This window comes from Helianthus annuus, chromosome 2 (assembly GCF_002127325.2).
Source record: "Helianthus annuus cultivar XRQ/B chromosome 2, HanXRQr2.0-SUNRISE, whole genome shotgun sequence".
Lineage (NCBI taxonomy): Eukaryota > Viridiplantae > Streptophyta > Magnoliopsida > Asterales > Asteraceae > Helianthus > Helianthus annuus.
The window spans coordinates 14,090,596-14,234,774 of record NC_035434.2 but is presented as its reverse complement, the minus strand read 5'-3'; the positions used below and the strand labels follow the sequence as shown (position 1 = coordinate 14,234,774).

The 144,179-nt window shown below is 36.4% G+C and overlaps 7 protein-coding genes across 22 annotated transcripts in view; 5 read left to right on the top strand and 2 right to left on the bottom strand.

Annotated features, from left to right (window-relative positions):
• LOC118484276 (protein FAR1-RELATED SEQUENCE 5-like) overlaps positions 1–813 on the top strand; it is a 2,150-nt gene extending 1,337 nt beyond the window's left edge. Inside the window, exons 2-3 of the mRNA XM_035980285.1 lie at positions 1–426; positions 687–813. The exon at positions 1–426 is cut by the window's left edge and continues 406 nt beyond it. Of these exons, the coding sequence (XP_035836178.1) occupies positions 1–426; positions 687–813 (553 nt within the window). The remainder of the gene's footprint in view (positions 427–686) is intronic.
• Positions 814–33,636: 32,823 nt separating this feature from the next.
• Positions 33,637–41,008, top strand: LOC110886119 (4-hydroxy-3-methylbut-2-en-1-yl diphosphate synthase (ferredoxin), chloroplastic). Of its 16 annotated transcripts, none has more exons than XR_004871570.1 (15): positions 33,637–34,251; positions 36,275–36,337; positions 36,418–36,499; positions 36,972–37,019; positions 37,161–37,271; positions 37,355–37,426; positions 37,608–37,662; positions 38,857–38,956; positions 39,092–39,177; positions 39,592–39,668; positions 39,747–39,866; positions 39,962–40,192; positions 40,309–40,428; positions 40,531–40,599; positions 40,685–41,008. XR_004871570.1 is itself a non-coding variant. In XM_035979392.1 (14 exons), the coding sequence occupies exons 8-13, from the start codon at positions 39,102–39,104 to the stop codon at positions 40,548–40,550; spliced, it is 612 nt and encodes a 203-aa protein (XP_035835285.1). In that variant the 5' UTR covers positions 33,637–34,251; positions 36,275–36,337; positions 36,418–36,499; positions 36,972–37,019; positions 37,161–37,426; positions 37,608–37,662; positions 38,857–38,956; positions 39,092–39,101; the 3' UTR covers positions 40,551–40,599; positions 40,685–41,008. The 16 variants fall into 16 exon arrangements, 1 of the variants encoding a protein (XP_035835285.1); XR_004871595.1 differs by having other exon boundaries at positions 37,355–37,473; XR_004871606.1 differs by having other exon boundaries at positions 37,161–37,426; positions 40,309–40,396; positions 40,685–40,756; positions 40,835–41,008.
• A 22,540-nt stretch (positions 41,009–63,548) lies between these two features.
• LOC110910980 (protein MICRORCHIDIA 7) lies at positions 63,549–72,704 on the top strand. Its single transcript, XM_022155553.2, has 20 exons — positions 63,549–64,127; positions 65,877–65,951; positions 66,054–66,088; positions 66,159–66,237; positions 66,323–66,415; positions 66,643–66,727; positions 66,931–67,006; positions 67,118–67,246; positions 67,352–67,450; positions 67,542–67,643; positions 67,724–67,885; positions 67,975–68,070; positions 69,147–69,198; positions 69,283–69,394; positions 69,486–69,550; positions 70,402–70,820; positions 71,317–71,411; positions 71,925–72,012; positions 72,162–72,284; positions 72,395–72,704. Exons 1-20 carry the CDS (start codon positions 63,752–63,754, stop codon positions 72,485–72,487), a joined length of 2,454 nt encoding a protein of 817 aa, XP_022011245.1. The 5' UTR covers positions 63,549–63,751; the 3' UTR covers positions 72,488–72,704.
• A 2,673-nt stretch (positions 72,705–75,377) lies between these two features.
• Positions 75,378–79,109, top strand: LOC110910990 (glutamate-1-semialdehyde 2,1-aminomutase, chloroplastic). The gene is made up of 3 exons (XM_022155557.2): positions 75,378–75,674; positions 77,148–77,321; positions 77,890–79,109. Exons 1-3 carry the CDS (start codon positions 75,492–75,494, stop codon positions 78,955–78,957), a joined length of 1,425 nt encoding a protein of 474 aa, XP_022011249.1. The 5' UTR covers positions 75,378–75,491; the 3' UTR covers positions 78,958–79,109.
• An 11,517-nt stretch (positions 79,110–90,626) lies between these two features.
• On the top strand, positions 90,627–95,632 carry LOC110910997 (RNA pseudouridine synthase 7). Its single transcript, XM_022155569.2, has 12 exons — positions 90,627–90,818; positions 90,928–90,971; positions 91,084–91,161; positions 92,113–92,213; positions 92,345–92,432; positions 92,821–92,899; positions 93,005–93,087; positions 93,603–93,668; positions 93,743–93,799; positions 94,339–94,470; positions 94,550–94,773; positions 95,113–95,632. Exons 1-12 carry the CDS (start codon positions 90,734–90,736, stop codon positions 95,213–95,215), a joined length of 1,140 nt encoding a protein of 379 aa, XP_022011261.1. The 5' UTR covers positions 90,627–90,733; the 3' UTR covers positions 95,216–95,632.
• Positions 95,633–124,231: 28,599 nt separating this feature from the next.
• On the bottom strand, positions 124,232–126,420 carry LOC110911007 (bidirectional sugar transporter SWEET14). The gene is made up of 6 exons (XM_022155577.2): positions 126,258–126,420; positions 126,047–126,083; positions 125,349–125,559; positions 125,085–125,246; positions 124,704–124,823; positions 124,232–124,621 (listed from the first exon to the last, which is right to left on the bottom strand). Exons 1-6 carry the CDS (start codon positions 126,310–126,312, stop codon positions 124,445–124,447), a joined length of 762 nt encoding a protein of 253 aa, XP_022011269.1. The 5' UTR covers positions 126,313–126,420; the 3' UTR covers positions 124,232–124,444.
• A 17,014-nt stretch (positions 126,421–143,434) lies between these two features.
• Positions 143,435–144,179, bottom strand: part of LOC110886127 — a 2,392-nt gene continuing 1,647 nt past the window's right edge. The window contains exons 2-3 of the mRNA XM_022133888.1: positions 144,124–144,179; positions 143,435–143,990 (exon numbers count right to left, since the gene is read on the bottom strand). The exon at positions 144,124–144,179 is cut by the window's right edge and continues 782 nt beyond it. Coding sequence (XP_021989580.1) covers positions 143,435–143,990; positions 144,124–144,179 — 612 coding nt within the window. The remainder of the gene's footprint in view (positions 143,991–144,123) is intronic.

The following is a 144,179-nucleotide window of genomic DNA, read 5'->3' as shown; positions in this document are numbered from 1 at the left end:
CTTCGAGGAGTCGCATAATCACTCATTTGTTGTTGAAGATGATAGGTACTTGCTTCCTGAAAACAGAGCAATCAATTACGTACAGGAAGAAGCCGTGAATGCTTTGAGTGCCATAAACGTTGGTCCAGTTAGAGCGTTTAACATTATGAGGACTCTTTATGGAGGTTTTAATAAGGTAGGTGCCACTAAAGTTGACTTCAAAAACTTCAAGAGAGACTTAAATAGGTATATAGCTGAGTACGATGCTGACATGGTTATCAAACGCCTAAGAAGGAAGAAAGAATTTATGCCCAATTTCTCTATGGAATACCTTACAACTGCCGATGGCGTTTTACGTGCGTTGTTCTGGGCCGATGGTGATATAAAGAGAAATTTTAATATTTTTGGGGATGTTGTGTCCTTCGATGCTACTTATCGTCGTAACAAGTTCGTATCCTACCTTTAGTTTTAGATTCATTACATCCATAATAGATCTATATCATAGTGTTTTCTCACCATGATAATGTTTTTAGTGTAGTGGTATATGCATGAAAAGACTCGTTAACTTTATCTCATACTAATAGTGTTTTAATTTCAATTTATTATTTACATTTATTATTTAAATAATGTAGGTTGTTTTATGTTTTTAAACTTGTATGGATTTTACAATATCAAATCAGTAATCACACCCATTTTTTTTTGTGTAGGTACAATATGATGTTTGTACCTTTTACCGGCGTTGACAATCACTATCGTAATGTTACCTTGGGTGCTGCTATAATAGGGAATGAAACTGCCGAAACATATAGCTGGTTGCTTAACGCATTTCGGTAGGCGTTTGGGCGCGCTCCACCTGTGATTGTAACTGATCAAGACCCAGCGATGAGGAAAGCTATTCAAGATACTTGGCCTGAAAGTAGGCACAGGCTTTGCATGTGGCATATAATGGAGAAACTTACTACCAAGGTTTATTAAATACCAAAATTATTGTTTACGACGTTTATTGTTTTAATGGAATTGTTTTGTTGGTTTTTTGTACTTTTTTATATCTGAATATGTTGTTTTTTGTTTATCGATGTTGTTTTACTTTTATATATCGTTTTATCATGTATTTTGTATATTTAATTTTTTTATTGTTGACTCGTTGTTTATTAGGTTGGCGCCAACCTATGCAATAACACCGATTTTAAGAAGAGGTTGTGTGATATTGTTTGGACCGATGCATTACTACCAGAACAGTTTGAAACCGAATGGGGTGTTATATTGGCTGATTTTGATTTGGTGAATCATGAATGGTTACAGTCAATTTATCAGATTAGGGATACATGGATCCCTGCGTATTATCGTGATGAACACATGTCTGGGCTGATGCGTACTTCATCACGTTCGGAGAGTGAGAACCATTTCTTTGGGCAGTTTTGCAACCCGAACTGTACGCTTGTTGAATTCTTGGGGCATTTTGATTCTGCAATTGAAGCCCAAAGACACGAGCACAGGAAGAATGATCACGATACTAGGCACACGAACCCCCAAATCTTTGCAAAAGAGTTTGTCTTAGAACAACAGGCGGCAAACATATACACACGGACAATTTTCTTCGATGCGTAACTTGAAATTCAGACAACCATTCACAAGTGTGGTATTGGAAAATGGGATGATAGAGAGGATAACTTTGTGAACTTCTCTGTGAAGGACTTTTCTCAAACGTGTACTACATTTTTCAGGTAACCATAGAATGTAACAATTGTTTGTTTATAATTTTTCTTGTTCATGGTGTTTTATCTTATAGTTTTAATTGAGTATATATTTTTGTTCTCATTTTTTTATGTATTAGGTTATGATGCGGCAGCTAGACATGACCATTAGTTGTTCATGCAATAGGTATGAACAGTTTGGGCTTTTGTGTGCGCACATTTTTTGCGTTTTGCGGTTTCTTGATATCAGGCAGTTCCCTGAAAGGTATATAATGCGACGGTGGACCAGGGAAGCTGTTCCTAATAGTGCTCCAGGAGCGATATTAGGGATTAGTGAAAGTGACGATCGGTACCAGCAAGTTAATGGTGTTGTAAGGGAGATAACAAGGTCAGCCGAGTCTCTTATTAACAGGTTGGTTCATAACTTTGATGCGTTGTGCGCTTTCAGGGACCATGTTGTCCAGTATCAATCGACCGCTGATCAGGCAGTCGTAAACGCACCCCCTAGGAGTCGTCGCGATAGGTTTGCTGAAATAACTAGATACACACAAGAAACACCTGTAACTGTTCGCATGTTGAAAACCATTAGATTTACAGGTATGGGTAAACCTTCCAGAATGAAGAGTAATCGTGAAATTGCCATTATTCAATCTGTCAAGAAAAAAAAGGGTCGTGAATGTAGCAATTGCAAACGTCGGGGGCATAATATACGTACCTGCTCGTACCCGGCAAGGGAAAAGGACGACGACTCCTCAGAAAGTGATTAAGCGGCCCTTGAAGGAGACGACGAAGAGGAGCTAGAAGATGCGGCGGGTGAAGGAGACGACAAAGAGGAGCTAGAAGATGAAGAGCAGGAGTAGTTGATTACTTAATTATGCAAACTTTGAGTTTTTTTTTCTATTTTTTAATGACGTTTAATTTTTTGTTGGATTCCTTGTGTTGGAGTTTATAGATTTCGAACTTGTCTTTTATTTTCATGTTGGCCATGAATGGGAAAACATAATGTTTTTTACGTTGTTTTTTCTTAAATTCGTTTATCATATTCTAAATATAGTGTTTTATATTGAATTGTAGTGTTATATTATAGGTTCGATTTTGCATAACATGAATCAAATGTGACCATGCTGGTAATCTGTATTAAATGCAGTAATATACACGGTGTTATTGTGATATACAGTTAGTTTAATGTCTGACATTTACTTATAGTGTTTTATATTTAATTATAGTGTTATATCTTTTTGAATTTGTAGGTTGTGAAGATGAATAGAAATTGTAATTTTTTTTTAAATTGATCTAAATGAATTATTTTTTTATAATATAGTGTTTTATATTTAAATGTAGTGTTATATTTTAGTTTCAACTACGACAACAATAATCACGTGAATCAAACACTCACATGCTGTCACATTATACCTGCAGTGTTTTATACTGAAATATAGTGTTATATTAATGAAAATAGGCCATTACCATCACTTTGTACAAGGTGTTCCGTTTTACCAGACAAAATGAAACCAGTCTAATATCTAAATTAAAACGTGTATCAAAACATTTCAGAACCAGGCCACCAGGCTAATATCTAAAATAAGACATGTATCAAAACATTATCAGTTGTAACGAAACTATGTGCTATTCTTCATTCAATCGTAACTCGATCCTGTGCTTTGCAGTTTTAGCATTTTCCATTCTTTCATCTTCACTCAAATTTGCGTACTCATGTACTTCTTTCTCCATATTAGATCGCAGTGAGTTTATGTCACTTAACAAGATTTTTGATAAGTACTTTATTCGCAAGTCGCATAGTTCTTTTGATTGATCTTTCAACACCTCCCCCGTGATGTCTCGCTCTGGCGATAGCCCGCAGTTCCATTCGCGCACACTTGTCCCTAGTGAACAGAAATACAAGTCAAATTAGCGTACATGCCAGTTTCAACTTTAATAATAAAACTATAATTACAATAACACCTTTAAAAGTCTCCATATGACGCATGACGAATATTCCACAATCTGTTCCGTTATACAATGTTTGCCACGGGAACTTCAGACTAACCAGTGATGTTGATCGCAGTTTTTTAGCGATAGCAGGCGATTGGTTTTTGACATACGAGCAGAATGCATTGATCTGTAAAATTCACGACGTCAAATGGGGTATTTTAAAAGTTATAGATATTGTATGTCAACTATTATTTTACTGGTAGTGTTCTTACAACTTTTTCTACGTAGCCGTTGTATCGTATGTTGATAGGGACATCACCCTCGATATTGTCGATCACCAATATTTGGTATTGTGCTAGATTGAAGAACACTAGAATGTAGTGTTTATTATACAGCACCGGCACGAATACCATTTGGAAGTTTCTGATGTCCATGCTATCTGCTTGGCCTAATATTGCTTCCATCCGGCTACAGAACATCGAGATTCTGTATTCCTCGGTCCCTTCAAAATCAGTTGCCACCTGTTTCATAATAAATAACAGATTTAAGTTTATTTAAGTTACTTTGTCCCTTCGATATTTTGACGATATTCAAAAACTGGTTTGTATTGTTACATGGTGTTGTAGTGTTATAAGTTGTTTTATATTTATAAAGGCATAATATTTAGTTTCATAGTTTCATAGGATACATATGATGGTTGATTGCAGCATATAGTGTTATAAGTAGTTTTTTCTAATTTATTTGTAGTATTGTGGTGTTATAAATTGTCCTACATTATCAAATAGTGTTTATAAAGTGTGAAAAGTGCCTTACCAACATTCCGGCATTGCAATACTGCCTCGCGGGGGTACCCAGTGCCCTTAACCGCTCCTCGTGGTTAAGGACTGCAGCCCATGCTGATATAATATCTGCATCCAAGCATAATTCCGGGTAGATCGTCTCAAACGAGCCTCTCAAAATCGACACACCTGCTGGGCAATCGAATATAACATCCCTACGTAATAACACGAAATACAATCATTAATTCGCAAGCAGATTCGTTCAATTATTTAATTTTTTAGTGTTGTCGATACTTACCATTTGTTTCCCGTTGCGCTGAGTATACAGCTAACCAATGCAGATTCCAATTGTTCCCGTTTATCTGCTAATGAAAACACACTACACGTACGGTGACCTCAGCGCATCTGGAAGATTGGTGTTTCTTTTTGGCCTCCGGAGTTTATATTGCAGTAATTTCCTTCCTGTTCAGTGTCTGGAATACTTGACGTTGTTGCGACGTTGTCCAGTTCACTTTGCAAGTTTACTGGTTGGATCCCCTCAGCTTTCGATCGTGTGCCTGGGTGTCATATGGATTGTATTGCAGATATCAGTTCATCTACTTCTGCGCAAAATGATGAAGTCATGGGAGAGAAAGGAGATTGATTACCTTGTGTCAACAGTCCAGTGTTTTTGACAGGTGTGGGGGTTTTTTCTGACACAACATCGCCTTCCTCATCATCCGCAACGTCCTTCAGATGTTTGCGGACCGTCGCAATCCATGACGTTTTCCTACTCAATATCATTTCACTGTTTGGGTGCAAATGTAAAGCTTCTGTCATTGTAATTTTGATCTTCTCAATGCAATCTTCAAATTCCTTAAATGCATCATCCAGATTTTTCGCCTGATCCTGTTAACCAAATTATATAGTGTCATCCAAACCGTCGTCAGATGTATATAATTATAAATAGGTATGATATTATACCAAACGTTAAAAAGGTTATCAAGTCATGTACCTCTTCACTATCTTTTTCTTCTTGTGAGTAGATGGGCGACGTCCCATACTGTGATACCATTGGGACCCGAAACTCGCTGTCTGCCCCAGCTACAGATACAAACTGCAACTCCTTTGTACTTGGTTGTGCCAACAGATAATTTTTGCAATGTTTGTATATTCCCAGATGGTCGTCGTCCCCTTCATCGTACGGTCCGTAGTCTTCATTGCCCCCATCCTCATTGTCATCCGCACTTTTTTCAGCTGCCGTTTCAACTTTTTTAGCGCTGGTGGATGATGTTTTTTTTCTTCAAGTATCTTATTAACCTTTTCACTCCTCGGCTTATCTTCATCTACATGAATTTTAGGTATCATTGGGGTGTTATGCTTTAGGTGGTCTGCCCAAAGTATGTCGTCAAGCTTTCCGAGCAGTTCGTCGAGCATCCCGTCATCTATCACCTCAATCGTATGAGATCCCTTCTTATCACGCTTCAAAACATCCATACGGTCGTACGCGTATGCATCCTGCACATATAAGCATTCAATTCTAAGAATTATGTAGCCATGTTAATGGTTATGCATGCTTATTGTGGTGTTATACTATTGACTGTAGTGTTTTACATAGTGAACTGTCTGTAAATGTAGTGTTTTATTATGATTGTACTGTTTAATATGCTATAGAATACAGTATATCCAATGTATTGTTCCAAAACAGACTTGTTTGTAATCTAATACATGTGACTGTAGTGTTATTCATAGTAACATAGTGAATTAGTGTTTTAATAGACTTTAATGGTTTTGTATGAAAATGTAGCTGATGTAACCAATTTTATGTTGTTAAATAAAGTTTTGTGGTGTTTTATGCATGTAGTGTTTCAGTCTCATATCATGAACAATAGAGTAGAGTCACATACCGCTAGTAACACGATCGGGCCTCTAAAAGGGTCATTCCTCTTCCGGTTCCATGCATTCGCCGTGCGTTCTAAACAGGTTATCATGTAGCTGCTCCAATCAAAGCTCGATATTTTAACATTTGGGCCCACGCATCCCAAGAATCGCTGATTAACTGTGTTGCATGCACTTATCTCCCCAAGTATAGTATTATACAACACCAACCAGTTCAATTCAAACACCCGGTCACTTTAAGTGTCTGTAACCATCATGTCCTTCAGCCCGAGTGGCGACACTTTAGTGTTATCATTGAACTGGTCCCTCCATTCTTTTACAACCGGATTGCTGTCCCTCGCTCTTATTTTTTCTACAATCTTTATACCCCCGTTTGGTATTCCGAATATTGTATTCACCAAATTTGTTGTGATCCGTAAACGGGTTTCGCCAAAGTTCAACACTCCTGCGTTGTCGTCATAGTTGCTTGCCAGCCAATATGCAAGCCGCGTCGGTACATGTCGTATGTTGAAATTCAGCAATGTACCGAATCCCATTTCTATGACCTTCTTTTTTGTGGTTTATTCAAGTTGTTGACCAATATAACAAGGTTCTCCGAAGACGTCTTCAGTTTAATTTTTGGCCTGGTGAAGGGCTCATATTTTTTTGATGGAAATGACGCTGGTGGTCTCATCGACTTCCTCCTACTCGCTGTTGACTTACGTCTTTTCCTGTCGCATGGTTGTTGTTGGTCAACATTGTCGCGGACCGGCTATGATTTGGCAGCTGTAACCCATATATTCACATCAGTTAGACTATATTTACAATGAAATGAAAAGACTGATTTGGTTCCAAATTTTGTGTGCAAAGTTACCTGATTGATTTGTGATTGGTGGTTGCATCACAAAGTAGTCGTCGGCTGTGTCACGGTGTGTTGTATCAGCTGGTGTATGGTGTTTTTTTGAAACTAAAAAAAACATTTAGATCATGTTATACTATGATCCCTATCATACGAAAGACACCGACATTTCATTTGAATTAATTAACTTCTTACCTTCCGCGAATGGTACTGGAAGCGGTGTCTCGAAGTCGTCATCGCTGTTTGCATCGGGTGCTATTGTAGCTGCAAATCGAACACATTTTGTTATTTTAAACCAGCAAATTACTAAAATTAAAGCGTCATATTTTTTTGGTGAGACTTGGTGCAAGAATTCCGACAAAACGTGATATTTCATAACAAATTACTAAAAGTAAAGTGTCCATCAAACTGTTTTTTACATGCGTAGTTTTCTATTTTACATATACCTTCTTGCATTACGTTATCGTTATCCGAATCGCTCAACTGGATGCTTTGTCCAATTGTGTTATGGAATCCCTTTCCCATTTTGAATCTGGGTATTCGGTCGCTTCTCCGGACTAAAATTAAATGCTTTTACAATTAGTTATCGAACCAGGAATTCCAAATTATATGCAATGATGTCACCATCAGACTTGTAGTGTTTTATGCAATAAAGTGATTAGACTTGTAGTGTTATATGCAATAAAGTATTCAACAGACACCATCTACATACAACATTGTTAGATTTGTAGTGTTTTATGCAATAAAGTGATTAGCAGACACCAACCACATCAGAAGTGTAGTGTTTTATGCAATATTGTCACCCACAACCACCATTTACATATAACACTATGACAGAATCAGATTTGTAGTGTTTTTTGCAATAACCTGGTTTAGACTTGTATTGTTATATGCAATAAAGTATTCAACAGACACCATCTCCATATAACACTGTCTCAACATCAGAAGTGTAGTGTTTTATGCAATAAAGTAATTAGAAGACACCAACTACATCAGAAGTGTAGTGTTTTATGCAATAAATTGATTAGAAGACACCAACTACGTTAGAAGTGTAGTGTTTTATGCAATATTGTCATCCTCAACCACCATTTACATATAACACTATGACACAATCATACTTGTAGTGTTTTATGCAATAACCTGGTTTAGACTTGTAGTGTTATATGCAATAAAGTATTCAACAGACACCATCTCCACATAACACTGTCTCAACATCAGAAGTGTCGTGTTTTATGCAATAAAGTGATTAGAAGACACCAACTAAATCAGAAATGTAGTGTTTTATGCAATAAAGTGATTAGAAGACACCAACTACATCAGAAGTGTAGTGTTTTATGCAATATTGTCATCCACAACCACCATTTACATATAACACTATGACAGAATCAGACTTGTAGTGTTTTATGCAATCAGAGGATCAACAGATCTACTCATAATTGTTAAGGACAACCCAATCATCAAAACCAATTAAAACACCACAGACCTATTTAAAATAGAACCCCCATTAAAACACCCTTCATTCTTGCATATAACACTGCAAAAGACACTATGACGTAATCAGACTTGTAGTGTTTTATGCAATCAGAGGATTGTTAGGTCAAATTGAGAATGATGTTATCAATTAAGGCGACATTATTTAGCGACTTTGTTAATCGTATGAGGTGGCGACTTTAGGATTAGTATTTTGATATTTTAGATATTGTAGTCGCGTGTGTTTTTGTGATTTTAGTAGGTTTTACAAGCAAGAGGCGGCTTGCTTGGAGAACAAGGCTCAAGGTTCTATAAATAGTAAAGTAAACCTCATTTGTGAGGTGTGCATTTGTGAGCCACCACCCCGGGGGAGCTCACCCGGGGTGGATCATTATCCTTTGTATTGTTCTTAGCCAATCAATGAAACTTTCTATATTCCAATCATCAAAGTTTCTATCTTTCTTGTTTATTATCAATTGTTCTTGGCTCGAATCACCCGTCTCATTATTTTTCACGAACCGAGACTGAAACCGGATCGTTTCGGACCTACAATTTGGTATCAGAGCCTCGGTGGCTTGTTTCAGTTTCGGTTGGTTGGATCTTCACTGGGAAACCGCTGGAGACGTTAAAATATGGCAGATCTGAAGTGTTTTTTTTTTTTGGTTGTTTTTGATGTTGTTCTAGCGACTTATTCAGATCTGAGTTTTTTTGGAGGAGGTGATAAAGAATGAAGATTGTTTTTCTTGGTGCGTGAAGGCTATGGTTTTCATAAAAAAATGAAATGGTGAAATTTCAAGAACCACACTCACTGTGTGTATTTCGAGGGGTTAAAAAAAAAGATAAAGATGAAAAGGTGAGGGAGTCGGCCGTGATTTACAAGATCTATGAGGGTTTTCACTTCCACTCAAATCCACAACCTAGCGTTTCACTTTCCAAATCTTTCGAACAACTACTCACCGGAATCTGAACAAACTTCCACCACCAATGGCAATCACCGTCGCTCCACCACCACCACGCGCCGTCGCAGACGCCGTCCGCACCTCTCTCGGACGTTCTCATTGTTCTTTATCGTAGTTCAACGTGTTGATGCGGTTCTTTTTGGTTCTAATTTAAAGTTTTATGGTGTTGTTATTTCCTTCTGGCTACAAATGGTTAAAGATTCATCATATGGTAGTCGTGATTACACTGATGATTTGATCCAGTGGTAATTTTTGGTGACACAAGGTGGGGTGGCAGAGCATGGTTATGGTTGTCATAGGGATGAAGATGATTGGAGATGGTCTACGGTGGCAGAAAGAGATTGTCGGCGTTTTAGAATAACCGGATATGTTATTACGGTGGTAACTACGTCGAGCTCGGCTACGGAAATGGTGGTAGAAGGTGGTTCGCCGGTGAACTAGTGGAGGCGGCTGTTGAAAAGTTGTCGGCTGGAGTTGGTGGCACAAGACAGTTGGCGGCGCAAAAGGAGATTGGGACTAGGGTTTTGGATGTGCATGGGCTGTGCATAATGGCCCAATGATTGGCAAATCATTACTGGATAATGTCACACCTTTCAACGAAATCCTCATGCTTGGGGCCCACTACTGGTTTAGAAACAATGGTATGATCTCTAAAATGTTTGTGGGTTGCGAAACCTGGGCTCCAAGTTGTTTAGGCTTCTCAAATTTATATTTATTTTTTTATGGGGCATGGTGAATGATGAGTGGGCTTAAATTAGAGAAGTTGGAGCTGCTGTTTTAAATGGTGGATGGGTCTAGGCTTATGGGCCTTTCAGACATGGCCAAACGACAACATGGATCTGTTCATTTTTTTATTTGATCGCTCGGGCTTATTCTGGTTTCGCTTAGTTCAGATTCTTGGATTATTTTTCTTTAGGCTGGGTCTTAAAGTGGGTTGGAATTTATTATACATTTTTTGGGCCGCGAACAAGACTGGGCCGGGGACTTTATGATATATTTTTTTTTGGGCCGTCATTTTTTAATGGTATTTGGCGACTTTCGCGGTGGATCAAGAGCTAAATGCAATCTGACATAATTGACGATCATCACAATGAAGCTAATTATTTAATTTTTATCATTGGAGTTCGAACCCTATCATATGCCTATTACAATTGTATCTTCAAAAGTAAGATAATGAGCTTTGATCGAAAAGATATAGGAGGGTCTACATTTGTGGGGGAAAACGACAATGAAGAAATTGGGTATTTAGCCGATTTGTGAAGAATCGAAGACGACGTCAGATGTATTTTTTGAAGATCAAATGAAGAATTGATAGCATCATTCTCGGGGGAATATTGTTAGGTCAAATTGAGAATGATGTTATCAATTAAGGCGACATTATTTAGCGACTTTGTTAATCGTATGAGGTGGCGACTTTAGGATTAGTATTTTGATATTTTAGATATTGTAGTCGCGTGTGTTTTTGTGATTTTAGTAGGTTTTACAAGCAAGAGGCGGCTTGCTTGGAGAACAAGGCTCAAGGTTCTCTAAATAGTAAAGTAAACCTCATTTGTGAGGTGTGCATTTGTGAGCCACCACCCCGGGGGAGCTCACCTGGGGTGGATCATTATCCTTTGTATTGTTCTTAGCCAATCAATGAAACTTTCTATATTCCAATCATCAAAGTTTCTATCTTTCTTGTTTATTATCAATTGTTCTTGGCTCGAATCACCCGTCTCATTATTTTTCACCGAACCGAGACTGAAACCGGATCGTTTCGGACCTACAAGGATCAACAGATCTACTCATAATTGTTAAGGACAACCCAATCATCAAAACCAATTAAAACACCACAGACCTATTTACAAGAGAACCCCCATTAAAATCCCCTTCATTCTTGCATATAACATTGCAAAAGACACTACATTTGTAAAACCCCCATTTAAAACACCCTTCAATAATCAAAACAGAGAAAACACAGAACCGACCGATTTAAAATTCAACCCCTTTTAAAACAAACTTAAATCTACTTATATTACACTATCACCCCATCTACATCACATATAACACCCAATAAATCCCTTAAAACAACCTAAAGTGCTAACCAGGTTGTTAACAACATCCCAAACTTCAATAAACACCATTGACAACCATGCACTATACCGAACATCAAATCCCCAATAAAACACTAACCTGGTTTCGAAATTGTTGATTCTCGCTTCCTCTTCAAACCCGATGGCTTCCTCGTTCCTTTTTTTGAATCCATAAAACACCCGTCTGATTCTTGATTCTACTTTTAATAGAACAAGAATGTGATGTGATTAGTGAAATATAAAACACTTTAGTTCAACAGGAATTTGGCGTCGAAGAATGTGCACCGTTTACCTATAAAACACTTCTATGTTTTCTGCTCTGTAGTTAGATTGACGGAAAATAGAAAAATTTAGCTTTTACTGGAACGTCGCTTGTTTTTAGGAGATTGATAGGGGGTTTTGGTTGTGTAGGATACGGTAACCATATTTGAAACATTGGAAAAGACACTATTGCCCTTCAATTTTACATAAGGCCCTTCTAATTAAAACACAATTTACATTTTGATACCCTATTGATCTCAACCATTAGATCAAATATCCAATGGTTTAAAACACTTCTTACCCTTCTTACATTTTAGACACTTTTTACCATATCCCTACCCTATATACCCCCAACCCTATATATGTGTATATATATATATATATATATATATATATAGATAGATAGATAGATAGATAGGGTCTTGATTTAGAGAAAACAGTGAAAAGTGTGAGAACGCTTATGGATCGTCCGATCAAAACAATCCATGGACTAGATTGCGCGGTGGCGTTTTCGTAAATAACAACAATATTATTATGTGGGACGCGCTTCATTAAGGGTAAAAAGGGTCTTTTACCGCACATATTCAAAACGCCATCAAATGATAAAACGTTATACAAAAAATAAAACGCCATTAAAAACAAAACGCCAAAAATTAAAAATAAAACGCGTTGAATATTACAGGAAGATGAAACAACACAAAATAACTGAATTTCAGTTATTAACATTTATTAGAAGAAATTCCCTCCTAAATTACGCGCCAAAAACATCATTATATAAACAAAGGTAAAACATAGCTTCCCTAATCACTTCAATCTATCCATTTTCTGAAAAAAAAAATTGTTAACCTAAAACGCCAACTTAAACAAAACGCCAAAAATGACAACAATCGTTTCGTGGAGATACACTCTGGGAATCGGGCGATACGTCCTCCATTTTGACAACAGAAGGAGGGTGTATGTTAAGACGGTCAGGGCAATTCTGATGATGGAAGAAGAGATCCAGAGGCAAATCTTATCCATTGGCATCGCTTTAGACAACGAATGTCATGAAACGCATATGCTTATGAAAGCATTAACCAGCAAATTTGGACCAATCAAAGGAGATGTAAAGCCAGACCCTATAATGACATCATGGCGTTTTGATGATGAAACAGACATGGTGACGGTTACATACGATAGCGGAGAGCAGGAAGTCTACTGGCTAGAGAACATCATGACAAAGCAGCGACTGGGTTTCATGGAAGAATTGCATAACGCCACTTGTACCAACATAGAAATAGACTCAAAATTGGAGTTAATGCAAGACATGTTCAGGTGGAGGCTTCAGAATCTTCAGGAACAAAAAGCTGATGAAGGTGAACGTGATGACATGGATGAAGATCAAGATGAAGACTCCGAGGAGGAAGAAAATGACACAAGTGATGGATACTATTCAGATAAAGCACCTTCTGACGAAGGATTTTAATTTTTTTTCCTCTTTTTTTTCTTCTATATAATCTTTTTTTTAAGATAATTAAATGATATATTTCTATCTTTATTAGCAAAACGCCAAAATAATACTAAAAATGGTTAACCCTAACAAAACGCCAAAAATAACAAAAATTATTTTTCCTGCTTAATATTTTATTTACTCTGTTATTGTATTTTGTCATGTTGGTCTGCATAAGGCCATTTAAAAAAACGTCAAACTTAGATGATGAGACGTCTATAACCTATAAAACTGATAAAAGCTGATCAACACAGTAAATACAAAAATAGTAACTGAAAAGACAGTTACTTTATTACTATCATTTATTACAATAAAAAAGTCACGCCTAAACTACGCGCCAAAAAACTCTTATAAGAGAGGGGTCTATACACAATGAAATTAATCACCCAGACAAAACACAAAAAAAACGCCATATCCTCTAGAAACCACTCCCTTTAAAACGCCACAGATGACAAAGGTTTCACTGAAATTGATCCTTTTTCTGATGGGGTTAACTCAATAATATTTTGCTGAATGAGATGGACAAATATTCAAGAAAAAGAGACTAATGACAGTTATATGCCATCATGTGAGCTTTGTTCTTGATGATTATAGGCATGGAAGAAAGGGTTCAACACAAGAATAAAATGCTATTTTGGACTCCATTATTACAAATAGCATCAAGTAAGAGTTGATCTTCAATGACATGTCACCAAACAAGAATATCACACCAAAAAACAGGATGCCACTAAGCAGCTTCTTCTGAAAAAGACAGGGTTTATGAAGGAAAGTTGGCATCTAGCTAAATTATTCAAAAAAGGTTCAAAACGCAAAAAACAAATTCAAGAAGGAAGAGGCTGATGACATTGAAGATTGGAAAGAAAAATTAGATTACCATTTTTAATTATTTTTGTTTTCATTTTATATTGTAGTGATATCAAGTTATATGTTGTTTTGTTATCTAATTCTCTATAAATTGAATACATTATTATATAAAACGTCAAAAACTACAAACACCAAAACGCTAGTAGAATGAAAACTGGGAGAACAGCTGCTGGCAAATCACCTTGTAAAAGGGTATTAAAACGTCAAAAAATTCAATAAACGCCAAAAAGAAAAATTGGATTTATTTTAATGTTATGCAAACATTAATTACTCGTAGTGAATTATTATACAAAACGCCACAAACGCCAAAAAAAATTAACCAGAAAACGATATAACGCCAAAAAATTATATATGTGACACAAAAACAATTAATTAAACACCAAAAAGTTTAATAAATACAATTAACGCCAAAAAAAACTTAGACGCCAAAAAATATTATACCGCATTGTGAAAATAAAAGAAGAATGAAAAGACAAAAAAGCCCCTCCGCCCTTCTTAATGCCACGGGACACGTGTTGGGCTAAGATGTGTTCTCACCGTTCTCACACTATTGAGAGTTTTCTCCTGATCCCGTTTCTATATATATATATATATATATATACATACACCATAAAATCGAGTGTTTTATTATCTTTCAAACCAGTATACTATTGCTATACTTTAAAATAAAAAAAATAACATGAACTGGGTGTTCAAATAAAAACGCCATAAAAACACCCAGTTCAGAAAACGCCATGAAAAATACCCAATTGAAAACGCCATAAAACACCCAGTTCAGAAAAACGCCATAAAACTCAGTTGAAAACGCTATAAAAAAACACCAAGTTCAGAAAAACGCTATGATGCTAAATTACACTAAGGGTAATATTGTCAAAAAAAAACCCACTCACATGAACTGGGTGTTCAAATAAAACGCCATAAAAACACCCAATTCAGAAAAACGTCATGAAAATACCCAGTTAAAAACGCATTAAACACCCACTTTAGAAAAACTTCATGAAAAACTCAGTTGAAAACGCCATAAAACACTCAGTTCAGAAAAACGCCATGAAAATACCTAGTTAAAACGCCATAAAAACACCTAGTTTAGAAAAACGCCATGAATATACCTAGTCTAAAACGCATAAAACACACAGTTCAGAAAAAACGCCATAAAAACCCAGTTCATTTTTTTCGAAAAGTATATCAATAGTATACTCATTGGAAAGATAAAAAACGCTAAGTTTTATGGTGTGATTTTTTTAGAAAAATAATCATGTATAAAAGAGTTATTGACGTTTAAATATGATGGGGGAAATGGCATGTGATTAGCATGTGCACCCTTGTTTGGATCTTCCAGTTTTACCCCTCCTGGTAGTTATAAGGTTCCTATTATTTACAAAAATGCCACCACATCATCTTAGCCACAAATCACAAAGATCTTATGGCTGAAAATCGTTCTCACTGTTCTCATACTTCAAATAGTTTTCTCTTGATCCCATTCCTATATATATATATATATATATAGGATTTGGATCAAGGGAAACTCCTACGAGTTGTGAAAACTTAGAGAACCCGGCGTTACTGTACGAGTTTTGCCCCATTTTTTTCACACCCCTATATTAAAATGTTACAAAGATGGTCGTAAAAAAATTCGAAGTGATGTTTTCGGCCCCTTATAGCTGCTGTAAAAGCTTATAACATCAACATTACATTAGCTTTTTACAGCATTTTCGGCTGCTTTAAATAAAAAAAAGTAGTTTATTTTGAAAATTTTGTTTTTTAGGTTTTTTAGTAAAAAAAAAACCTTTCGTAAGGCCGAGTTCTCATAATTCGTATGAGTTTTTATTATACCTCTATATACATGCCCTTTATCTTCTATCTTCTATATATAATAAATAAAAATACTTAAGAGAAATATGGCACTCAACGAAGCCACCTAAATTTGGGTTTTCCACTTGAACCATAATAACACCTAAAATTTTACTTATATAATAAGAAATGTTGAAGGTGGTTGTGAATAGTACGGGTTTCTAAATTTCCCTAACCTATAAGTGTAGGTTATTCATATAATTATTTCATTGAATGGTTTTACATGGTTTTGTTTTTTATTATGGTCTTGATTTGTTTTTCCTTTTTGCTTTAGCCTATTTAACTCATTTTTAAGCGGTATATTTTTTTTACTAAACAAATATTTGACAAAAATATCAATGTATTAAAATGTTTATAGTAAGTTAAACTTAATCTATTATTTATTATATATAATAAACTAGCCTAAGACCCCGCGACTTTCACGGGTGGCTAAACACCAACTAAACACATAAAATAATTTAAACGTAGAACCATTAAACTTTGATTGTTAAACCTAATATTTTGAGACACTTGAGCACGTCCCAAAAGTACATCGACATAATGTTCGTTACACATTAAGTTTTTGTAAACAAAACATATATAGTAATAATTGTTCCAAAACTGTTACCACACATACGACATGCTTGGTAACGATATTAGTTGTTTACTTCTGACGCTATCTGTCAATAGATACATCACTTAGGGGTTCGGATTAAGAATTCGCAACGTGTTTTGATCCCTATAATATCGCATCAAAAACTGAGCTCCATTTTCCAACCCAGCCTGCAGCATTTTCCAATGTGTCGTTTCTTGCCGGATCTCTAGTGTCATTGAAAACCCGTCTTCAGTTTGAACTACCATCTCATCAAGGACAGACATATCTACATTTGCTGCAAATGCCTTTCGGAACCGTTGCATTACAGTCCGATAAAATAAACAAATTAAAAAACTAATAAACAAAATACAAACTTCAAAGCGTTACATAATATAAAAATAAAGCATTTAGAGTATGAAAAACTTACAAAACGAAAAGATGGGCACCATGTTAGTTCGTATTGGTTGGCTTGATGAACAACGGCCGGAATATGTGGAACGTCAACAAAGTCTGGTTCCAACACAGGATCCGCTACAATGACTGGCACATCATGTTCAACGTCTAGAATGTCATCTTCCATGTCTTGATTTTCGTCGTCTAATAACAAATCTTCACTAACATCCATTTGTTATGTGTCTTCCTCTTCTTCAACACCAACACTATTGGCAACCTCGGGAACAACAGACTATATTCCGTTAGGACGGAAAACCAGAATGTTGAAAATACGTCTCGCAACCAACTCAAAAACGATTACATCACCTGATATGAGATGAAGTTCTTTGTTGATTTGTGAGAAATCTTGAATGAAGTAGTTCGATCCCCAGAGCCTATTCACTTTGACATTCCACATGTATGTACCTCCAAAACGAATTGTAAAGTTATCGTCCAAAGTGTCGGTTTTGAAATACCTGTTCATAAACTCTTTCGGCAACCACCAAATAAAGAATAAATGCAATCCTCAATAAAAAGGTCAGTTGGTTCTTCATCCTAAGTAGTAAAGTATAAATTACCAAGTTACCGTTCTCGGGAAATAACATCTCTACAAAAAAACTTGTTTTTAACACCGGAAAGACAATCAGCCTTAAAATGAGTGAACTTTAGCATCTGAGCATCAACAACATGGAAAACAATAACATCTTTATCCTCCAGACCAACATCACGAACCATAGCAGACCAACCATTCGAGAAACAATACCTAGTGGCTTCGTATAACCTTCATCAAATCACCTTTCCCGACGACATTAAACCTTATATAACGGATAAAAGATAATTTGATTATTTTCATTTTACAAACCTTCAAAAGTTGCTTGTGGCGGCCTTGTCCTAGTCATAAGTAGACGACCTTTCAATTCTCATGGTCAAGTCCGAGACATCCATGGTTGTCACACGGAAGGCGATTTGGCTCAATGTGCCATTGAGGGCTAGCAAAACTTTCTCGATAACCTACAAAAAACAGGAATGAAATATGTTTTACAATCTTGGTTTTCCTAAATTGACAGATGCTAGAATAAGCAAAAGATGAGTCGCTAAACCATGTGATTTGTCTCTTATCTCAAACGGATCAAATAGGTAGTTAATTACAACTATTATTGTAATAATAATAATAATCTTTGTTGCACCGGTTATTTAATAAAAGTTGTGTTAAGAGGACTTGTTTAACATTTTCACCTGGTACTCAACCCCATTTGAGTTGTGGTTAATCATAACTGTGCATAAAACTCCTAAATGCATGTTATTAATGTGATAATATTGTCTTTAATTATCACACTTAGTGCATTATTTATTTACAAAAGGTTTATAAATATGGATGAAAAACTATTAGTATACAAACCCTATTTCAACTGACTCGGTTTGTTTATGTTAAAAGTTGAAGAGTCATGACTTTTTGACTCTTCATTCAAAACCATTTGGGTTGTGTTTTATATCCCTTTGATAAGAACTTGGTCTTTTTTTTAAACAAAACACTCCTAAATTGTAATAAATAAAGCAATGTAAGTTTGAGAATGTTTTAAATGTGGGTCTATACCTTGGCAGCTTTGGTGCCGATAGGAATAATGCTGAAAAAACCGATCTTTCGCCTCTCCAGTCCTTCATAGATCAGTTGCTACTGCATAAAGCAAATATGATCAAAGGTTCAGACCACTCCAAGCAAAACAATACCACAGATTTCAGTTACATTTTGTTCAGGACATGACTAAGGAAATGGAGTTTATAAGGTCACAACAATAAGAAGAATTTTTATTACTTATAGGAGAAACTGCAAATTAGTGTATTTAAGCGATTAGGAAGCCTTAAGATAAAATGATCAATTGTAACGAAATTTAGAAAATATCAGGCTGCTTTTATTTCGAACTGATCATTTGTTGTAGTCAAAGATCCAAGCTTGATAAAATTTGTTAGTCTTACCTTGACTTGATTAGTCAACTCTAGTATCCTTTCCTCCAAACGCCTTTAAAAAGCTTTTCCTAAGCAACTAAAATTTAATTGTTTTAGCATGTGACCCAACCTGCCACCTCTACATGCAAGTGTAGCCTGTAAATCTAAATAGAGTTGTAAAAGGACAGCATCACATATGATCCAAACCTACTACCCGTTTTGACCAATTACCCATCCCACTAATCTTGCAACCTCTAAAAGCAACTATAACTTGAAACTCTAGATGGAGTTGTAAATGTGGCAAAAAAATAGATAACAAACAAATAAATATGAACATCCAGTATCAAGCTCTAGGTTATAGATTTGTATGAATATATACAATATATATGTTATCACTTATTAGTAAAGTTGCTCATAAGAGAAACCATTAGTAAAGAAAACTCGATACGATTTAATAATTTAAAAAGAGTTGGTCATTCTAAAAGTACTTAAAATAATATAGGTCTTTTGAAGCCATCAACATGCTCAAATAAAAATGTTTCGATAATTAAACATTACCTTTTTATTGAATCTATAATCACGCTTGAGAAGAAAGTGGAGAGGCATATTGAAAGAAAAAGGAGCTTTGACGAACATGAACAACTTTGAAGGGCCTAAAAATTTGCAAAGCTTCAATATAGTTTTATTTCAGTCTGTTTCCATAAAATACATGGTTTTTATCATGTAAATATCTAACTCATCAAAAGAAAACCTGCATAAGATTCAGATCCAGCGCCTTTTGATACCAGTGTCCTGATAATCTGTCCAAAGATTTCATGGAAGACATGTTTGGATGTGTTAAAGAAAATGAAAAGTTGCAAAACATGAAAGACAACACAATGACAATTCTTAAAATTTAAAAAAAAATGATGAAACCTATAAAGTTTATGATTATCTTAACAAAGGAACGACAAAGAAAAACTCAAAAATGTTTCACATTATCTTGAATTAGAATAAGGACTTGCAAGTAAAAACTCAAAAGATAGAAAACTAAAAAAATACATATCCAAAATTCTGTGAAGGAACGACGACACACCCAAAATTGCACAATCACCTGATGGCGTCAAGGATTCCTTCACAATGTTGCGTCATGGCAAAGCATGTCTGAGTCGGCAAGCATTCGGCATGCTTTAATGTTTCATTCATTACGGTTACAGCCCTGCATATTATAGATTTATAGAAGGAAAAATAAAAGTAGAACCTGGACTAAAAACAAACAAACCTCAAAAAACCATAGAAATTGCCAAGTATTTGAAGTGAAAAATTAATGAAGTTGGCATGTTACTACTCAAATAAGATTCACTTGGATAACAAATGATAATACCTCATGGCTACCCGTTTAAAAGCCATAAAATCAAGAATTGCAGATAATAGTATCAAAGGTTATATAGATTTTATGTTTAGGTTGTGATTCATGTTATGTTTTCTCTATAAGTGGGTCAAACAGATAATATAAATACTGAAAACATGCCAAAACATCATAGATCATTTTATTCAAGCAAATGAAAATACTACTAAATTAAGAATGATTTGGGTCAACCGAATCGAAAGCCTGAATCCATATTGACTTTTTACCCAACTACTTTGATCCATAAACTCCTAAAAACGAATTAACATATTTCAAAAACCAAGATTTCCCCTAATTAAAAACACACAAATAAGAATTTAATCACTAACATGTCTAGGTACATTGAACCAAACTAAAAAGGAAATTCAATTAATGTTATTAACTCCAAATCGTTTACTTCTATATTATCATCCAAATCAAATTTTTAAATTTAAAATCAAGTTATTATCTATCCTCTAAATAAGGAATTATGAGCCAAAAATACTAAAAACACATTTTTGACGTTTTTTAAGAGTATTAATATATTCTTAAAACAGACTTCTAATAATTAAAACGATATTAGAAAACATACAAATGCTAGCATCTTGAGGGACATAATCATCTAAAATACACTGAAAGTTCAAAAGTCAATTCCGTATCCATTATTTTAATGATATAAAGCATATATGGTAAAAACCAATAAATGTTTATAATATGATTGTTGAATAATTTGAATCTAATTAGTTATATAGAAACCAATAATTGTTGATTAGAAGTTATTAAAAATTAGGATAATTAACAATAATAAAAAATGAATGTAGTCAACTTCTATTTTAGGTAACTTTATTTAAAAATAAGTCAAATATAATTAAATTTAAAATTACTATAATATGTTGAAAGAATTTAATCAAAATTATATATAAAATTTTAAATTTTAAACCACTAACATTTCTAGATACATTGAACCCACCTAAAAAGGAAAATCCAATTATTGTTATTAACTCCAAATCGTTTACTTCCATAATATCCTCCAAATCAAAATTTTTAATTTTAAATCAAGTTATTATCTATCATCTAAATAAGGAAATTATCAGCCAAATATACTAAAAACATATTTTTTGACATTTTTTAAGAATATTAATATATTCTTTAAACAGACTTCTAATAATTAAAACGATATTTGAAAACATACAAATGCTAGTATCTTTAGGGACATAATCATCTAAAATACACTGAAAGTTCAAAAGTCAATTCCATATCTATTATTTTAATGATTTAAAGCATATATAATAACAATCAATAAATGTTTTTAATATAATTGTTGAATAATTTGAATCTAATTAGTTATTTAGAAACCAATAATTATTGATTAGAGGTTACGAAAAATTAGGGGATAATTAGCAGTTATAAAAAAATGAATGTAGTCAACTTCTATTTCAGGTAACTTTATTTAAAAATAAGTCAAATATCATTTAAATTTAAAATTACTATAATATGTTGGAAGAATTTAATCAAAATTATATATAAAATTTTAAATTTTAAACAACTAACATGTCTAGGTACATTGAACCACCTAAAAAGGAAATCCAATTAATGTTATTAACTCCAAATCGTTTACTTCCATATTATCATCCAAATCAAATTTTTGAATTTAAAATCAAGTTATTATCTATCCTCTAAATAAGGAAATAATAATTAACAATAATAATTTTGTAACAAACTGATGGATAGTACCGAACCGTTATCATGATCCGAAATTAAATTGTCAAACATCAAGGATCAAACCATTAAACTCCAAGAACACATATGATATTCAATCAATCTTCAAACAAAACAATAGGAAGGTGGAGCAAAGATTCGACAATATAATGAAATAAAAAACAACCAAACACTTCTAAATTTCCACAAATTTATCTAGCCTAACAACAAATTACAAACACAACACTCATAATCCGATGATCAATCACAATATCAAATCGTTGAGCAAAAAAACAACATTAACACGAAAAATCATTCATCAGTTTTAACACAGTATATAAACGGAGGTTCATAGATTACATAAACATGTGAAATAAAAACAAAATCATCAGATTTTCCATGAAAATCAGAATCAGGGTTTGTATAACATAACCATAACCAATAAATCAGACTCAAAACACATAAACAGAATCATATCAAATAAAAAACTATAATTCATAACAATGATATAAACGAATGAGGTTCATAGAATACAAAATCAAATCAAATAAAACTTATTTTGCATCACAATCAGAATTAGGCTTTTGCATCACAATCCCTCACAATCATGTTTAGGCTTTTGCATCACAATCACAAACTTATTTTGCATCACAATCAAATAAAACTTACTTTACATCAATTCAAATAAAACTTAAGACAGATATTCCATAACAATCGGCTCTAGGGTTTTGTATAAACTTGATAGAATAAATAAACATTAGAAATAAAAAAATGTTCTGCATCAAAATCGGTTTTAGGGATTTGCATAATCAACTTATTCTTTAACAAAACCATAAAATTAAAACCACAAAATCAACATATTTTTCAATCCCAATTAGATTTAGGGTTTTGAATCACAATCAAAACCTTATTAAGCATCACAATCAAATAAAACTTATTAGACATCAATGTGACAACTCGAACTTTAGACTTGCTTTGATGTAACGTTACGTGCTCATGAGAACTGAATTATATGATTTTAATTGAATGTTTGTTTACGTGTGTTGTGTGTGTATGAATGTTATGCGTTGCACGAGCCCAAACTACACAAACCGGCCACACAAAGCCCTTTGGGCCATTCCTTGTGCACGCGGACCATTAGACAACCGAGTGGGCTCGGCCCACTCCCCATTCGCAACACAAAACCGGAACAAGGGGCTTGTTTCACCACTTTTGCAAATCACAAACACACACACACAAACCCTAGAAGCTTTGCTCTCTCTCTCGGCTTGCTTGGAACCCGACGGCACACACACACACTTTGAAGCTTGTGAAACGAATCGATCCTCTACCTTCAATCCAACCGGTTAGTGTTTGATATTTAGGTTGCTTGTTGAATGGTTATCGTATGGTTTTGTATGTTGGTGTTTGCTTAACCGAGAATTCTTGTTAATGTATTGATTGGAATGTAAACTGATAAATGTTTTGTAAATCGACTCTTATATGTGTTCATGCAAATCGGATGTATGAAGATATTCAAATAGCGAGATGCTTGATAAATCGGTTAACATGATATATGTTTGGATTGTGTGTATGATAATATTAGATTAAACGATTGAGGATCGGCTAACATAGATTGTTCCCGAAAGGTTGGTATGATGATTCGCTTTGGGTTTTCATGACCTAGGTTGCATGTTAGTTTATGAGATTATGTATCACATGATCCGATTACATGTTCTGTACAAGATTGGTTAATTGTTCCTGAATTGATGTTGATTATGAACATGCTTGATTACAGATTAATTGTTGATTTGATCTGTTTCCGAAACTGACCAAACTGTTAGCTGAAATCACGGAGTTTAATTGACAGAATTAAGGAAGGCTGTTACACACACCACGGTTGCGACTCGGCATCGCTTGTTGCGAGTCGGAACCCCACTCGAGACCAAACCGCACGAACCGCAACCACGGTTGCGAGTCAGATTGCGACTCGTAACCAGACCGGGATGAACCGAGACCATCGTTGCGACTCGTATTCAGTTGTTACGACTCGAGATCCTTGTTGCGACTCGTAACCCCGTTGCGAGTCGAGATCACCGTTGCACATACACTGTTGGGCCTTCACTGTCACGGGCCCAATCTGTTGAGCCCAAAGATTTGAGTTGTGAACTGTTTATTAATGGACTTGTATGTGTTTGCTATTTGGGCCGATTGAGAATCTGGACTGTTTTGTTATTGGGCTGCTTATGTCTTTGGGCCGGATATGATTGGACTTAGAACAATTGGATCCTCACATGCTATGTCTTATCTGCTTACGTGCGTACATGTTTGCCATGACTATACGTGATTACTATATACGTGCTATATACGAACCTGACTCGTATAATAACTATGATAGGACGTGAGTGACCATTTACTTGCTACTTGTACTTTCTGTGTATCTGCCGAGCAAACCAAGGTGAGTTCACACAGCCAAGGCATGGGATTCCCGGGTTGGGAATTGGGTTGGATATGTTATTGTAAAAGGAGATACTCGTACTTACGCATATACCAGACTATAGACCATCGTCCTCAGGTTAGTCAGGACACGTTACGTAAAGCCTACGTAACCCAGTATATTTGCCATATGTCTCCCGGGTCGGGAGGACACGTTACGTAAAGCCTACGTAACCCTATACCATTCACTGGCTTCCAGGTCGGAAAGCCACGCTGCGTAAAGCCTACGTAGCCCCCACGCGTACCACTGTCCTCGGGGAAGGGCACGTCACGTAAAGCCTACGTGACCCTGTACGTTTTCCTGTTCTCGGTAAAGAAGAACACATGGTCGGAAGTTAGTCTAGTAAGTACCGTTAATGAGAAGCCCTCATTAACCAGGATGAACATGGGAAGCCCCCCACCTTTATTACACACTAGTATGGGAAGCCCCCACTAGCTATACTTATGCATTACACTGTGAACTTACTTTCTGTGAACTCGCTCAACTAGTTTGTTGATTATTTGCTGCATGCCTTGCAGGACCTTAGGTATACTTGGAGCTTGCACAGGGAAGAGCAGGTCGTTGTGGGCAGATGGATCGTTAATGATGTTGAACTCATAACTCGTATAACTATTTGGATTTACTTTACTATGCTTCCGCTACTTAAAACAGTGTTTGGTTTTTGAAACATCAATCATGTCACGGTGACTTATATTAACTACTTCTATTATTAATTGCTATGGTTTGATATGATTGATGGCTTGATCCTGGTCAGTCACGCTCCCAAGCGGTGGTATTCCGCGGGTGGATTTTGGGGGTGTGACAGATTGGTATCAGAGCCATTGGTTATAGAGAACTTGGTTTTAATATGGGGAAAACGTTTTATTAAAACCGGACTATAACCAGTACAGTGCTCTCAACGATCCACAACGACGCTTCGCTCCACGTGCAAGACTCGACATCCTAGGTAATAAGGTTTATGTTTATTGCCTGTTTGCTAGAACTGCTTAGAACTTTGCTCGCATTACGCTTAGATACACATGCTTTGATACTATAGCATGAGAACACCTATATGCCTACGCTTTTCTGTCATCGCCCTATTCACGAACCATTCTTACTTATGCTACTTGTTACAATGAAGATCATGTCTGGACGAATCAACATGACACAAGCCCAGCTAGAGGCTCTTGTTCAAGCTCAAGTTGCTGCGGCAGTTGCAGCAGCTCAAGCAGGTAGTATATCCTGCAGTATAGGCACACACTAGGATCTTTAGACCCTACATTAACTCTCGTATTTAACTTCGTCCTATTCGTACACAATAGGTCAACACGCGCAGCAGCCTGTCTGCACTTTCAAGAACTTCATGGACTGTCGTCCAAACTCTTTCAGTGGCACAGAAGGAGCAGTGGGACTCCTCCACTGGTTCGAGAAGTTAGAATCGGTATTCGAAATGTGCGAGTGCCCTAAGGCTCGCAAGGTCAAGTTTGCCACCGGTACTTTGGAAGGAATAGCATTGACTTGGTGGAACGCCCAAGTCCAGATCTTAGGGTTGGCAGCTGCTAACGCCACCCCATGGAACGATTTCAAGGAACTCATCAAGCGTGAGTATTGCACGCGGGAAGATATTCACAAGCTAGAAGACGAGCTGTATAACTTGAAAATGGTTGGATCGGAAATCGAGGCGTATACTAAACGGTCTAATGAGCTGGCCGTTCTGTGTCCTACTATGGTGGACCCTCCATACAAGCGCATTGAGTTGTATCTCAAGGGATTGGCGCCAGAAATTCAGAGCCACGTGACGTCGGCTAATCTCGAAAACATCCAGGAAATCCAGCGTCTTGCTCACCGTATCACCGACCAGGCAGTGGATCAGAATAGACTGCCCAAGCGTGTTAATGCTACTACTAACGTCACCACCTCAGTTACTCCTGCTACATCTGGTGACAGTAAAAGAAAATGGGATGGAGATTCTAGTAAAGGTTCAGCGATTGTTCAGCCACAAGCTCAGCAGCAGAAGGTTGATCACTATCAGAGTCCCAGTCAGCAATCCTCGGGTGGTCACAGACAGAGGAGATATCAGGGTAGTCAACCCAGGTGCCACAACTGCAACAGGCATCACCACGGCCCATGTAACAAGGGTCGTTGTCAAAGGTGTCTTAAGATGGGTCACGAGGCCAAAGACTGTAGGAGTCCACGGCCTGCGAATCAGAATCAGCAGCCTCAGCAACCAGCTCCACAGAACCAGCAGCAGCAGCAGCAGCCACAGCGTGGAAACCGGGGATGTTTCCAGTGTGGGGCTGAAGGTCACTTCAAACGCGATTGCCCTCAATTGAACCAGAACCGCAACAACAATAATAACCAGGGCAACGGGAACAACAACGGTGGAAACAACAACAACAACGGAAATGAAGCTCGTGGTCGTGCTTTTGTGCTAGGTCGAGGCGACGCAGTGAACGATCCCAACGTTGTCATGGGTAAGTTTCTCCTCGACAATATTTACGTTACTGTTTTATTTGATTCGGGTGCGGATACAAGCTATATGTCTGTGAAAATGTGTCAACTGCTAAAACGTGCACCAACACTTTTACCCACCAAACATGTAGTAGAGTTAGCTAACGGTAAAAGTCTAGAAGCCACGCACGTAGTTCAGGGTTGTAATCTTATCCTAGCTGGTCAAGTCTTCTCCATTGATCTCATTCCCATAGTTTTGGGTAGCTTCGACGTCGTGATTGGGATGGATTGGTTGTCCCAACACCAGGCAGAAATCTTATGCAGCGAGAAGGTTATTCGCATTCCTCGTTCTGGTCAGGAACCTCTAGAAGTTCAAGGCGACAAGAGTGGTGCTGTGGTTGGCATCATCTCTTTCTTGAAGGCTCAGAAATGCTTACGTAAAGGTCACACAGCCATTCTGGCTCTCGTTACAGACGCACCGGCAAAGGAAAAGAAATTGGAGGATATTCCAATTGTACGTGATTACCCTCAGGTGTTTCCTGAAGACTTACCAGGCTTACCGCCTCATCGTCAGGTCGAATTTCAGATCGAGCTCGCTCCAGGAGCAGCACCCATAGCTCGCGCACCATATCGTCTAGCTCCATCAGAATTGGAGGAATTGTCAAAGCAACTACGAGAACTCTTGGAAAAGGGTTTCATACGACCAAGCTCTTCGCCTTGGGGAGCTCCAGTACTTTTCGTGAAAAAGAAAGATGGTACGTTCAGGATGTGTATAGACTACAGGGAACTGAACAAGGTGACGGTGAAGAACCGTTATCCTCTTCCACGCATAGACGACTTATTCGACCAGTTGCAAGGGTCGTGCTACTACTCGAAGATAGACTTGAGGTCTGGTTATCATCAGCTGAGAGTCCGGGATGAGGACGTCTCCAAGACAGCTTTCAGAACTCGTTACGGTCACTACGAGTTTCTTGTCATGCCATTCGGGTTAACGAACGCGCCTGCTGTATTTATGGATCTTATGAATAGGGTGTGCAAACCCTACCTTGACAAGTTCGTCATAGTATTCATTGACGACATTCTAATTTACTCCAAGAGTCAGGAGGAACACGAGCAACATCTTCGCCTGATTTTGGAACTCCTTCGGAAAGAACAGTTGTACGCCAAGCTTTCTAAATGCGACTTCTGGCTTCGTGAAGTCCACTTCTTAGGCCATGTGGTTAACAGGGATGGGATCCATGTTGATCCATCCAAGGTAGATTCCATCAGAAACTGGCCTGCACCGCGTACACCGACAGAGATACGTCAATTCTTGGGTCTGGCAGGTTACTACAGACGGTTTATTAGAGACTTTTCGAAGATTGCTCAGCCGCTTACGCTACTGACACAGAAGGGTGTTACCTATCGCTGGGGAGAGCCCCAGGAGACTGCTTTTCAGCACCTGAAGGATAGACTTTGCAGTGCACCTATTCTCTCTTTGCCAGAGGGCACAGAAGATTTTGTAGTATATTGTGATGCATCCATTCGGGGATTGGGGTGTGTGTTAATGCAGCGCGACAAGGTTATCGCTTACGCCTCTCGTCAACTCAAGGTTCACGAACGGAACTACACGACGCACGATTTAGAGCTGGGAGCTGTTGTTTTTGCGCTTAAGATATGGCGACACTACCTGTACGGTACCAGGTGCACGATTTACACCGATCACAGGAGTCTCGAGCATATTCTTAAGCAGAAGGATTTGAATATGCGTCAACGACGATGGGTCGAACTACTAAACGATTATGAATGCGCTATCAAGTATCATCCAGGCAAAGCCAATGTTGTGGCTGATGCCCTTAGTCGAAAGGACACCTTACCGAAGCGCGTGAGAGCGCTACAGCTTACGATTCAGTCTAGCCTTCCAGCACAGATACGAAATGCTCAGGTAGAAGCATTGAAGCCCGAAAACGTCAAGGCTGAAGCCTTACGCGGCTCACGACAACAGATGGAACAGAAGGCAGACGGCGCCTATTATGTAACGGGCCGGATTTGGGTCCCTCTCTATGGCGGTTTACGCGAACTTGTAATGGATGAAGCTCACAAGTCTCGCTATTCGGTACATCCAGGGTCGGATAAAATGTACCACGATATCAGCACTACTTATTGGTGGCCTAGTATGAAGGCCCACATCGCTACGTACGTTGGAAAGTGCTTGACTTGTGCGAGAGTCAAGGTTGAATATCAGAAACCAGCTGGCCTACTTCAGCAGCCTAAGATACCTCAGTGGAAATGGGAAGAAATTTCCATGGATTTCGTTACAGGCCTACCTAGATCCCAGCGTGGGAACGATACAATATGGGTCATAGTTGATCGACTCACCAAGTCTGCACACTTCCTGCCGATAAAGGAAACGGATAAGTTCTCCACCCTCGCAGACGTCTATCTTAAAGAAGTTGTTTCGAGGCACGGGGTGCCCACGTCCATCATTTCGGATCGCGATGCACGATTCACGTCAGAACTTTGGCAAGCAATGCACAAATCCTTTGGCTCACGATTAGACATGAGCACAGCATATCATCCTCAGACGGATGGGCAGTCTGAGCGAACGATCCAAACACTAGAAGACATGCTTCGGGCATGCGTCATCGATTTCGGCAACGGCTGGGAAAAGCACCTCCCTTTGGTGGAGTTTTCTTACAATAATAGTTATCACACCAGCATTCAAGCCGCTCCATTCGAGGCATTGTACGGGCGTAAATGCCGGTCACCTCTCTGTTGGGCAGAGGTGGGGGATAGTCAGATTACGGGTCCAGAGATTGTAGTGGACGCCACAGAAAAGATTGCACAGATACGACAACGCATGGCGGCAGCACGCGACCGTCAGAAAGCCTACGCGGACAAGCGTAGGAAGCCATTGGAATTTGAGGTCGGGGACCGGGTTTTATTGAAAGTCTCACCCTGGAAGGGTGTGGTTCGTTTTGGCAAACGGGGTAAACTGAATCCGCGGTACGTCGGACCATTCGAAATTATAGAAAAGATTGGCAAGGTAGCCTACAAGTTGAATTTACCAGCTGAACTCGGGGCAGTTCACAATGTCTTTCACGTATCAAACTTAAAGAAGTGCCTATCAGATGAAAATCTCATCATTCCTTTTAAGGAACTCACTATCGACGAGCGGTTACAGTTCGTTGAGGAACCAGTCGAAATCACGGACCGGGATGTGAAGGTCCTCAAACACAAGAGAATCCCTCTTGTTCGAGTTCGTTGGAACTCCAAACGTGGCCCAGAGTACACCTGGGAACGCGAAGACAGGATGACAGAAAAGTACCCCCAGTTATTCGGGAACAAGGCAACCACTACTGAGGCTGAAGCTACTACTTCGGAATTTCGGGACGAAATTCCAGATCAACGGGGGGAGGATGTGACACCCCCGGAAAATCAGTGAACAATACAGTTTACCTAGCGTCCTCAGTGAGTGCATACCAAATTTCGGGACGAAATTTCCAATTAGTTGGGGATAATGTGACAACTCGAACTTTAGACTTGCTTTGATGTAACGTTACGTGCTCATGAGAACTGAATTATATGATTTTAATTGAATGTTTGTTTACGTGTGTTGTGTGTGTATGAATGTTATGCGTTGCACGAGCCCAAACTACACAAACCGGCCACACAAAGCCCTTTGGGCCATTCCTTGTGCACGCGGACCATTAGACAACCGAGTGGGCTCGGCCCACTCCCCATTCGCAACACAAAACCGGAACAAGGGGCTTGTTTCACCACTTTTGCAAATCACAAACACACACACACAAACCCTAGAAGCTTTGCTCTCTCTCTCGGCTTGCTTGGAACCCGACGGCACACACACACACTTTGAAGCTTGTGAAACGAATCGATCCTCTACCTTCAATCCAACCGGTTAGTGTTTGATATTTAGGTTGCTTGTTGAATGGTTATCGTATGGTTTTGTATGTTGGTGTTTGCTTAACCGAGAATTCTTGTTAATGTATTGATTGGAATGTAAACTGATAAATGTTTTGTAAATCGGCTCTTATATATCGGATGTATGAAGATATTCAAATAGCGAGATGCTTGATAAATCGGTTAACATGATATATGTTTGGATTGTGTGTATGATAATATTAGATTAAACGATTGAGGATCGGCTAACATAGATTGTTCCCGAAAGGTTGGTATGATGATTCGCTTTGGGTTTTCATGACCTAGGTTGCATGTTAGTTTATGAGATTATGTATCACATGATCCGATTACATGTTCTGTACAAGATTGGTTAATTGTTCCTGAATTGATGTTGATTATGAACATGCTTGATTACAGATTAATTGTTGATTTGATCTGTTTCCGAAACTGACCAAACTGTTAGCTGAAATCACGGAGTTTAATTGACAGAATTAAGGAAGGCTGTTACACACACCACGGTTGCGACTCGGCATCGCTTGTTGCGAGTCGGAACCCCACTCGAGACCAAACCGCACGAACCGCAACCACGGTTGCGAGTCAGATTGCGACTCGTAACCAGACCGGGATGAACCGAGACCATCGTTGCGACTCGTATTCAGTTGTTACGACTCGAGATCCTTGTTGCGACTCGTAACCCCGTTGCGAGTCGAGATCACCGTTGCACATACACTGTTGGGCCTTCACTGTCACGGGCCCAATCTGTTGAGCCCAAAGATTTGAGTTGTGAACTGTTTATTAATGGACTTGTATGTGTTTGCTATTTGGGCCGATTGAGAATCTGGACTGTTTTGTTATTGGGCTGCTTATGTCTTTGGGCCGGATATGATTGGACTTAGAACAATTGGATCCTCACATGCTATGTCTTATCTGCTTACGTGCGTACATGTTTGCCATGACTATACGTGATTACTATATACGTGCTATATACGAACCTGACTCGTATAATAACTATGATAGGACGTGAGTGACCATTTACTTGCTACTTGTACTTTCTGTGTATCTGCCGAGCAAACCAAGGTGAGTTCACACAGCCAAGGCATGGGATTCCCGGGTTGGGAATTGGGTTGGATATGTTATTGTAAAAGGAGATACTCGTACTTACGCATATACCAGACTATAGACCATCGTCCTCAGGTTAGTCAGGACACGTTACGTAAAGCCTACGTAACCCAGTATATTTGCCATATGTCTCCCGGGTCGGGAGGACACGTTACGTAAAGCCTACGTAACCCTATACCATTCACTGGCTTCCAGGTCGGAAAGCCACGCTGCGTAAAGCCTACGTAGCCCCCACGCGTACCACTGTCCTCGGGGAAGGGCACGTCACGTAAAGCCTACGTGACCCTGTACGTTTTCCTGTTCTCGGTAAAGAAGAACACATGGTCGGAAGTTAGTCTAGTAAGTACCGTTAATGAGAAGCCCTCATTAACCAGGATGAACATGGGAAGCCCCCCACCTTTATTACACACTAGTATGGGAAGCCCCCACTAGCTATACTTATGCATTACACTGTGAACTTACTTTCTGTGAACTCGCTCAACTAGTTTGTTGATTATTTGCTGCATGCCTTGCAGGACCTTAGGTATACTTGGAGCTTGCACAGGGAAGAGCAGGTCGTTGTGGGCAGATGGATCGTTAATGATGTTGAACTCATAACTCGTATAACTATTTGGATTTACTTTACTATGCTTCCGCTACTTAAAACAGTGTTTGGTTTTTGAAACATCAATCATGTCACGGTGACTTATATTAACTACTTCTATTATTAATTGCTATGGTTTGATATGATTGATGGCTTGATCCTGGTCAGTCACGCTCCCAAGCGGTGGTATTCCGCGGGTGGATTTTGGGGGTGTGACAATCAATTCAAATAAAACCTAACAAAGATATTCCATAACAATCGGATCTATGGTTTCGTATATACTTGATAGAATAAATAAAAATGAGAAATAAACAATATTATACATTAAAATTGGTTTTAGGGTTTTGGATAAACATAATATTCTATAACAAAAACATAACATTAAAACCCCAAAATCAACAGATTTTCAATGAAAATCGGATTTAGGGTTAAATCAACATAAACATAGTTTTAACACAGTAATTAAACGAAGGAACACATGAATAATGATTAAAGAAGGAATTTAACAAAAACAACTTACAGATTTGTAGATCGATATTCGAAATTCTGAAATCGAATCAAGAAAAAGAAGAAGTATATGAAGACGATGAAGAACGTAGAACCATCTATGTATGTGGATCCAGTGAAATAATTCATTGTTATATGGAAACCGATGGTATTCTTGGAAGAAGATTGGAGTGAAGATGAAGAGTTGATTGTGTGAAACGGTAAACATTAATTAGGTTAAAGAAAGAAGAAGGAAAAGAAAAAAAGGAGTGAGGGATGCTGTGTTTTGGCGGTCATTTGAGAAAATGAGGTATTAATCAAATGCCACATGGCAAGTATTGGCTTGAGCTAATGACAAGTGGCTAAAAATTATTTTGTTTTATTAGAAGTAGTAGATGAAAGGATTTGGGCTGACGTGGCGCGTTATTAGGGCATCTTGGATTGCTTTTTGGCGGGAAAATAAATGGGTAAATGTTATATTGTTAACAGGTTAACACGGGATCCGGATTGTGACCCGGTTATATAAAACATCTAAAAAACCTAATTCCTTAATCGCCTACCCTAATTTACTCCGAAATCAAGATATTGCCGCTCTTCTTCCCACATCCATCTTCTGATGATTATGTTCTTCTTCGTTGATTCAATCCAGTCTCCTTCCTTCAAAAGGTTTGATCTTTTTTTATGTTTATATCAATATTATTGCGATTAGGGTTTCCTCTGGTTCAATCGATTTCTCCAGCTATTCCTTCGATGTTTGAACTTGATCTTTTTATCATCACAAATGTTAGATTTCATATATTAATTTATTATCATACTTGATTTACTTAAACATTTTGATTATTCTTTACTTTGTTTTGTATCTCGCATCGATAATCAACCATCTTCTCCATGTGGCATCGACGGCGCCACCGGCACTGAACCCTCTACGGCGGATTATTCTCTCATCAAAAGTCGCAAAATCATTTTTTTACGGCGGTTTAATCAATCGATTGTTGCTTCAGTGCGAGAGTCTTCCTGTGTGAAGACTATGGATTCGCAAAAGGCAATAGAGGTGGAGTGAACGGCTAACGAAGTTAGGGATTTTGTGTTTTTGTATTATAATAGTTCATATAAGCATGAAGATGAGAAACATGAAAATGATCACGTTACTCATTCTAACGTGTTGGACTCTGGACAGGTTTGTTTAAGAAAAATATTTACATTTTAAAGCCATTGTTCAATAGGTAACGAGTCATATTCACAACGGAGTAGGGGTGGCAACAAAAACCCAACCATGATATTTTGGGTTATTTTGGGTCTTTTTAAAAAATGAAATAAGTCATAATGGGCTGAGAATTTAGTCAAGATGGGTTAGAATGGGTTTTAAAATACTCATCTAAATTCTAACATGGGCCAGGATGGGTTTTTCACTATCCAACCTAAAACACACAGATTTCATGGAAACGAATCAAACCTCTTCGTGGATTCAACTCTAAATCACCATCTTCGTCGATTTCAACTCTAAATCACCATCTTCGTCGATTTCAAACCTCGCCATCACGTGACTCGGTCTTCCTTCCTTCTTTCAAACCTCGCCATCACGCATTTTTAGCTGTTTACAGCTAATTTTGCAACAACCATTTGCGTTTCTTGATTGTGTGATTGTAGTTCTTGTAACTAAATGAAGAAATTGCACTTGGGTTGCCTTTTAATTGAAGTTCTCTGATGGTGAAAATGTTGAAATTGCTATGGTTTAGAAAGTATGGTTTCATGCCCACCAAGTGTTTGATGATTTGCTTACTCGGTTGTGATGTTTGGATTGACATGTTTTTGTTGTCAGTTGTTATGTTTTACCTGTGCTTGCTAGTAATCTGATGTCAATACATGATTACTTTATTTTGATATATATATGGCTTGTTTGTTAAGCTCTTTTATAGAATTGAGTTGCAACTACTAGTCCAGTAGATTTGAGATGTCATGCCTATATGTTTAAACAAGTGGTTGTGTGTTTGTGATATTTGGGGGGGGGGGTCAGGGTCAGTGGCGGATCTAGAAAATCCGCATAAGGGTAACGTTTCAATAAATTCGATTCCAATCTTGATGAATCATCCGTCGTTGTCATCCAGTCTGCTGTTAGGAAATACTTGGTATGTTTTTACTTCTATAGCAGTTTCACGCGTTTACTTGTATAAATGTGTAGGCGGTGTTTTATTCATATAGGTCAAACATTGCCTAAAGTCGATACTAATGCATACAGGCCTGGAGGTGTACAAATTGGTTTTTCTTTTTATAAACCGAACCAGTTTTTTGAGTGGTAAACAAACCGGTATTTTTTCAAACTGGTTCGGGTTCAAAAACCGATTGTTTTTTCAAACCGGATCAGGTTTTTTTTTCGAACGTTTTTTTGTACATGTCTTACAGCCTCCTAAATCTTTGTATATAAAATTAGATTATTATTGTAATAATATTTCTGTAATCATAGTTTATGCATTAATGATTTATAAAACAAACATAAAATTGGCCAAAAAGTGTTTGTGGGTCTTGTCTATCCGAGCTGTATTGAAAATGTCATGTTTTAACTTTTAACCCAAAGCGGTTGCTTAATCCGCCTGATCACCGCCTTGCGGCCTCTACGTCCAATATATTTTACTAGCTAATAAGCCCTAAGCCCCTAATTCAGATAATATCTGTTAATTACGGATTTACGGTTGCATGTATTGTTTAGGCTCAGAGAGAACTTATAAAGTATAGGAAAATTGTGATATTACAAGCTGCTGTACGAGGGCATTTGGTTCATTGTTGTGCTGCTGGAACACTGCGTTGCATTCAATCTATTGTTAAGATGCAAGCTCTTGTTCGTGCCCAAATTGATTTTTTTTGAATTTTTTTAATTTTTTTATTTTTTTTAAATTTTTTTGAATTTTTTTGAATTTTTTTTGCATTTTTTTGATTTATTTTTTGATTTTTTAAATTTTTTTGAATTTTTTGATTTTTTTGATTTTTTTTGAATTTTTTTTGATTTTTTTGAATTTTTTGACAAAAACCCATCTTGACCTAAACCCATTCTAACCCATCTCTTAATAAACCCATCTTAACCCAAACCCATTCTAACCCATGCCCATCCTAACCCATTACCCAAACCTACCCAACCCACCCGTTTTGCCACCCCTATAACGGAGTGTTAATTAACTTTTTATTTTTGTTCTTCCTTTGTGCGATAGATTACACAGGCTGATGTGGAAGAGGCTACAATTATTGCCTTTGACATGATTCTAGAAAACAAGGTGAATGCATGTTTGGTACCGTTTAATAATGTTGCATGTGACTGCATTGACTTGATAATAATATTCGTATTTGTTAGTAGATGGTTAAACCAGAGAGTAGAGGTACACTTATCAAGTTCATGCAACTAATGGTGTCTCATCATCTTTCCAGAAGGTTAGAAGGTTCGATAACCCCCCTTGTAAAAACTTTTAAGATAATTAATTTTGATATTTGCTTAAAATAATAGAGTAAAAAGCCATTTTCGTCTCTGAGGTTTGGCCAGTTTTCCGACTTTCATCCAAAGGTTTGTTTTTCCGCATTTGGTTCCAAAAGGTTTAAAATGGCAAGATTTTAAACCTTTTGGATCCAGATGCGGAAAAACAAACCTTTAGACGAAAGTCGCAGAACTGGCCAAACCTCGGGGACGAAAATGACATTTTACTCAAAGTAATATAAAGTCTGGAGGGGAACTGCTGATATACTTGTCATTTTTGATGATTTATATCTTTCAAAAAAACATGGTCTTTTGGATAAATTTGGCATCTGTGGAAAAGAAGCTCCTCGGGGATATTGGGTATGTTTCAGTTTTTTTTAATTGAATGAATTTTTGTGCTTTTTTCCATACTCAAATGAATTTTTGGGATTTTTATGCAGACGTTTTGTCGTCGCAACTCGCAGTACGAATGATACCAGAGGCTTCAGGTATGTTAATCTATGTACACTTTACAATTTATTTGCTTCAAATATGAATTATTACGTTTATAAAGAATATTAACAAACTTTGTGAATTATTACGTTTATACAGGATAAAAAGAATATTAACAAAATTTGTGATTTTCACAGTTGTGGTTTATGGGTTCTGTTACATTCAATCTCGGTGAGAATGGAAACCGGAGAAAGTCAAATGGCGTTTACAACTACTTGCGTATCAGACTTTATTACCTTAATGCATGAGTAAAAATAAAAGATAAGAAATTCTTATCCTTCTTTTCAATTTTCTTATTCTAATAAGTTTCTAATTCAATACGGCATTCTAGGGCGATAGCTGCGGCTAGCTGTTTGTTTGGTGCACTTGCTTGGTTTTGGCGGTCACGACAGAAGAACCGGAAGTATTTTCATAAACCTCAACCTTTAAAGATTGTATAATTATTATTAGGTGAAAATTGAACCTATGAAAGGAATATTAAAGGGAAAAACAATTTGATTTGTGAAGAAGTTGTTTTTTATTCTATTTTTAATTTTTTTAATTTTTATTTTTTTTGTAATAAATTTATTGGGGAAAACTTTCAGGCCAAGAAGAAGTTGAAGCTGATGAGACCGGGATATAGTTGGTGTGCAAAAGCAAGTGAGTTTAGGCCCCCTTCTAATTTCTTATTTGACATACATTACAATTTACATATATACCCGAATGACCTTTCAGTCAGTCTCTGACTTGCATATATGCATAAACAAACTGAGGTCAGTTGAGTTTTTTTTTTCTTTTCTTAACCCGATACTTTTTGTATATTATTTGATTTTATATAGTATATGCTTCGTATACGTTGATTTTATTCATCGTGTTGTAGTTGTATCCTCGGAAAAATAAACTTATGCCATGTGCATGTAGTTTTCTTTGCCATGATGGACATGAGGTTCTTTTATTTTTTGCTTTAACATTTATATTTGATAACCTTGCCTTTTAATGTATGATGGAAAAAATATCACTTTGACATATATGTTTCTAATCTATAACTTTTTCTGTAGTTTAATTTTAACTGGATTAAATTATGGAACTTTGGACCAAGAGAATAATTTTTAAGGTTTTAACTTGGATGGTAAATATTCAAAGTATCATCAAGGATTTGAATTTTGCATGTATACGTTTGAATGTCGAGGAGGAATTACTTGAAATGTAGGCATTAAGTTTATTTTTGTTCTATTTAATATATGAAGCCAAATGATATCCGTTCGTAGGGGTGTTTCATGTTTGGATTTGGATGTGGTTTTGATATAGATTATGTAGAATGAAGGTCGAGAACGTGTCAGCAACCTAATTTTATCACTTTTTACAACCGTAAAAATGATTTAGTTAAGAGGTCGCAATCGGGTCATGGAACGTGTCAAAAAGGTTGGGTTGGTTTGATCTGATACGCTTTTCTCCCAATATATATAATTACTTAATGTGTTAAATAAAATTTATACTATTTCAACCAACGAGGCTTGGATTCATTGCTCAGTAGCATCACGCATGCTAGCATTGAACAAAGATTGTTTCTTTTTCTAATGGTATAAATGTAAGGTTTAATTTGGTGATGTGTTATAATAATGGTTGATAAATAATTGTTTTAACTTTTAAAGAGAACATCTTTAAAGATGTGAACATTACTGTGTCAATTTATGGTTAGATGTGGGGTAAGTGCTGACTTTTTCTTATTGACCCATATTTGAAACCGGCATATCTTTTTTTATCACACAAGATGTTAATATAATCAATGTTCCATATAATTACATAACATGGTAATCTTTGAAATAACCCAATTTTTGCATTTGGGTGTTACAGAGATGAGAGTGTGGTGAGGGAGCAGTAATAGTGTTGGGAGATCTTGCAGATGCACTTGGTTCAAATGTGAAGATGATATTCAGATATATGACATTCTATGGTGAGTTCTTGGGAGAATTCCTTCAGTCTGAATATGAACAACTCAAGGAGACTGCTACCTGGGCCCAAGGGATGATTGGGTGCGTATTTTCGGTATGTGGGTAAATTCAGTAACTGAAACCTTCTCATTTTGTAGTACAAGTTCAATGTTCTGGGTGAGTCAGGTCAAGGCAAGGAAATATCATATGAGCTCGAAACCGGTACCGGTACCGAATTTCCCAGGTACCGATATTTGCCAAATATGGGTACCGATACCGAATACTTTTGGTATGGTACGGTACCATGGGTAAAATACCGGTACCATATGCGTGCCGGTACCGAAAACGCCAAAAAGTGGATACTGATATGGTACCGAAAATAATTCGATACGGGACATTCCGTACCAATACCGGTACCGAGTATCATATGCTTATCCATGTTTTGTACTATGAGTTTTAAGTACAAATTTGGGGGAAAGGTCAATGTGTACTACTAGACATGGCCACTATTACAGTGGCTGGTCATTTTAATGAAGTTCTTTGTTTGTCCCTTGAAAAATTTGATATTTCGTTTAAGTTCTTTGATAGTTTTTCAATCATTTACATTTTTCTTCAGTTATGTTCAAATTGTTCATTCTTTTGACTTTATTTCTTGCAGCTGATCGGCGTGCCGAATTTGAGCAGCTGGAGTATACAGATGATGATTATCAAAAGGAACTTGAGGATATTGAGAAGGTCAAACTTTATCTTTGCTCTATTATCATTTAATAAAAGTTCATAAAATTCAACGTATATGTGTTTTCCTTACACCAGGTTTTTGTCCCCTTGGTTGAAAAATGCAAGAAATACGGAAGAGCGATGGGCATTGGAACAAATCACGGGAGTCTTTCAGATCGTATCATGAGTTACTTTGGTGATTCTCCTAGGGGAATGGTAAGCAATTTCTCTACCTTACTTCAAATTTTAAGTTTACTTAATTTTGCCTAAATTGTCATTTATGTCATACAAACGTTGATTTAATTTCACAGGTTGAATCTGCATTTGAGTTTGCAAGAATCTGCAGGAAATTAGACTTCCATAACTTTGTATTTTCAATGAAAGCAAGCAATCCTGTGATTATGGTTCAAGCATATCGTCTTCTTGTAGCCGAAATGTATGTTCAGGGTTGGGACTATCCTTTGCATTTGGGAGTCACCGAAGCTGGTGAGGGTGAAGATGGACGTATGAAATCCGCAATCGGTATCGGGACACTTCTTCAGGTTTTTATTATTCTTCACGCTGCATTCTTTTTACAAAAATAAAAATAAATAAGCTCTATAAATCCTTATACATTGTTCATATAATCAATCATATGCTTAATTTGTATGGTATACAGGATGGTCTTGGTGATACTGTAAGAGTTTATTCGCTTACCGAACCTTCAGAGGAAGAAATAGACCCGTGTAGGAAATTAGCCAATCTTGGTATGAAAGCATCCCAAATTTTACAAGGGGTGGTACGGTTTTTTTTTTTTAAATTTATTAATTTTAATTGTATTCTCCATAAGAACGTTTTATATATTAACTTCTTGAAACTGCGTTCTTCGGTTTTGTTGTAGGTATCTCCATAACAAGTTGACAGGATCCATTCCTCCTGAGCTCGGGAATATGTCGAAGCTCCATTACCTGTATACGCGCTTCCGTGCTTATTATCAGTCTTAGAATATTATATATATGTTACGAATCTTTAACGCGTGCATTTCTGTTATATAGGGAACTGAATGATAATCAGCTTACATGTTATATTCCACCGGAGCTTGGAAAACTCACCGACCTGTTTGACCTGTAAATTCTGCAATTCCCAATTATTTAACCTGATTCTGTTTTTCTCTTTCGGAAGTTAATTATGGTGTGTGATTCTAGGAAGAAAAAATTAGGAAACTTTAAACATGATGAGTTAGGCTTGAACTTCGGTGAAGAGGATTATGGTATATGATGGTTATGGCGATGGTTTTCTTCATATGTCATATTTAGTTAATCTGGTTATTATTTATTATTTTGATTCATGTTAATCTGAATTCGCGTTTCGTTTCGATCTTTGATGCTTTGATTGATTTGATGTCGGTAGATGTTTTTTTCAATGATTTTGTGGTATGCTGTTATTAATTTTATGATGATTGAATGACACTATTTACTTAAGTTGTTATTGTTAACATCTATGAAGACATTTTTTAATTTATTATTGTACTAGAACTATCACCCGCCGCAATGCGGCGGGGATTCATTAGTTATATATCATGTTAGATGAAAGGCAAATGTTTCTTGCATTACCACGAGCCTGTGTGTAAAACCGAGAAAAAAATAACTAAGTAGATCTCTGACTCGCACGCTGCGACAGGCCTATCAAACGGGGAAAAATAGACGCACTGCGACGGACATGTCAAACAGGAAAAAAATAGATGAAAAAACGTTGAACCCCACACGCACGTTGCGGCGTGTTAAGTCGGAAATTTAGAACGACACGTTAAATGGAGAAATTATGAAAGATGAAAAGTATACAAGAGACTAAAGTTGAAAGAGAAAAAAGTTTTGAGATTAAATTGCAAAAGATGAAAAGCTTTGGGTTGAAAGTAAAAAAATTAAAGGGGTTAAATTGCAAAAGATGAAAACTTTTGAATTAGAAGTGAAAAATCAAATTAATCAAAGATGTTAAAATACCAAAGATTAGAACTTTAGATTTAAATTGCCAAAGATTTAAATTTTAGAGTTAAAAAAGAAATCAATTAAACAAAAGAGATAAATAGATTTAGTTAAATTGATGTTTAATATTATTATTATTATTTAATAAAAGAGATAAATAGAAAATAAGGGTGAGAAATTACCAGAGAATGACATGTGTACAAAAAGGATTTTTGTTTATTAGTACAGAAAGATTAACAATTAATCAACGTCGAGTAAAAGTTTAATGGAATAATATGTTACATTTTAATAAAAAAAACATGTTTACTAACTAATAAAAATAAACAACCCGGGAAGCATTCCCGGGTAATAACCTAGTTATTAATATAGTTAAGGTTTATAACTATATAATATTGAAACTAATAGATTAATGTTTATTATTTTTATTTTTTTTAAAGCTCAATACAAACATATGTTTAAATTAATCAAATGTGCGGTATAAATTTTATTGACAACGAAGTTGCATTCAAGATAGAGTTTTTTTTATCGTCATACACGAGTATCCGACGTTAATGAATCGAACCGGTATTTCTTTTCAATGTTTTCGATTGATGTAAATGAGTGCCGATATCCATTTGAGTGCCGATATCGTAATGAACATAACTGATTTAGACTGAAATTCCGCCGCGTAGCGTGGGAGAATCCCATTAGTTATTAACGTTTTATAAAGATTTGTTTTGTTATTTTAAAGTATTGGTGGAAATTAGCATAAAAGACATGGTTTTAATTTGCAATATATATATATATATATAGGTAAAGGGAAGGGTACAAATCTCCTTATCGTACATTATGTACGCGCTACCCACAGCCATACACGTGTCCTTATTCAATTTAATTAAATAAGGGTATTTCAGACATTCTATTCTAACATCTGAGGGCTAATCAGGGAATTCCGTCAACTAGGAAGCAGATATGGAGTTCGTTTCGTAACCGTCCATTTAATTATTTTTCGTATTAATTCTATTTTGTAAGTTTTTTCATTTGATTCTTGACCGAACACAGATTGGGGATTTTCGAAAAATGCTGGATTCGTCATAATAGGTTTGAGGTTGAAGATAAGTTGTTTCTGGTTTTATTTGTTGAGTTTATGATATCGCATGTGTTGTTTGATATATCGCATGTGGTGTTTTTAACATAGTCCAGGTAGTTAAGATTGGATCATTTGTATAATTTCGCATGTTTAAGTTAGACATTTCGTACACAATGAAGTTTAATATTTAATTTCGCATGTTTAAGTTAGACATTTCGCACACAATGAAGTTTAATATTTTAATTTCGCATGTTTTAGTTCGAGATTTCGCAAACTATAAAGTATTTAACATATATAGCTATTTATTTCGCATGCTTTAAAAATAATTATTTTTATTTTCGCACAGTGTGTTTCATAATTCTGTTAAATAATTGATATCAAATAATTCAGTTCAATAATTCATATCAATAATTTTTCTTTTACTATATATTTTATCTTTCTATCACTATTTCAAATAGCCTATTAAAAATGGCAGATCTACCAACATCCTCTTCTTCTGAATCAAGTATCAAGCAGGCTTTGAGGAAAAGGATTCAAGAACAAATTCAGAAGGATCGATCATGTCAAGAGATGTTGGAGACCAACATTTCTCGTGTAACAGAAAACATGAAGAGAAGACAAGAAATTCTGAACTTGGTGTCTCAGATGCAAGTGAGTAGTCTTAAAGAAATTGCTGTTATGTTTATGGTGGATTTGGATGAGAGGGATGAGAAACAGTTGAAAGAGTTGGCGGATGCAATAACTGTCTTAAGATGCTCAATGAAGATGAAAATGAAGTTTCTTTCATCTTTTGAATGAACTTTTGTTTATTTTAGTGCTTTGTTTTAATAAAATATCTAAGTTTTGCATTTTTCAATAAATCCGCATGTTGTGTTATGGAATGGATTTTTTATTTCGCATGTGTATATTCCCTTATTTTGCAAATTTTAAGCAATTCAATGTTATATATGCGATTTTAAACTTAATATATGCGAAATTAAAAACACTAATGTTATATAACAAGTCTAAATATTTAACATAAATCCAACGTCAAACAAGTTTACTTTGGCTTTGCAAAATATCTACTCATCCTATCTGGGATTATCTTCTCCAAATCTCTCATATACATTTCTTTGTCTGACCTTTTATTTAAAGCATTTGCCTTTTTAATTATTAGTTCACAATGCATAATGTGATCGGATAGAATGATTTTACTGAGATATATGTGCCGTAGTAGATGAAGTTGTGAATTCTGTCTGTTGTTTACTTCATCTTCTTTCACAAATCCAGTCACCCATGGTGTTTTATCTCCTTTGTATGTTTCCATGTGATGCATCGCAAACACTCCACAATCTACTCCGTTATTCTTCGTCCTCCAATCCATCTTTTTTTTTCTATAACTGAGGTTGCAAGTACTTCTATAGCCGGTGTTGGTTTTAAAGCATTTCGAAGGTATAAAACCAATACCCTTCTCTGTAACATAGCAACATTGTGTTAGTAGCTTTTACATAATATATAACATTTATATGTATAAGTTTTTGTATTACCAGTGTGTCTGGAAGCCCCTTGTATTTTTCCTTAAACTCTTGTTCGGCTGCTGAATTGTCAATTAGCTCAATTTTGCCGGTTTTCAAGTGGAAGCACAAGACATAAAAGTGGTCAACTTGAAGTACCGGAATAAACACCAGGTCAACCGAATCAATTTTTTTACCTCATATCTTAGTTTGATGTCTTCAAAATTTGAGGCAAATATGTTTAGTCGTTGGTTGTCTGTGTATTTCTTCTCGTCGTAAAAGATATCCGGCTGTATGTTATGTAATTAGAATCAAAGTTAAGTATTATATTGAAAGTTATCTAAACAATGTATTTTTTCACATGCGAATAGTATATATATCACATGCGAAATTACAACAGTATGAGAAATGTTGTTTTTTGTTTTCACAAGAAAACTTTTATTTGAGGCAAACTTCAAAATTTGAGGCAAATATGTTGTTTTTTATTCTACATGCGATTTAGCTATAACTAGCATGCGAAATCATTGAATATGCATTTTCTGTTATAATTTCAAATGTCAAAATGTTTATGAAAACATACCAACATTGTGCTAAACAAGAAGAGTCTGTATGGTGATGATTTTCTATCCCTTTTTTTCTCTTCAAGGTTTAGAACATCCACAAATGCATCTATTCTGTTTGATGCTATGTACTGACCCCTGTAGAAGCTTTCAAATATAGCTTTGAATTTGTAAACCTCAGTTTTTGATCGGTAAAATTCATCTCTGCCAGGCAAAAAATAAATAATTAATATTGTTGTGTGTATATATTTTAGATGTTTGTTAGTTGATATAACTACTTTTACTTACTATATGCCTGCAAATGTAGCAAATGTATAGCGGATGACAATCAATTCTTGATTCAAGAGTGCTTCGTGCATGTTTACCACTCTGTTGCGGTAAGGGGAACAAAATTTGTCTCCAAGCTCTGCACATCTTTTCTCAGCTCAAATTTTGGCTGCTTCTATTGTCTTATAAAGGAGTTCATTTAACCCCTTTGGTAGAACTTGTTTTGGAACTGGCTTTCGCTTTGAGTTTTTTCTCCCCTTAGTTGGTTTTTTTACCTTTAGTTTCTTCCAGGCTGGGTCCCAGGCTCAAAAGCAACTCAACTGACTGCAATTCCTCAGTCGTCACCTGAGGGCATTCAACTTCCCGTTCCTTCTCAACTTCGATTCCCGAATTGGGTTGTTGAGGGTCTTTTTGTGTAGTTTCTCCTAAAGAAACTGCTTCCACTTCGGGCACTTTTTCTTGAACTTTTTGTAGAATGTTTTGTGTAGATTCTGCCAAGTTCACTGTTTCTTCGATAACAGTTTCGTTTTCACCACTTTCTGCAGGCCAGAGTAAGTTAAGAAATATAATAATTTGTGCTTTTTAATTTTTTTTCCTAATATAAAGTGTTTTTTTACCTTTGGCAGGTGGTTTGTAAGCGTATACACCCGTTTCGACAGTTTGAATATTTGCAATAAGGGTGTCTGTGACTCCTCCATCATCTTTGTTTGTCAGTCCTTCTTCATCTGGCTGCAGTACCCCTATAGATACAAATTATTGAATTTTAATACATCAGAATCAAAATCGCAGAGGTATACATGACATTGTATGCGAAATCAAATGTGAAGTGTTTGACAGAAATCGCATGTGTTTTTTTAGTTATCGCATGTGTCTAAGAAATATTGATTTTTATCATAATTTCGCATGTGTTAATTTTTGAAATCGCACGTATTACCTTCTGATGCCATTTCTACCAAAACATAGGATATTACTTTTTGAACTTCTTCATCCTGTCTACCTTCTTCGTTTGTAGTAACTTCATGATGAACTTCAGAAGCTGGATTTTCAGGCTCTTGATGAACATGAGAGGGTGCAGTTTCATTCTCTTGAACCGAATCAGGCGGCACACAAATGGGATTATTCCGAAGCGTCTATCCCACTGCTTACAGGCCTTCATAATCTCTGGATCCCAAAAACACTTAGTTCTTGCTTCTGAAACTAAGTTGTTCATCCCTTGAACATCTTGAACCATTTTAATGTACTTTTTGACATTTGCTTTCATTTTTTTCAACAGGTTCTGTAATATTTTTCGAGTTAAGATACTATTAATTGAAATGTTAAATATAAATGGATTAAGTGAAATTAATATTTTTTTGCGCTTAACTTTTTGTTGGTTCTCGAAGCCTCTCGTTCTCGGTCGTGGGCTGTGTCGTAGAATACGGATGGTGAAAGTTGAACAGGAGTGTTGCAATAATCTATCATTTTCTGTGTCTGTGTTCCAACTCCCATCTCAAGGTTCAACTGAGACATTTCATGGATTTCAAAACTGAAATCCATGAAATCATCAATGTTCTCGTTATCTTTTGGCTCTTCCCCGGATTCTACGTTTTGTACTGTACGTGCAGTCCTTCTTTTGTAGCTTATTGTGGTGTCAACCGGTGGTCGTAGTGTATACTCCTCCGTTGAACGACCCTCGTTTTCTTCATTTTCTTCTTCATTTTCACACTCACTTGATGTCCACACAGGTCCATTATCCGCAATATGATCTTCGACTTTATCAATCTCCGAAGATGTAATATAACGAATAACCGGTATCTCCACGGCTTTCTAAAACAGTTTAAGCCTCTTGTTGTACTCATGCGTGTATAGAAGCTGTATAAATCGCAAGATCATTTAATTATATAACAAAACAAACTAGTATTTGAAATATGTTATGAAATGTAGTAATGTATACCGTAAGAAAGGCAACAGGCCCCACGAACTGTATTTTATAGTTCTTCCAGCCCGCTCGTGTACGACGCAAGGTGTCGAGTAGATACGAGCACCAATCTAGATTTTGCATTTCCTCAACAGCTTCTACTCCAAGCAAACATCTATCATTTGCAGTTGTTGCCTTTGTAATCTCCGCAAAGAACGTAATCCAGTACACAAGGAAATTTAATCTAAACAGGCTCCCCCCATCTATTTGATTTTCCATTGTATTTGCAATTAAGCCATGGGTAATTCTCGTGTCCCCCCCCCCACTGGCTGATGAATGTATCCCTGACAGCATTTCCCGGTTCTTTACTCTTTTCAATTTTCTCCTGCTTTTTAACTTTTCTCTTATCGGCTATTATTTCAACCTTCTTTGGCCCCTTTGGTATTCCAAATACCTCATAAACTATGTCCGATGTTATTTTTATTTGGTGTTTTCCCACATTTAGCTTATCGAACTTCTCGTCAAACTTTCTAGCTAGCCAATATTACATGCCAATCGTGTCAAAATATGGTTGATATTCATATCTAGATAGCTCCAAATCCCATATTCTTCACCTCATCAAGCTGTTTTTTTGAAAAAAATTTCACCGTATCCATATATGAGTTAGGTTGGCATCTCAGCAGTATTGCTTCGTTGCTGTATTTGAAGAATTCCCAATGTTCTGTTTTAGGTGTTTCCACCTTTTTTGAATGTTTTTTTTGCCTGTATCTTCGATTTCCTCTCATCTTTTTTCTTTTTTGGGAGTGGCTTAACAAAGTCATCCTCTTCAGAACTTTCTTCAACAATCCTTCTTTTCCTATTTTTGTGTACTTTTATCAGTGTTGATATTGGGCCTTCAAAGTCATCATCAGAATCTATTTCTACAAAATCGCATGCTATCAGTCAAAAACCATTATAAATTAGCATTTAATAGTTAATCATGTACCCTAAGTCATTGTGTGATAAAATCGCATGTAATAGCTATCAATTCGCATGTCTTAGTTTAAGCATTACCATAACTAGCCAATTTTATAAATCGCATGCCTTTAGCAACTAAAAAATATAAAATTGCATGTATAATTTTAATCATAATCCCCTAAAACTAACTAATCATATGAAATCGCATGTGCCTTCGCTCCTAGGTGAACCAGACAGTTGACGATAGGCGTCAGAAGGTCCTTGGTCACTCATACTGTAAACTAACAAATAGTCAGATAACACATAACAAGTAAATACAATTATGCACGTATTTCCGTAATTTATTTCCTAACAATTTGAATTTTGATGTCAACAGAACACTTCTGCGGCTGAATCAGTGGCATAGCTCTGATACCACCTTCTGTCACAACCCCCGATCCCTATTTCCCGGGAACGGGCGGCCGTGAGCCAGTTTCGGTGGTATCACGTTTATTTATCCAATTTGGCAGCGGAAATTTTCATCAGGACCGTAGTTAGGAAATATTAAATCAGAGTAAACCACCATATTTTATAATATTAAACACATGGGTAAAACCCAAGTTTTTATTACAAACTGAATTACAGGGATAAATCCCACTTTATTGAAATAAACGCTTTCTTTTATTTAGGTAACTTTTATTGCCACTTTTCCAAGCCTCCAGTGCTCTCCAGCTGGCTTCTATTTGGCTTTCACATTTCGTTACCTGAAACGCGTTTTAAAAACATTTTGTCAGTGGGAAATACTGGTGAGTGAATCCCAGTTTAATCAAGTTTAAATAGAAAGTCACAGTGAACAGTATTGAGGGCGCATCCGCAATTACATTTGTTTCCAAGTTATATCAATTATCACCCGTGGTACTATCGACACCCGACTTGTGGTAATGTTACTCCATAACCAGGTTGTAACAAATTTTGTATACAAAACCCCAACATACCCACGATAATTGTATTCTTACAAATACTCAATAACTGTCGTTCGCAGGGAAAAGTATTTAAGGTTTTGTAAAAGCATTTAACAAAAAGAGGATTACTCACATTGCTGTTTTAGGTTATCCTTTATGGTTTCCTGGTAAATATCTATAATTTACACAAATGCACGTGTGTTAGTATAATAACCCATTTTAACATTAGTAATACCCTCCCCGAGACGGCATTCCAACGACTACGTCGGGCAGAACCACGACAGCCGTTACGGAACCCTAGATCAATCGGGCAGCGTATCTAATACGTCTCCAGGGGTTATAATACTTACATCGTAGCAGAACCTCGCTATTTTAGGGGGTATAATGCCCGGCTATAGTGTATACTACTTCAGAAATTTAGAAAGAAAGAAAGTTGTGAGCGACGGAAACTGAAAGCCCGTTGCCTTCTTATATAGGGCTGTAATCGCGTCTCTACGCGGCCCGCGTGACATTTGGGCTGAGCTTACGCGGCCCGCGTCAAGGATGGGTCAACGCGTAGCTTGGCCCAGTCATCGTATAGCTTTGACGGGTGTTGGGCCAGGTGGCGGCCCAGGACGTTGCCAGATTTCAGGTGCTCACGGCCCGCATGGACTTAACCAAACTTGTACGCGGCCCGCATTAACTTATAGTTTTGGCGAAGTCTGGTTACACACTCGCGCGGCCCGCATGAACTTGAGGTGAGGCCCTACGCGGCCCGCCTCAACTTAATAATTATTGTTTTTATTTATTTTATATAGTATAATCTATTTTGGGGCTCGGTTTTCACATACGGGTTGCATATAAAGACATATTGATATAATTAAAGATATATTAAGGTGTCAGAATTATTATGAAGATGTCGGTTTTACCGAGGGTTGTTATATCCTCCCCACCTTGTTTTAGAGCTCGTCCTCGAGATCTACTGGAACAAGTTGTGGATATTTCTTTTTCATTTCTGATTCAAGTTCCCATGTGTACTCGGGTCCTCTTTTGGAGTCTCATTTCACTTTGACCAGAACTAATCTCTTATGCTTGAGATTTTTAATTTTTCTATCTTCAATCTGTAGAGGCTTCTCCACAAACTTGAGTTGCTCATTTACCTCTATATCTTTGAGAGGTACTACGAGTGATTTGTCAGCTAGACACTTTTTGAGATTAGATACATGAAATACATCATGTATTCCTGCCATTTCCTCTGGCAGTTGTAGCTGATAAGCTACAGGTCCTATTCTTCTGATAATTTTAAAAGGTCCAATATACCTGGGACTTAGCTTTCCTCTTTTGATGAATCTTACCACTCCTTTCCAGGGAGAGACTTTCAATAATACCTTATCTCCTACTTGAAATTCTAATGGTTTGCGTCTGTTATCGGCATAACTCTTTTGTCAATCACGTGCTGCTTTCAGTCGTTCCTTGACTTGAATGATTTTGTCAGTTGTTTCTTGTACTACTTCAGGTCCAGATAATTGTTTTTCCCCAATTTCTGCCCAACAGACTGGGGTTCTGCACTTTCGTCCATAAAGTGCTTCGAATGGTGCAGCATTGATACTTGTGTGATAACTGTTATTATAAGAAAATTCTATTAAAGGTAAGTGTTCGTCCCAATTACCTCCAAAATCAATTACACAAGCTCTAAGCATGTCCTCCATTGTCTGAATTGTCCTTTCACTTTGTCTGTCTGTTTGAGGATGATAAGCTGTGCTTAGATTTAACCTGGTTCCCATTGCTTTTTGGAAACTTGACCAAAAATGAGAGGTAAAACGGCTATCCCTATCAGAAACAATTGATAAAGGAATGCCATGTAATGAAACAATTTCATTTACATACAATTTGGCTAATTGTTCCATACTAAAGGTTTCCTTCATTGGTAAGAAATGAGCTGACTTGGTTAATCTATCTACAATCACCCAGATTGTATCATTACCTTTCCTTGTTTTAGGCAATTTGGTAACAAAATCCATTGTTATCAATTCCCATTTCCAAACCGGCATTTCTAACTGCTGTGACAAACCTGAAGGTTTCTGGTGTTCAGCTTTAACTTGTGAGCAAGTCAAACATTTAGAAACATAAGTTGCTATGTCCTTTTTCATTCCTATCCACCAGAAATTCTTCCTTAAATCCTGGTACATTTTATCACTTCCTGGGTGCATCGTATATTTAGATTTATGGGCTTCTTCTAATATACGGTGACGTAAATTTCCTAATTTAGGTATCCACATTCTCTTTTTATGGAACCTCCAAATTCCATCTGTTCCTTGTTCTAATTCCTTAATCATTCCTTTTAATTTTTCAGTATCCTCCTTGATTACTGATTCTTGTGCTTTTCTAATCTGATTGTTTAAATCTACTTGTAGATTTAATTTAAGAGAACGTACCCTTTTTGGTTTTTCATAATATTTTCGACTTAAAGCGTCAGCCACCACATTGGCTTTTCCTGCATGATACTGGATATCACAATCATAATCACTAAGTAATTCCATCCAGCGTCTCTGTCTCATATTCAACTCTTTTTGCCCGAAGACATATCTTAAACTCTTATGATCCGTGAATATGGTAAACTTACTACCATAAAGATAACGTCTCCAAATCTTAAGGGCAAAAATTATGGCTCCTAATTCCAAATCATGGGTCGAATAATTTCCTTCATGACTCTTAAGCTGTCTAGATGCATAAGCTATAACCTTTTGACGTTGCATCAATACACATCCATAACCTAACTTTGAAGCATCACAAAAGACTACAAAGTCTTCAGTTCCTTCTGGTAATGCTAGTATGGGTGTATGGGTTAATCTTTGCTTAAGAATTCTAAAGGCTTCTTCTTGTTTTGGTCCCCATTCAAACTTAACAGATTTACAGGTTAACTTAGTCAAAGGGATGGCTATCCTAGAAAAATCTCGAATAAATCTTCTATAATAACCGGCCAATCCTAAGAAACTTCTAACTTCAGTTGGTGACTCTGGGGTTTTCCATTTGGTAATTGCCTCGATTTTTGTTGGGTCTACATGAATTCCTTCATGGTTAACTAAATGTCCGAGAAATTGTACCTGTTCTAACCAAAACTCACACTTTGAAAATTTAGCATAAAGCTTTTCTTTTCTTAACAAACTTAAAAGTAAGTGCAAGTGCTTTGCATGCTCTTCTTTACTTTTAGAGTAAATTAGAATATCATCTATGAAGACAATTATGAATTTATCCAAATATGGTTTACATATTCGGTCCATCATGTCCATAAATGCGGCTGGGGCATTGGTTAAACCAAATGGCATGACAGTAAATTCATAATGACCATACCTTGTTCTGAAAGCGGTTTTAGAAATATCCTCTTCCTGTACTTTTAATTGATGATATCCTGATCTTAAATCGATTTTAGAGAAAAATCGAGCTCCTCGAAGTTGATCAAACAAATCATCGATTCTTGGTAATGGGTACCGATTCTTAATCGTGACTTTGTTCAATTCACGGTAGTCAATGCACATACGCATTGATCCGTCCTTCTTTTTGACAAACAATATCGGTGCTCCCCATGGCGATGAACTTGGCTGTATAAATCCTTTTTCCAATAATTCGTCTAATTGTTTCTTTAGTTCTTGCATTTCAGCGGGTGCCAAACGGTAAGGTGCTTTGGCAATTGGTGCTGTCCCTGGTAGCAGATGGATTCTAAATTCCACTTCTCTGTCTGGTGGTAATCCTGGCAATTCTTCTGGAAAGACATCTGTAAATTGGGATACTACCAGGATATCTTTTAATTCTTTTCCTTTAGTGTTAGTGATTATAGAAATCAAATACACTATAGATCCTTTTCTTATACAACTTGCAGTTTTCATTACAGAGATGAATTTAGTGGATCTAGATGGTTTATCTCCTTTAATTGTGATCTTTTCACCTCTTGGTGATTTTATCTGTATTGACTTTTGATCACATAAGATATTGGCTTTATTGGCTATTAACCAATCCATTCCTAATACGACATCAAATCCTACCAGATTCATTGGGTAAAGGTTTGCAATAAATTTTTGATTAAAAATTTCTATTCTTGCTCCTTGCAAGATTTCAGAAATCTTAATGGTGTCTCCATTTGCTGTTTCTACTAGACATTCTTGTGGTAGTTTAGTTAATGATTGATTTAGGAGTTTGCAAAATGAAGTATTAATAAAACTTTGGTTTGCACCAGAGTCAAATAATACTTTAGCAAAAATATCATTAACTAAAAATGTACCAGCAATGACGTCTGGAATCATCTTGGCTTCGTCTGCAGTCAAAACGAATGCTCTAGCATTTTTAGGGTTCTTGTTGTTTGCAGCTGGAGTCAACTTTGGGCAGTTTGTCCTAATATGACCTTTTTCTCCACAGTTGTAGCACATTCCATTACTGGCTTTTCTTCTGCAATTTTCTTCCTTGTGACCTGGCGCCTTACAGTAATTGCAGTAAATAGAGCATCTTCCAGAATGCTTCTTCTTGCAGTTCCTGCAATATGGAGCAGAGGTAGAACCTATATTTCTACGGTTGGAATTCCCAGAACGGAATTCTTGGGTAAGTCTTTGAGTTAGGTTTCTCCGTTGATCTTCTTCCCTAGTACGGATTAACTCGTCTGTCAAGGTATTGGCTAGTTCTACAGCTTCTTCTATGGTTTGGGGTCTAGCTGCCTTGACTACATGCCTAATCTCCCCAATTAATCCCCAGATATAACGGGAGATTAACACTGGTTCAGGTGATGCAAGGGTTGGTACCATCCTAGCATATTCGAAGAATGTGGTAGTGTAACCTTTACTGTCTACCCCGGTCATTCTAAGATTTAGGAACTTATTTGCTATCTGTTCTTTTTCATTGGGAGGGCAGAATTTCCTTTCCACCATGTTCTTGAATTCCTCCCATTCCATGTTATAAACCCTATCACTTCCTCTTGACTGGAGGATAGTGTTCCACCATTCTAAGGCTGCGTTTTTAAACAGATTTGAAGCAAACATGATTTTATCTTCTTCAGCACACTTGCTTATTTTCAGAACGGCCTCAGTTTTCTCTATCCAGCGTAAAGCTGCAATGGGTCCTTCATTGCCCGAGAATTCTATTGGTTTGCAGGACCAGAATTCTTTGTAAGAACAACCATGTGGCATGGTTCTTCTTCTTTTGGGAATGGGCGCTTGAAGTACGGGTCCATTGTTCACGCTGTGTTCCGGTTCACTTGGTCGTTTACTGCTATGCTTACTTTTATTATTCGCTTCTTGAATCGTTTGAATAATAAATGGCATTGCATCTATAATTCCTTGTGCCACAATATGCTGAACGACACTATTATCCATTTGGTTTCCATTGTTATTGTTGTCCGGATTCTCATTAACCACGTTATTGTTACTCTGGTTATCGTTATTCAGATTATCTTGATTTCCCTCGTCGGCCATCTGAATTTTAGACATTTACCAAATATTAATATCACAAATAATATTTGAATATAGCTAATCACATGACACGCACTTTTTAACCAAAAGCGTCGAGCATTGCGACATTTACTCTATTTATATAGTATGCATCAATACACACCAGTACAGAAATTAAAATTACAGTACTGACTGAAATGTAAAGCTACAATACTAATAGTATGCATCCGTAGTTTTCTTTTCTTTTTTTTTCTAACACATACACACATATATTATTTTATTATTATTATTATTACTACCGTTTCTGCCATCACCTTCACTGATATGGATTCATCCAAAAATCCATATTACGCTCATCGTATTTCCATACGAGGCGTTCTCCCACCTGTCGCATACGATCACTGCTTTCTAAAATTTCCTCCCCAAAAGTCCTAAGTTCCTGGACATTTTCTGCACTCATTGGGGGTGCAGGTTCTAGGACTGGGTTTGGAAACTGAGGTACGGGTTCCTGATACGGAGGCATAGGGGCCTGGTACGGGTATGGATTCTCTAAAATTTCCCTAACGTATGCATCACTAATGTTGTAGGGATCTTGAGGATCTAACCCTGGATAAGCTCCTAAGTTGGGCATTGGCACATTTTCCTGTATTGGGTTTTGTTGCACGTAGTCCCTAACATCGTCCCACCAGGGGTCGTAATTGTTTGGGTCTAGAGGATCAGGTGCAGGTACCCTAGGTATCTCCTCCGGGTTGTAATCAGACATTTCTATCTGGTTTTCTACTTCCATGGGTTGGTCAGGATTTTGTGGTTGTGGTGCTAGCATTTGTTCCAGGTTTGGGTCAGCAGCAGTGGTTGCTAAAATATGGATATTAGCAATACCCCTATTGAGCATATCCTGATTATAAGCATCAGTTTCTCTTTTTGCTGCGGCTAACACTCGCTGTTCCTGCAACTTTTTCATTCTTTTCCTACGCTCGTGCGCTCCCCTACTGAACCATCCCCTCTTTTTCTGAGGAAATGGCTCTTCAGACTGAGCCTTAAACACAAAGATCTATTCTTCTGTGTCAGCAGAATACCCTGAGAGGGCAGGCTGAGAAGAGGAGGTGCCTTCACTCCTAGGTGAACCAGACAGTTGACGATAGGCGTCAGAAGGTCCTTGGTCACTCATACTGTAAACTAACAAATAGTCAGATAACACATAACAAGTAAATACAATTATGCACGTATTTCCGTAATTTATTTCCTAACAATTTGAATTTTGATGTCAGCAGAACACTTCTGCGGCTGAATCAGTGGCATAGCTCTGATACCACCTTCTGTCACAACCCCCGATCCCTATTTCCCGGGAACGGGCGGCCGTGAGCCAGTTTCGGTGGTATCACGTTTATTTATCCAATTTGGCAGCAAAAATTTTCATCAGGACCGTAGTTAGGAAATATTAAATCAGAGTAAACCACCATATTTTATAATATTAAACACATGGGTAAAACCCAAGTTTTTATTACAAACTGAATTACAGGGATAAATCCCACTTTATTGAAATAAACGCTTTCTTTTATTTAGGTAACTTTTATTGCCACTTTTCCAAGCCTCCAGTGCTCTCCAGCTGGCTTCTATTTGGCTTTCACATTTCGTTACCTGAAACGCGTTTTAAAAACATTTTGTCAGTGGGAAATACTGGTGAGTGAATCCCAGTTTAATCAAGTTTAAATAGAAAGTCACAGTGAACAGTATTGAGGGCGCATCCGCAATTACATTTGTTTCCAAGTTATATCAATTATCACCCGTGGTACTATCGACACCCGACTTGTGGTAATGTTACTCCATAACCAGGTTGTAACAAATTTTGTATACAAAACCCCAACATACCCACGATAATTGTATTCTTACAAATACTCAATAACTGTCGTTCGCAGGGAAAAGTATTTAAGGTTTTGTAAAAGCATTTAACAAAAAGAGGATTACTCACATTGCTGTTTTAGGTTATCCTTTATGGTTTCCTGGTAAATATCTATAATTTACACAAATGCACGTGTGTTAGTATAATAACCCATTTTAACATTAGTAATACCCTCCCCGAGACGGCATTCCAACGACTACGTCGGGCAGAACCACGACAGCCGTTACAGAACCCTAGATCAATCGGGCAGCGTATCTAATACGTCTCCAGGGGTTATAATACTTACATCGTAGCAGAACCTCGCTATTTTAGGGGGTATAATGCCCGGCTATAGTGTATACTACTTCAGAAATTTAGAAAGAAAGAAAGTTGTGAGCGACGGAAACTGAAAGCCCGTTGCCTTCTTATATAGGGCTGTAATCGCGTCTCCACGCGGCCCGCGTGACATTTGGGCTGAGCTTACGCGGCCCGCGTCAAGGATGGGTCAACGCGTAGCTTGGCCCAGTCATCGTATAGCTTTGACGGGTGTTGGGCCAGGTGGCGGCCCAGGACGTTGCCAGATTTCAGGTGCTCGCGGCCCGCATGGACTTAACCAAACTTGTACGCGGCCCGCATTAACTTATAGTTTTGGCGAAGTCTGGTTACACACTCGCGCGGCCCGCATGAACTTGAGGTGAGGCCCTACGCGGCCCGCCTCAACTTAATAATTATTGTTTTTATTTATTTTATATAGTATAATCTATTTTGGGGCTCGGTTTTCACATACGGGGTGCATATAAAGACATATTTATATAATTAAAGATATATTAAGGTGTCAGAATTATTATGAAGATGTCGGTTTTACCGAGGGTTGTTATAGTATCTCTCAGTATCTCTTAGTCACGTGATTCTGTTTTCTGATTATTTCCTTTCATATCTCTTGTGACGATAAAAATTGTTAAACACTAGTGTGGATATACTTGTTATATGTATAACGTGACTAGGTTTGTGTAACGTGTGTTTAACTGATTAACTACTTGAAGCCGTTAAAACACTCTTATGTGCCAATTAGCTAACGTAGAGAACTATTCCCACATGTCCTCATATCGACCCACACATATAGATCAGGCCCGAAACCCAAATCTGGTATCGCGCGTGTACTTGAGGGGTTGTAGAGTGTGTTAAGTAATTGTAACAGCCCAAATGTGTGGGCCTAAGCCCGATTATCTCGGCCCAAAGGGGTGTACCGCCCTAAAGCCCCAAACCCTCATCTTATATGTTACGTGTTATGCTTCTTGATTAGAGGAACTCAAAACAAAACCCTACTTCCATACGATTACGTACAGCAGGAGAGCCCCCTCACTTTCGTCGAAGCTTCCTCTCTTGAGGATCATTCCGTGTGTCTAACTCTATTCGGTTAGTAATCAATATCTTAGTTTCATTATGTGTGTTTAAGTGGTGTCTAGTTAGTATGTGATTATGTGAAGGTAGTTACGTGTATATCTTGAGTATGTATTGGAAATCATCCACTGCCATGACGAAATTATAAGATGATATTATGTGATATGATGACAAACAAGAACTGATCCATGTTGTAATTGTTCGAACCCACTAGTTATGTTGGTCCAATCAAAGTAGGCCACTGAATTCACAAATTTTAAATGATCGATGTGGATATATTAGTGGTTAGTGGTCCAATAGATGTAAAGGTAAGTGACCTGAGAATGGATAGCCTTGATTAAAAGATGGCGGCCATGTGTTTGCAGTATTGGTTTAATTGAACAATGTGATAGCCATGATGTTTCTTTTTGTAGTATTTAATGGTTATTATGATGATGGTATATCAAAGTCAACAAGCCTTTTGAATGTTAGCTAATTATTGGACCGATAACAAAACTGAATAGATCAAGGATTCACATGGGCCTGATACATATGTGTTGCATAAGTGATTCACATGATTTGCTTTAAATGATATCCTTAAAACTTGAATCATATGCTATGTGTTTGACTATAGACCTTTAATAACATGCAAAAACAAATGATTCTAATACCTCGTCTGACAACAATGATACATAATTGGACCAAATAATTGATAGTGGGCTGATGCTTTTAGTGGGTTGTTAGTCTTAAATTAATATCAGTTAATTGATTGGGCCGTGATGTTTAGTTTAGTTGTGGGGTTTGCTAACTATGTTGGGCCATGCATGGGACTACATAGATTTCTGGAATGGGCTTGATTAACAGTGCTGGATTATATGTATTCGTAGTGGGCCGGAACGGGTTTGAGTGATTAAACATGGGTTTGAAAGTGTAGTGTGAACTCGCGTATTTGCTAGGTGATTTTATGATGTCAATTGGCTTGTTTTGTTGCATGAATTTCTATCACAACTTAAATGTGAATTGAATCAATCGACATGTATCTTGGCGTAGCATTAACTTGTGTCGTAAACGTACTATGATTCGTAGGCTTGTTATGACATACGTGATGTTTATCTGTTGGTTGTTTATTGTTTGAGCAATATGTGTGACTGGATACGTGAATTGTGAATTCATGAAACTGACTGTCTTTGGTAACCACGATAGAATTTGATTGATCAATTGTTTAACGAGCATTTAATCTAACCGAGCAAACCGAAGGTGAGTTCATCTCTCTTGAGCATGCGTCCCGGTGGTTGGGACAGTCAGTGGGTATCCCGAGGAGGGATAAGTCTTTTGGGTAAAAACGGGAATGTTGGATAATATACTCTTCCTATTACCATTAAAGTCCCTCCGTGTTGTTTGGTTACATGAGAGGTAACATGGTATTAGCTAGTAGCGCTACTTAGGTTTGGCAACCTCACCCCGTACCTGGGAGGACGGGTGTTGAACTAATGACCTAGTCATGACCAATGCTTTGATAGGAGCATTGGAGAAAGGGCAAAGTAAATCAGAAACCGTCTTGTATTCGGGTTATTATCAACATTACTTTCGGAATTAAATTCAATGGATTAACTAATAATCACTTGGTAACTAATGTTTTCGTAAAACTATGAACTCACCAGCGTTGTCTGACACACTTGTTACATGCTCGCAGGTCGTTAGGTATCTTGGATTTGGGAACTTGCTGTCTGGAGTAGCTGGAGTGGTCATGGGTCGACTGGAAGGATTCATGTGATTGGATTATTGATACTATACTTTGGTTTTGAAACAGTTTAACTTGGTTTACTATTTGCTTCCGCTGAACATATTGGTTTTCATTTAAACTTGTTGATGGTATTTTATTAATGATTGAGAACTTTATTTAGAAACTTGTATGGGTTCAATGTAATTAGTGGCTCATTGTTGGTACGTCACACGCCTAACAGGGACATTCCCTAGGTGGTATTTTGGGGGTGTGACATATTCCATTATAAAATCGCAAATGTCAATCGATACCTGGATTCATCTTCTTCGCTTGTGGTCTGTCGTTGTTTGCTTTGCTTCGTTTCTCAAAATTCATGAATCTTAGTTGAATCGCAACGGAGAGTAGTATGGAACTTGGGAGAAGGAGAATGCAATGTTGATTTTGGGTTTTTCGGTATGTTTGTGAGTTATTGTGTGCTGATTATCAGGGGTTTTGATCTCGCATTGGACGATTTAACCTTGGCGGTTTCTTTTTATTAATTTTAATTTGATAAATTTAATATTAAAACACGCGGTTTAAATGACATGATCTGACGGTTGTGGATGAAGCGTACATAATGTACGATTAGTGTATTTGTATGATAATCGACTCCTCTCTCTCTCTCTCTCTCTATATATATATATATATATATATATATATATATATATATATTTCATGATTGATATTTTTTTGATTTACAAACTATTTTTTTGCATCAAATTCAAAATCATTCTAAAACTCATTCTTACTCTTTTTTAAGAATTCAAATTCTAATCAAAATATAAATAAACAACTAAAGATCAAAATTAAATTTTAATATTATTGCAACAATAAGATTGTAACTTACTTTTTGATAACATTTTTGTGTTAACTACCGGAATTAAAATTAAATTTAAAACTATTATTGAAATCGCTTAAATCTTTAAATTTCAACATATATAAACAATCTTTGAAAATTATTATTATACTCTAAAAATAGAAACTCAATTTCACATTATTTTAAAAATATTTTTCAAACCACATTTGAATTCTTAAGATATTTTGAAAACTAGATTGTAATCAATCAATAAAATAACAATTAAAGAGTAAAATGGAAAAATAATCCCTAAGTTTAGATCACATTTGTCACTTCAGTCTAAAAATTAAACTTTTTGTATTTGAGTCTCTGAGATTTCATTTTTGTTGACATTTTCATTCAAATGACAAACTCATTTAAAATGTATGGTTAACTCCCATAGATAATTTTGACAATTCTCAAACCTTAGGGATGATTTTGCTACTTTCCCATGTATTATCTTGTTTATAATTTTATAAATCTTATATTTACATACATACATACACATATTTATATATTTACACACTTATTTTTTTAATTTTCTTTTTTATCTTTAAATAAAAAAAATAATAAATTAATGACGTTTGGTAGGACTGGAGAGACGGGTGGTACGGTTTTGTACAACGGGTCGACAAGTGGATATGAGGTATGAATGCTGAGATAAAGGGGGTGGTTGTGGCGACAACAATGGTAGTGGTGTTGATGGAGGTGGATGTGGATAATAGAGGATAAACGAAGAGAAAAAGTGTGTATGGTGTGGGTATACAATGGCAGAGTTTGAACGAAAACTTCGTAGAGGTTAGACTCTCAAAATCCGAATCAGTGGGGGTCAGACTCTTAAAATTCCAATATTTCACACTAAAAAAATTTAGAAATTTCAGTAAAATTGTCACTACGAGCAAATTTTTGGCAAAAAAATTTCGACACTCGTACCTCATCTCCCCTTGTCAACCCATCTACCAAACAAAGTACCACCTGTCTCTCATGTCGTAACAAACATTATTAATTTATTATTATCTTTATTTAAAGGTAAAAAGGAAAATTGAAAAAAATAAGTGTGTAAACATATAAATGCGTGTGTGTGTATATATATATTATTTATAATTTTATCTACTTTTTATTTAAAGAAAAAATAAATTTTATAAAATAAAAAATTAAAAGAATAAATTAGAAAGTGCCAAGAACGTCCCTGAGATTTGAGAATTGCCAAAATCGTCAATGGGAGTTAACGATTCATTTCAACCGAGTTTGTCATTTAGATAGAAATGACATAAAAAATGAAACCTCATGGACCTAGATACAAAAAAGTTTCATTTTTTTGTGATAACTACCAGAATTAATATTAAATTTGAAACTATTATTAAAATCATTTAAATCTTTAAATTACAAGATATATAAACAATCTTTGAAAATTATTATTATACTCTAAAATGGAAACTCAATTTCATATTATTTTAAAAATATTTTTCAAACTACATTTGAATTATTAAAATCATTTAAATCTTTAAATTACAAGGTATATAAACAATGTTTGAAAATTATTATTATACTCTAAAATGGAAACTCAATTTCACATTATTTTAAAAACATTTTTCAAACTACATTTGAATTATTAAGATATTTTGAAAATTAGATTGTAATCAATCAATAAGATAACAACTAAAATTATTATACTCTAAAATGGAATCTCAATTTCACATTATTATAAAAATATTTTTCAAACTACATTTGAATTCTTAAGATATTTTGAAAATTAGATTGTAACCAATCACTAAGATAACAACTAAAATTTAAAAATGAAATAAAATGTTAATTTAACAATTACAATTTTGACTTCCAAGTTTTAACCAAATATTTTATTAACTACCTAAATTAATGAGTCTAGAATAGTCTTTCATTGTTATATAGGGTCGGGATTTAAAGAAAACGGTAGAAAGTGTGAGAACGCTTATGGATCGTCCGATCAAAACAATCTATGTACTAGATTGGCGCGGTGGCGTTTTCGTAAATAACATCAATTTTATTACGTGGACGCGCATCATTAAGGGTAAAAAAGTCTTTTGACTTCTCCACATAAAACGCCATCTCATGAAATAAAATGCCAAACAAATAGCACACGCCATTCTAATTAAAAACGCCATTAGATAGAAAACGCCAAACTTAATTATAATAAAATCTCGCCTAAAAAAACCGCAAAAAAAAAAAAAATCCTATATGTACAACATCTCAGACATTCAATTAAAAACACACATAAAACCCCAAACGTCATATTTAATATATACCATTCCTCTTAGAAACGCCAAAAAACCCAAACATCAAATATCTTCTAAACCAAAACGTTTATTTGAAATTCAGTTTGGTTGTCTGTAAGCTTTCGCTCAATGCAATGGATAAAAGTATTCCGGATATTACAATAACTTTATTTTAAAAGAATTTGTGTTTTAGTTATACTTTATATAAAAAGTAATTTATCTTGTCATTATTATTTACTTTATAAAAATATTAAAATCAGAATTTTTATAAAATAAATTTAAAACTATTTTTATATATGTTTATATATATAAATATATATTTATTAACAAATAATAATGTTTTATCTTATATTTATTTTAAAGATATAATACATTTAAGTTAACAAAATATAACTTTCATTTATTCTAGCCTAATATGATATATATGCTAAATTTCAAATTAAAGATTCTTTTTGATATTTTTATGTTATTGAGTATAAATTGATAAACAGAGTAACTTCTATTTCCATAATAATGTTTCCATAATAAAGAAAGTGTTTAAAATTCTCTAAAATCTTATGAGATAATTGTGGAATATATTTATTACTAAAATTTCAAATGTGTTTAACTTGTACTACAAGACATGTAACTATAAATATACTTGGTATAAGAGATCATTAGAATCACACCAATACCCTACTTACATACTTTCGTCGGCATCGTAAGTTCATCTAACGTGGTGCGTTATTTTTGTCGGATCAAGTAACCAATTTATTGTCTTGCAATATTTCAGATTTAGTTCAGTTTTCACAACCCGAAAAGGTACAATTTTCTAACTATTCTACAGTTGTGTTTTAGTTTTATTGTATTCACATCTGAACTCGTGAACGATGTTCTTAATTAGATCAAAAATAGCTCGCGTACAAAGTCTTTACCTCTTAAAGTTTTATATTTAACGAAAAAACGTATATAAAATCCAACAAACAGTACTTTCAAATCACACAACTTTCAACGTGAACACGTATATAAAATCCGACAATACTTTCAAATCACGCAACTTTCAATGTAAACATACAAGAAAATTTACTTGACCAACCAAATAAACAATCTGCCTCCGGCTCTTTACGGGCGAGTGTATTCCAACAAATTATGCGAACCAAACGGTCCCTCTAAATCAAATCACAAACTTATTTTAGAAAAAAAAGCCAAAATTATTTAATATTATTCATAGATTCATATTCATATATTGCGTGGATTGTAGACGAACAACCGCATCTAACACCGCGCGTATCATAAATCTTCCACTATCGTCATCACCCTCAAGTACACACACACCAGAGGTTTTCACCGGCGAACTAGGGTTTCAACTTTCAACACCGGAAAATCGTACAATCATTGCTCATATCCGGCGACAGTAGACGATTCTACAGCGTCATCACCTCCATAACCGCTACCGTGATGGCCGGAGTTGAAGTGAAGCAAGAATACATCGAACCAACGAACGGTATCAACAACAGTTACACTAAACGAACAGATGTTTCAGAGATTGCGGTGATCGATCTCGATAGTTCAGACGACGACGATTCAGGTGACGGAATTCGTAACGGCAAGAGATCTAGGGTTTCGAGTGGTGAAGATGATGTTAACGGTAAGAGAAAGAAGTCTGGTGACGGTGTGGTTCTTCCGGTAGGGTTTCTGGATCCTTTGCCGCCGAAGGATGCGACATTGCAACGTGCTAGTGGAAACCGTGTGGTTCCGGAGCAGAGTTGTAAGCAGTTTTGGAAAGCTGGTGATTTTGAAGGACTGTCTACTAGTGATTGGACTGCTTCTACAGGTATGTTTCGTTCAGTTGTTAATTGAATTTAATTAGAGAGTTACTATATTTAATTGATATTGATTGTGTTATTAATATTAATTTTGTTTACTTAGTTGAGTTTGATTTAAGAATCATGGTGATTTTCTGGAAATAAATGTTAGAATCACAGAGAAAGTTCAAGTGTAGCTTTGTTAGGGATGATCATTAAACTTTTAATCCCCAAATCTTTGTGTTACACTGCTCAATCTCCAGGCCATAGATTGTTACTGATTATTATATTTTTCGATACTTGAGATCATATGAGTTTGTTGTTTGAATTTATTTGGAGCAACTACCGAGTACTCGGTACCGGGTGAATTAAGTGTTTCAAAAGTTATGCTTGAGTAGGGAGCATATGCCTTTCTTCAACTTTTCAGTGTTGATAAACTTTTGTAAAGTTTTAGGGGAATCTTACCAATCTATGCAGAGTTACTGTATTGATGAACAAGACAACAGATAGTTGAAGAAAAGTAACTTTATCAATAGAATACACTGCTAGAACTTTTATTCTTATACCTTTACAAAGAGTTAATTGTGGAGACTATTCTATTTTAGTTATTTTTTTGCACACTTAAAACTATTACTAGACCAGTTAATGGGTTAGATGTCCACTTAATTTTTGCTTAGCCAAAAAGTCGTTAGGCGTCTAGTAGCAGACCACTAAGAACATCCGAAGAAACTCGTTGAGTCGTTTCCTCTCGGCTTACAGAGTTACAGTTTAAGAAACATGTATGAGCTTTTTGCGGCTTTTTTGGATTTAGGGTGCAATAATTTTATGCTAATTGTTTAATCGTACATTTAAATATGGCATTATAAGAACTACACATGAACAAGGGTCACAGTGATTTATATGAAATGCAAAATTGGAGTATGAGCGACAAATTACGGTATACTCTTGTAGACGGTAGGTCAAAACTGTCTTATAAACTATTCTGAATCAGTATGCTGTAACCTGACATTTGTTCGATAGGGGCGTCAAATATCATGATTATACATCCAAAAAACTGTTCTTTTTAGCACCAGGGCAGTTTCTAATGGTTGATTACTCTGTATTTAGTTGCAGTTATATGCTTCTTGGTTTCATTAGTGACAAATGGACAATGTACTGAATGTTCACTTGGTTTTGTCTCTGAACTTGGCTTGATCTCTATTTTTGTTTGTACCCTGAAGTTCAAATTACGTGTAATTGGATGTTTCTGCACATCTTTCATATTGACATTTGCTTTAATAGTTGGAAAAATTACAAGTTTTGTCCTTTATCTTTATACCATTTTTCAGGCGGTGTCCTTTTTAATGAATGTTGACAGGCGGTGTCCTTTACTAGGTATTTTGTTGCAAGTTTAGTCCTTTACACCCAACCCAGTTAAAAAACCCTGTTAATTGTTGACAGGCGGTGTCCTTTACTAGGTATTTTGTTGCAAGTTTAGTCCTTTACCTAGGTATTTTGTTGCAAGTTTAGTCCTTTACACCCAACAATTAACAGGGTTTTTTAACTGGGTTGGGTGTAAAGGACTAAACTTTCAAGAAAATATGTAGTAAAGGACACCGCCGGTCAACATTCGTTAAAAAGGACACCGCCTGAAAAATGGTATAAAGATTAAGGACAAAACTTGTAATTTTTTCTTAATAGTTTGAGTGTGAAAGTTGCGTGTTGGGCACTTGGGCCTATAATTATTTTTCATCTCACAGCTTTGCATAGTTAAATACGTACTTTATTCATGTCTATAGGTGGTATGGATCATTTGAGGGTTCATCCAAGGTTTTTGCACTCCAACGCAACTAGTCATAAATGGGTTCTTGGCGGTAATGTTATTCCGTTTATTTGGTTTTATGTTTGTAGTTCATTTTCTAAATCCACTTATTTTGGTCTAATAACGGTTTATCTATATGTATATACTCATTCAGCTTTCGCGGAACTTTTGGACAACGCACTAGACGAGGTACTTTTCTTATGTTTATATACCACTTATTGACCCTGCACGCATTATTCTTACCGAATTTTGTTATCAGGTTTGTAATGGTGCCACATATGTGAAAATCGATATGCTAACAAACAAGAAAGATGACAACAGAATGTTGTTGATTGAAGGTAAACATTGCCTGACGATCTAATTTTGGATTCCTTTCTGCTAGTTTTGATTCTTTTAAGTATTTTCTTTCACTATTTATTGTAGATAATGGTGGTGGGATGGACCCAGAAAAAATGAGACATTGCATGTCTCTTGGATATTCTTTGAAAAGCAAGGTCAAGGATACAATCGGACAATGTAAGTGGCGCTTTTATCACTCTGATTAAATTTATCTCTGGACAAAAAGTACCCAATTCGGCTTCCTGAACAAAAAGTAGTCTTGAGTCTATTTCCAGGCGTATGCAACCTGTTTGACCCGCCCATTTTGCCAGCTATGCCTTTTTTATGTTCTCGGGTCAGGAAGGTTGTAATCTGGCATCCACAACACTGCAGTTCTTTTATTTACCGCTGTTATTTTTTAACAGATGGAAATGGTTTTAAGACGAGCACCATGAGGCTTGGAGCTGACGTTATTGTCTTCTCTCGATGTTCTGGGAAATCTGGAAAAAGGTTTGTGGTCCATTTATGTCATCGACCTAGTTTTTTGTTTACAATACGATAAGTGCGCAGCGGTTTCGGACCGGACTGGACCGGAACAAACATGAATCGAAATTTGAAAGTATTTGAATCGAGAACTGGACCGTATGCTTAACTACATTTTATATTACTAAAAGCGCTGACGAATAACATTTAATTCGGTATTTGTTTTGAAGGTCTACGCAGAGCATCGGTCTATTGTCCTACACGTTTCTGCGATGCACTGGGAAGGAAGATATAGTAGTTCCCATGGTAATTAATTTAACACATGTGATTTTGAATTTTGTTAATCCATCTTTTTGTAGTATGTAACTTACTTTGTATTGTTTATTTGTTTATGATGGTGGTTGATACACTAAAAAGCTTGATTATGAACAAGATGGCCGAGAGTGGAAGAAGATGAAACGATCATCAGCAAGTGATTGGGATAGAAATCTCGAGGCTGTGGTACAATGGTCTCCATTTTCAAGTGAATCGGACCTTCTAAAACAAGTAACATTTTTTTAACTGCATGGTTTATATATATCTTTGTTTAAGGAATATGCTATTGATTTGTTTATCTTTTTTTTTTTTTTTTTTTTTTTTTTTATCTTGTAGTTTGATCATATGAAGGAGCAGGGTACACGCATAATTATATACAATCTATGGGAGGATGATCAAGAACAATTAGAGCTCGATTTCGACACCGATAAACATGTTTGTTTATGTTAGCCTTGAAATCTATGCAACTATGGGTAGCACATGATCGGTACTTCTTGAAACTGACATTAAAATTTGCATCTTGCAGGATATTCAAATTCGAGGTGTTAATCGTGATGAGAGAAATATAGAAATGGCACAGCAATATCCGAACTCTAGACATTTTCTGACGTATCGTCACTCACTCAGGGTAAACTTTGTTGTTATAACTACACACTCTACAGTATTGTATTATCTTGGTTTAATAATGATATCGGTTAACGTTGTCAGAGTTATGCATCGATTCTCTATCTAAGAGTTCCTCATAACTTCCGGATGATTCTTCGTGGGAAGGATGTTGAGCATCATAATATAGTTAACGATATGATGATGACAAATGAGGTCACTTATCGTCCACAGCCTGGGCTAGAAGGGGTCCCCAAGGATTCAAATGTAATACTAAAAGCGTTGATTCTGTTTTGTTTGACCGTTAAATAATCGTAATTCTTATTGTTGTTATTATTTCTCTTTTCAATGAACAGATGGTTGCTGTAGTTACTGTGGGGTTTGTAAAAGATGCGAAAGCTCATATAGATGTACAAGGGTTCAATGTGTATCATAAAAACAGACTCATCAAGGTTTGACTTTTGATAATATCTAGGACTTTTGATATTCAATGTGTTCAATAATCCTTTAAACTGACCAAACCATCCGCACCAAAGCAAGTCGATTGGTTTGAGATCCATGCCGTTCGGTTTTCATGGTTTGGTGGTTTTACAGTTTGGTTTGGGTTTAAACTTGGAATCGGTCATGTAACTTAAGCCCTCTGTTTAAGCTTTATATATATATATAGAGGCCGATTAACGTACAAAATGGCTTAACTTACGACGCGTACGTGTGGCATTATCAACATGCGATTTTGGTATTTTTGAACATCCTGCAATTTGGGTTATTTTTATAACAATGGAAAATGGTTTTTTATATAAACATGCGATTTATATATATTTTTTTGAGTAAACTGCCATTTTGGTCCCTGTGGTTTAGTCACTTTTGCCACTTTAATCCAAAACTCAAACTTTTTGTATCTGGGTCCCTGTGGTTTCAGTTTTATTGCCATTTTGGTCCAAAAATGAAATCAGGTCATATTTGCCTTATAAAATCCTGCTATTTTGTCATTTTCCGTAGGGGCAAAATGATCATTTCTCTTTTATAAATAAATACCATATTTTATAAGACAAATATGACCTGATTTGCCCCTGAGGAAAATGACAAAATTGCAGGATTTTATAAGACAAATATAATCTGATTTCATTTTTGGACCAAAATGGCAATAAAACTGAAACCACAGGGACCCAGATACAAAAAGTTTGAGTTTTGGACTAAAGTGGCAAAAGTGACCAAACCACAGGGACCAAAATGGCAGTTTACTCTATTTTTTTTAACATGCGGTTTCCCCTATATACAGTACATTGCGATTTGCCATCATGTCGTGCGTTAAGGCCTCTTGTACGATATACTTTTTCTATATATATATGTTGGAATACGTAGTTATTGGTTCAAAGTGCCAAAACAGAACCGTTAAACTCTCAAACCGGTAAAAATGCATGATTCAGCCGACCCACCCAACTCGGCTTGTTCGGTTTTTCGTTTCCCGACCCACCATACACTCTTGTTTTTTAATTATCTCTTTATGGCAATGCTTCTTGTTTTACAGCCATTTTGGAGAATCTGGAATGCTGCAGGAAGTGACGGTCGTGGGGTTATAGGTTGATTTTTACGCTTTGAAAAAACGAAGATCTTTTTGCTAGTTTACATCACTTCTTAACGATTTTATTCTTCCTGTTGGTTAGGTGTATTGGAAGCTAATTTTGTTGAACCAGCTCACGATAAACAAGGGTTTGAGCGCACTACTGTTCTTCAACGACTTGAAACACGCCTTATTCAAATGCAGAAGACATACTGGTATGTATGTTGTTGATGCTAATATGCTTATCAGTTATCATTAAAAAATATTTTTTAACTTGTATGTTAACATAAACAATTTTTGATTCAGGAGTACATACTGTCACAAAATAGGCTACGCTCCGAGACGCCACAAGAAAAATCCGGAGGACGGAGGTATTTGCTTTATTAGTTTTTATGGTTTCTTAATCTTGATTATAAACCAATTTTTTTTTTCTTATCAACCCATTTTTTTGTTATTTATTATTTTTTATGGATAAATGTATAGTTGGGGGCCTATATAGATTAGAAAATATACCTTTTATTGAGTACCTTAATTCAGGTTTTGTTGCTCTTCTAGAATGGAGTTAACTTTCGTTTTGATCCCTGTGGTTTGGTCATTTTAACGGTTTTCCTCCAATAGTTTGAAAATAGTCATTTTCCTCCCTGATCTTTCGAGTTTGTCGCCACTTTGCTCCCTGGCTCTAAGTCAGTTAAAACGTTCAATTAAAAGTAGGGGTATTTCGATAGTTTACTCACTGCCTCTAACTCAATTAAAACGTTTAGTTAAAAGTCGCGGTAGTCGTGGTCGGCAGGTGGTAGTTGCAGGTGGTGGTGGATGGTTGTGGATGATGGTGGCCGGTAGAAAGAGCGGTTGGAAAGATGGGGATCAGAAAAGAATTACTTATACATGTAAATAAACAAGTTATAGGTTTATTTAGATGAAAAGACTTACATGCCTTTGCTTTTATCTATAAAATTACCAAAATGCCCTTCTAGTTAATGGATTTTTTGGATGGAGTTAGAGGCGGGGAGCAAAATGACGATAAGTTAGAAAAATCAGGGAGAAAAATGGCTATTTTTAAACTATTGGGGCAAAACCGTTAAAATGACCAAATCACAAGGAGCAAAATGGAAGCTAACTCTTTAGAATGTTTAATTAATTACATAGAAAATCAATAACATGTATTATATGAAATTTTCATTTAAATATATAAAATTTTGTAACTTTTTTGTGGTTATTGTAGAAGCGTCGCCTGATTACGCAACGGAACCGACAAGGAAAAGTCCGAGGACGATACTTGCTCCGCAAATGCAATCAGACAAATCATTTTCACATAGACCTCAGAAAGAAGCAGTAATAACCAATCCAAGTAGATATTCAACTGCACCGAACAATGGTAATGTTAATACTGGAGAAAAAATAGATAAATTAAATAGGGCTCATGGTGTAAGTGCAAGCTCTTCTGAGTCAGCATCACCTTTGACTGAAAACATCCGTGATGTTGACTCACAAACTACCATGAACGCACAACATGCAAACGGTGGTTCTCAAAAAGGATTATCGAGTATGAAGACTCATGCGGTTTCAGCTCTCGAGGTCCGAAATCCTGCTCTTTCCGGAGCTGCAAAAGTTTTGCAAGTTAGCGCGCCGCCTCATTTAAGGGTAATTTCTACATATTTTTCCAGATTTTAGTAACCAACACTAAATTAGGTGTAGATTATAAACCAACTTACGATTTATTACCGATTTTAGGAGTCAACCGACATGTCATTCGATTGCTATAATCGGTAATATAATGCAACTTGTAAATGTAAATTGCTGATGTGGTTCTGGTTGAAACCATGCCAACCGCCCCGTCAGATGCTATATGTTAGTTTTCAAGTTTGGCAAAAATGATATTTTAAATCTAATTTAGAAACATTTAGTGTATATATACACTAATACACTAAGTAAATAAGTAAATAAGTCATTTATGGTCGAAATCTCTAATAAAATGTCAGTTGGTTCTTAATTTCTCCATTTTGAAGTTGACCGGAAAAATCGTGAAAGCATATGTAAAATTTGTTTTTATATTGTGCAGTTTGCTTTTCTTTAAAATATTATTTAAGTGTTACAACTACGCGTGCGATTGATGCAATTTGTTTTATAAAATTGTCAGTCTTCTCTTGTTAACGGGGATGTAATCGTTGGTTCAAATTCTAGCAATGTCAATTTGCACCAACTGATGGAAGAAAACCGTGAGTTGAAGGAGAGGTGCGTCACTTTTCTGTTTTTGTTTGTTATATTAATTTCTTTTTCGGAAAAATTACAAGTTTTGTCCTTTTATTTTAATACCACTTATCAGGCGGTGTCATTTTTAACGAATTTTGACAAGTTTTGCCCTTTACAAGGAATTTTGTTGCATGTTTTGTCCTTTAGGCTTAACCCAGTTAGATTTTCTTGTTAAATCTTGTCACCCAAGGGTATTTTAGTCTTTTTACCCATTTATTTCAAGAGTCAACCCTAAAATATTTTGTTTTACACTTTTAAATAATATTAAATAAATGGGTAAAAAGACTAAAATACCATTGGGTGACAAGATTTAAAAAGAAAATCTAACTGAGTTAAGCGTAAAGGACAAAACGTGCAACAAAATTCCTTGTAAAGGGCAAAACTTGTCAAAATTCATTAAAAAGGACACCGCCTGATAAGTGATATTAAGATAAAGGACAAAACTTGTAATTTTTCCTTCTTTTTCACATATTAATGTATTTTTTTTTCTCATAGATTGAGAAGGAGAGAAGAAGAGATATTAGGTGATCTGCTGAAGGATCTAGAATCCGAAAAAAAACGTTGCAAACAACTTGAAGTTCAGGTAACTACCACATTTTCCTTTTAGTACATTTATTACATAGAACGATTCCAAAGAATTGTGACCCGACCCGTTTTGCATTACCCGTTATGCAACCCTTCCACATGACATGCGCTAATACACGTCGTTTATTTCTACTATTATCAAATCAGCTAGAGAAGGAAAAAGAAAAATTCGAGGCCTTAAATAAGGAGCAGGATAGTATAATCGCGATATTTCAAGAGGAAAGAGCGCGCAGAGATGTCGAGGAGGAAGAATTAAAGAGGAAGTTGAAGGTTGGTTCGTTTCCTCGATTGTTCATTCGTTTTTTGTTTATATTCTCAATCTTCTTTTTTTTTAGTTTTTTTTGTAAAATGATTTAAAATTGTTTATTTACTTTGTGCAGGAAGCAGAAGCTGCATATAAAGATTTGAAGGAAAAGTTGACACAATTGCAGCTGGAGAAAATGAAAGGCATGGGGAACAAATGGGGGCAGTAGGAGCAAAGTATCTGGTAACGAGTCCGCACCGTATGGAGAGCATTTTCTTTCATTTTTTAAATAATTTTCTTTTTTAGTTTTTTATTTTCCATGTGTTAGAAAATGGTGTAGACTTTGATTTATATGGAAGGGTTGCTGTGTAGGTCGTTTACTTCTACGTCTTATTAGATCAAACTCATGAAACAACGCTTGTTTGATATGCTTCGTTTGAAAATCATGTCCGCCGTGTCAGCTTCAAGCTCGGTTGTATTATTGTATGAAAGGGTTGGTCTGAAAACCCTTGACCAGTCTCAAGTCCTTCGTTGTGAGGTTAGTTGAGTTCATGGAGCGATTGATTACACCGATTGCAGCTTGGTGTTGAGAGTTTCGAGTCGGGTAACGTAATAAAATACAATACCTTGAGAAAAGTGTAATAAAAACACATTAGAACCTTCTTACGCCAAAAACGTTTTTTCGGCGACCGGAGAGTAACAGTGATAATTTTTGAAGTTGGAACTGTTGCCGGTCAATGGGCAATAGTTTGGATTATTAAAATTCATTATTACTTGATTATTAGTATTCATGATTTCAATTCAATCATGAAACATACATATGGAGGTCATTGTCCAAAAACTAATGGTAAATAGATTTTAAGAGCATTCACATCCTAACCATCAAATTATGTGAGGAGGGGCTTTTATATTATAAAGGGTATAAAAAGTGGTTGTGAGTAGAGGAGAGAGAAAATGTTACTGTTCATCTGTATATTTGGGGGGACACTGTTCACCCGTTATAATTTTTTAATATATTTTGAAAGTGGTTGTGAGTGGAAGTGAGAGAAAAAGGTAATGATAATATTATTTAATTGAAAGGAGAGAGAAAAAATATTTGTTTTTAGTGAAAATATATTGATATAGGAGTTGTTTTTTAGTGGAATGTATGTATAATTTGATGGATTGGATGTGAATGCTCGATGTAAAAAGGTTTGGGGTTTGCCCATGACAGGTTAGGCAAACTGACCCAACAAGATACATTTATCGTTATATCTTGTATAACATTTAAACCTCTATAACCAATTCAACTGCTATGTCAACACAAATATTTAAAACCAAAGATAATATCAGTCTTAACACTTGTGTGGAAAAATGAATCTGCATTGAGATACATCTTGTTACTTGCATATTAGTCAGTGTCATAAGAATCGGCAGACGCTAGTCGGTTGGTGAAGTACCGACTAGCGATTAACAGGGATTAATCGTGATTTAATCGGATTAAGATTGTTATCTGTAGTTTTTAGTTTTTTATATACACATATATTTTTATATGTCATTCTTTTAAGTGGACATGTTTTAACCCCTCGTTGACACAATTTTTAAGTAATTGGAAGGAATTTGTAAGGTTTGGTCGAATATAATTTGGCCGGAATAGGACCACCAATAACCGGAGCCTAGACGGGATTTTTACAGTGACTAATCGGAGTCTAGACAAGATTTACAACCATGATATTAGTTCAAGAGACATAGGGCTGTTTGGCAACATCTGAATGGTTAAGTGCTGAACCAGTAAGAGGTCTGAACCATTAAGTGCTGAACCAGTAATAAGTCTGAACCATTAAGAGCCTGTATAATGCTTAACCGTTTAGAGGCAAATGTCTGACTAATTCAGATTAGAGGTCTTAACCATTCAGACTCTGTATAAATCTTAACCATTCAGAGGCAAATGTCTGAATCATTCAGACATCTGCTCGTGAAACAAACAATCTGAACCATTAAGTGTTGAACCAGTAAGATGTCTGAATCATTAAGAGCCTCATTAAAAGGTAAACAAACAACCCCTATAGTTACTTTATTAAACTTATTGTAAGAACATACAAACCAAGTATCTAAATGGTTACATTATAACCTCTCAAATATAGAAAAACAACAATATATGTCGGTTACATAAATTGATTATATTTATTTCAATTCTGGTGAAATTACTAGCAGAAAACTTGTAAAACTAAAATGTTTTTTTCGAAATATGACAACGTTATAGTCCATTCTAGTTTTTACTCAATCAAATATTATAAATTTACAACATTCACAAGATTAATCACTAAGTTTGGATAAAATAAGTCAGAATAACAATCTGATTAATTGACTAACCAAATTGGCTGGTAAATGATATGAATGATTAATTACACTGAATGTGAGCAAACTCGATTTTGTAACTTCTGAAAGAAAACGTCGAGGTGGGTTAAAATCAAGGAATTCATACTCAAATCCATTATTTGGTGTCAGGGCCATCCCTGAGAATTCGAGTACCTTGTACGCCCTAAAAATAAACTTACATAAAAAATATTTGTTCACAATTGTGATATTTTCCTAATATTTAATTACGTTTAAATGTTTAATAGTTTAAAACATCGTTTTGGGTTTGGCGTTACCGGATTTAGTTAGGTAACTGGGCAAAAAGACAAATAGGTTTTAGCTGGTGGGGACTGCGCGTTGTGGCGGTGACATTAACGTAGTGTTGAAGACGTTGGTATATTCGAAAATCAACGATATTGAAACGAGCTCAAGCCGAGCTTTTAGCTCATTTGAGGCGATTCTCAAAATAGTTCGAGCTTTGGGTTTTATTCACGAGTCAGCTGCTTGATCAGTCTATATTCGTTGGGAGTAAACCTTCGCACAAACGCGTGGGCCAACAGGTCCTCACAAAGTTCGTGGTTATGTTTAGTCTTCCCTCTTTTATCTCCCAGATTTCGAGCTCGAGCTCAAATAAGAAAGCTCGAATCGAGTCGAGCTTCAGAAAAACATGACGAACCAAGCTCGATCCGGCTCGTTTACACCCCTACTCGGTATGGTCTAATTAGCTGCTCGTTAAACAACCGTATATAGCAAGATGAAGTTTAAAACACAAAAAATAGGGCCCATCATTTTTGTTGTTCTTTCATCTTTAAGCTTATTAGTTATTACCCAATACATCATCTATTTTCTTATCTTCTTCTTCATCATCATCAAACCAACACACACAGAACAACACAATGGCAGGGATAGGGCTATCACTACCATCAAACTCCACTCACAGACCTGCATTCTCATCCTCCACACCTCGATCTTCATCTCCTCGATGCTGTTTATCCTCCGTTAAGATGACGGTTTCCGTCGATGAGCAGAAGAAAACCTTCACTCTCAAGAAATCCGAAGAAGCTTTCAATGCCGCTAAGGTTTGTTGTTCTAGATTCAGTTAACTCTGTTTCTGTTCAAATTCGTATGGCATGGTTGCTTGATTCACTTTAATTATGTGAATTTGACGTTGTGTGGAGATTGTGGTTAGGAAATTGAATTGTAATTTGCTTATCTAAGTGTTGGATTCATGATTATGTGTAATTTTAGTGTAATTGGATAGGTTAGGGTTTGTAGATTGAGATGATTGTTCACAGTTGTGTGATTCTGTTTTATATAGCTTCTGTATAATTATACAGATCTATGGAGCTAATATCGGTGATATATCGGTCCCATAGTAAAATGTCGGTGTCAAATATCTATACCGATATTTTCGGCGATACTGACCGATATTTGACCAATATAACCGATATATCACCGATTTTTGATCGATATAACCGATATATCACCGATATAACCGATATATCATTGATATATCTCTGAATCAGGTGTTAAATTGCTATATATATAAATTTTGCGTTACATTAAAATTACCGATATCCCACCGATATCTCACCGAGATAACCTATAGCTCAAACTTGGTTTTAAAATTCGCGCATCAGGAGCGCAAAATGCACGCATCACATGATGCAGTGATGAGATCGCATCGCGTGTTGCGGTTCCATGATGTGTGCATCACATGATGTGGTCTAATGTGACGTCTTATGCAATTGACCGGCATTTGAACAAATTAGATCTTTAATTGAACACATTTGACTTTAGATGATGAGAATATATTTATATATTATATTTTAAAGTTTAAAGGTTCACAAGTTAAAATATTAGCTATATATATATATTTTTAGTATTTTTAAATAAAGAACACCTCGCATACGTGATGCATGCGCTTCACACATTGCGCATCACGCATCGGATTTTGGGATCAAAACGCATCGGATCGCTACACGCATTTTAAAACCAAGATCTCAAATAGCGGTCCTTGACCAATATCCGAAATTTTACAGCATTAACTGCATAGATACAGATTTAGGTTTTGAATAGTGATGTTCATTAGCAATTTAATAAAACTGACTTGAGAAAAGCTTTACAGGGCAATATATTTTTACAGGCCAATTTGCCATAATTATATATGTTTTTTTTTTTTTTTTTTTCTGTATAGTTTCGGTATTATTAGATGGATTATAGTTTTGAAGAATGTTGTTCATTAGAAAATTAGGTCTAATGACTTGAAAATGGGCTCAGTAAGTATTACATTCATGCTGGACCATAAGGTACTGAAAGTGAACTGTACAGAACTTGAAATTTTTACAGTTTATATATCATGGTAAACCAGGAATTTGCTTACGTGTCATTGGTTAGTTGAATGTTGAGCCAAAATGTTCTTAACTTTACACATATTATAATTGTGTGTATCCAGATTTTCATAACTCAAAAGCGGAAAATTTACAGAAAGAAAACATTTTCTTAAGAGTGTTTGGTTGTGATTCCTGATTTTCTCGGTTTTCCATTGGCAGGAATTGATGCCAGGAGGTGTTAATTCCCCGGTACGTGCTTTTAAATCAGTTGGTGGTCAACCTATCGTAATTGACTCAGTAAAGGGTTCACACATGTGGGACATTGACGGGAATGAATACATCGATTATGTTGGTTCATGGGGTCCCGCTATCATTGGGCATGCAGACGACGAGGTATCATATTATTCATAAATTTGTTTTCTTAAGTGTCCTTTAAGTCACAAAACCATATTCTCATTAGACGGTAGACTATATGTATGCATTTTCTTTTGTAAATATATTTTTGAGTAAAATGCCATTTTCGTCCCTGAGGTTTGGCTGGTTTTGCGACTTTTGTCCAAAGGTTTGTTTTTTCGCATCTGGATCCAAAAGGTTTGAAATCTTTGCCATTTTCATCTAGCTTGTTAACTCCATCCATTTTTCTCTGTTAAGTCAGGGGTATTTCCGTCTTTTTTGTTAACTGAAAGGCAATTCGGTCTTTTTCATTTTATGTAATAAGACGGAATACCCCTAAAAAAGACCGAATTGCCCTTTGAGTTTACAAAAAAGACAGAAATACCCCTGACTTAACGAAGAAAAATGGATGGAGTTAACAAGCCTGATGAAAATGGCAAGATTTCAAACCTTTTGGATTCAGATGAAAAAAAACAAACCTTTGGATGAAAGTCGCAAAACTGGCCAAACCTCATGGACGAAAATGGCATTTTACTTCTATATTTTTTCTGAAAGAATTGAGCTGCAGGTACTTGCAGCCTTAGCCGAAACAATGAAAAAAGGAACCAGTTTCGGTGCACCGTGTCTTCTCGAAAACGTACTGGCTAAAATGGTCATATCAGCCGTACCTAGTATAGAAATGGTTCGGTTCGTCAACTCAGGAACCGAAGCATGCATGGGTGTGCTTCGGTTAGCCCGCGCCTTCACCGGAAGAACAAAAATAATCAAATTCGAAGGCTGTTACCACGGTCATGCGGACCCGTATCTAGTCAAAGCCGGTAGCGGGGTCGCTACTCTCGGGCTTCCGGACTCCCCCGGTGTCCCGAAATCCGCTACCGCAGACACCCTAACATCCCCGTACAACGATATCACAACCGTCGAAAACCTTTTTAACGCACACAAAGGTGAAATAGCTGCGGTTATACTCGAGCCCGTTGTAGGAAACGCAGGCTTCATTAAACCAAAACCCGAGTTTCTAAACTTTCTTAAGAAGATCACGAAAGAAAACGACGCGCTACTTATATTCGATGAAGTTATGACGGGTTTCCGTTTGGCTTACGGTGGGGCCCAGGAGTATTTCGGTGTAACACCGGATTTAACGACTTTGGGAAAGATTATCGGTGGCGGACTTCCGGTGGGTGCTTACGGTGGTAGGCGGGAGATAATGGAGATGGTGGCACCTGCGGGACCCATGTACCAAGCCGGGACCCTTAGCGGCAACCCGCTAGCCATGACCGCCGGGATTCACACCCTCAAACGACTTCAAGAACCGGGGACGTATGAGTACCTGGACAAAATAACGGGTCAACTTATCGGGGGTATTGTAGATGCGGGAAAAAAGGCCGGGCACGCGATTTCTGGAGGACATATTAGTGGTATGTTCGGGTTTTTCTTCACCGATGGTCCGGTTTATAGTTTTGAAGATGCTAAAAAGAGTGATACGGCTAAATTCGCTAAGTTTTATCGGGCAATGTTGGAAGAAGGTGTTTATTTTGCTCCTTCCCAGTTTGAGGCCGGGTTTACGGGCTTGAAACATACAGAGGAAGATATTCAACGAACGATAGATGCTGCTGAGAAGGTATTTAAGGATCTTTAGATTCAGTTGAGTTTTGTTCTTTATTTAGGTTGTGTTGAGTTTGTAGCCATGATCTGCAGTTGTATTTGACGTTTTCGTGTTAGTGCATCTACTTTCGTTCACGTAACAGACTTTAATTCCGTAAAATATGCGTTTATATCTTTCGTTGATTACATTATCTGCATCATACGCGATTACATTATCTGTATCGTACACGAATACATTATCGATATCATCCATGAATACACTGTTAAATATCGATTTCGCTTGTGTATTACAATTTCTTGGTGTTAACCCACATCTCTTCTAAGTTCTAAGTACTTCTTATCTGATACTGTTTGATACACTTTTTTTTTATCCTACCAATTCTGTATATAATATTCATAACTTATTCTTTAGTAGGAATGAATAATTTGTAATAAATTTTTATTTTATAAGACACATGATATGGATCTAAGATGGGTGACTTATACACCCAGGGGCGGACCTACCCTTTGGCCAGGGTGGGCGGCCGCACCCGTTGAAAAAAAAATTAGTGTATATTTTAGGAAAAAAACCCGACCGCACCTCCTGAAAATATGGTTGAACACATCATCCGCACCCCCAACAAATAATTTCTAGGTTCGCCACTGTATACACCTGAACCCAAATTACTAATGTGATTATTTGTTTAAATTGAGCTATTTAAATAGATAGGTAAATAAACAGCAGAGATTCATCCTAACATGATTATAACAATGACGTCAAATGATGACAATGTTGCTCAACGGTTACAATAATATGTCAGTTAAGAGACATAAAAACTATTATGCAGGCCAATAATCTCGATCAAGTGGTGGAATACTTGAGTTTCTCTTGGGAGATGCAGGTTTAACTCTCACTTAGTGGTATGTTCGGGTTTTCTTCAGAATTGGTGGTGGACTCGGGTCACTCTCGGAGTACTCCATTTGGTCCAGTGGGTGCCCCGAGAGTGCTCGGGATTGGTTTCGCTAACCGTTCAATTTTTTTTTTGTTCAACATGTTATTAACGCTCAAATATTTTCGTCTTATGTTAATAACTAGTGTTAACCCCCCCGCTTTGCGGGGCGATGGGGCGTAAAACCGTGCTATAAACGTTGTGGGGCGGGAGATGTAAAACCATGATAAGTAACAACCAAACAATAACCAAAACCAGAAAAAAAACGTAAAACAAAATTACGAATTTTTAACATCGAGTGACTCACGTGACGTAAAACATAGACGAAGTCGAATGTATACCGACATGTATTAAAAATTTGAGGGGGGTAAAAAGAACCCGAGCGACCAAATGTGATAACCAAACAACGTACTGAGTCGCAACCAAATGACAACCAAACCCGAGAAAAAGCGTAAAACAAAAACTAATATAAAAAGTTACATTATTTAACTTTTGTCGTAAAATTATAACAAAACTAACTTTTTTACAAAAATAAAAAACTAATATATATACAAAAATAAAAATCAAAGAAAAATAGAAAACATAAAAGACAAAACCCTATAAAACAAAAAAAAAAGGTTAATATTTCTCGTTTGTTATGAAAATGGATATACACACTTGATGCCATGGTGATGGTAAATAAAGACCTATGACACCATGGTAAATAAGATCATAATTAGGGTGTAAGGGGTGCTCACCTAAGAGGTGAGTCCCCTCTCTGACGCCCAACCAATCCTCGTGTGCCACGTCAACTCCCCTAACACACTAAATTGATGGCGGCACTCCCCTCTTAGGTGAATTGGTTTTTTTTTTTTTTTTAAAAAAAAAATGAAACTTTTGATTGGTCCCCTCTCCCTCTCTCCTCCCCCTCTCTTCGGCAGCTCCCCACCGTGCTTGGTCCCCGATTTGCCTCACCGCACCAACGGCGGCGGTGTTCCCGCTAGGTGACTTGGGTCACCGAATGGGGTCACCGCTGGTGCCCCGGACACCCTTATGTCAAGTTATTATACTATTCACAACAACCCACCCTAAATGTTATATTATAGAATAGAATGTTACACTGGTAGCACAACAGAGCTTGAATGTGTATTTTAGTTGTTAGTAGCGATATGCCTATATATCTTGACAAAGTATAAACTCCTATATACATTGATGATTTTCGGGTTTCTCTCCTATGCATCTCTGTTGAGAAAAAAAATGTATCATAAGGGTGTGGGGGTACTCCTCTAATGGGGGAGTGATCTCTCTTACACACACCCAATCAACACGCACCACGTCAACTCCCCTCTTAAGTCCTCATTTTGCACTCAAACGTTGGCATCACTACACTTACACAATTATTTTTTTTATAAAAAAAGAAGAAAAAAATATGATTGGTAGAAAAAGGGTGGACCCACATTAACAACCAATCACCCCCTCTCTCTCTCCTCTCTCTCAATCGGTGAGCACACACTCAGCTATGAAGTCCCCGCGCGGTAAAGTTTGGATGGTGGCGATGTACCCGCACGGCAAATGAAGTCACCGCATGGGGTCACCGAAGGTGCCCCGTGCACCCTAAACATGAACTGTATGCTACGTTGGATCATATTTTAAATATCCATTACTAAATTATTAGACCATTCGTAGTCGTTGGGGTGAATAATGCCCCACCCTAGGGCGTTTTGCGCCATGTGGCAGCCCAGTCAGCAATGGGGCATTATTGGGCGTTTTTACAATAGGGTGTAGTGGGATGTGGGGATTGTGGGGCATTATGTTTGTAATAAAATAAAAAATAAACATTTAAAAGATCTTTTTGGACAAAAAATGGAAGCTCAAATGTGATTGGCCAAGAAACTCCCCCATTTGGCGTGATTTATAAAACACCATAACAAAAAAAAAAGCCAAACACGCCCATGCGTAGTGGCATGTAGGCGATATGGGGCGTGATTGAGCACAAAAAACGCCCAGAAGGCCAACCTAGACGGATGGTCTTAAGGAAAACAACTTTTAGACATTCTCAAATTTTACAAAAGGCAAAAATCTTTAACACGAACATGTTCAACATAAAATATTTGAAAGTACAAACCATTAAGAGCATTCACATCCAACCCACTAAAATCTGTGAGGGTAGTTTTTATAAGGGTGTCGGCAGTGTCTTAGGTGACCCCATGCGGGGAGTGTGCTCACCGTGCGGGTACACCGCCACCAACATATTTTTACCGCGCGGTGAGTGTTTGGAGCGGTAAGTGTTCACCGCTTGAGAGAGAGGAGAGAGAGAGAGGGGGGATTGGTTGTTAATGTGGGTCCACCGTTTTTCCACCAATCATATTTTTTTCTTCTTTTTTATAAAAAAATAATTGTGTGAATGGAGTGATGCCAACGTTTGAGTGTAAAATGGGGACTTAAGAGGGGAGTTGACGTGACACGTGCTGATTGGGTGTGTGTAAGAGAGGGGACTCCCCTAAGAGAGGAATGCCCCTCTCACCCTAATAGAAATGGTATAAAAAGTGGTTGTGAGTGGAGGAGAGAGAAAATGTTACTCTTCATCTGTATATTTGAGGGGACACTGTTCACCCCCTATAATTTTTTTTAATATATTTTGCAAGTGGTTGTGAGTGGAGGAGAGAGAAAAGGTAATGATAAGACTATGTGTAGTGGGGCGTTATGCATCCACATAAAGCCTCTATAAAGCCCTAAACACCATTACGAAGGGCTTTATGAGACAAAAAAAATAGTGGAGCGTGATATATATAGCGCCAAGTATGGGGGAGATTTCAAAGTTTGGACCAATCAAAAATTAGTTAGTGTTTTTATAATTAATTAATAAAAACGAAAATTAATAATTAGGTATTGATCGGTAGGGGCTTTATGATTACGGGCTCTAGTGATATAACGCCCCATAAAGCCCCTGTGTGACGTGGCACGACACGTGTCGCATAACGCCCCACAAAGGGCTTTACGACTACGGATGGCCTAAAGGTATAAAAGAATATTATTTAATTGAAAAGGAAAGAGAAGATGTAGTATTTTTTAGTGTAATTTAGGATGAAAAAAATGATGAAATGGATGTAAATGCTCTAATAATGTACAATGGTTAGATTGGAGTGTTGTCATCATGGTGACAAAGTGTAATTTAAGGACAACATCTAGCCACCAATCATTTACTTTATCTTTGTATAATGAAGGTGTTAAAACATTAACAAGTCCTAGACAAAACAACAATTTACACACGTACTATGGGACTTATTTCCAAATACCTGGTGGTTTTTTTAAGTCATAACTATTATTTATGGTGGATGGTGAAGTGTGTTGTTTCCATGTTGATAAAATGCAATACGAGAGTACCAATCAGTAAACAAAATCAGTTGAATTCTTACCACCGAACATGCAGTGGCGAAGCTTGAATTTTTTGGCCGTGGGGGGGGGGGGGGCGAAAACGTATATACCCAAAAATTTCTATAGAACCGGGAGGGCGAAAACGTATATACCCACAAATTTCTATACGAAAACTACATATATAACACTACTGAGCGAAAAATTCGGGGGGGGGGGGGGGGGGGGGGAGGGGGGGGGGGGCGCCCCTCCCCGCCCCTCTTATCCTTTGCCCTTGCCAACATGAGCACTAAACTAGGTGCTTACACCACTCTTTGTGTCACTATCATCACCAGCCGTGCTATTATCTTTATGTGCTATTATTTTTATGATAAGTTGAGAACGTTGCACAATATCACTCGAATGAATAATTGGTTAATACTTGACCAACTGATGAAACAGTGGTTAATCAAGAGAAGTTAATTCACTGGTCTCATCAAGTAGGGTTAATCCTTTCTTTTCGAGGATCGGTGGCTGGACCGTCAGCTGGGCTGTCTCCTGCACAAGGGAAACACACCGTGACTCGTAACAAGGAGGAAGGGGTGGGGGGTGCTCCTTGTTACCACTCTCCGGCGTGAAAATCAGTAATTTGCTTGAGAAGCAAAGTGTGTGATAGTAGTAGTAGTGAGAGAGTTGAGAAGCGATCCCTCAAACCTGGTTTGGGATGGGTATTTATAGCCGAGTAGTGAAGAAGGGTGGTTGAGTCGACAGACTGATGACGCGCTGCTCTTATGTAGGTGTGTTAGGCTTGTCGGCTGTGGAGGTGAAGCCACGTCCTACTGCGGTGTCAGTCTGTTGCTTACGTATGGGCTGACAGGTGACTGTCATTGGTGCCACTTGCACTGCAGTGTCAGTCCCACTTGCCTCGTGGGCAGGATGCAGTGCCGCGCCGCATCGCTGCCTGTGGTAACTGCTGTTGTTTCCGCGTTCCCACTCTGGCAAGACTGCGGGATGCGGTGCTAGGCCGAATCGCCACTTATGGTGACTGTTACTGTTGTCCAGATCCGTTGTCGTGAAGAAAGTGTTCGCAGGATGCGGTGCTAGGCCGCATCGCTATGCGTACACCCGTTTTCATACACAAGGTAAGTCTTCTTCAATCGCTTGACCGATTGGATTCGACAGCTGTGTTCGCGCATGCTCGCACGGACACGGATAAGTTCTTGCTGGTGGGGGTTTTTGATAAGGGTAATGATCACTCACGGTCGTGCTGACGCGAGATCTGAGACCATACCCTTCACCAACCAAGCACCAAGATTGATTTGTGATCCTAAGACCCACCTATATGTCTAGATCACCATCGTCAACACATTTAAATCACCATCGCTACATAATGACTTATCTTGGTATCTATATCTATCTATTATATATACCATATATAAAGATTTCATTGGACATAATAGTAATTTCCACCGTAAATTTTAAGACGGCAGCCCAAGAGGCTAGCTTGTTTCCCTAATTTTTCATCATCACTACCAAATTTGCCCCCATGTAAAGAGGATACCCAAAACGAGCAATCAGTTTTCTTCTTTTGAAACCGTCGCAGTATATCCTATGAGGATTGAAATCGTCGATTGAAGCAATGAGATAGGTTATGGAAATGAAATCGTTAATGGTTGGAGCAATAAATGGAAATTGATGATTGAATAGTGGGAGCTGAAGAGATTCAAAGAATTGAATATGTCCCTTCGTTTCCAGAACCCCACCTCTGTATAATCTGCGATTCTCATTTAGGAAGCCCAAAATCGTCACCATACCAGGTATTACCTCCAAACTCACCATTCATCCTCTTTTCTTTGCCATATGTTTTTACACTTGATTTGGTGCAATATGCAGATTTCTTGAATTATCCTAAGAGCCATCAATTTTGGAGCTTTCAAATTGGCCTTCCATTCTTTAAATCCAGTTGAGTAATTTTGTTAATTACCATGACTTCTTTAATTCACGATGATTTACTTTTTGATCTTACAAGTATGGGGTTGGATTCAGTTTTCTTATGTTTTATTGTCTTTAATTTATGTATACAAGGTGCTTGATGAAATGCTTATGTGAATACTTGTGGTTTGGGTTGAATCGTAATTCAACTTGCTGCGTAGAGTTTCTTAATTTTACTGATGTATAATCCAAAACTATTAAAATTGGGTTGAATCATAATTTTACATGTGGAAAATTGGTATTGAATAAACCAACCTTTAACCAGTTGGTAAATAATAATCCAGCCTATAGAATTGGTATATAATAATCCTACCTATCAACATGTTGGTACTCAATGAACTTCCGTTAATTTTTTTTAACTGAAGTTAGTTTTTAAGTTTTATTTATTACACAAACAGTCCCTGTAGTTGTAATTTACTAGTTTTAACTATTTTATAAACCTCAAATCGAGGAAAAGGAGGATTTTCGAGTGGTTTTTTTGTTTCATAAAATAGTTAAAACTAATAAATTACAACTACAGGGACTGTTTGTGTAATAAATAAAACTTAAAAACTAACTTCAGTTAAAAAAAATTAACGGAAGTTCATTGAGTACCAACATATTGATAGGTAGGATTATTATATACCAATTCTGTAGGTTGGATTATTATTTACCAACTGGTTAAAGGTTGGTTTATTAAATACCAATTTTCCTTTACATGTTGATTAAAGTTGCTTAATTTGTTTGGCCAGTACGTATTTTACATATGGAGTAAACGATTAGTATCGTTTTGGTGAAATATCATTGAAAAGTGAAAACTTAATTACATCATAGAGATCAAATGAAAATATGAAACATAAATAAGCGTGCATAGAAAATCAATTAACTATTGATAGTTATCACGTCATTGAAGGAAAAGAGTTGCAGCAAATACACTATGCGAAAGTACTGGAATCAAGGATGTAAACAATCCGAGCCTGAGCTTGAGCTTCGCAGTCGTGTGTAGTTTTCCTACCTCGAGTTCATCTCGGCTCGGTCTGGTAATTATTTATTAAGTAATTTATATACATTTGTCATTTTTTTGCATTTCTTTATATTTTCAGTTTATATAAAATTTTATTTACTACATAGTTACTTTTCATACTTTTATATATAATAATAGTAATTATTATATGAATTGATATTCAATATATTACATAAAAGTTATATAACTAATAGACTCGTGAGTCGGCTCGAACTCAATTAGTGAACCTCGGGCTCGTTTATTAAAGAAGCTTATATTGTGGGCTCGAGACCGGGCTCGTTTAAGCTCGGCTTGATTGAGCTTTTTGATAATGACAAATGTGCTATAAAGGTTAAATTGTTGCTATTTTACACTGTGCTATTCTGATATGGTTCCTTCTTTCATGACCTCTTGTGAATCGATACGACACTATAGGTTAATTTATAAACTAGAACTCCTAACTTCGTAATTACAACTCAAAAGCAACTAAAACTTTATTATGAGAATTGGTGTTGTATGATGTAGGTGTCAATGTAGGATTTTGATGAAACTCTGAAACTTAGAATGAAAAAAATAGATTATAAATATATAAGATATGCTCAAACAATAAAGAAACCTATATATGTCCTCAAATCTTATTTAATTTGAGCAGAATCTTAATTATTTGTTTTGATGTATACTGATTATACTTTAGAAATAGGGTCCACGCCTAAAATCTGAACCAGACTTTGAGAATAATAAAGATGATCAAAATATCTTTGATGCAATACTGTTCAATATAACATAATAGGGTTGGGTATATGTATATCTAGCAAAATAAGGGGGTAACGGGTCAAAACGGGTTCGGGTCACAAGTCGTTTAAAAAATGGTCATTATGGCTCGGGCCAGAATGGTTTTGATAAAATTGGACACAGTTCAAAACAGTTTGTTTTGTTACATGGGACGTGAATGCAGCTGGCGCTATCAAGACTAAATGCACCGTGCCGAACTGGATTTAAATGTGGTATTAACTACCAGTCACCCAACTACTGTTCCTGGTGGTGTTCTTGCTAAGGTACAAAGAGTTGTGTGCATGATTTCAAGTTTAAACTCCACCAGTGTTGCTAAGGGGTTCTCCTGCATTGACTATAAGTTTGACCATATGTATGCCAAGAGGGCTTTTGCTCACTGTTATGTGGGTGAGGGGATGGAAGAAGGTGACTAGAGAAAGATTATGAAGAAGTTGGTATGGAGTCAGGTGATTGGCTGCATAAAAAGATAAACCAACTTTGGGGTATTATTGTATGTTGACGTGCATCAAATACACTTTATTCTCGTTTTGTTATGTTTATGTTTACTTTTATGAAAGAAAATGTTTTAAAGTTTATTACATTTGGAATGCTTCAAAAACTTATACAGTTACAGGGGATGTTATTTTAACCTTAAACGGGATCATTTAATTTTTTGTTCTCTCAAGAATGTTTTCATCAATCTCAACTTTGTATTGTATCAGTATAGAGTTGGTATTTTTATTTTGTTCTCATGACTCGTATGAAAAAAGGCTTCAGCTTAGTTTAATTTTTTCATTTTTATAACTTTTATTTTCTTAAAATAGGGTATTGTAGATGGTAAGTGCTGGTGGTAAGTTGGTGATGGTGATTTGTTCATGTCTCGTGTTATTAACTCCGCCGCAACGCACGGGTTTCCCACTAGTGTCTTTTAAATGCACTATAATCATACTCACCGTCTAAACTTCATGCCTTAACTAGCAAACTCATTAACTCAAGCATATTGTCATGATTTCCACTAGATGCCCAGTTTAAAAAATGATTTATCAGCTACACATACATTTAGCAATAATACAAGTGAATACTTAAGAAAAAAACTCCATGCGATGACATGATTTTTAGCCTTAATTTATTGTTATAAAAGTCGGATACATGATCAACACATCTCGTGTAATTATATATAATATGATAGATATAGATTATAGATTTATAAAATACTATAATCGCAATAAATTGATAAATCAAATTCTATATAATAACTTACCATCCAGACTATGTATAATTCTTAACCATTCAGAGGCAAATGTCATGAAAGAAACAGTTTAAACCATTTAAGGGTGTATAGGGCGTTCGCGGGAAGGCCATTCGGTGACCCTTGTCCCCGATCGGGAACACCGCCGCCATCAACGCGGGGACCCGAATCGGGGGATGAGATCGGTGTGGACTCACCGCTGGTTTTGCACGAGAATTGAGGAACGGATACATTGCAACGGTCATATTTTTAAATAAAAAAAAATTCACTTTTTTAAAACATATATAAATAACCATCCCATTCACTTCATTTTTTTATACTCAAACCATATCAACCTCACACATTTTTTATACTCTCCAACCACACCCACTTCACTTTATTTTTTATACTCTCAAACCACACCCACTTCAAACCGAGCAATGGAGAACCAACCCCGCGAGGCCAAGAAAAAAACTAAGGGACGGGGCTCGCAACCGTCTCGTGGTGGTTCGAGCGGTGCAAGTGCTCAACCACAACCCCCTTTCGGATACACTTCACAACCCCCGTTTTTTTTCCAACAACCTTCACACCCCTCGTTTTACAACACCCAACAACCCAATTTCGGCTATTTTCAAAATTTGTTATCAATGGACGCTCCTCCTCAATCCCCCGCCTTCGACCCATATGCTTTTCGTGCCCCACAAGTTCCATCTACACGAGGAAATGTCGAACGTCCTCTACCTATTTTCGACGACGAGGACGATGAGGTAGTGCCCGAAACTCAAAATTTGGGCGACGAGGACGAGGAAGATGAATATAATGTGGATGAAGACGCGGGCAACGAAGAAGATGACGCTCGGGAAAAAAAGGGAAAAACGAAGAGCACGAATTAGACAAAGGTCGAAGAAGAGGCGTTGGCAAAGGCGTGGGTACATTGCTCTACCAACAAAAAGAAGGGCAATCAACAAAATCGCGATAGTTTTTGGCGTAAGATTTTAGAGCATTTTAACAAAACTGTCGGTGAAAGTAACCGGACCGTTCATCAAGTACGGTCTAAATGGAACCCGATGATGACGAAAATAAACTTTTTCAACGGCCTATACCAACAAGCGGTAAAAATTATATTTTTTTTAACATTGTATATTTTTAATTTTTTTTTTCTAAGTTCATATTTTTTTAACACTTATTATTTTATTTTTATTATTTTATAATATGTAGGATCGCACACGAGGAAGCGGATGTAAGGATCTCGACGTGATGAAAGTCGCGTTAAAAGAATTTAAAGATAAATTTCCGAACGGTTTTCAACATGTCGAGGCGTGGGAGGTCGTTCGAAGACACGAGAAATGGGCCCAAGTCCCATTGTTGGGTGAGGAAGGTGAAGGTTCGGCACATAAAAGAAAGCCCGTTGATGTGGACCCTTCGATACCGGATATGAATGAAGACCCCTCGCCACAAAGACCACAACGGCGAGACAAGCGTCAAGCTACATCGTCCGAGGGAAGCTCGGCCGAGTTGGCGGCACAATTCAAAGAGTACACCGCCATGAAAGAAGCGAAGCAAGCGGTAGAATTGGAGGCGATCGAATTGAGGAAAAAAAGAGAGTCGGAGGCTCGTGAGCTCATATCGGAACAACGCGAGACGATGAAAAACTACAATTACGATCGAGATATGAAAACATTCCTCAAGCCGCACGACGATGCTCCGCCAAGTATGTTGCCGTTCATCCTCGCCCGAAAGCGCGAAATCGCTAACCAATACGGGTGGCCATGCGATTTCTAAAATTTTAATTTTCTAGTATGAATGTGATTTTTATTTTTCTAGTTTGAATGTATTTTTTTTTAATTTAATGAAATGTCTTTTATTTAATTTTTATTTTTATTAATATTTTTTTAATTTATAAACATGCATAATTTTACAAAAAAAAAAAAAAAAAACCCAACTCCCCTAAGAGGGGAGTGCCGCCATCAAAATGGGGTGTTAGGGGAGTTTAAGAGGGGAGTTGACGTGGCACTAGTTGATTGGTTGGGCGTAAGAGAGGGGACTCACCTCTTAAGTGAGTGCCCCTTAGGGTGAAGGGGGTGCTCACCTAATAGGTGAGTCCCCTCTCTTACGCCAAACCAATCCCCGTGTGCCACGTCAACTCCCCTCTTAAACTCCCCTAACACCCCAATTTGATGGCGCCACTCCCCTCTTAGGTGAATTGGTTTTTAAAAAAAAAAAAAAGAAAAAAGGAAAGCTGTGATTGGTCCCCTCTCTCTCTCTCCTCTCTCTCTCCTCCCCCTCTCTTCGGCATCTCCTCACCCATTTCACTCCCTCTCTCTAACTCACCTAATGGATGGCAGCCCCCCCTAATCGGTATTTTGGGTCACCGATGGGGTCCCCGAAATACACCCTGTACACCCTAAGTGCTGAAGCCTGAACCAGTAAAAAGTGTCAGCCATTAAAAGGTAACCAAACAGCCCTCAATTCAATTCCCTGTACCATTTGCTAACACCTGTGGTAACTCCAAACACCCACTCAATATTCAGTGCAGATAAAATTAGATTTTGTATAAAGCAAAAAACAGAGTTTCATCATGAAGAGAAACAGAGAAAACATGGAGATCGTATGGCAAACTCCGGCGAATCCACCGGAACGTCATGATTACATCTTCCGTAACGGTAATCAAATCACACAATTCTCTTTCATTATCATTGTCATTGTAATTTCATAATTTCACAATAATTTATACTTTGTTTGAACCATTTAAACCCTAAATAATTCTTTCAGGAATCCGCTACGTTAAACCCTACTACTTCGAATTCATTTCTCATGTACGTACACCTCTCATTCTGTTAAATGATAGTGCGAATATTACTTACGATTGTGTTTCTGAAACCCTAATTGAATGCTTGAATTGCTGGATTTGGTTAATGTGAACATTAGGCGAAGAATCGGTGGGCAGGGAAGACGATTGTTGATCTGTTTGCTGATGAGTTTAAAGGTCGAAACCGTGATTATTATGTAAGATTGATTTTGTTTATAGTTTTTGTTTATAGTCTTTTTTTTTTTTTTTTTTTTGGGTATTTGTCATTTGCTTATTAAAATAATCGGATTGGAGTTCTACATGTAATTTTTCGAACTTATACACACACACAGAGTTTTTCAAAATTTTACGTACAAGTATAATTTTTCAAATGCTTCAAAGATTTTGACCGAATTTGACCCAAAGTTGACTGATTTTGACTGCCTTTGAACGATAACCGATTTTAGGATCTGGTTAGTTGAAATCGCATCGGCAGCCGACAGCCTAGTGATTTGCATAATCGCTGCTTAGAACTGATTTTTACAACACTGATAAATAGTTATATTAGCAGTTTAGTTTGCGAATAAGAAATTGTCATTTTAAATAAGGTAAATCCTGTGCACCTTTTAATCTTTTATCTTGCATTTGTGAATTAGAGAAAGATATTGCTTATTTAGTTAACTAAATTCTAATGTGTATACACATATAATGTATATATGTGTGGACGCTCGGGGGGCAAAAGTGAAAGTGCACTAATTTTAACGTTATTTTACTAATTTCGTGAAAATAACATTAAAAGAGGGGGATGGTTAATCATGCATCATGTGGTGGCGTTGATAGCCGAAAGACAAAAGGGTACATGCACTAATCGGCCTTTGTCCCGATTGTTGAGTGTTATGTGCCTTGTGTCCAAGGCTTGATGCAAAACTACTATCGAGCCGGGGGTCTCACTGGAAGCAGCCTCTCTATTCCTACGGGGTAAAGGTAAGGCTGTCTACATCTTACCCTCCTCAGACCCTACCTTAGCTTTGCTATTGATGGGATTTACTGAGTATGATGATAATGATGAAATTCTAATGTGTAGTGAAGTTTTTGACTTTTTGCCCAATTTCAGCATTAAGCATATGCTCAAACTTGAGTTGTGTTATACTGTTATGATAAATTTGTAGGATTCTGCTGTCAAATCTGGTCGCATACAAGTCGATGGAAAGACGGTGCCTATTTCATACAGAGTTCAATCGTCACAAAAGATTAGTCACTTCGTACATAGGTGTGTAATGTTTTCTACTCAATGCTTTGTTCTTCAGATTATTTATAAACCGATTCATGATGCTAGTTTAAGTTTCTTGTTTACTATGTAATTATGTGAACTCAAGCTTCTAATTTTTGTATGAAATTTAGGCATGAACCCCCTGTGATGGCTTTGGATGTTGCAATTTTGCATAAAGGTGAAGATGTTCTTACTGTTTGTAAGCCTGCATCAGTTCCAGTAAGTTAAGTTGAATTAGAGTTAATTACTGTTTTCGTCCCTGTGGTTTGTCAAAAATCACTATTTTAGTTCATTAGTTTAAAAATTGCGATTTCAGTCCCTGTGCTTTCACTTTCGCAACCATTTCAATCCCTGTGGTTTCACTTTCGTAACCATTTCAATCTATTTATTCTGTAAGTACAGGGACTGAAATGGTTACGAAAGTGAAACCACAGGGACTAAAATCGCAATTTTTAAACTAATGGACTGAAATAGTGATTTTTGACAAACCACAAGGACGAAAAGAGTAATTAACTCTATATATATGTTTTCGTTTACCAATAACTTGATTTTCTTCGTTATTAGTGGGATTTACGTCGTACATTTCATAACTCTCTTTTTTCTTCAGGTACATCCTTGTGGGCAGTATCGTAAAAATACCGTTGTCGGTATTCTTCAGGCAGAACATGATTTTGCACCTCTATTTCGTATCCACCTTTTTATTTTACAAATTACCATACTGCCCTTCTTTCATCTCTCTAAATAGTTCATTTCTACATTAAAATATGTTTTTTTTCTTAACTCTACAAAAGCTGTTCATCGGCTGGATCGTTTGGTTTCGGGACTTCTTATTCTTGCTAGAAGTGCTTCTCAGGCTGATATTTTCAGACAACAGGTACATCAATAGTTAATATTTTTATATATATTTTTGAGTAAACTGCCATTTTGGTCCCTGAGGTTTGGTCACTTTTGCCACTTTAGTCCAAAACTCAAACCTTTTGCATCTAGGTCCATGTAGTTTCAGTTTTATTGCCATTTTGGTCCAAAAGCGAAATCAGGTCATATTTGTCTTATAAAATCCTGCTATTTTGTCCTTTTCCTCAGGGGCAAAGTTTGAGATGGGAGAGAAAGAAAAAAATATTATATAAAATTTCTATATAATGACCATTTTGCCCCTGAGGAAAAGGACAAAATAACAGGATTTTATAAGACAAATATGACATGATTTCACTTTTGGACCAAAATGGCAATAAAACTGAAACCACAGGGACCCAAATGCAAAAGTTTTGAGTTTTGGACTAAAGTGGCAAAAATGACCAAACATCAAGGACCAAAATGGCAGTTTACTCTATATTTTTTTAAAAAATTATCCTTATTTTTGAAAATTTATTCATAATCAATTTTCATTAGATAGAATCTGGGACGGTGCAGAAACAGTATATTGCAAAAGTAGTTGGGGAATTTCCCGAAGACGAGGTACAATTTTCATACGAGGGATGTTTGGCTAATAATTTCTTTCTTATATTGATTTTAGTTTTAATTTTATCCAGCAAATTGTGAATTTGAGGGTAAATTTTAATGCCCGAGAAGGAAGGAGTACAGTAGAGGTAAAAATATTTATATCTGAGTAACAATTACTTTTGTGATTGTATCTACTAGACTACTATGTCTACTTGATATACATTATTTATATTTTATTTAGAGTAAAATGCCATTTTCGTTCCTGAGGTTTGGCAAGTTTTGCGACTTTTGTCCAAAGGTTTGTTTGTCCCGCATCTGGATCCAAAAGGTTTGAAATCTCGCCATTTTCATCTGGCTCGTTAACTCCATCCATTTTTCTCCGTTAAGTCAAGGATATTTCCGTCTCTTTTGTTAACTTAAAGGGTAATTCGGTTTTTTATAATTTATAATGCCCGTGAAAAAGACCGAATTGCCCTTTAAGTTAACAAAAAAGACGAAAATACTCCTAACTTAACGGAGAAAAATGGATGGAGTTAACAAGCCAGATGAAAATGGCAAGATTTCAAACCTTTTGGATCCAGATGCGGAAAAACAAACCTTTGGACGAAAGTCGCAAAATTGGCCAAACCTCAGGGACGAAAATAGCATTTTACTCGTTTATTTATAAATGTTTTCCATGGTGTAGGTAGGGGACACTGATGAAAAAGACAATAAAACGTTAAACGGGAAGGCCGCATGTACAAAATTTACTAGAATTTGTACTAATGGGAAATATAGTATCGTATCATGTCATCCAATCACTGGAAGAACTCATCAAGTAAGAGAATGCATTTTAAGTTTATTGCAATCTAGAAACATTTGACTTTGACCTTTTGACTTCTCTATGTCTCAAACAGATTCGTGTACACCTGCAATCCACGGGTCATCCGATAGCCAACGACACACTCTACCTTACGGGTGATGTTAATAGTGGCTCTAGGAGAGCGTTTGACGTGGTGAAGTCAAACCGTTCATTGAACGTCAAGTGTAATGATAATTGCGATAGTCAACCTGAAGATTCCATTGAAGATTTCGACATTGATCCATTGTGCACAAATTGCCCAAATTTGGCTCCTATAGGGTAAATAATTTTCGTTTTATATTCCCACTAGAGTAATTTACGATTTAGCCCCTGTGGTTATATCACTTTTACCCTTTTAGCCCAAAAAAGAATTTTTTAATGGATGAGGTTAGTGTTAGGGGCCAAAAGGTTAGAAAAAAAGACGTTGGGGGCTCAGATGTTATTTTTTTTTGGGTTAGAAGGGTAAAAGTGACGTAACCACAGCGGCCAAAATCGTAATTTACTCTTCCCACTATTTAAAGTTGATTTATTGTAGCTATATTATTATTATTATTATTATTATTATTATTATTATTATTATTATTATTATTATTATTATTATTGTTATCTTGAATACAGATACGATGGCAGCGAAGAAGGTTTGTGGCTTCACTGCGTGAGATACAGCGGGCCGGATTGGGTATATGAATGTCCATATCCTGAGTGGGCGTCTCTGAGCTAATTTTATTTTTGAATTTGTGGCTCTAAATTTTGATTCAAATTCAGTATTATTTAATCGATTTGTGCTATAATGCAACAAGGTACAAGTGTCCTCTGAACTTGTAGACTCAGGGCTGGCCATTTGGGTCTGGGTTGACCCGAACCCGATATGACCTGAAATCGTACATGAGTCATTCTACACATCCCGAATGTGGCCTATAACCCGGCCAGACAACCTGTTTGATTAAATGCGTACCGGGTCATTTCTCAATCTTTTGGACCCACATAATTTTGTATCAGGTTTGTGGAGCTTAATGACATGTAGCGAGTCCCGTGTACAACTTATATGTTAGGTTCTCTATTTTTCATTCTATTAGCAAGAGTTCTTGTAGGGATCATAGTCATATGCTATTGTTTAATTTTTCTTCTTTATTGAATATATAGTTACTATTTCGCCGACAGAAAATACAGCCCGACCAGCAAAAAACTAGACGAGGAAAAAGTTTACAAATATATAAGAGGTTTTTGAATCTTCAAATCCCGCGCCAAACCAAAAACACAATCGCTTCAACTTCTTTCTTCTTCGATTGTAATTGAATACCATCCAACCACTGAATGTAATCATTAGGCTTCTTCGAGATGTGCGTGTGCACGTGTGTGTGTAGACGCGCATATGTGCGATTTATCCCCCGTACAGTATGGCATGATGTCTTCCCAAGGCATCATGCCGAGGCCCTCCTGCTCTGAAGCAGCTTGGTTTACGCTGGCCGAGCGTAAACCGGATGCCATAATCAAATACATCACATTCTGCAAGGACATGATCCATCGGCTCCACATGGTTGGAACACATTGGACAAAGTAAACCATACCTCTTTTGTCTAGATTGACTCGAACAAGTGATCAATCAAGGCTCTCCAAACAAAAACATTCACCTTCCTAGGCACACTTTAAGTCCACCTAGTAGAAGGCGAGTACGACAACAAAAGATACCGATCGATAATGGAACGAACCCACTTAACCGAGAACCCCTCTACCCTTTCTAAACACCACATGCAACTATCTCGGCCATCATTTAGATGAATCGAACTAAGGGTCATTATCTCTACGAATTGCGATTCTTTGGCACCCCCTTTAGCCCATGGCGCCATCTCCAAGGATCCACTAAAAACTGGTTCCTTCGACTAAGGTGCAGTTTTTAAGAGGTAAAATTTTTGCAGTCTGTGGATCACATCTGCAGACATCTGTAGAAGAAGAGGTGGACCAAACCCTTGCAGTCTGCAAGAAGAAGACTGTTTTTTTTAACGTATGTAGACTTCCAAAAATAAACTGGTGGTGATGTACGAATGGTGGTGGTGGGTGGTGGTGGACAGTGGTGGTGGTTGGTGGACGTGGACGGTGGTGGTAGACGGTGGTGTGTGGTGGATGGTGGTGGACAGTGGTTGTAGATAGGGCTGTTCAAATTGTTCGGCGCTCGACGCTCGTTCGATGTTCGCTCGGAAAATGCTCGGAATTTGCTCGTTCGATTCAGCTCGATTAAAGAAATGCTCGGTTCGGATCGGCTCGGTTTGTAAACGAACCGAGCACGACCAAAGGTCCGCTCAGTTCGGTTCAGCTCGGTTGGCTCGATTTATTTTTTAATATATACATATATATATATATACACATATATATTTTTGTTTGTGTGTGTATCATTTTTAATGAAATTACTTGAAACCAACATTAACAATGTTTGGTCCAAGATCCAAATAGAATTAGGATTGAAATCCAATACCAAAAGTCCATTATCCAATACTTAAATGTCCATTTGAGTAATTGAGTCAAAATTTCAAATACTCAAATGTGAAACGTTGATCAATACTCAAGTCTCAACCCATCATTTGATTCAGAAGTGCAAGACCCTAATCAAACCCCCATTGGCCATTGTTATTCGATATCTCCATCGCCATTCATCAAGACGCCAACTTGCCAGGGTTTAGCTTCAATCGATCCATTCAATTTCAAACTTCCGATAGAACAAGGGTATGTTTCAATCGGTCGACGATTTATCTTCCCGCTTAGTTAATCTCGATAGAACTAGTTGAGTGTTTTTGTATTCCTTGTTATTTGTTAAAGTTTTACTTGTGTTCTATTGGACGAAACATCAGGGACGAAAATTGTGCTTTATTCTAATAACTAGCACTCCCATCGTCACTTTCCTTGTTTATTCTGCAACGCTCAATACTCGCTCGACGTTTGTTCGAAAAATGCTTGGATCAAAAGATGCTCGCTCGACTTTGGCTCGGTTGAAAAAATGCCCGGTTCGGATCGGTTTGTAAACAAACCGAGCATGAGCAAAGGTCTGACCGGTTCGGTTCGGCTCGTGAACAGCCCTAGTTGTAGACGGTGGTGGACAGTGGTTGTAGACGGTGGTGGTGGGTGGTGGTGTTTAACCCTCTACATACCTTAGAAGATCTTAAAAGTGGCTGGACTAAGTCTGCACCAAGAAGAGCTCGCGCACACGTTTTCTAATGAAACATCTTCGGAAAAACAAATAGTCTGCAGATGGCAATGTCTGCGTGTGGTCTGCGCGGCGCAAACAGAAGAACACGCGTAGATCTTTTTTAGAAAAACAAACACCACCTAACTAAAAAATTCTTTTCCAAGACAAGAGCATAAAATCTAAGGAAACGACTAGCTAAACCACAATTGTTCACCCAACAATCTTCCCAAAACAACGTGGATTCACCATTCCGGATCTTCTTTCTCAAAGAAGGAAACGAAATAACCACTTAGGAATAAACCTACACATGTGTAGTTAATATAGCATACCCTATAGAGTAAATTACAAAAATCGTCGTTGACATTAGATTGCGAAATATGTCCTTTGTCTTTAGAATTGACGGGATTCATCCTTTATGTTTACAAAACCTTGTATAGTATGTCCTTTAGTCCCAACTCAGTTAATTTTTAATGTTAAATCAGAGTAGGTTGGTAATTTTACTCTTTTATTTATAATATATTTAATTAATAAAACAAAAAAATAAAAACATATATCAAGAATCCCCTTTATCTCAACTCTCTTTCTCTCCCTCAACTCTCTCTCCCCCTCTCTCTCTAACTTCATGCACCCACTGCCGCATAGCACCACCACCACCATAAACCACCCACCCGCCGGCGCATAGCACCACCACAAACCACCCTCCCTTTTCTCACCCCTTTCTCTATCTATCTGTTCTCTACCAAATTCGAAACTTAAAATCCAAATAACAACAAAATCAATTCTTAAATTCCACCGGATCTGAAAACAAAATTGAATCAAATCACATTCAAACAGTACCTCAGCAACAAGGTAATTAAGAACAACAACAAGGTAGATCGGTGCCCAGATCTACCTCCGGCGAAGGCCAACTTCTTTCTTTCCTAGACACATTTTCTTCCTCTGGCAGCCTATCCATTTATAAACTTTAAGTTTTTGATTATTGATTGATATTGAAATGGTTGCAAAACTCGTGATTAAGTTTATGAAAAGTTTTGAACTCTTCTACAGCCAAAACATTTAATATGTCATGCTTTTTGTATGATTTTAATTATGTATTAATCATAAATAGTTTTTAAAATAACTAACTTTTTCGAGCCCGGGAAGCAATCCCGGGTGATAACCTAGTATAGTTTATAACCCAAACCCAACTTTTTACAATAATTTAAGGTTTATAAAAGACTGAGTTGATGAAGATATATTTTTCTGAATGGTTCAGCGGAACACACCTTTAACAAAATACCTCCACCTCCCGGGTTCGATCCCCCCCCCCCCCACCCAAGGTCCAGCCCCCCATTTCGAACAAACTACTCTGGGTATGAGTCGAGCCCTGCACCTCTCACAGAAAAAATCCCTTACCACCCCACCAAAGTGGTGATGGCAGTTGATGAAGATATATGACATAATAAACCCATAGTTAAAATGATTACAAAAACAAGTTTTATACAATTAATAGAGTTTTATAATATTGATTTTTTTTATAAAATAAATCAAATAATGATTACAAAAACAAGTTTTATACAATTAATAGAGTTTTATAATATTGATTTTTTTTTTATAAAATAAATCAAATGTGCTGAGCTTTTTTGGTGAAATTTACTAAAATTTGTAAAAGATAACATCTATTATGAAATAAAAAGTATAAAACAAAAAATGACCGGAATAATCTTTCATAAAAAAAATAAAATAAAAACTTTGGCTTCCAACGTGTTTAATCATACTCAAGTATAAATATTGATATAAGACTTAGGATTTGTTTCATAAAATTATGCTGAATCAATAAGAGGCCTCACCGATTAGCATGTGTGAATCAGTCAATATATTTCTTAAATTTATCCATTAGAGACTCCATAAACTATCCAAGATGTCTTTTGAGTAAATAAAACACACTTTACTTTTAAATAGAATCATTAAAAGGCTACCAAACAGCACACCCCTTGATTATAGATTTTTTTTTTTAATTTAAAATCATTCAAAAAGTTGTTTAAAATGCTCCTCAAAGAATTGCTCCATTATAGTGCTTTTTAAGATGTCAAACTTAAAAGGCTACTCGGTGTGGGTGGAGACAAGTCATTTGAGGATGCCCCTCACCTCAGCGTCACGTCAACATCCAAGGAGGATGCCCCTCCAAGGATGGACCAGGGAAAATGAAGGATGAACCTATATATATGTGTGTGTGTTGTATGTATATGTGTGTGAGAGAAGGGGGAGGCCCGTCCTCAACGTCTTGTGGAGGACGATCAGGACGACCCCGCGACTGTGGAAATGGTGTACAGAGGTGGCGCCAGGGCTCGACTGACCTAGGACGCCTCCACACCAAGTAGCCTAAGTTAATGGTTTCGGAAAAGGATTGAAGAACTAATTAGTCAAACTAAGTACGTCGTTGCAGGGCTTGACCTAGCATCCACCATGGAGATTGTATGTCCATTATTTGAAACTTGCTTTATTCATTTCACCTTTGACAAACCCTATTGCACACTAAAGTTGTAGACTTTTATCTCATATCAAAGTGATCTTTAGTTTTCAATATATCTTACATCTTAAAAGAAAGATCATGGATTTTCAAGAGATCGAATTGTTGAATGTTCTTCATAAAATTCATTTAACAATTGGGTTGTAATGCATGAGTGATTAAACACATATATAATGTGATACTTGTAATCAAGACCAAATATTAGTGAGACGAGATTAATGATCATTACCAAATATTAGCAAGAACGATGGATGATTACTACCGTTTTAGTGAGAAAAAAAATCCCTACTTTATGGTGAAGCAATTAATTAATTTCAACACTTATAAGTATAAGTAGTGTATATTATTATTAATTAATAATCATCAAGAATAATACAGACCAGAGTGAGAGCATCTCTTTTCATATTAAGTAATTTCTCTAAATAACAAATGCCAAAGTTTTAACTCATTATGATACCAAAATGCAAAAAATAGAGTGTGTTAAATCGTAGATGAACGTCATCTTTCAGAAAAAAAGTAAATTTTCTCATTCTCGCAATTTAAAAAAACTAGGACTTCTAACATTATCTAGTTCCACACCTTGCTGGGAAAATGACAAACCAAAAATTATTATAACATCGCAAAATCAAATATATATGTATTAAAGTTGGAGTCGCTGTCTGTAAGGAATCGTCGTATGATTACGGACCTGGAATTGGCGTATGCTATGAATCACTAACTGTATCAGAGAGAAGATATAGAAGTAAACAGTCGGATCGTTGTATAATTTTAATACAATACGCGTTTTAGTTTTGAAAGGGTAGTTTGTCATTAGATAACTTTTAATAAGGAGAGATATATGCAATTTTGATTTTATGTTGGATAATATGCAATTAAAAAGTTTTACAAGTGAATATATACAATTCTTTCTTTATTATTTAATCATATTAAACTATTTATTTTTAACTTATTTAGTAACTGATAATATATCAGTAGGGGATGGTTCAAATGAAAACCACTTTTAACGCGAAAACTCGAAAACTAACTAAAAAAAGCCTAAAAAACACACAAAAAATTTTTTTTTTTTTTTTTCAATTTTTTTAATAAAAATCGCTAGTTTTTATATATAAAAAAAAACTTTTTTTCAAAAAAAAAAAAAAAAAAAAAATTGTGTAGTGCACATGTGTAATAATACACATGTGTAGTACACAGACACATGTGCAGTATTACACATGTGCACTACACAAAAAAATTTTTTTTTTTTTTTTTTTGAAATTTTTTTTTTTTTAATAAAAAAACCTGCGAAAATTTGATTGAAAAAAAAAATTTTAAAAAAAAAAATTTTTTTGCATGTTTTTTTGGCTTTTTTTAATTAGTTTTCGAGTTTTCGCGTTAACTAGTGGTTTTCATTTGAACCTTCAGTAAATATATTTATCCTTTTGTATAAATGACTAATTTAAAATTACTTTTAGTAATATCAAAGTAAATTACTATATAACTTCTTCCATAAAGACAAACCTTGGTTATAGTTTGTATATTTTAATAATCCTCAACGTACACAATATCATAATAATCTTCCAATATATTTAAGTATATGTACGTGTATGTAACTATGTATGCATGCATGACTCTATAGTGTGTGTGGGGTGAGTTGAGGATTGTCGTTTTGCATGGTAACTGGCTTACAAGTCTAATATTTCATCATGAAAATGGTAACGAGACCTACTTATAATTCCATAAAATAATGAACATAATTTCCTTAAAAGCCGGAATAATCATAAGTGGAGAATCTTTGCCACAACAAACATCGCATAGTCTCTTTCACTTCACTCTTTCCATGTTTCTTGACTTTATGTCTTTATCATACATTCAATATATGTATGAATGTATGCATATAGATATTCATAAATTTACACATAATAATTAGAGTTAATTGTCTAGATGGTACCAATAGTTTACCAAATTTTCACTTTTAGCACTCAACTTTCTAAAATTACAAGCATGTTCCTTGTGGTTTGCTCATTTATTACTCGGATAGTCCCCTGACTAGATGTACGTTAGTTAGCCTGTCTAGTTAAGTCTTTGTAAAATGACTAAACTGCCCCTTACATGTGGGGCAAACCAGAGGGGCCATCCAAGCAATCTATTCATAAAATTTTAAAAACATGTGGGGCCGCCTTAACCAACCCTGACCCAATCTCTTCCCCACATGTCTAATGTAACTTTGTTTCGAAAACCAACAAAACCGAACCGAAATTGACCAAAAGCTAATTAACCGAAGAGCCATCCCTCTAACCTCACTTCACTATATCTCAGTTCAAATGACCTGAGTGGTGAGATTCCAGCAAATCTTTCCACGATCTCAAGCTTGATGTATTTTAATGTGTCAAACAATGATCTTGAAGGGCCAATTCCAACACCGAATCATTCATATTTCAATGCGGTTATTTTTTCTACTCTAGGTTAGACGAAATTAATTGAACCAAACCATATATATATATATATATATATATATATATATATATATAGAGTTAGGTTCCTGTAAAAAAGGTCCAAAGTGTGAGAAAGGTAAGAAAGAATATCAGCCATTAGATCTTTTGATCTAATGGTTGAGATCAATAGGGACCAAAATGTAAAATATTTATATTAATTTGGATTGAATTGAAATATCTAGGGGCAATTGTGTCTTTTTATCTTCATTTTGTAAATTAATTCAATCCAAAATCCCTGCAATTTCGTTCTCTCTCTATCATACATTCCTAATTTCTCTCTTTCTCTCTCTTTCTTCTTCCATATTCAGAACATAATCCCTGCAAACATCACTAATCTGAAGATACACTGGTACATATCGTTACCAGATCAAAATCGACAAGCCGATCTACGACACCGTAGACGACGATGAGTACGAGAGCCTCGTGGCCAAACGGCAAGAAGATTACCGAAGCTTTATCATTGACGATGACGGTTTAGGTTACGCAGACGAAGGAGAAGAGGAGGATTGGACTAAATCCGGCGTCGTTCCGTCGTCTGAAGAGGAATCGGAAGGTGAATTGGAGAAGAAGAAACCGAAGAAGACGAAATCTGAAAAGAGAGAGGTGAATTGGAGAAGAAGAAATCTGTAAGGATTATTGAATGGTGTTTTTTTTACTGAATGGTGTTATTTTTTACTGAATGGTGTTATCTTTTATGAATGGTGTTATTTTTTACTGAATGGTGTTATCTTTTTCTGAATGGTGTTTTTTTTCTTTTTCTGAATGGTGTTATATTTATTTACTAAATGATGTTATATTCTTGTACTGAATGGTGTTATCTTACTGAATGGTGTTATCTTTTATGAATGGTGTTTTTTTGTTTCTGAATGGTGTTTTTTTTTTCTGAATGGTGTTATATTTATTTACTGAATGGTGTTATATTCTTGTACTGAATGGTGCTATATTATTTACTGAATGGTGTTATTTTGTTTACTGAATGATGTTATTTTTTGTTTACTAGATGGTGTTTTTTGTTTCTGAATGGTGTTATTTTATTTCTGAATGGTGTTTTTTGTTTACTGAATGGTGTTATATTATTTTTGTAATGACACCATGAATTGAACATTTACTGAATGGTGTTAAAATGAATGATATTATGGACGGTTATAATTCCTTAAATCAAGGATTTTCTCTCTCCAAATCCTTAAATCAAGGATTACCATATTTGAATTTGTTAGTGCATTTACAATCATACCCTTTTCAATTAATTTAGATCTAATGGTTGAGATTCTTTCTTACCTTTCTCACACTTTTGGTCTTTTTTACAATAACTCCACCATATATATATATATATATATATATATATATATATATATATATATATATATATATATATATCTAGCTTTTACTCTCGGTTGACCAAAAGTAACTGAACCAACGATTGTTTGACACATTAAAATACATCAAGTTTGAAATCGCGGTAAAATTTGCTCGAATCTCACCACTTAAGTCATTTGAATTGAGATTTAGTGAAGTGGGGTTAGACAGATGGCACTTTGGTTAATCGGTTTTGATTAATTTCGGTTCGGCTATGTCAATTTTCAGTTCAGTTTTGTCGGTTTTTGGTTCGGTTTTATCGGTTTTCTGTTACTTCGGGTTTATTAAACGTTCGGTTAATCGGTTTGATTCATTCGATTAATTTTTTTTGGTTTGGTTCGGTTAATTTTTGTTAATAAGCAAACCAAACTTTGGCTGGAATTTCTAATTAGAAATAAATGGAATTAAGGTATAAATAAAATGAAATGGTAGTATAAAACTATAAATACAGAAAATTTAAGGTATAAATACATGAATTGATGTATAAATATATAAACTGGAGGTATAAAAAGTAAATATATATAAAAATATGAACGGTTCGGTCCAGCACAATTAATTTTGTTAACCGAGAGTAGAAAAAATAACTGCTTTAAATATGAATGGTTCGGTTCTGGCCCTTCAATATCATCGTTTGACGCATTAAAATACATCAAGCTTGAAATCATGGTAAGATTAATTTGTTGGAATTTCACCACTCAATTCATCTAAAATGAGATTTAGTGAAGTGAGGTTAGAGGGATGTCCCTACGGTTAATCGGTTTTCGGTTAATTTTGGTTCGGTTTTGTCAGTTTTTTGTTCGTTTTGGTTCAGTTTTGTCAGTTTTTTGTTGGTTTTGGTTCAGTTTTGTTAGTTTTTGGTTCGGTTTTATCGGTTTTCGGTTAGTTTTAGTTCGGTTTTGTCGGAGAATATGAGTTGTAGTGGACATGTGGGGAAGAGATTAGGTTGCTTAAGGTGGCCCCACATGTTTTTTAATTTTTGCATAGATTGCTCGGATGCTCCCTGTGATTTGCCCCACATGTAAGGGGCAATGTTGTCATTTTACAAATATTAGAAAGTTGGGGATTAAAGGTGAAAATTTGAGAAACTACATAGACCATTCGAGCAATTAACTCTAATAATTATATAACATGTGAAGAGATTAGGTTGCTTAAGCTGGCCCCACATGTTTTTAATTTTTTTTGCATAGATTGCTAGGATGCTCCCTGTGATTTGGCTCACATGTAAGGGGCAGTTTAGTTATTTTACCAAGAATTAGAAAGTTGAGAATTAAAGGTGAAAATTTGAGAAACTACATAGACCATTCGAGCAATTAACTCTAGTAATTATATAACATGTGAAGGTGTTAAAATGACACAAGTAATCTATCTACTTACATTTATAAGTATCATAATTAGGGGTGTTTAAAACTATCCATATTCAAAAATCCGATCCGAATTATCCGATATCCGAATCCGAAATATCCAAAAAAATCGGATTCGGATAGTGATTTTAAAAAATTTCAGATATTTCGGATATCCGAAATATGCGAAAATTTAATTTTTATTTTTTTCGGGTATCCGAATATCCGAAGTACCAAAAAATATCCGAAATTATCAGAAAATATCCGAAGTATTCAAAGATATCCGAAAATTTATATTCGGTTATCCGAAACTATCCGAAATATCCGGTTCCGAATATTAAAAATAATAAAGTTAAATAAAAAAGTGGATATTCGGATATCCGATTCACTATCTGATCGGATATCCGAAATTTCGTATAAGGATTCAGATAGTGAAATCTGGTATCCGAAAATTTCGGATATCGGGTTTTGAACACCCCTAATCATAATTATCATCATCATCATCGTTTTATAATAATAATAATAATAATAATAATAATAATAAAAAATAAATAAATAAATAAATAAATAAATAAATAAATAAATAAATAACAATAGTTATATTGCTATTGTCATTATTATATAATTATTTATGTTGTAAATTTTGTAAATAATAATTCAAACAGAATTTGTAGAATGTTTGAATTTGTAGAATGTTATCAAGGTGACATACCAATACAATGAAAATGTATATATAAACCGACTTTAAAAGTATAATTTCATAAAAAATCATTTTCTTTTATATACAATTATTATGAATCAATAATTAAGAACCGAGAAAAAAAGTTCTATTAAAGTTTTAGGGATCCACAACTTACATACAAGTTGCATATTCTTCTCCACATATAAGAATTGATGTGTAAAGTTGAATTTTGTTACCTTCCAATTTCATGAAATTGACTTTCGCTACCCTCCATTCAAATTTCATCTCATCTTACACTATACGTGGGCTTGTAAAGAGGGCGTTATGAAATATGAGGATGCCATATTAGCATGCGTCAGAAAGGTGATGTGGTGAAAAAAGAGAGGTCTGGAACAGGACGTGAAAGACTGAAGTTATTCGACACGTGACACACTCTTTTTATTATTATTTTATATTTGAAAAATACAAAAAAAAAATCCATTACATTTAAAAAAAACATTAATACTAATATAATAAATAAAAAAACATTAGATAATTTTCAAAAGAGTAAATTACGTTTTTGGCCCCTATGGTTATATCACTTTTACTATATTAGCCCAAAATAAGAACTTTTAACATATCTGCCCCCTTGGTCTCTATAACTAACCATTTTGGCCCCTAAGTCTAGAGATCATGGGGGCCAAAATGGTTTGTTATAGAGACCATGGGGGCCAAAATGGTTAGTTATAGAGACCATGGGGGCAGATATGTTTAAAATTCTTATTTTGGGCTAATATAGTAAAAGTGATATAACCACAGGGGCCAAAAACGTAATTTACTCTTTTCAAAAAATTACATAATAAATAAAAAAGCCAAACTAATTACGATATTTATCCATTATTTCTTTCTTCACTTTCTCGTACATTTGTGGCGGAAACATAAAAGATAGATCCGTAAGAAGTTGGCCGTATGCCAATATGTTCGGATCGAGATAACGGGGTTGATTTGCTTGAGACGGTTGAGGCGAAGTACTGTTCGGTATTTCACCTACAACATTCTGATCGAAGGTACGATTGTGTGGATGCATTTTTTTTATAAAAACTAGAGAGATTGTATATAGTTTAGAGTTGGAGAGAAGAGAATGAGGTAAAAAATGGTTGAATAGTTTGGGTTTTTATAAAAGGTAAGATTAATAAGTTTTTTAATTGATTTTTTTTAAATTAGGTGTTAGGGTCCAACGGCTATATGCCAAACCAATCGAACCACGCCACCTTAGCACCCCATTTCACTCCACGCTGGTGGAGATATTGCCGCCCACACACAATGTCGTCCTTCTCGCTGTTCATGGGCCGGTGTGCACGACGTGGAGAGGCCATAACGCCGGATTTTCCTGCCCACTCCATGTGGTCTTATGTTAACCTTATTATAATCTCTTATTTTTATTTCAACTACATGATGTGGTGGTAAGGTTTCTTCTTTCGTCCATAAGCCAATAGTTTAAATCATGCAAGATGCATGTATACCAAGTTGGTTGGCTAAAATATATATATAGTGAACAAATAAGGAAACTTACATAATAGAGTAGGCTGGAGGGTGTGGTTAGAGCCCCCCAGGGGCTTTATTAGTCTACCTAAGCGTCACATAGGAGCCATGTCAGCTTGGGGGCTTTATCATGCTCCCCTTTAATTTGCAGGGTGCGGATGGAGCCCCCCGTTATGATTACCTAATTATTTATTTATTTAAATATTTATTTTTTTTAAATTAAATGGCAATTTTAATAACTAGAAAATAAAAAAAACATAATTTCATTAAAAAAATAAAAACACTACAAAGTCATTAAAAAAATATAACTAGAAAATTTATAACTCGTCGTCTTCGTCGACTCCTCCTTTTTCACGATAAAACCATAGGTGCTCGGTCAGATCGGCTCGAAGATTATGGTATGTGTGCCTAGCCCGTATCTTCATTCAGATAGCTTCTTTCTCAGCGTTTGTTAGTATCGGGTTCGTTGGTTGGTTACTTTCATCATAGCTTTCTCCACAAAACGCTCTACCCAAGTCCTCCAAACTTCTATTTCACGTCTGGTACCTAGATGACAGAACGCTTATTGGAGATGCCACCCAAGTGGCTAATGCTTTAGATATCATCAGAGCTGAGGGTCCTTCCTTAGGGCTTCAACTTAATATAGAGAAAACTGAAGTTTTCTGGCCAACCTGCAATGGTGTAAAGGTTCAGGAGGGCTTATTCCCTCGGGGGATTGGGAGGCCGGTGCTGGGTGTGAAACTTCTGGGGGGTGCCGTTAGTCGTGATGCAGAGTTTATTAGTAGTATGGCTTTTAAAAGAGCGAGCTGTGCAGTCGAGCTGATGAGGTGCCTTAAACGCCTACGGGACCCTCAGAGCGAGCTCCTCTTGCTTCGTTCTTGTATGGGTGTTGCTAAATTACTGTTTGGTCTTCGAACGTGTCAACCTTCTTAGGTCGGGGGAGCTGTCTCTGTTTTTTATGAAGGCCTCCGGAGAGCATTAGAGGATATTGTTGTTTGTGGGGGTGCCTTTTTTGGAGATCACCAGTGGAGGTTGGCTTCTCTCCCGACCCTGTTCGGAGGCTTAGGGATTTGTACGGCCGAGGATGCCTCTTCATATGTTTTCGTGGCTTCAAGGGCCCAATCTTGGGGTTTACAAGACCACATACTCCGAGAATGTGGTGGGGATGTTTTAGACTCCGATTACAGGAGTGCGTTGGACCTTTTGCATAGTTCTCTTCCCGACCTTGATATTGGCGGCTTCTACATTAAAGACACCGCCCCTCCTAAATCCCAGAAAATTCTGGCGAATGCCTTATATGGCGAAATTGTCAAGAGGTTTGAAGAGAAGTTTGTTTTATCCCCTTGGCAAAGAGCTGTGTTTGAATGTCTACGTGCCCCACATGCTCAGGATTTTCCGTCTGTCGCACCTATTGAAGGCTTGGGGCAACACATGTCGGCTGTGGAATACCGTGCTATCCTTAGATACCGACTGATGATTCCTTTGTTCCCAGTTGACGAGCCATGTCCGGTATGCCGCAAAGCGTGTTTGGATTCTTTCGGCGAGCACGCGATCCACTGTAAAGAGCTACCAGGGTTTAAATATCGGCATGATTGGGTGAGAGATGTGTTATGTGATGTTCTTAAGTAGGCGGGGATCTCTGCCAAAAAGGAGGCTCCGGTAAATATCCTGACTGACCCCTTAGAGGGGAGGTCCACTTTACGCCCGGCGGACATCCTTTTGTTTGGATGGTAAGGGGGAAACACGCTTGTGTAGATCTAACTGGAGTCTCCCCCCTTGTCGGGCTCAAGGACAAGGGCTTTGTCGTAGGGCAAGCGGTGCTCAAGGTAGAGGCGAGCAAAGTGGCAAAACATGAGAAAGCCTGCCTGGAGAATCAACATGTGTTTGTCCCGTTTGCGTTTGATACCTTTGGTGGTCTCGCTCCTGAGCTGTGCGACTTTTGAATCGGGTTCAAAAAGTCGTTAATAGTAATTCTTCGTCGCTAAAGGTTTCAAACTTTGTATTTAGTATAATTGGTTTTTCTATTCAAAAGGGGGTGGCGGCGCAACTTGTTGCCCGACTACCTGCCATTGCTTTGTATTTGCCCTTTTTCGTGTGGAATGATATTGATGATATGTATACATGATGTTTCTCATTTTACTTTTTTCAAGTATCCTCGACGGCTGGGCGATGATAGACCATCTTTTTTTTAACACACCGAAAGCCCGCTCGATATCTTTTCTTGCTGAATCTTGTTTTTCTTGAAATACAATCTTTTTTCATCATCTGGACACGAAAGAGTTTTTACCAACGTCGCCCACTCGGGATAAATATCGTTTGTGAGACAGTAGCCATACTTATACTCCACGTTGTTCGCATAGAAAGAAGTATCTGGTGCAACCCCGTCTATGACATCGTCGAAAAGATTCGAGGACATTAAAACTGCAATGTCATTGTTCGCATCAGCCATGCCAAAGTACGCATGCCAAATCCATAAATCTTGAGAAGCAGCCGCTTGTAATATCAGGGTAGGACCATTGTGGTCACCACGATGATGTTGACCTTTCCAAGTGGTTGGACATGCCGCCATTCCCAGTGCGTGCAATCAAGACTACCCAACATCCCAGGAAACCAGTGTATACACTGATGGGCCTCGTATAGAAGTGGAACGTCGGCTACGATTGGCATCCTCAAATATCGTCTCCCGTACAGAGATATAACACCTAATAAACTAGTGTTAATAAAAAATAATAACGATGTAAATAAAAATAATAAATAATAGTGTTAAAAAATTACCTTCACAAAAATTTTCAAGAGACTCACGACACATTCTTGAGGACACCTTAAATATTCATCCCACGCATCACTGGCTGTGCCGTACGCTACTTGCCTAATTGCTGCTGTACACTTTTGTAGTCCAGAGAAACCAACTTTGCGACTTGCACTTACCCTTTGCGTGAAAAAAGGGAATTCGCCCGCAAGATCATTAGAAATCTTAACGAATAATTGTCGGCTCATACGAAACCTACGCTTAAACTGACCATCATCATACAACGGATTTTCACAAAAATAATCTTGCACTAGACGTTCATGAGCACCTAACCGATCCCGTTCAAGAGGCGGTTGTCTGTACGCGATGTAGAGGATTCGGCTTCTTGTTGCAAATAATTAATCGCTTCCTGCGTAATTGCGAGAACCATATCGTCAAGAACACCGTCGGATGAGGAGGTCGAAGACATTTTCTAGTTGTGATTGGTATGTGTTTTAGTTGTGATTGGTGTGTTATTTAGTTTGGAATAGGTTTATATTTATCATTTCACTATACTTGATCTTTACATTGTAAACCGCGTTTTTACAAAGCAATGACTCTCTAATATCAAAGCAATGAGTTTCTCGAAAAAACTCGAGTTTCTTTTGAAAGGTATACATGGTTTTGTTGTGATCATGTCGAACTTTCTTATTCAAACTCGGTTTATTCAAAATCAGTTAACTTGCTCGCAATACATATTCCATTCAAAGTCCCATATGATGAATTGCAACCATCATATTCAAAATAATCCCACAAGCACTTCAATTTTCTTGAACTATAACATGCTTGTTGGTCTTCAACTTCATTAAATCATTTTCTTTAAATCACGATCACCTTGTGGTGACGTTTTCACAAAATCAGAAGCTTGCGCTAATCTCGGATTAATTATTTAGTTATTTACTTATTTTGAATCCGCTTTGTTCTATACAAACAATCTTAAACACAATTATGTGCTAAGATAAGGATACCCCATTTCATGTCCTATTTCCGTGTATCTCTTAAATAGTTCTTACAGCATCAATCGAGCCTTTCGTGATATTTATTATCATCATTGATCGAAAAACATTATATAAATTTAAAATATAAATTTTATTTATTTTATATGGAAACTTACATAAGTAATTACCTAATTTATAATATAGTATTACTATATTTAAAATTCTTGTTAAAACCATTGAGGTGCAGAATTTATATTTTACGTATAAAATTATGTTTAGTTATTTATTATCGGTAATTCATATTAATTTTATTATTAGTAATAATATTAATAGTGATAATGTTAGTATTATTTTAAAATACTAGGGTTATTGTCAAAGACGGGTATTGGATAGCCTAGCCTTAGTTAGGCATGGACTGATCACCTATGCTTAAACAAGGCAGCACTAACCAATATCCAACCATGATAATAACTATTTACTATATATAAATTAAGTCATCATACTTAGTTAGTAAATTTCAATTACATATTTTTATATTATATATAGAAATATATATACTTCGTACTGTAAAGAGAAAATATATTTTCATAAAAATAATTAAAGGGACGAACAAAATTATCTAAATAATTGTCTAAGCATTCATGAACAAAACATATTATAAATAAATGATCATCTTAATTAATATTTCACAACTATTAAATACTTATAGAAATATTCCTTTATAATATGTACATATTAAAATATCAAATGTCCTTTACGCAAGCCAATATTTAAGTATGCTCGATATTAAAATAAACATTTATTATTCTACTTTCATGATACCCTAATCTTATAGTAAACATACTTGATTTTAAAAATAATAATCATGAGTTCTACGATATTGGGTAAACCTATTTATAAAACATATATTATTATTATTACGGGTTTTGATATTTTAAACCTATCTATATTTATTATCCTACTTTATGATAACATAAAAGGAAAAGGTATTTAGTAAACCAAAATATCACCTATCTTTAAATCAAACATTTTGATTAAAATCATCTGAATACAATGGTGTATTAAGACAAAAATACTCTAACTTCATTGTCTTTTCATGTATTCTTACAAATCACCCATCTCAGCACATTGATTTTCTCATATCATAATTCAATATTTGCCGAATCATTTTCATGGTTTCATTTCATTTTTAACTGGTCAATCTTAAGTCTTCCGTAGGTACCAATCAAGGTAAGTTTTCTTCTGACAAAGAATTTTACTAATTCCAAAAAGTTATTCACATTCATTTTAAGAATCTATAGATCATATATCTTTTGGCTTGAACCCAATCACCTTGAAAAAAAAAAAAAACTATACCATTTCATCTCATTCGTTTGAACATTTCATCTTTTGAAATATCTAGATTCGCTTCCTTGAAACTCACAATTTCAAAAACGGTGAATTTATTTGGTCATCATTATTGAATTCTTTCAATTATTACAAACACTTTGTAGCATCCGAATAGAGCTGTAACCTGTGTTAAACCCTATTCATGAGTCATTCGTTTGATTTATCATATTCTTGGTACAATTATGTACTCAGATTACAATACACTAAATCCTGTTGTCCAGTACCATTTAAGTAAACGATATTGATTTTCGGATAATCATTAACAAATCATTTTCCATACTTCCATTCACAAATAAATATCTATCCATTCAGAATCTCCCTCAATTGATCAAAGTAAGTTCATTTCGAATATTAAATCCAATTGTTTCTATAAATCATTTTTAATTTTAATTTTTTCATACCCCTCAAAATATCATTTGATTCCATTCCACGCTATATTATTCCTCTTAATTAAAAGAAGAAACATAACCCCAAGAAAATATCATAGTTCAAATCTCGAGGACGAGATTTTTATTAAGGTGGGGAGAATGTAACAACTCTCACCAAAACTATTATTTCTTATTATATTTTGTCCAATAGGAAACCCTAATTGAGACCCCCAAGTGATACTGCATGACCCCTAAAATTTTCAGAACAATCGAAATCAGGATCAGGGCCCCTAAAACTCAGGGGGGGGGGGGTATTTCCTAGTTAGTATTATCCAAACTGTTTTCGATAGAAATTGAATTTTAACAAACCGTCGACTCACCCAAGCTACTGAGACGCGTGGCTACCTCATATTAAAAGTGACCTCTCGCGCCACGCGCCAGGACCAGGTTTCCCTGTCGTGACACGCGCGCGCGCCGTTTTTCCAGTATAAATAGAGGAGTTTGGCACTTGATTTCCTGCGTTGGTTCGACGAGCAAATTCGATTCAGGCAACGAGATATCGTCGAAATACTACAAAAACCCACCTAATCTTTAAATTCTGCCACAATAACAGGGTAATAACTCGATCGCTATTACGATTCATTTTCCGAGCAATCAATATATCCAAAGAATGTCTAAGTGCCGCCCACATTGGGTTATGCTTTGTCGTTTGTCGATAATTCGATAAATGAGTTGAAGCATTATACTTTGTCGTTTGTCGATAATTCGATAAATGAGTTGAAGTATTATACTTTGTCGTTTGTCGATAATTCGATAAATGAGTTGAAGTATTATACTTTGTCGTTTGTCGTTAATACGATAAATGAGTTGAAGTATTGCACTTTGTCATTTATTGGGAGAATTTGATCTCGTGAGTTATCGTAAAAGCTATATTGATCATTAACCCGGTTTTTGTGAAATTCGTTAAGGTTTGATTTGGGTTTTTCACCAATACATATTCCATTCTGTTAAACCACCAAAAATACTCCCAACTACACCCTTACAATCAAACAAACTATTAAATCATCAGAAGATCCAGAATAATAAAGTACATGCTTAATTATCGGGAAAAGTAGAATCAAGAAGTTTGTTAACTCAATCCTGCATGATGATTAGCGAGTCATTCTCTTTTTATCAACTGTTTTACAATACCTCAAATTATTTTCAAAGTGTTATAATTACAGGGACTAAGTCATGGATATCTTGATTTATTGGTTAGTGGGGTATTGTGCACATTACTATTTCTCCCAGTTAGGTTCATTGACCTACTAGGGAGAAACGTCACTATTAGAGTTCATTAACCTAATAGTGGTATGACCATCGTCACCATTGTGACTTGTCACCATTGTGGCAGAAAGCCAGATAAAGATAAGATGTGAACCATTGTAATCGCTCTTATGCTGTAATTTATAACTATGGGTCATTTCCTAAATACTGAATGAACTCACTCAGTATTTCCCGCTGACAAAATCTTTTTAAAACGCGTTTCAGGTAATTACAATAGATTGGAGTAAGGATTGGATCCGACACTGAAGGACTTCAAGAAGTGGCTTATTTTCAAATTAAGAAATATTGTTTTATTAAAAGCTACCTTTGTAAAACATGGAGTTTATTCCATCTTTTGAAATAAAATCCGGTGTTTCTAAACTCTGATATTTTTCCTAACTCACGGTCCTGATGAAATTTCCGCTGCAATGTTTTTCAAAATAATCACCGGTACCACTGGACTGCTCACGGCACCGATTCCGGCCAGGATGGGGTCGGGGGTCGTGACAGAAGGTGGTATCAGAGCTAAGCCACTGCTTTAAGCCTATAAGTGTTGTGATAACAATACTTAAATAAAAGAGTTAGGAGATTGTTATTAACTGGTAGCACATCTGATAGAATTTAGACTTAAACATAAGAAAAGATGCCTTAGTATAAACTAAGCCACTTGTTTAGAGCAAGTAGATGTTATAATAATAATACCTAAGCTTAAACGGAAAGTTAGAAACTTAAAAAAAAAAATTATCTGATAGCATTCTGAATGATATTTAGACTTGAACTTAAGAATTTTGCCTTAAAATAAACTTTAAGGTAAATTACTTATATAAGTATAATGTAATGAATACTGGTATGTCATAAGAATGACGGTTAGCAGGCAATAGCACTTAATTGCTATTTATTCTTGCTTATTGATATTATTTGGTCTAGAATAAGATATGTTATGGGAATACAAATTTCCTTGATTCTGGATAAAAGTCCTAATAAAAGAGACACTTTTAAAATCTTGAAAAGATACTATTTACGGGAAATAGAAAATTTTCTCCGGCAAAACTGGGTATAGAGTAGCAGACTCTCCAGCTTGTCCGGATATACTGAGGTTACCTCTCCGGCGTGAACCGGGTAAGATGGGGTATATATAAAATGTCAAACAAGTGACAAGATTTCCCTAAATAAGTATCATGGCCTGATATCAGACTTGTTTTTTTTTGAAATAAGAATCTGTTAAATACATTAACCTTATAAAGGGTATGTATATTACAGCATGTGAAATATATGATTATATAGATATGTATATCTATAAGAAATTTCAAAAGCCATAACAATTGATAATTAGGGATAAAGCACAAGTATATGTGTCAATAATAAATTTAGATTCCTTTATCAAGAATCTCTTACCTATATCGATATCAAACATTATTTTGTTTGATCATCTACCTCGTAACTCGAGCAACAATAATAAATGGAAACCCATTAAGTTGGGACACCATCAAAAATATAAGAATTACCAAAACGTTACCATAAATTATTAACGCCACAATTATGAACTCAAATAAGAAGCATGTAAAATTTTGGTGCACAAGAAAAACACATGAAACTTAAAATTATACGTCCACAAAGGTCGAAGTTTATCACACACAACTTCCAAGGCAAGACCTTTGAAAAATATAAATTAGGCACGATGACACCAATATTAATTCCGTCGGTAAAAAGTACTACTAATCAAAAAGCGGTATTTTGCCACATGATCTTACAAACAATCAAAATCTCGCTGAGGTACGTTGGAACAACATTTCACAAACATCGGTACATAGTTTAACCTGAGTCATAATTATTAGTACTACAAAAGAAGTCATATAGTTTTGCACATTCCCTATTTCATTTCACTTCATTCGACATTCTCTGATAATGTCATTAAACAAATAAGTTATCACACGAAATTCCAGATAAAGCTCTTATATTTCTTTCGTTGCAATTCTGACTTCTGCCTATAAAGAATTGACTTTCGTGTTTTTACTTCCTCTAATAGTCATCATACCATGAGGATTTCTTTCATAGTAGCAAATATTGATCTATTTCATTTCTTGGTAAATCCACACGTTACACATGCACTGTTTGTTGCGCATATGGTTCATTTGAGTTATGAAAACCATAGGAGGGCAACATTCCAATTTGTTGTTTTATCAAAAGTTCAAATATCATTTCACTATACTTGATCTTTACATTGTAAACCGCGTTTTTACAAAGCAATGACTCTCTAATATCAAAGCAATGAGTTTCTCGAAAAAACTCGAGTTTCTTTTGAAAGGTATACATGGTTTTGTTGTGATCATGTCGAACTTTCTTATTCAAACTCGGTTTATTCAAAATCAGTTAACTTGCTCGCAATACATATTCCATTCAAAGTCCCATATGATGAATTGCAACCATCATATTCAAAATAATCCCACAAGCACTTCAATTTTCTTGAACTATAACATGCTTGTTGGTCTTCAACTTCATTAAATCATTTTCTTTAAATCACGATCACCTTGTGGTGACGTTTTCACAAAATCAGAAGCTTGCGCTAATCTCGGATTAATTGTTTAGTTATTTACTTATTTTGAATCCGCTTTGTTCTATACAAACAATCTTAAACACAATTATGTGCTAAGATAAGGATACCCCATTTCATGTCCTATTTCCGTGTATCTCTTAAATAGTTCTTACAGCATCAATCGAGCCTTTCGTGATATTTATTATCATCATTGATCGAAAAACATTATATAAATTTAAAATATAAATTTTATTTATTTTATATGGAAACTTACATAAGTAATTACCTAATTTATAATATAGTATTACTATATTTAAAATTCTTGTTAAAACCATTGAGGTGCAGAATTTATATTTTACATATAAAATTATGTTTAGTTATTTATTATCGGTAATTCATATTAATTTTATTATTAGTAATAATATTAATAGTGATAATGTTAGTATTATTTTAAAATACTAGGGTTATTGTCAAAGACGGGTATTGGATAGCCTAGCCTTAGTTAGGCATGGACTGATCACCTATGCTTAAACAAGGCAGCACTAACCAATATCCAACCATGATAATAACTATTTACTATATATAAATTAAGTCATCATACTTAGTTAGTAAATTTCAATTACATATTTTTATATTATATATAGAAATATATATACTTCGTACTGTAAAGAGAAAATATATTTTCATAAAAATAATTAAAGGGACGAACAAAATTATCTAAATAATTGTCTAAGCATTCATGAACAAAACATATTATAAATAAATGATCATCTTAATTAATATTTCACAACTATTAAATACTTATAGAAATATTCCTTTATAATATGTACATATTAAAATATCAAATGTCCTTTACGCAAGCCAATATTTAAGTATGCTCGATATTAAAATAAACATTTATTATTCTACTTTCATGATACCCTAATCTTATAGTAAACATACTTGATTTTAAAAATAATAATCATGAGTTCTACGATATTGGGTAAACCTATTTATAAAACATATATTATTATTATTACGGGTTTTGATATTTTAAACCTATCTATATTTATTATCCTACTTTATGATAACATAAAAGGAAAAGGTATTTAGTAAACCAAAATATCACCTATCTTTAAATCAAACATTTTGATTAAAATCATCTGAATACAATGGTGTATTAAGACAAAAATACTCTAACTTCATTGTCTTTTCATGTATTCTTACAAATCACCCATCTCAGCACATTGATTTTCTCATATCATAATTCAATATTTGCCGAATCATTTTCATGGTTTCATTTCATTTTTAACTGGTCAATCTTAAGTCTTCCTTAGGTACCAATCAAGGTAAGTTTTCTTCTGACAAAGAATTTTACTAATTCCAAAAAGTTCTTCACATTCATTTTAAGAATCTATAGATCATATATCTTTTGGCTTGAATCACCTTGAAAAAAAAAAAAAACTATACCATTTCATCTCATTCGTTTGAACATTTCATCTTTTGAAATATCTAGATTCGCTTCCTTGAAACTCACAATTTCAAAAACGGTGAATTTATTTGGTCATCATTATTGAATTCTTTCAATTATTACAAACACTTTGTAGCATCCGAATAGAGCTGTAACCTGTGTTAAACCCTATTCATGAGTCATTCGTTTGATTTATCATATTCTTGGTACAATTATGTACTCAGATTACAATACACTAAATCCTGTTGTCCAGTACCATTTAAGTAAACGATATTGATTTTCGGATAATCATTAACAAATCATTTTCCATACTTCCATTCACAAATAAATATCTATCCATTCAGAATCTCCCTCAATTGATCAAAGTAAGTTCATTTCGAATATTAAATCCAATTGTTTCTATAAATCATTTTTAATTTTAATTTTTTCATACCCCTCAAAATATCATTTGATTCCATTCCACGCTATATTATTCCTCTTAATTAAAAGAAGAAACATAACCCCAAGAAAATATCATAGTTCAAATCTCGAGGACGAGATTTTTATTAAGGTGGGGAGAATGTAACAACTCTCACCAAAACTATTATTTCTTATTATATTTTGTCCAATAGGAAACCCTAATTGAGACCCCCAAGTGATACTGCATGACCCCTAAAATTTTCAGAACAATCGAAATCAGGATCAGGGCCCCTAAAACTCGGGGGGGGGGGGGGTATTTCCTAGTTAGTATTATCCAAACTGTTTTCGATAGAAATTGAATTTTAACAAACCGTCGACTCACCCAAGCTACTGAGACGCGTGGCTACCTCATATTAAAAGTGACCTCTCGCGCCACGCGCCAGGACTAGGTTTCCCTGTCGTGACACGCGGGCGCGCCGTTTTTCCAGTATAAATAGAGGAGTTTGGCACTTGATTTCCTGCGTTGGTTCGACGAGCAAATTCGATTCAGGCAACGAGATATCGTCGAAATACTACAAAAACCCACCTAATCTCGAAATTCTGCCACAATAACAGGGTAATAACTCGATCGCTATTACGATTCATTTTCCGAGCAATCAATATATCCAAAGAATGTCTAAGTGCCGCCCACATTGGGTTATGCTTTGTCGTTTGTCGATAATTCGATAAATGAGTTGAAGCATTATACTTTGTCGTTTGTCAATAATTCGATAAATGAGTTGAAGTATTATACTTTGTCGTTTGTCGATAATTCGATAAATGAGTTGAAGTATTATACTTTGTCGTTTGTCGTTAATACGATAAATGAGTTGAAGTATTGCACTTTGTCATTTATTGGGAGAATTTGATCTCGTGAGTTATCGTAAAAGCTATATTGATCATTAACCCGGTTTTTGTGAAATTCGTTAAGGTTTGATTTGGGTTTTACACCAATACATATTCCATTCTGTTAAACCACCAAAAATACTCCCAACTAATACCTTACAATCAAACAAACTATTAAATCATCAGAAGATCCAGAATAATAAAGTACATGCTTAATTATCGGGAAAAGTAGAATCAAGAAGTTTGTTAACTCAATCCTGCATGATGATTAGTGAGTCATTCTCTTTTTATCAACTGTTTTACAATACCTCAAATTATTTTCAAAGTGTTATAATTACAGGGACTAAGTCATGGATATCTTGATTTATTGGTTAGTGGGGTATTGTGCACATTACTATTTCTCCCAGTTAGGTTCATTGACCTACTAGGGAGAAACGTCACTATTAGAGTTCATTAACCTAATAGTGGTATGACCATCGTCACCATTGTGACTTGTCACCATTGTGGCAGAAAGCCAGATAAAGATAAGATGTGAACCATTGTAATCGCTCTTATGCTGTAATTTATAACTATGGGTCATTTCCTAAAAACTGAATGAACTCACTCAGTATTTCCCGCTGACAAAATCTTTTTAAAACGCGTTTCAGGTAATTACAATAGATTGGAGTAAGGATTGGATCCGACACTGAAGGACTTCAAGAAGTGGCTTATTTTCAAATTAAGAAATATTGTTTTATTAAAAGCTACCTTTGTAAAACATGGAGTTTATTCCATCTTTTGAAATAAAATCCGGTGTTTCTAAACTCTGATATTTTTCCTAACTCACGGTCCTGATGAAATTTCCGCTGCAATGTTTTTCAAAATAATCACCGGTACCACTGGACTGCTCACGGCACCGATTCCGGCCAGGATGGGGTCGGGGGTCGTGACAGCGCCCCGGGTCGCTATAGAGGGTGAGCTGGCGGGGGTGGCACCCCCACACCCTCCGGCCTTAGTTAGGGCCCTCTGAAGCTTGTTGGGGGCCGAATGACTATGGGTGTCTTTTCATTACAAAAATTGCTTGAATTCTATAAGGCTAACAGGTGTGGGAGGACACGTCAGCGCCACCTAGGATCCACGTCAACCAGGGGGCTTTATCACGCCATTCCTTAACTTGCAGGGTGTGTGATATAGCCCCCGTCATCATTACCTAATTATTTTTTATTTAAATTTAAACATTATTTAATTTTGATATATTAATTTATAAATCATAATTTAAAGAATAAAAATAAAATGCCATAATTAAATAATAAAAATGAAATGCCATAATTTAAATAAAAAACATACAATGTCAAAATTAAAATTAAAAAAAATACAAAGTCACTCGTCGTCGAAGAATCGGATGACATTTTTTAGATGTTATAGGTGTGTGTTTTAGTTGTAACTGGGTATGTTTTAGTTTGGGATATGTTTGTATTTATATTTAAATAAAAAAACATTTTTTTTAAATATGAACGCTGGCCAATGGATATGTTGACCGTCCGCCCTCGATCGTCCCAAATTCATTCCGTTACCATGCTCGCGAGGTCCCTATGGCGCTACCTCTTAAAATCGATGGTGTGGGGTGGTGGCACCCCTTAGGCGCCATTGATGTTGAGCTGGCAGGGGTGACGCCTCCATACCCTCCGGTCTAATTTATGTATTATCTTTGTGTATACATACATATAACCTTTTTTTCTAGAATTCAGAGCCCTAAAAAAGTGAGGGTCAAAAGCCATTAGGCTATATGGTATGGGGATGATCCTCCAAGGGAGGATGATCCGCCACGTCATAGCCACATCACCATCCTTGTGAGGATGGTCCATCACACAAATTTAGTGGAAATGGGAGGATGATTGTACCCCACCACTTTTTTTTTCTTTTTTAATCTTCCACTCTTTTCAACATTTAACAAATAAATTTAGAAAATATTTTCATTAATATTAAAAAACAATACATAAACTTAAAAATATCCTAATAAATAAAAAAACGTAAACTTATAAAAAATAACCACTTTGATGCTTCTTCATAATGTCGTTTTGGAGTTTTATCAAAGTCGAACGTTTCGGCTCGGGATAACTATCAACATCCATCGTTAATATTTCCCACTCATTGAGCCGAACCTTATCATCGGACAATCGAATCCTTTCGCACGCCACGCGTAACTTTTCTCCCGCCACGCATGACTTTTCTTCGATGGCCCGCTCCTTCGCCTTTGCCTTTTGGGTCGTGACCTCGGTGTACGTTTTAAATTTGGTCATAAACTCCTCCATCTTCGGGTCAACCTATTGCTTTTCTTTCTCCTTCGCCCGCTCGAACGTGTGCGAACGTGGTACCATTGTTCGACTTGTAAAGATCCAACGTTTTTTTAAACACATCCTCGTCGCTCATGCCGCTACGACGCCCACTTGAATATATTTTATTATATTCTTCGCAAAACATATTGAAGAACCCGCTCATTTTTCGCCACTTAGATTACACCGAGTCGATATCTCGATACGGGCCTTGGTCCATTAGCTCAAGGAACTTCGCCAAAACCGCCTTCCAAAGCCCCTCACCCGTTTGATTATTACCTATAAAATATGTTACAAAAATATATGTTACAAAAAAAAAAAAAAACTAATACTATAAAAAATAAACGTAAAAAAAAAGTTATTCTCACGAACTTTTTATCGGGTGTGTGGACGGTGCCTACGTAAGCCTTCGCTAAGGCTTCTTCCTCGAGTTGCGTCCACGGTTTCGCCTTTGTTTTGGACGGTTGCTCACCCACAACTTGCTTCATTTTTTTTCGTTTGCCTTTTTGCGGTTGGGTCTCGGGAACAACTTCGACATCCTCATTGGGTTCGGATCGGGTGGGTTGCGTCGGGTTCGGTTCGGGTTGAAAGGGTTGCACGGGTTGGATATTAAAAGCATTCCGCATCATCAATTGTTGTATCGCTTGACTTTATTGCGGGTGAGCAAAAACGTTCGGTGAGTTTTGGAATGCGGCAAAGGCGTTTGAGGAATATTGAGAGAATTGGTTTGGTTCTATCGTCGGATAGTATCCCGGAACCGAGAAAACATTCGGGATGTTCGGTTGGGTCGGTTGTTGGGGTTGTTGAAGGGATCTATGGTAGAATATAATTTTATAAAAGGGGAAGATGTTTATAAAAAAATGAGAGAGAGAGAGAGATGAGTTGTGGTAGATGAAAAGTGAGAAAAATGGTGTAAAAAAGGAGGGTTTTATATAGTTTTAGGAGGTATTTTGGTAAAAATTTTGAATATTACCATTGGTTTTAATTTTGAATTTGGAAATTTGTTTTTTTTTAAACGGTAACATCGCATCAAGGGGGGGGGGGGGGGGGGACGGTGTTGCATTCGGCGACGGGGCTGGACGGGTGGAGGACGGTCCCCATACCGTCTAGCCTTACTTTACAAAATTAACCTTTGAGCACTCCTGCGTTCATTCTTTTACAAAATTTCACATACGGTTCCTATATTTAGTAAGTGAATTTTTATTGAGTTTGAGTTCAAGAATCATTTTAAAACGTATTGTGAATTGAGTACCCACGAGTTTATTTGAACTTAAATTGAAGTTTATTAACATTTTCAGGTCTATATTGTACTTGAGCTATCAAACATTTTTTGTATACACTTTTGAGCTCTCAAATTAAGCTCAACTCTTTCTCAAGTCAAATATTAAGTTCGAGATTTTTCTTATTAAAACATGTGTTTCAAATAATGCACAGTCAAAACAAAAAGCATTTAAAGTAAACTACTTAAACTGTTTTTCGATAAGAGAGGGATTAAAGAAGATTTAGACTCTTAACGTAAGTGGAATTTGTCACCTTACGTCGACTTCTTTTATTTATTTTATGTGTTACTTTTTCCATGAAACTTTTTATCTCCAAATAATTATTGTGTGGGCACAAAAATAATGACGCTATCCACTCATCCCTAATCCTCGTGTCATAATTTCTCAAGTATATAACAGCCTCTCTTTAGTATTTTATTAAAAAAATATGTTAAATTTTTGATGTTTACTACGTATAAAATGGTTAGTGAACATTGCAATCAAGTTGATTCAGTCACTCAAGAACCGTAAATTTAGTAGATTTAAATCTTAGGACCTTATTTCCCCTTTAGAGTTCTCATATTCGAATCATGGTTCCACTAGTTTACTAAGCTTTGAAGGCCCAACACAAACTACGATTTATCTTAACCAGAGTATTGATGGATGCAATAAGTTTTTCGGTAACACATTCTCAATGTTAAAAAAAAGTAGATATTGTCATATTGGATATATTCAAGTTGGAGACTAATGGACTAATGGTTAGGGGCGTAGCTTAGTGTGAAGTGGGGGTGCACACCCCCCTCCCCCCATCTCAATGTTTCGGTTAAAAGTGTAAAATTTTCTATTTTTCATCCTAAAATATTAAAATTATATAGGATTGTCCCCCAATTATTTTACCTATATATTTATACAATATATAAATTTGATCCTATGACTTTCCGTCCCATCGAAACCTTTGGTCAAGCTCTGCCACTGGTAATGGTTACTTAAGTATGTAAATAAATGAAGCTTTCTTGAGTATGTAAATAAATGAAGCAGAAAACATATAGCTACATATGTATATAGAAAATCAAATTCATTTATATCAATAGTACATTCAATACCAGAAACAATACAAGAGTTACGTTAGCTAGGAAAGACGAAATTAAGGTAAAAACATGTAATCAAGAAGTGTACAGTTATTTATAGAGAAGCTGGTACACTTTGACATCAAATCAAAATCATTTAGGATAAATGTCACACTGCAACTTCAATGGTATGATTTGGACTACACCATATCGACTGTGTTTTGATCTTTTCCTTTTGGGACTTTTGGTTCATCCATTTCACTCATTTTTTCTTTGAATTCGGTGATTTTTTCGTCTATGACAGGCTTCTTGTTCTTGTAAACGAAGTAAAGTATAATTTGGAGGACACCAAAGGTGAATCCGAGCGTATTTGGGATCTGTTAAGAATAAATTAACCATTAGAAAATTGGAGACAATTCAGAAATTATGTTTTGGAAGCTTTTGTTCTGAATATATTACCGCGATGTTAAAGTCCCCTAGAAGTAGACCATAAAAGAACCACATAACCGCACTGATTGTGAGCGCGATCGACAAAAGAATTGGCATGTAAGCGACACTTTTTGTCCTGATCACTTGCCTCTGCAAAAAAAAAAAGGTGTAACCTTAAGATATAGTTCTTTTTTTTTCAGTTTTACAAGGTTAATATTATTGCCAGTCTATATTCACATACCCTAAATCTTATATTTATATAATTTATACTATATAGTCTAATACCCTAAATCTTATATTTATATAATTTATAGTATATAGTCTAATGTTAGTAAATCTCAAATTTGTTTACATAATAGTATTACATACACTAGTTAAAATTTTGGATTGACCAGTATTTTTTGTACGTACCACGACACCTAAAGGCGCGACAAAAACACACAAGGAAAATATAAGGCAAATCCATCCAACTATCGTCCAACGCTTTACGCCTTTTGTAAGGAATTGAGTAAGGAGAACAATCAACCCAAATCCAACAATTATGAACAATGTGATTAGCTTCAAACATTCCATCTGCACATAAAATTATGCTTCCAAATTAAATTAGATTTAAGAGAAAATAACAACTTATCAAAATTAAGACGAAGAAAATTTTAAAACTACACATATGCGTACCCTAGCTTTCCCTGGCGCATAGATGACGAAAACACAAAGATAGAAAGTTTGTATGACAATGCCAACGGAGTTGATGGTGATCAAAAGCATACAGTTGCCCTTTAGCAATGCGTAATAGATCCAAAGCATGGCACTAAACAATCCCACCACATAAGGTATCGACTGAAACCCTTCGGTAGATTTCTTTTTGTAAACTTTATAGAACGTCGGCCTGTTTTTTTTCAAGGTAAAAATGTTTGAACCGATCAGGAAAGTGCATATATATATATATATATATATGTGTGTGTGTGTGTGTGTAAACTTAGCCTAGTTACAAGAGAACTACTTTAATTATGGTTTCTCAATATTAAAACCATGTTAAACATGGTTGGTTGCAAGCAGCGGATTCATGAATTTTGTACAGGGGGTTTCTTTTGGTATATTCTTACTATTTTTTTGAAATAATTCAAGGTTTTCACTAACTTTTTCCTTTTTGTTTTCCAAACAGAGAGGGGGTTCTTGGGAACCCAGGAACCCCCTAGATCCGCCACTGGTTCCAAGTCTGTGAGCTAGAGTTCACTCCCCTTATAGTGAATTAATAGTCCGCTTACTGAAGTAGCAGACTATCAACAAACCAAAGAAATCTCAAAAACCGCCTACGAACACTTATTTGAAAATTTCTAAAACACCTAAACATAAAAAAAATAATGAAAACTTACATTGGTGAAAGAAACACCGCGAATGAGACAATATTGCCTGCAAAACAGGAATAGTGTTAGATAGTTTCTAAAATTAGGGTTTGTTACGTGCATGGCATTATGGCAAGCAACCTATGCATGCATACATTTATTTACATAAATATTATGCATGCAGTGTCACGTATCCTTCAGAAAACATATGATTACACCGTTAGAGAGAGAGAGAGAGTACCCATAAGGCCAAATGCTAAAGTGAGCATGTGATGGTAGTGACCAGGAAGCACCATTTCTAAAGCTTTTGCTCTTGAAACACACACTCAGATCACTGGTGATGGTGGCGGTGGTTATGGCTACTGCTGTTGCTGCTGCTGCCTACTGGTGGTGGTGATGAAAAATGGTGGGAGGAGGTGGTTTATATAGGGAGAATTGGGGATGGTGGATTGTGGGGTCATTGCATATAAAGTTTTATTTATTTATATTTTAATCATATCACAAAGTTTTTGGGAAATGAAATTATAAAGAAGATACTCAAATTGTTTACAGATATGAAAGACTATCCGCTTTCCCTTTACATATTTTTCTTTTCAGACCGTGCTATCAAACAACTCATATCACACTATTACAAAAGAGTGTACAATATTTGCATACGAAAATGCATATCTGCACATCAAACCCTAGCTTTATATACGTCACGTATAGTTCTATACGCGGCGTATAGTCACCTTTTTTCAATTTCCAAGAGAATCTCTGACATGATGTGAAAATTTGTCCCTTTATATACGCTGCGTATAGAACTATACACAATGTATATAAAGGGTGATTTTTTTAAACATTGTTATACATTATTTATCGTTTTAGCAAATTAACTTTTATAATAAGTAATTTTTAAAAATAGATAAATAAAAAACATTGTTAAGTATTCTATCGTATAGTTCAATATAGGCCTCGTATAGGCCTATGGATGTAGTATTATATCATATAGTGTAGTATAAATCTCGTATAGACCTATACGTGTAATATAATATTGTATCCTATCGTATCGTATCGTATAGTGTAGTAAAAAACATTGTTAAGTATTCTATCGTATAATATAATACAGGTCTCGTATAGGCCTATGGATGTAGTATCGTATCACACAGTGTAGTATAAATCCCGTATAGGTCTATACGTGTAACATAAAATTGTATCTTATCGTATCGTATTATATCGTATAGTGTAGTATAAGTCATGTATAGGCATATATGTGTAGTATCGTCTCGTATAGGCCTATTGGTGTAGTATCGTATCATATGGTGTAGTATAAGTCTTGTATAGGTCCCGTATATGCTTATAGGTCTCGTATAGGCCTATGGATATAGTATAGGTCCCACGTAGGCCTATAGGCGTAGTATAAGTCCTGTATAGGACTATATGTGTAGTTTAGGTCCCGTATAGGCCTATACTATACGATACGATACGATACCATACCATACCATACCATACCATACCATACCATACCATACCATACCATACCATACCATACCATACCATACCATACCATACCATACCATACCATACCATACCATACGATGCAATACGATACTATATGATATCATACAACACCCGTATAGGCCTATAGGCATATACAAGACTTGTAGGGGACCTATACGATACTTTTACTACATTATTCGATTTGATACGATAAGATATGATACTATACTACACCTATAGGCCTATACGAGACTTATACAACACTATATGATACGATACGATACTACATCCATAGGCCTATACGAGGTCTATATGAGATTTATATTGTACGATACGATACTTAAAAATGTTTTTTTAAAGTACTTATTATAGAACTTTTCTAAAACGATAAATAATGCCATCGATACTACATGTATACAAAAGTTTGTACGTGCCTACAGGCCTATATAAGACCTAAACTACACCTATAGGCCTGGAAGGGACCTATACTACATCTATAAGCTTATACAGGTGTTGTATGGTATCCTATAGTATCGTATCGTATCATATTGTATCGTATCGTATAGTGTATAGTATAAGTCTCGCATAGGTTCCCTATAGGTCTTGTATATGCCTATAGGCCTACACGAGACCTAAACCACACCTATATTCCTATACGGGACCTATACTACACCTATAGGCCTATACGGGTGTTATATCGTATCCTATAGTATCATATCGTATAGTATCGTATCGTGTAGTATAAGTCTCGTATAGGTCCCTTATAGGTCTTGTATATGCCTATGATACTACATATATAGTTCTATACGAGGCATATACAAGACCTATAAGGGACCCGTACTACACTATACGATATGATATCACATTTATAGGCTTATACGAGGTCAATACATGACCTATACGATACGATACGATATTTATCGTATAAAATGATTAATGATGTATAAAAAAATTTGTAAGACATACTTACTTTTTTATTTATTTAAAATAGAAAATTTATTTTTTTTAATAAAACTTTGCTAAAACGATTAATATTGTATAAATGTTTCTAAAAAAACTATTATATACGCTGCGTATAGGCCTATACGCGGAGTATCTAAAGGGTCAAAAAGACAATTTTACCCCTGGTTTGGACTGCATATAGCCCCAATCCAGGGGTAAAATGGTCTTTTTTACCAAACGTGCGCCATATATACGCCACATACAGGGCTATACACGGTGTATAGTAAAAAGACCATTTTACCTCTGGATTGTGGGCTATACGCAACCCAAACAATGAGTAAAATTGTCTTTTTGACCCTTTATATACGCTGCGTATAGGTCTATACGCAACATATATAAAGGGTAGTTTTTTTTATAAAACTATTAATAATGTATAAATGTTTCTAAAAAACACTTGTATACGCCGCATATAGTCCTATACGCGGCGTATAGGAGCAGCCAGACCAGAACTGACATCAGTCAGACACTGATTTTTATGCAACTCTATACGCTGCATATAAACCTATACACAACGTATATAAACCCTAAAGTGTGCAAATAGGCACCTTGGGTGTGCCAATAGTTTGAGCCATTATTAAAGAAACTGAATTGGGTTTATGAGATCATCCGGGTTCTATTAGCCCAAAAAAAAATAGGTGAATACGCAAGGGTATAACAGATAGAACATTGTCTTTTATTAACAACGGGACTACATTTTCTTAAGTAAACTAAATTTATAACCTCAGCCATATTTTTTCTTAGACCTGCTTTCTCTTGTACTCCCTTTCTCTGTATACGATATCTACTTTTTTTCATTAATTTCATAAACCATGTATGTTCTGTATTTCCTTTGTTTTTATTTTTAACTCATGGCATATAAACGCAACATGTTAATGTGTGCTCGTCTTATAATTTGCGTTCATCCCAGCAACATACATATATTATATATATCACACGTAATGAAGTTGTTAATGTTAATATTCTTGCAACATGTATGCATTGCTTTAACATTATATTTGTCCCTGTTCTTATTAGTATTCTTAAATGTTAATTTTCCACCAAAACAAGCACTTAAAGAAGTTAGTTGTCAAATGTAATGTAATGTGTTAGTGATTTTCGTGTCATCTAACATATTGTGTAAATTGGGATTTACTTTTTCCAAATGAGAAATCATAATCAAACATCAAATAAGTTGGAAAATATGAACTATACACTTGTTTGAGAATGTCATGGATTCACATTTTTAAGGGGTCACGATCCACTCAACAATAGAGGTTCGGGGGTAGTGCCCCTCATGGGATCTAAAGGTCTTGGTTGGCCTGGGTTAAGCTACATTAGAAGTTGTTTCAGAATCGCACAACACAACTACCGAAATGTTGCATAAGATTGGTCTTTGGTAGTGAATGAACTGAAGATCATTCCTGAAAATGATATTCCATACCTATTTTGTTCATCGGTAACGCACCGGTATAAAATTTGCATAGCAGTATCAACTTTGGTTATAATAGCAACTTTGAACATGAACGACTATAACATAAGTAGCAAAATAAAGGTCGGAATAGTCACTACCAATGCGTTCTTAGTTAGTAAGGGAACTCTAAATTGGCAATTATAACCCCCAACTGTCATGACGTTTCATAAGGTTGCGATGATCTCCATCAGTGCTCCCCCTTTAAATAGAAATCGATTATGTCATTTGGAAGTTCTTAACCGATTTCACACTCATTCTTGATGTCTCTGAGAATTATCGTATCGGATATTTGTGAGTACCAATGACCTAAATTAGTCTAAATGTGTTAACACGATTTTCAGCGATATTTAAGTTATCAAAAATCACAAAACCAACAAAATGTTATGAAAAAACTTGCAAACATGTTTGATATTATGGCTCCTTGATTTAAATAGAAGAATATTTAGTTTGTAGGATTTAAAATTTAAGAGTATTCATATCGTATAAATATAGATTAAGTTCATACTCCTTTGATAATTTCATTTATGAAGACGCCAACCCAATGGCTGGTTTTCAGGTCACTTGAACTGTAATCTTATTCCAAAACAGTCAGGCTTGGATTGACGGAACCTAGGAGTCGACTAACCACTCAAGGATTCGGTGGCTCAGTTGGGAACATTTGAAAGTGAAATGGTTTGTGTGAAGATTGTCACTTTATAAGATTTTGGTCTTCGCCTCCCTGGTTAATATAGGTGCTCCAATCCAAGATATTTCTTGTTCCATTTATACGTTCGTGATGGAAGATGCAAACCATTTGTTTAGGTGCCCAGTGGCAAAAGCAACTTAGTTTAAGGTGTCTAACTGGACCAGGATTGATATGTGTGGTTGTACATCTGTGTCCTAGCTTCTTGCATTAGAGTTGAAATATACGGGTTCAACGTTGGAAAACAAAGCGTTGTTCATCATTGTCTACACAACGATTTGGCTTCAATGGAAAAACCGAAATTCTTAGAAATTCTTAGCCAAAAAGGTCTCCGTTGATCATTTGGTGATGGAGGTCATTGTTCTTGGCTTTAATTAGGTAAAAAGGAGAGCAGTTAAGGTGGATATCCATTGGGACAAGTGGTTACTATGCCCCCTTTTAGCGATCTTTAAGATCTAATTCGATGTACTGTTAATAGTTTGGGAGTTTTGGTATTTAGTGGTTTTGTATGGTTATATTGGGTTTTTTTTTCTAGTTTCCCGCTAGCTTTTTATATGATAATATTATTGTTTCCACTAAACAAAACTGAAAACATCCAAATAAGCCATTTTTTTTACTTTAAGACATACTTTTAGTTGTGGAATCATATGTTTACATCCTTTGTAAAATCAAATTAAGTTTAACCTTTGGAACTTCATGTTTAGTACTAATTTCAATCTCATACAATATAATAGGTTTATATCATTTAGCCACATAAAGCAATTTCAACAAATTGCCTATTTCACATATAATAAAGTTAATTATAGAAAAACTAGCAAATACTTGAAATTGAGAATTACTTTCATGTACTTGATCGACTTTCAACAAACTAAATATGTATATTACCCATCTAAATAATTTGTGTTGTTCTATTGAGTATTGTTAGGTTATTTAAGATCTGCTAATGATGAAAGCCAAAACTGAAAGAAATCATCTTCCTTAGCCTATGAAATAAGCTTTTGTAATCTTCAAAGTACCAGAAGCCCCCCCCCCCCCTCCTAAAAGTTTCACGAACAACCACCAAAACAACTGGAAGAAGAACTACTGGGATCAAAGAGCTGGATATTAAGTCGAAGAGTTGAAATGTAAAAATACTGGTCAACAAGTCAGTAGCTGAAGACTAAGTGTTTGTCAACTAGTCAAAACTCAAATCGGTAGAGTTGGAAACCAAAAGTACTAGACTCTTCTAGCAGTTTGGTTTCCCAGCTGTTTTCATTTGTATTTCCAGTAGTTTAGCTTTTCAGATGTTTTAGCTTTCTGTCCAGCAGTTTTGCAAGTTGCTGGCAATTACACCTTTATTGGGTTGTTTTGGGTCACTTTCATGGTGACGTGACTAGCAGTTCTCTCATCTTATAAATAGAACAATACATTAATGTAATTATTTAACTCTTATAGCCGAGTATCTCAGATCAAAGAATCTAGAGAGAGAAAGACTGAAGTAAAAGAGAGAGCGCACCTGGTGAGGGAGAGTGACCATTGTACTATGATTTATTGCTGAAATTAGTAATAAAAAAAATCATTTGACATTCATTCCTTACAAATCCAATTTATGCTTTTATTAATGTGTTTGTTATTAACTTATATTAATGATCTTTTGAATTGTTAAACAATTTTATCAAAAACACACAAGCACTCTCACATCCTACTAGTACTCTGAATAAATGATAGAATTTTTTTGAATTGTTGTTTGATGTAACATTATTTGAAATATTATTTAAACTTTGTAGAAATCGTTCGTATGTAACAGCCATGAAAACAATTTTATTCAAAATTACGATATAATAATCAAAGGAAAACAATAAATTACATGAATAATTAGAACTATAATAACCAGATACAAGAATGAAAAATTACGAGACAGAAAAGAAATAGCTAAGAATCATGTTGAACAAGTTCCTTTAAACAAAATTTGAGTCTCCTAGGAGAAATCTTTTGTTTTCCAAGGTACATGCCTGAAGAAGTTGCTACAGCCAGAATAGACCTAAACACCTGAAGGTATACCTTGAACAAATGTGGAAATATGAAGAAAAGAAAAGTTGGAATCTTTAGTATATTCTATGTATATTGGAAGTGTACGTTGCCACCTAAGTAATCCTTAGTATATATAGCGAGAACTGAGTCGAAACAGTTCTGTCAAGAATCCACCGGTAAGCTCTCAACCCTCAATGCACAAGCATGTACCTGTTCAGAAAAATCACAAACACAAGTGTCCACACTATCTTCCTCATGCTCATGCGGGTCACATCCGTCAACTAAAGCTGCCATAAAACACTCATCAACACCAATAGAATTAGAATTGACAGTGTAAACATTCTGTGACAACACGAACTTTTAAGGTTAGTGTTTCTTGATTCCTCAACCCCTAGCTTGCATGGTTATGTTTTACACCCCACTATTTATTAACTAAATACATGTTGCATTATATTCTAATGGCTTTTGGGATTTCTATTAGTTTTATTAGGGTAGCAATTAGATAAATCATACTTTGTTGCATCAAGCCAATATCCTCATCGGCCCACATCAAAACTGGCCCACATCTAAACCCAAAACCCCATTAGCGGCACTTTATTATGGGATTAAGTATCATTAGCTTTTATTATACGTGCACCTCATGGAACCCTAGCTCCCTTCTGCCTGGGACGACCACATTATTTCTTGTGAAGCTCTCCTCTCTTAGCGATCCAAACACCTTCAATTCCCTGCACCTTGTGGTTAGTGTGGCACCTATGCTTGATATATATATTCTTATTATGTGTTGTACGGGATCGATGATCACTCATGAGTAGCTTGATAATCTTGTAAATCTTGAACTGAGTTGATGTGGTTAGTAATCGATGATCTTGCTTTATGTGTATGCTATGTTTTGATAACTTCGTATGATAATCCAAATTAGGAAGTACTATGTGATCGTATGTATGACTGGTTGATTTAGAATAAATATTATGAATGATGTAATCGAACAAGGGTAGGGTTATAAATATAAATTCATATTTGGAATCCACTAAAAGGTTTGTATGAAATTATGAACTAAAGTTAATTGTGATGTGCTGAGAATAGGTTGATGTGCATGTGGGTGATTATAATAGTTGTTCTGAATGGTAATATGTTTGATTACGTGATATGTTCATAAAGACAGTGAGTTATGATATGCCATTCGAATGTCTAATATATGGTAAGATGTATTTGCTAAGATAAATGGAACCCTTGCAACAAGCATAATAATATTGTAAATGACATATGATGACCCCTATGGTGATAAATTGAATAGACAAAAGTTAGTGGATAGTTGTTATTAGTTGGGGCCCTGATGGGTTAGGAAGTCCACTGTTTGGGATTGCACAAATTGTAATGGGTTTTCGGTTTTCGGTTTGGGCCGTAGGTATCTAAGGTCATTCAGGTTGGGTTTCGTTGAAATGAAACATACACAAGTAAACTAGTAATGCGGGTAATGGGGATATGTTAATAGCAGGGTCGTAGGAATACATGAAAAACAATCTAAAACAAGTAATGTATCGCTTAGCGATTTTCTGCAGAAAATACGCTGACTTGCGTAGTCTGTTCTGGGATTTTAAATTATCGAAACTTTACGTTTTCAGAGTCTAAAACTAAGTATTTGGAAATAGCTTTCAAACAGAAGTGGTTTCGTATTTTTCGGACAGGTCTAGGTATTTTTAGCGGAATTGTTTGTAAAACTGCTATGAGCTGTCATTTTCTGCAGAAAATGCAGCGAATGTTTTGCATTATAACTTGGTGTGTGTTTACTGTTTGAATATGAAATTGTTACTGTAGATTCTAGGGATCGGACATGCGATTTTGTTTTTGGTTTCGCACCAATCGGATACACAGATATTTTTAAATAAAATTTTCGGGCAAACCTGATCAGATTACGTCAAATCTGATCATGGTTTGGCGCAAGATTTTTCACAAAAAATCCGTAAGGAATTTGGTCACCAAATTTTAATACAATGATCTTTGGTTCGATTGAAACGTTCTGTAATTTTTCAGGAACTATCCGGTGCCCGAACGGTCCCGATTAATGCACCGTAAATTGTCCCAAAATGCACCTAAAAGCTGAAATTTTGTGACAAGATTTATTATGTGATTTGTGACAAAAATGTGGCCACTATTTCGAATAGCGACGCTTTGCATGCATGTGTACATATGTATATATTATAATATTTTACGTGCTACGTGTTAGATACGTGTATGATCCGCGTCTCCGTGTGAGTTCACACACTAACTTTTAAACGGTAATCATGTTAGGACGTGAGTGACCCGTTCCACTCCGCACCTACTTTCCGTCTTTTAACCGAGCAAACTAAGGTGAGTTCATTGCTCTTTTCTAAGCATGCGTCCCGGTGGTTTGGGACATCTGGTAAACGTTTCTAAAGGGAATACTGGGTAAACTGTTTATTTGGGATGTTGGTTATTCAACATAGTATAAATCATGTAAGACCCCATACATCTACCATGTTGCTGAAGAAGCAACGAGGTATTTAGTTGATAGCGCTATTAGGTTTGGCACCCTCACACCGGGCCTAAAGGACGGGCGTGAACTAATTACCTGGACTTCATGACCAATGCCTAGTTAGAGGCATTGGGGTTGGGCATTCTCATCGTGTACATATAAGACCCCTTACATCTATTCAAGGTTGTTTGATACCTTGACCTCATGACCAATGCCTAAATGGAGGCATTGGGGTTGGGCATTCACATCTAGTCGCCACATACGGTAATCGAGTTAATAACAACATCAAATCAAATTATTGAACTGTTGAACTGTTTTATGCACATACCTGGTAACTAAACGTGTTAACAAAACTTTGAACTCACCAGCGCCGTCTGACACACTTGTCTGCATGCTTGCAGGTCGTTAGATATCTTGGATTTAGGAACTTGCTGTCTTGAGTAGCTGGAGTGGTCATGGGTCGACTGGAGGGATTCATGTGATTGAAATATTGATATCATACATTGGTTTTTGAAACAGTTTAACATTGGTTTACTATTTGCTTCCGCTGAACATGTTGGTTTTCATTTAAACTCGTTGAAGGTATTTTACATTAATAATTAAGGATTCTATTTTGAAAGTTGTACGCGTTCAGTGTAATTAGTGGCTCGTTATTGGTAAGTCACACGCCTAACAGGGACATTCCCTAAGGTGGTAATTTGGGGGTGTGACAGTTTGGTATCAGAGCCACTGGTTATAGTGAACTTGGTTTTAAAAACGTTTTTTTTTTTATACAAACCAGACTATAACCGAACAACTTCGAAAATCGACCATGACACTCAGCTCCAGACTGCAAGGTTCGTTTCTCGTTTACTATTGCATAGTATATCTAGTGTTTGCTTATGAATAACATCACACGTGAATGCACACTTAGCACTGCAGTATGAACTTCTATGTTACCAACCCATGTTACGTGTTTTAAGAGTGCGACTCTTCTTGAACTTTCATGATCTATGTTGTGGCGTCATATGTCTTATTGCTAGAATTCGGGGAACCTTTTACCGCGAGTTAAGAGGCACTGAGATAAGCATGCAAATTGCCTTATTATTATGGGTGGACACATAATAATAATGTGGGGTGCATGTGAGTCCCAGTGAGGCTTAACGAGTGCGAGAGGGGTTCCGCTCTATTAATTGATGTTATGTTAGAACTTAGCAGTCTATAGGAGTCATAGCAGTGATTGTCTCCTACTCGAACATGATCTTTTAACCTTTTTCTAAATCCTTACGAATCTCGATGCTATCGAGTATCACCTGATCACACATCTGAACGCCTAGCGAACTGTGTAGAATGTTAGGTGCTAGTACGAACGTCCCTGAGTTGGATGGCTCAGCGTCAAATGATTGGACTATACTTTCCTCACTTATCTTTGTTTACTGGAACTTAGCGTGTTGACGCATTAGATCCCGAAGTGCGATCACTTCTGCAACACTCTCGCGACATACCGTGTATTACTCGGTCAACTTGCAAGAACGAGGGACAAGAGGGTAAACGTAGTACCTTACCGACTTCAGCATTTGAACGACCCTAGCTACCAGTAACAAACAACAGCGATTTGACTCCAATCGAATCCTTAACCCCAGCCAGCGACTCATGGGAGTCGACACTTACGAACCAATCGGGACAAAATCGATGACGATTGACTGTAGAGCGGACTGTGTAACCGCCCGCACCATGAGTAGTGCCTTAGGACGTGGCACGGAATGTGAAAAGATGGACCTTGTTGGAGAAAGGACGCAGGACACCGTTACAGGCAACAATATTAGAGACAACAGTTGCGGCAACATCAAGGTACTCGTGATCGTAGCTTACAGTATGGAAACGAAGGTGATCTCGACAAGGATTGACTGTGTTAAGTCAAGGTGACGACAACCAAGGGAATGACGGCAGTACTGGAAATTCTCGTGACGAAAAGAACACTGGAAATGAAGCTCATGGAAGGGCATTTAGTATTGGCACAGGCTATACCAGGCATAATAGCAACACGATAGCTTGAATGGGTAGCTATTCGCTTCGTCTCTGTTCTGTTTAACCCTGATGCTTCTTGAAACCGAACTTGTTGTGGCAGCAACGGATGGCAAGTCAAATGAAACCTCATATGTCCGCTGGGATGTAAACTCGACCTCGTGGGACAAGTGTTCAACGTCAACTTTCCTTCTACTACCCTTGATGGTTGCAATACAGTAGTTAGGGAGGATTGGTTATCCAGAGATCGTGCAGATACACTAGTGAGTAGAAAATTTTGTGTGGAGAATCGTTATTTGTTCTAAAGCGTCAGGGTGGTGCAAAGGTTAGCGCCATTTCAGCTATGAAGGCCAGAAGTGTCTACGGAGGGACTACTTCGCTATATTAACAACCGTTACCGATGTCAAGACTAGGAAGAAGAGGATCGAGGATCCGCCGAATTGTTCGTGATTCCTCTTGGTGTGCCACACGAGAACTTTCAGGTTTACTTCCACAACTGATTAGGTAGAGTCTCAGATTAATCTAACGACCATAGGCAGCCTTGGTTACTCGTACCCTTTATCGCCTGGCGCCTGGAAAGTTGCAAGGACTGTCTAATCAACTACGGGAACTGTTGGACAGAAGTTTTTGTCGGACCTAGATTTTCATGTTGGGGAGCCCCAGCTATATTCGGGAGGATAAAGCCTTTTCGTATGTGTACTGATTATCCAGAACTCAGCAAGGTGACAATCAAGAACTGTTTGCCTCGACCATGTATTGACGGAAGACCAAGAGGAGAATGTTCCTGAAACGTCATACCGAACGCGATACGTACACCATGACCATTGAGTTAATCGACACACCAGCAGCTTTATGGACCACATGAATCGACCGTATTTATGGATGACGTTCTGGATCATTTCCAAGAGGAAGGAACATCATGGGCGGCATTTGTATCTTATTTTAGAGCTCCTGAGGGATGAGCCACTCTGCATGAAGTCCTGTTAAAGGTAACTTCTGGATCCGAGAGATACCTTTTTGGTCATATGATCAACGAAGTGGGAATACACGTGGATCTCGCCAAAGACCCATTTCGTTATATATTGTTCGGCACCAAAGAATTCTTCGGGGATGCAGTAATTTCTCAGTCACGCAAGATACTATCGTAGATTCATTAGGGGATTTTCGATGATCGCGCAACTTTAATCTCCTTAGCACCGTAGGGGGCTGTGTTGTGGAAGACAAAACAGGAAGACGTCTTTTCAGCTTTCGAATCCCAACTCTGCAATACACTGAGCATCATCCTTACCCGAGGGTGCGGGTGATTTAGTGGTATATCATGATGGTTCGAATCAGAGTCCCAGTTACACGCCGATGCAACACGAGAAGGTGATAGCTTATGTAATGGACTTACTCTATGGATTTAAATTGGAGGCATTACTTGGACGGTACCGAATGCACCACTTAGACCGATCACAAGGGCCTCTTGTATACCCCTGTTTTAAACAGGTGATGTCAAAGCTGGGTGGAACTTTTGAATGAATACGACCGTGAAACCTGGACGTGCAAGAGCTTTGCAGCTCGCTATCGACTTTAACATACCTGATCAGACTCACCTTGTTCAAACTGAAGAACTGAAGGAAGAGAGTTTTCAAGATTGACGCATGTAGGGCATGAGGAAGCAACCTTTGGCAGGTCGGACGATATTTGCTACTTCATGGAACGAATATGAACCTCACTATACAGCAACCTTGGGAAACTGGTGCAGGCGAAGCACACGGGCCTCGATATCCTATTCATCTGAATTTTGATAGGATGTATTAAAACCCAAAGACCATGTACGGGTGACCGTGCCTGAAGGCCCACATAGCCACGCATGTGAACGATGTTTGACTAATGCGAAAGTCAAGGTGGAATATCAGAAACCTTCTGGTTTGAGTCAGTAATCAGAAACACCTGTTTGGAAATTAGAATAGACTGCCATGGATTTTGTCGCTAGTCTACTTATGACTCGAAACGGAAACAATATCACCTGGGTGATCGTGGATTGTCTCATGCAACCAGTACACTCTCTTGCAATCAAGAAAATTGACGAGTCTTCACAGTTTTGAATGGTCCTCTAAGGGAGGCGGCTTTTAGGCACGAGGTGCCAACTCCTGTTATCTCTGAATTTGATCTACGCATGATTTATGTCAGGCAATACACAACACCCTTGCCTCACGCCAGGACCAGAGCATTGCTTATCACCGTTGGGCAAACGATCAGAGAAAACGAACTCTCTTGGCACTCGAAGACATGCTGCGAGCATATGTGTGACTGGCTTTGGTGCAAATTGGAAGGACTCTTACCTATGGTTGAGTACTACTGTAGCAGTTACCATTCTAGTATCCAGACAGCTCTGTTTGAGGCATTGCATGGACAGTAACGCTAATCTCCTTGTTGGATTTAGGCAGATGAAAACCAAATCACAGGTCCAGGACTTGTACTCGAAACGCTTGGGAAGATTGCTTGGATCGGAAATCGTTTGGCGGCAACAAGTGACCGTCAGGAAAGTTGATAAGCTTAGGAAACACTGGGAGTCACTGTAGGCGATAGTATCATGTTGAAAATCTCACCCTGGGAGGGTGTGGTACGCTTGGGAAGCGTGGCAATCTTAATTTACGTTACGTTGAGTTATCCAGAATTCTGGAAAGAATCGGTCACGTCGCCTACAAACTCGAATTACCAGACGAATTGGGTAATGTACATTAAGGCGGTGTTTGTCCGGTGAAACGCTTGTGATACCCTTATCGGAGTCTGAGGCTAATGACAAGTTGCAGTTGTGGAGGAATCTACTGAAATCATGGACCAGGACGTCAAGATTCGTTAGCATAGTCGAATTCAAATTGTGAGGGTTCGTTGGAACTCAAGACGTGGACTAGAGTTCACGTGGGAGTGCGAGGACCAGATGAAGCTCAAATATCCTCAACTCTTTCGTATTAACCAAGGTAATTCGGGTGCAACTAGTGAATTTCGGGACGAAATTCCATTTCAAGTTGGGGATGATGTGGTACCCGGGGAAAACCTGCAACAATCTTGATTCATTACTTCACCTCTCTGTGTTTACTTGTCAAATTTCGGGACGAAATTTCTTTCAAGTTGGGGATGATGTGACAACACGAACTTTTAAGGTTAGTGTTTCTTGATTCCTCAACCCCTAGCTTGCATGGTTACGTTTTACACCCCACTATTTATTAACTAAATACATGTTGCATTATATTCTAATGGCTTTTGGGATTTCTATTACTTTTATTAGGGTAGCAATTAGATAAATCATACTTTGTTGCACCAAGCCAATATCCTCATCGGCCCACATCAAAACCGGCCCACATCTAAACCCAAAACCCCATTAGCGGCACTTTATTATGGGATTAAGTATCATTAGCTTTTATTATACGTGCACCTCATGGAACCCTAGCTCCCTTCTGCCTGGGACGACCACATTATTTCTTGTGAAGCTTTCCTCTCTTAGCAATCCAAACACCTTCGATTCCCTGCACCTTGTGGTTAGTGTGGCACCAATGCTTGATATATATATTCTTATTATGTGTTGTACGGGATCGATGATCACTCATGAGTAGCTTGATAATCTTGTAAATCTTGAACTGAGTTGATGTGGTTAGTAATCGATGATCTTGCTTTATGTGTATGCTATGTTTTGATAACTTTGTATGATAATCCAAATTAGGAAGTACTATGTGATCGTATGTATGACTGGTTGATTTAGAATAAATATTATGAATGATGTAATCGAACAAGGGTAGGGTTATAAATATAAATTCATATTTGGAATCCACTAAAAGGTTTGTATGAAATTATGAACTAAAGTTAATTGTGATGTGCTGAGAATAGGTTGATGTGCATGTGGGTGATTATAATAGTTGTTCTGAATGGTAATATGTTTGATTACGTGATATGTTCATAAAGACAGTGAGTTATGATATGCCATTCGAATGTCTAATATATGGTAAGATGTATTTGCTAAGATAAATGGAACCCTTGCAACAAGCATAATAATATTGTAACTGACATATGATGACCCCTATGGTGATAAATTGAATAGACAAAAGTTAGTGGATAGTTGTTATTAGTTGGGGCCCTGATGGGTTAGGAAGTCCACTGTTTGGGATTGCACAAATTGTAATGGGTTTTCGGTTTGGGCCGTAGGTATCTAAGGTCATTCAGGTTGGGTTTCGTTGAAATGAAACATACACAAGTAAACTAGTAATGCGGGTAATGGAGATATGTTAATAACAGGGTCGTAGGAATACATGAAAAACAATCTAAAACAAGTAATGTATCGCTTAGCGATTTTCTGCAGAAAATACGCTGACTTGCGTAGTCTGTTCTGGGATTTTAAATTATCGAAACTTTACGTTTTCAGAGTCTAAAACTAAGTATTCGGAAATAGCTTTCAAACAGAAGTGGTTTCGTATTTTTCGGACAGGTCTAGGTATTTTTAGCGGAATTGTTTGTAAAACTGCTATGAGCTGTCATTTTCTGCAGAAAATGCAGCGAATGTTTTGCATTATAACGTGGTGTGTGTTTACTGTTTGAATATGAAATTGTTACTGTAGATTCTAGGGATCGGACATGCGATTTTGTTTTTGGTTTCGCGCCAATCGGATACACAGATATTTTTAAATAAAATTTTCGGGCAAACCTGATCTGATTACGTCAAATCTGATCATGGTTTGGCGCAAGATTTTTCACAAAAAATCCGTAAGGAATTTGGTCACCAAATTTTAATACAATGATCTTTGGTTCGATTGAAACGTTCTGTAGTTTTTCAGGAACTATCCGGTGCCCGAACGGTCCCGATTAATGCACCGTAAATTGTCCCAAAATGCACCTAAAAGCTGAAATTTTATGACAAGATTTATTATGTGATTTGTGACAAAAATGTGGCCACTATTTCGAATAGCGACGCTTTGCATGCATGTGTACATATGTATATATTATAATATTTTACGTGCTACGTGTTAGATACGTGTATGATCCGCGTCTCCGTGTGAGTTCACACACTAACTTTTAAACGGTAATCATGTTAGGACGTGAGTGACCCGTTCCACTCCGCACCTACTTTCCGTCTTTTAACCGAGCAAACTAAGGTGAGTTCACTGCTCTTTTCTAAGCATGCGTCCCGGTGGTTTGGGACATCTGGTAAACGTTTCTAAAGGGAATACTGGGTAAACTGTTTATTTGGGATGTTGGTTATTGAACACAGTATAAATCATGTAAGACCCCATACATCTACCGTGTTGCTGAAGAAGCAACGAGGTATTTAGTTGATAGCGCTATTATTTTTGGCACCCTCACACCGGGCCGAAAGGACGGACGTGAACTAATTACCTGGACTTCATGACCAATGCCTAGTTAGAGGCATTGGGGTTGGGCATTCTCATCGTGTACATATAAGACCCCTTACATCTATTCAAGGTTGTTTGATACCTTGACCTCATGACCAATGCCTAAATGGAGGCATTGGGGTTGGGCATTCACATAAGTCGCCACATACGGTAATCGAGTTAATAACAACATCAAATCAAATTATTGAACTGTTGAACTGTTTTATGCACATACCTGGTAACTAAACGTGTTAACAAAACTTTGAACTCACCAACGCCGCCTGACACACTTGTCTGCATGCTTGCAGGTCGTTAGATATCTTGGATTTAGGAACTTGTTGTCTGGAGTAGCTGGAGTGGTCATGGGTCGACTGGAGGGATTCATGTGATTGAAATATTGATATCATACATTGGTTTTTGAAACAGTTTAACATTGGTTTACTATTTGCTTCCGCTGAACATGTTGGTTTTCATTTAAACTCGTTGAAGGTATTTTACATTAATAATTAAGGATTTTATTTTGAAAGTTGTACGCGTTCAATGTAATTAGTGGCTCGTTATTGGTAAGTCACACGCCTAACAGGGACATTCCCTAAGGTGGTAATTTGGGGGTGTGACACATTCAATCTCATTTTTCTATTGCCGAATGTCATGTCGACCGTACCAAATCGACAATCAATCACGGCATGAGCGGTGCTAAAAAATGGCCGACCCAAAATAACATTTTGTTGTTATTTTGGTCCGCGGATGAGTAATCTAAAACTAAAAAGTCAACAGGATAGTAAAACTCATCAACTTTGACTATGACATCTTGCACCATCCCTCGGGGTAGCTTATGAGACAAATCAGCTAGAACCACCGTTGTCTCAACCCGTGCTAATGGACCAAAATCATATTGGTCGTATAAGCCCCCAGGTAAAATACTTACTCAGGCTCCGAGATCTAACAACGCCTTTGATATTTGAAAATTCCCAACTTGAATATTTATCAACGGCGTTCCCGGATCTTGGAGCTTAGGAGGAAGATCCCCTTTAAGCACCGCACTAACTTGTCCGGTCAAATCAACCCGCTTAGGCATCTTTTTCTTTTGTTGCCTCTTTTGTGTGCATAATTCTTTTAAAAATTTAGCATAAGCGGGCCCTTGTTTAATTGCATCAAGCAAAGGAAGGTTAACTTTAACTTGCTTGAAGACTTCCCACAATTCCTCTTTTTGAGGACCCCTTGTTGAAATAAAATTTTTCTTACCCGGGTCAATTAAAGCCGATGGAAATGGGACTTGGCTTGGTCCCCCTTCCTCATTTTTATCTTTTAAAATTTCACCCAACCCCGGTTTTTGAATTACTTTTTCAACATTAGAGTCCTTAGACACAATTGATGGTGAGACTTCATCCTCATCACTTTCATTTCCCGTAATATCCTCAACCACCCCATCAACCAAACCCGGTGACAAGTTTGCTTTAAATTCTTTTCCATTTCTTAAGACACTAACATAGTTAATAGGAATATATTACTTGATGAGTTATGGGAAGGATTACCTTAGTGTCGCTAGGAAGTTGACCTTTACCTTTTTTCAACTCCGCCACCTCTGTTGCTAGTTAACCCATTTGAGTTGTCAACGTTTGAATGCTCTTGTCACGAACTTCATCCTTTTGCATCCGAACCTCATCAAGTTG

What these genes read in the sequence shown, in the direction of transcription:
- LOC110886119 (XM_035979392.1), top strand. Translation starts at nt 39,102, where the DNA reads ATGTTCTGGGTGAGTCAGGTCAAGGCAAGGAAATATCATATGAGCTCG. An exon ending in ACCGGTACCGAATTTCCCAG is followed by an intron (nt 39,178 to 39,591) that starts GTACCGATATTT and finishes TATTTCTTGCAG; the next exon opens with CTGATCGGCGTGCCGAATTT. An exon ending in GTGATTCTCCTAGGGGAATG is followed by an intron (nt 39,867 to 39,961) that starts GTAAGCAATTTC and finishes TTAATTTCACAG; the next exon opens with GTTGAATCTGCATTTGAGTT.
- LOC110910980 (XM_022155553.2), top strand. Translation starts at nt 63,752, where the DNA reads ATGGCCGGAGTTGAAGTGAAGCAAGAATACATCGAACCAACGAACGGT. An exon ending in CAAGGATACAATCGGACAAT is followed by an intron (nt 66,416 to 66,642) that starts GTAAGTGGCGCT and finishes ATTTTTTAACAG; the next exon opens with ATGGAAATGGTTTTAAGACG. An exon ending in GAAAAATCCGGAGGACGGAG is followed by an intron (nt 69,551 to 70,401) that starts GTATTTGCTTTA and finishes TGGTTATTGTAG; the next exon opens with AAGCGTCGCCTGATTACGCA.
- LOC110910990 (XM_022155557.2), top strand. Translation starts at nt 75,492, where the DNA reads ATGGCAGGGATAGGGCTATCACTACCATCAAACTCCACTCACAGACCT. An exon ending in AAGCTTTCAATGCCGCTAAG is followed by an intron (nt 75,675 to 77,147) that starts GTTTGTTGTTCT and finishes TTCCATTGGCAG; the next exon opens with GAATTGATGCCAGGAGGTGT. An exon ending in TTGGGCATGCAGACGACGAG is followed by an intron (nt 77,322 to 77,889) that starts GTATCATATTAT and finishes ATTGAGCTGCAG; the next exon opens with GTACTTGCAGCCTTAGCCGA.
- LOC110910997 (XM_022155569.2), top strand. Translation starts at nt 90,734, where the DNA reads ATGAAGAGAAACAGAGAAAACATGGAGATCGTATGGCAAACTCCGGCG. An exon ending in ATTAGTCACTTCGTACATAG is followed by an intron (nt 92,214 to 92,344) that starts GTGTGTAATGTT and finishes TATGAAATTTAG; the next exon opens with GCATGAACCCCCTGTGATGG. An exon ending in CCAAATTTGGCTCCTATAGG is followed by an intron (nt 94,774 to 95,112) that starts GTAAATAATTTT and finishes TCTTGAATACAG; the next exon opens with ATACGATGGCAGCGAAGAAG.
- LOC110911007 (XM_022155577.2), bottom strand. Translation starts at nt 126,312, where the DNA reads ATGGTGCTTCCTGGTCACTACCATCACATGCTCACTTTAGCATTTGGC. An exon ending in GCGGTGTTTCTTTCACCAAT is followed by an intron (nt 125,560 to 126,046) that starts GTAAGTTTTCAT and finishes GAAAAAAAACAG; the next exon opens with GCCGACGTTCTATAAAGTTT. An exon ending in TCGCGCCTTTAGGTGTCGTG is followed by an intron (nt 124,824 to 125,084) that starts GTACGTACAAAA and finishes TTTTTTTTGCAG; the next exon opens with AGGCAAGTGATCAGGACAAA.